General features: G+C 41.3%; 4 protein-coding genes across 15 annotated transcripts in view; 3 read left to right on the top strand and 1 right to left on the bottom strand.

Moving 5' to 3' along the window:
• Positions 1 to 27,442: 27,442 nt before the first annotated feature.
• On the bottom strand, positions 27,443 to 31,107 carry glula (glutamate-ammonia ligase (glutamine synthase) a). Its single transcript, XM_085253707.1, has 7 exons — positions 30,954 to 31,107; positions 30,155 to 30,342; positions 29,913 to 30,074; positions 29,104 to 29,250; positions 28,879 to 29,006; positions 28,570 to 28,769; positions 27,443 to 28,462 (listed from the first exon to the last, which is right to left on the bottom strand). The coding sequence occupies exons 2-7, from the start codon at positions 30,318 to 30,320 to the stop codon at positions 28,150 to 28,152; spliced, it is 1,116 nt and encodes a 371-aa protein (XP_085109833.1). The 5' UTR covers positions 30,321 to 30,342; positions 30,954 to 31,107; the 3' UTR covers positions 27,443 to 28,149.
• A 31,319-nt stretch (positions 31,108 to 62,426) lies between these two features.
• Positions 62,427 to 121,735, top strand: pbx1a (pre-B-cell leukemia homeobox 1a). Of its 4 annotated transcripts, XM_085256056.1 has the most exons (11): positions 62,427 to 62,559; positions 70,546 to 70,734; positions 70,878 to 71,352; positions 72,162 to 72,235; positions 110,591 to 110,835; positions 112,396 to 112,586; positions 112,756 to 112,891; positions 114,167 to 114,326; positions 115,237 to 115,349; positions 116,482 to 116,580; positions 119,941 to 121,735. In XM_085256056.1, the coding sequence occupies exons 3-11, from the start codon at positions 71,168 to 71,170 to the stop codon at positions 120,031 to 120,033; spliced, it is 1,296 nt and encodes a 431-aa protein (XP_085112182.1). In that variant the 5' UTR covers positions 62,427 to 62,559; positions 70,546 to 70,734; positions 70,878 to 71,167; the 3' UTR covers positions 120,034 to 121,735. The 4 variants fall into 4 exon arrangements, 3 of the variants coding, with proteins under 3 accessions (XP_085112182.1, XP_085112183.1, XP_085112184.1); XM_085256057.1 differs by having other exon boundaries at positions 62,431 to 62,559; positions 70,546 to 71,352; positions 116,482 to 116,571; XR_014889649.1 differs by lacking the exon at positions 115,237 to 115,349 and having other exon boundaries at positions 62,429 to 62,559; positions 70,546 to 71,352.
• Positions 121,736 to 124,909: 3,174 nt separating this feature from the next.
• On the top strand, positions 124,910 to 134,844 carry prtfdc1b (phosphoribosyl transferase domain containing 1b). Of its 6 annotated transcripts, none has more exons than XR_014889650.1 (9): positions 124,910 to 125,034; positions 125,256 to 125,362; positions 126,634 to 126,817; positions 128,442 to 128,507; positions 131,261 to 131,278; positions 133,505 to 133,587; positions 133,799 to 133,876; positions 133,964 to 134,040; positions 134,143 to 134,844. XR_014889650.1 is itself a non-coding variant. In XM_085256061.1 (9 exons), the coding sequence occupies exons 1-9, from the start codon at positions 124,987 to 124,989 to the stop codon at positions 134,188 to 134,190; spliced, it is 678 nt and encodes a 225-aa protein (XP_085112187.1). In that variant the 5' UTR covers positions 124,910 to 124,986; the 3' UTR covers positions 134,191 to 134,841. The 6 variants fall into 6 exon arrangements, 4 of the variants coding, with proteins under 4 accessions (XP_085112187.1, XP_085112188.1, XP_085112185.1 ...); XM_085256061.1 differs by having other exon boundaries at positions 133,799 to 133,845; positions 134,143 to 134,841; XM_085256062.1 differs by lacking the exon at positions 134,143 to 134,844 and having other exon boundaries at positions 126,634 to 126,787; positions 133,799 to 133,845; positions 133,964 to 134,127.
• Positions 134,845 to 136,612: 1,768 nt separating this feature from the next.
• arhgap21b (Rho GTPase activating protein 21b) overlaps positions 136,613 to 144,179 on the top strand; it is a 37,559-nt gene continuing 29,992 nt past the window's right edge. For 2 of the 4 annotated variants that reach the window (XM_085255849.1, XM_085255846.1), the window contains exons 1-2: positions 136,613 to 136,997; positions 137,938 to 138,133. In XM_085255849.1, coding sequence (XP_085111975.1) covers positions 138,062 to 138,133 — 72 coding nt within the window. In that variant the 5' untranslated portion in view covers positions 136,613 to 136,997; positions 137,938 to 138,061. The remainder of the gene's footprint in view (positions 136,998 to 137,937; positions 138,134 to 144,179) is intronic. The other 2 variants (XM_085255845.1, XM_085255848.1) reach the window with 2 other exon arrangements.

Raw genomic sequence — 144,179 nt, 5'->3', positions numbered from 1 at the left:
GATTACTTCCTGTTTTACATTAAAAGCTATTTTCTCTCATTTCAAGTTCTTTTTACTATTGGCCTTTGTATTCATTGATTATCTTAACCTGATATTCATGGCTTTCACCTGTGTGTGACTTCCCACCTGTCTCTTATCACCAATTGTTCTTGTGTGTGATCATGTTTCCCCGTCTAAGCTAATGCTTTCTTTTTGGATTTGTCTTTACTTATGAATTCATTTTTGCAATGTAGAATGAAGGCAACATACCTCACTGACTGCTCAGGAAAATTGTTTTGCCTCGAGGTGCTTTATATTGTAAGGTAAAGACCCTACAATAATAAATGTAAAACACAGGAAAACCCCAACAATCATTCCACTTTTAAATATTCTAGTAACCACAAGTAAGCCCACAGTCTGAGAGGGAGGAGCTCTAATGGGGTGATACGATACTATAAAGTCATTAAGATAAGATGGGGCCTGATTATACAAGACGTGTGAGGAGCAGGATTTTGAATTTGATTCTGGATTTAACAGGGAGCCGATGAAGAGAAGCCAAAAGAGGTGAAATATCCTCTCTCTTTATAGTCCCTGTCAGTATTCTTGCTGCAGTACTTTGGATCAACTGAAGGCTTTTCAGGGAGTTTAAGGACATAATATAACAACGATAATAATGACATTGTTGACAGTGTTGGGGAGTAATGGAATACACATAGCGTCAAAAGACTCCACCTCCAACCTAAAGAAACATCTGAAAGTGAGTTCTTTCTAAAAAAAACAAAACAAAAAACATTTCCCTGCTGCAACTATCTTGTTTTAGTTGTGGTAGCTACCTGGGTTATGTCCCACTTCAGTATTTTAAATGTACTATTGCTGTGTGATTTATTACTATTACTGAAGGCTGCGTTACAACCTGCTAGCTGCAAATGATCATGTGCTTTCTGAAAGGAGACAGAAAGAAGACATATTACTGATACAGAAATAGTTTTCTGTACAAGATCACTGCAAAAAGTGCAGCATTACCTAATGTCCACCCTACTGTTACTCATATTATGTTAAGATTTAAAAATCTAGTTGGTAAATCTTTCAGAACTGCACATGATTATTTGCAGCGAGCAGGTTGTTAAAGCTATCCATCAAGTCTGCAGTCTATGAACTGACCTCAGCTAACAATGCTAGCTCAGTAGGGAGTAACCTTCAGTAATGGTAATAAATCATGCAGCAATAGTACATTCATGTTGTAAAAAGCATGACAATATATCAAGTAATCCAGAGTATTTAGAATACGTTACTCTCATTGAGTAACTTAACAGAATATGTTACAAACTACATTTTGGTCCATGTATTCTGTAATCTGTGGTGGGATATATTTTAAAAGTAACCTTCCCAACACTGATTATTAAATATATAATTTGAAATGAAGTGTTCAATATGATATAAAGCACAAATGCTAGGATAAAGACGTTTACATAAAAGCTTCGGTAAATAAGAATTGCAGTTTTACCTGCTTCTGATTACACAACAAAGTAAACAGTACGCACACAGTAAGCAATTACCTTTCCCAGAAAACCCTTGAAGTAAACAATCATTTCCGTCTGAAACGACCCAAGTAAGTATTGTATTCACAGGCAGGAAGAGGCGGAACATTCTTATTTTTTTTAATGGAAGCTGCTCAGTGATCCCCTAAAATTTCAAGCATCCTCCACGTGGATATTTCAAACCCACGTGACATTTCATTGATAAGAGGATAGATGATTTTTCCATTGCATCATCTCAGTCTAGATGGTAGGGCTCATGAAAGGCTGAACCTTCACTGGCCTCCTGATGTACCTGTTCGCATGTGTAGAGAGCCACACAAATGAAAGCAGGGCAACATGAATGGAAACAACTGCTCTCCCCAATGCTCCAAAAAATGTTGAATACATCATAAACAACTGATGTGATGCTTTGTCATGCAGCAGGCAGGTTAGGACCTAAAAACAGGACTAATTCGAAAAATCCCTCAGCTTCATTTGCTGGCAGCTCACGGATTAAACAAAATGGACTGAAACCCAAGAAAAACACACTGACTGCGAGTACACTAACAGAGATGAGGGAGGACGTGACAAAAAAAAAACCCAAGAGAGATGCAGACGCATATGGGATAACAAGCATGGGAAACAGGTTGAGAAACAGCTGGCAAGAATCAAGGAAGACAAGACATGGGAAGCAGAACTAAAGAAACGCACGTAAGACAAAGACTAACAAAATAAAACAGGAATTCACAAAATACAAGACACATGAAAAGGAGTTGTCAAGACACAGGAGGGGCAGGATGAACAAAGCACTGAATGTAAACTGGAACCCTGTGCAGAGCTGCAGAGCCTAGATAGCTAAACTAAAAAGCCTGAAAATATAAATACTAATCAAGAGAAAATCTAACCAGTGCAATCAATGCAATCATTGGGTTATAATAAAAAAAAAATCAAAGTTAAGTTATGGATGAGATTTAAACTGTGACTTTGAAACAGAGTGTATAGGCGATTTACCGAATGTGTAGATAAATCCCCCTCAACATTTTCTTAACCTTGTGTGTGCCTCTCACATAACTTGGGGCTGAGCACTTTCCCTCTCAGCTGAGCTCAAAGGGCTTTGAGGGCTGCCAGGATTACTGTGCCCGGTGTCCGTGTCACTTACCCGGTGATTGGCATATGGCAAGCCATGTGACACAGCCAGCATGATGGTGAGATCAGCTTAATCAAGAAGCCGTAAAGAGACACTGCATTCACAGAAGCATGCGATGAATGGCCGCTGTCATTTCTCCCCTACGTCCGTGGCTCCTGTCATAGACCATAAGCTAAAACATTACAACGTGACTTGATGTACCAGCACATTTCAGCTTGCCAGAGCTTCATTGTCGTTGTTGGTGCAAAGAAACCCTAATAATAAGAACAAAGTGATTGCAGAGCAGCTCATTGCATGAGGATTATGTTCTTTTCTGGCATGGCTGACTCTACTGGGAACCCGTATGATCTGCAGAGCAAAACAGGATGGAATTGGCCAATTGGGAGAGCAGTGTGCTCAGCAAGTCAGGCTAGGGGAAGAGCACCTGTCCAATTTCCTCACTGAGATAATCCCCATCACCTTTCATGTCATCATTGGGGATGTGCATTAGCTTCTCATGCACAGCTTAACAATAAAACTTAAAATAAAACAGTATATTGAGCCTGTGCTGGAATGTGTACTGAACTTTTTCTGCAGGGTTTAAACCTGCAGTTTATGGTGTTACAGTGATGCTTGTACTCCACCTGGTTCACAGTCTGCCAGTGCAGAGAGTACAGTCAAAGAGGCTTATGGCCATACGCTACCAAAGAGGCTTTGCACACTCTGGGCCCCCTCCATTCAGAACAATGACCCAGCTGTGTGTGTAGCCCTTTTCTCTTTGGAGTCATACAACACATGGAAGCTCTGCTAACAGGTCAGTGGAAATGAAACAAGTCCTCAGCCAGTTGTTTGTACATTTCTGCGGTGCTATGGCTGCAGATGAAACAATTTTTTGCCCTCACTGCACTGGGAACACAATGTGCTCATGTGTCCCCCAGACTGATGATCAAATGTAAAGGAGAATAGAGCTTGCATAACACTGTGGGTTACAGTAATAGACAGCAGGCCTCATGTTATTCAAATTTCCTCACTGTTCCGCTTTAGCCTGTGCAGAATGATTACATTTCAGTTTCTGCAGATCATCGGGCCAGTTTGCCTGAGCGGGAGGCTCCTTATGTTTGAAGTTTGAAAGAGGCTTTAGCCACTCACACCATAATGAAGCCATTGAGCTCTGATGGGGCATTTGTACAAGCTGAACTCATGATGAATAAACAAGCCCCTCTTACATAAATGGCAAACAAGGCCAACCCCAATTATCATACAGTCTCAAACAATCGGCTTCCGAGCTGAATTTCATGGTGTCAGAACTGGTTGGGTCTTTGTCTTATGATGGCTTTGGGCATTTATTGACAACATTTATTGGCTGCTTTGCGAAACAGTCATGAAATCAAAGATACATTTGAGAGGGAAACACAGTGTGTATGGATTTCCATCCAGTGTTTCCGAGTAATAATATGATTACCAGGTATCGACTGATTTCAAAGCATTTTTGATAGCAGAACGTGTACCTCTCTGCACCACAAGCTCATTATAAATTCTGCAGGACATCTGTGTTCAGTGCTCCTGCAGGTAAAGCTTAGTCCAAAGCTCAAAGAGCAAAGTCGCTTATTTAATTTCCTGCATGGCTGTTGGCACCTTTTCATGCTGTCTAATTAACCTCCCTTTGACCCAAGTAGAGTAGGGTGCACACCAGCAGTTAAGGTCAAAGTTAACTCAGGAGTCAAACTGCAGTGAAAGTTTGGGGGGGGGGGGCTGAAATTATATTATATAGACTTAAATGATTAGAAAATTAACTGGAAAAGTGTGATTGTTAAAAAAAGAAAGACTGTGACAAAGCGGGTGCCTTCAGTTTTTAGGGTTGTACCAAATTGTTTCACATTACATAGAAAAACAAATAAAAAAGATGGATTGTCACATTAAAAGCAGCATAGTAATTTTAAATTACTGTGTCATTTGTAATAATGTTGCAAAGGAACATTTTTACTAACCTTTTTACAATCTTTTGATCTTTTGATTTTTTGAATTATTAATTCTCAAAGTGTCAAGTGCCTGTTGTATTTTGAGCCTTTTTCCTTTTCTTATACTTATATATACTGAAAAAGCAAAAAGCTGTATATAACAGCAAGCTACCTTTTCAATGACACACCTTTTCCTCTTCTTTTTTGTTACAACTTCTAAAAATTAATTACAATCACAACCTGCTAATAATGACAAGCAGTTCCAATAAAAGGAAAAGTTAAATTGAGCTTGACCCCATATATACATTATATAACATCCTGCCAAATGCATTCACAGAAAACAGGTGCCATTGTCAACGATTCAAGAGATTTCCACCCAATCCTGGAAACATAAAGAGGCTATTTGTTGTCTTTTGTGTCAGGCTTTAATTGAGATGACTCAGCTAAATGTCAGCATAGCAGAGAGGCTTGAATAATAGTGCCTTCAGTCTGTAGTTGCGGTTGCACCCCAGAGAGGAACAATCAGATGCTTCCATTCCGGCCCAGTTCAGGTCGAGACGGGTGATGTTACACGAACAGGACACTGTGTGTCAGCTAAATGAATTGGGTCCACGCCGAAGAACAGCTCCTGTTTTATCCCACTGTCCCTCTTGACAATTTCTTTGCCACAATGTAGTGCTCTCCACAGGAACAGTTCCCACGGTATGACAGGGAACCTGGGACACATTGTTCGGCTGGAGGGCAGCAGTGTGTGCTTACCTGAGTGTCTTTTTAGCAGCATTGCGTGGATGGGAAGTGATTAAATGACACGTTTTAAGATAGAAAAGAATAAAAAGCAGACAATAAAACCTTTACAAAAATGCCAATATGAGAGTTCAAAAGGACTGGTGGAGCTTTAGTAATGACCTCTTTTTGGTATGCTATTGTGAAAACTGTCTTTAGGGAACCAGAAGAAGATGTGAAAATGCTGAAGAGGAAGAAAAGTGAATCTAAGTCAAGGTATTTGCTTTCCAGACATACTGTATGCTACCGGGGAAGAATGTGTCTTTTATTTTGTGTGGAGCTTTAAAGTCTTTGGTGACTTCTGGGTGACTACTTTCATCCCCAGATGTGTGCAATGAGTCCACATTATTTATGTTTTCAATCTTTGCTAAAACGGTGCAATTATATAATTATATTTTCTCTTGATGTATGAATACTTGCAGTAAGGTATGGATAATTGCTCTGCCCTATTTACTGAGAAACTCCCTCTCCTTTCACCACTGGAGGGCAATCCCTAGCTTCAGAGTTCAGAGTGGGTGTACTGGTCTTTATCCTTGACACTTCAAGTTGTGCTGCTCACGGTAAGAACTCAAATAGTGCAAACACCATGTACACTAAACCTGAACATGTTTTTTCGGCCTGCTTTTGAGTATCTTTTTTATCTTGAGTGTCTTTTTTTCTTTTCTACTCATCTAATGGCACATAAAAATGTAATGGAAATTTAAAATATATATATATATATATATATATATATATATATATATATATAAAACTTGGTAAAATAAAATGTAGTATGATGCAGCTGTTTGTATCAGTTTAATGAGCTTCACTGAATGCTATTATAATATTTAGCTTTTTCTATTCTATTTCCACGTGTACAGAGATGCCACATGCTTGTTCAGCTGGTTGGCTTCCTGTACAAACTCAATACAAAGTTTTGTTCTCTACACTTTTTTTTTCTTACATATTTACTCACACAGCATTTATTGTTTGACTCATAATTGATTTCTTTTCTGGACCTGTACTTGCCCTTGACTCAGGGAGTTTCTGTTTGCCTAAATTCAGCCAGAGCTGCTCCTCTGTGAGTCGGATGTCAGGTGTACTGTGACTTTTGGGCTACATCTGGTCTGCAAAAACATTTGCTGTAACCCATGTCTCACTCTCCTCATGATTTTGGCCCAGTGTTCAGTCTTGTAACAGAGCTGTACCAAAAGTTGTCTGTAATCTGAGCAGGTGGGTCTGTAGTTTACTGTAATGGACCCACCACACTGAGACCCATCACTTATAGTCTTATCGACTTAAACAGTTTTTAGTTTTCTTCTCTAGCTGGAAGGAGAGATTGTGTAAAATTTGTGACCATTAGTTTGGATTCCAGTGGCAACAAGTGGCATTACACATGCAAAAGTACCAATATGCCCACGCAAACTTTACATCCTGTGCTGCATAACTCCTCCTCTAATATGCATGCAGTGAGCATGCATGGTGCTTCTCTTTGTGTCCTCTTGTGTAACCTCGCTTAGCGTGTGAGTGAAGCAATGTTCAGTCCAGCTTTACAAAACCCTTTCATTCATTTCCTTGAGATCAGTCTGGTGGTGCGACCAGTCTCTAGTTCACAGTCCTCTGGGGAAAACATGCAGGGTCATTGAACAAAAAGGTTTAACTGGATAAAATTTTTCCACAATGCCATATGACGCCAACCGGCAACACACTGCACTGGCCAATTAGGCCTGGTAGATTTCTTTGTAATGTGTAATGCCATCTGCTTCTGCTGTTTACCCTAGAACTGCTGTGTTTAGATTTGCTAATCTTTCATAATTAAAAAATCCCATGTCCCCATTAATCCCATTAATTTAGTATCTGAGAACCCTTGAAAGTTGAATTGGATTACCTGCATTGGCTGATTTTATCTAAGTGCATTGATTAGAAGTCATGCAACATGTAAAAGAGTTTTAATATCCATGAATGTTTTCTAAGTTTGACAATAGTGCTTCAAAAAAGTTGAGATGGCGTCTAAAATATAAATAAAACACAATGCAATGATCTGCAAACCTTAATCTAAGTGTTATTCACAATAGAGCATAGAAACGGATCAAATGTTGCTACTTTCTTATTCGGTCTCTGAATTGAATTTCAAAATATCAAAGTTGAATTTCAGAATAATCTAAATCTAATCTAAATAATAAAATTGCAAAGACTTAGAATATCTCATAATCTAAAGTACATAGTATAGTACACGATAGATTTGGAAAATCTGGAGAAATCTCTGTGCGCAATGGATGAAGCCAAAAATCAATCCTGAATGCCCGTGATCTTCAGGCATTAAAAACAGACACATTTCTCTCTTGGAAATCACTGTTTCATCCAGAAATCTCTGTCTGTGACCACACTTCACTGTGCCATCCACCAATGGCATAGCAAACAGTAACAGACCATTAAATGTGACATGGAAATTCTGCTGTTTTCTCTGGGCCAAAGCTTATTTTAAATGGACTGAGGCAAAGAAGAAAAACTGTCCCATGGTCAAATTGAAATTTAAAATTCAGTTTTGGAAACCATGGACACTGCGTCCTCTGGACTTAAAGGGAGAGGGAGCATTCACCCTATTATCAGCAATCGGGTCATAGGCCTGCCTCTCTGATGGTACGGGGGTGCATAAGTGCCTATGAAATTAACAGTTTGCATATCTGAAAAGGTGCATCAATGCTGAAAACTGCTGTTCAGAGTTTGTGACATCAGTTGTTCTCAGATTTTTCCTTGGAAACTAACTTATAAATGTTTGCAGAAAGCCCCTCTGCAAACATTTATAAGTTAGTGCTGCAGTTTTTTTGTTTTGTTTTGTTTTTTTTGGAGGAAAACGTGGCTTGGAATGGTGAAATACCCATGTACTCATCCATCAGCTATTCAGCCATTCATCTCTCCTTATTGCATCTCTAGCAGTTGCAATCCAGCATACCCACATCATAACAGATTGCCTCGCCTTGAGGGTTTCAGTTAGTGATCTCATGTTTTCTGTTTTGTTTGTCATCCAAATGCATATGCACGGTTTAACCTCTAAAAAATGGCATTTCTTGGTATTTTTTTTACTTCATCCAAAATTTGTGGTTTTTCACAATTCTCAGGTGCTTTAGGAACATAACCTCTGTGAATTTCAGGGGTCAATGCTATGCTGATTTTAGAGCAACATACTAGGCTAGGCAGCGCCTCTACCACCTACGACAACTGAGGAAGTTCAGGGTCTCTCCAGAGATCCTCAGGATTTTCTATACAGGCGCTGTGGAGAGCATCTTCACACAGAACATCACATCCTGGTTTGGGAACAGCCGTGTTAAGGACCAAAAAGCTCTTCAGAGAGTGATCCGTACAGCAGAACGCTGCTGCAGGATTGCTCTCTCCCCCCCACTTCAGGACACCTACACCAGGAGATGCCGGACTAGAGCAGCGCAGATACTGAAGGACCCGTCCCATCCTGGCAACAAACTGTTCCAACTTCTGCAATCCGGTAGAAGGTTCTGCATCATCCGGGCAGAGAGACTCAAGAGGAGCTTCTATCCCCAAGCCATCCGGGCCCTAAACCAACCCTAACTTGCATATTTCAGCAAGACAATGTTAAACTGCATATTGCATCTGTTACAACAGCATGGCTTGATAGCATATGAATCTGGGTGCTGACCTGGGCTGCAGGCAGTTCAGACCTTTCACCAACTGACAACATTTGGCTGATCAGGAAACATGATGAGAAGAATAGGACAACATTCCTCTCAAAAAAATCCAGAAACTGTCTCCTTCAGTTCCCAGACATTTGTTGATAGCTGCAAAAAGAAGAGAGGATGTCACATGGTGGTAAACATGGCCCTGCCCCAACTTTTTTTTTTTAAAGCTGTTAGTGCCTCAGAAGGCGCTACTATTTTCCCTAAAATGGTGAATTTTCCCAGCTAAAACTTTTCATTTTTTTTCTCTATTGTTAATAAAATGTAATAATTTAAAATAACATTTGCATATTATTGCATTGCGTTTTGATTTATGTTTCACACAGCATCCCAACTTTTTTGAAATTTCGGTTGTATGTGCAATCTCAGCATGTTTCTTTCCAATACTCTTCCAAAATATGAGCCTTTGTTTCTTAGTACAAAGAGAGTCTGTTTAGCAAAAGCTACGAAAATTTTCTGAAACTTCCTGATGAGAGAAGCAGAAACTAACAGGTGCAAAAAAAGAAAACAAAACCCCCGTACAGTGTGTAAGGAAATGAACGATTCAACCTTCAGCCTTCTTTTTTAAGTCTGGAGCCTCTTAGTGGTTCTCACACTGACAACCATTTTTGTTTGATGAAATGAACTGGGAGTGGAGGCTGCTCTGGACTATTGGACTGCTTTGCTCTCATAGCTATTATGAATATTGTGTAAGCCATTTGACAGGTACTAACTACAAACAGTATTAAAGCAGAAAACATACATATTAAGTTTGCATTAAAGAACTGCTAAACTGATTAGATTTCTTTATCTTAAAGGTAGAGCAGTTTTTCCCCTTCTCTTGAGAGCACTGTTTGAAAAGCCAAATATTTGTGACATAGATTGTGGTCTGTCTACTGACCTTGTAATCTTAGTTGTTTCAATTCACTGTTGACACAGGTTGTCTTGCAGAAAAACCTGCTAGCTGTTCACATTAGTGATTATCAATGTGATATGTACTTTCTTTATTTACTGTTGAAATACCAGGCCTGGATCGGTCCAGCACCATCAAGGTTAGTGCTAAACTTTGAATTCAATCCCTTTAACTGGAATATAATGTAAATCCCCAGTCACGCAGGCTGGGAGCTATCTGGCAACCAGAAAAACCTGCCAAATTTAATATGTTGCCAGGAAGTATTAGTCGCAAAGAACTGCACAAAAACCCTCCTTGTTAATTACTCGCTATCTGATTGCATCAATTACCACTAGCTCTTGTTGAAGGTACAACTTGTCTGCAACCGCTCCCTGACTAACCGCTGAGCAGTAGTAAAACTTGAAGTTTTGCAATAACTCTGTGAGACCAACTTAGCATTTTTCCCACTGGCTGCCACTGGTTACTAGGGGTTCACTGCCTAGGCGGTTGCGGTTTTAGCAATCGATTACACAAAGACTTCCAGCAACCACTTGCCAGCTCATTGGCAAATGCTCACTTGGCAGTTTCCAGCTAATATAGAGTCATATTTGATTGGAGCCTAAATATATTTTTCAAATACTAATTTATGTACTGTTTTTATGGTGGTTAATGATGGTGACCCAATTCATCTACCAAAAACATCCAATGCATCTAGAGCAGAAAAACAAGAAGCATGTCAAAACCTGCTGAGTGACGTGTGTCCTGTATCCTGATCCATACAAGCCTAAAGTGATTTTGCCACGAAAGAAATGAAACACGGGTCAAACAAACAGGTTTAGGATTCGTAAACAATAAATGGTGAGGACTATCCACATCACTTTTTGTTTACATTCTCGTTTCCCATATTCAGGCCCATCCCAGTGACAACACTAAGGCTGTCGCAGATAGCATGCTTATATTGTTGAAGTTGTAGTCTGTCATGCTTTGCGGCTAAGGCACTGTATGACACAGTTGTTGGCTAATATGACACAATAACAGCATCATCAGACAAAAATACCCAGATGATCAGATTAGCATAAAGGCAGATCAAACATATCACACCACCACCACTGACACACACTGGCTCACTGCGAACGTGGGAGAACCCGGACTTGTGGCTTCTGGAAGTCGGTTGACTGAGCTGCTGTTCAGGACATAATTCCCTCCACTACATGATTTATAACTTTGTTAGCATAGCAAGATTGCCAGGCTAGCTTTTTCCCTACTCAAGTCTTTGTTCTGATTAACCTATTAATAAAAAACACTTCAAGGAAGGACACTGGAACATCTGCACCTTTAAACATTTGTCTGGTTGGAATATATAATTACAGGAACACCAAATTACAACACAGCAACACAGTAGTTTGCACAGTAGATTTGTTAGCTCACTATCCGGTTGGCAAATGCTTATTTTTCCCTGACAACTAGTAGTCACTAACTGGTCTATAGAGCTAAAGAGACACTTAGATGGGGAAAAAAGAGTCAGATGTGCAATGACAATTAACAGTTAAACTTTAAAAAATATTTAATAAATACAATTAAGCAAAAATAATCAGTGATGTTGGTATCAGACATTCACCAACTCATGTTGGTGTAAATAAATGCTTTAAGTCTAGAAGGTTTGTAGGTAGAAGTTTAACTCTTATCAAAACCACCCCCACATGTAAAAACGAACAACACTACAAACTAAACTTTTTACAGCCTATCTGTATTCACACAGCTATAGATATGCATGCCTAACAATAATAATTGATAAAACTAATAACCAGATGATTAGAACAGAAACGGCAGACAACTTATTTACTAAGAGAGGTCCAATAAACAAAGAGTGGTGACTGAGGGTCATGGGCATTCAAGGCTCCTTGAGTGAAGGTTATGGGTAGTGAGGTTGGCCCCTGTGACTCGATCCAACAGGCAAATAACTGTAGATCAGGCTGCCAAATACACAGTGTATTGTTGTTTGTTAGGTATGGGTCTGTATAGCTGCAGATCCATTAGGGTGTCCATGCTGACGACTGTCCACCACTGAAAGTGCCAATAACGGGCACATGACGATCAGAAATGGATCAGGGAGTATATAACGTGAATGGCTGGGTGTGTTTGTGACGTTTACCTGGGGAACACTAGGTACCTGGCACCAGGATACACTAGGGGAAGAAGGCAAGCTAGCGGAGGCAGTGTGATGCTTTGGGCAATGTATTGCTGGGACACATGTACTTTGACACATACCACCCACTTAGGCATTGTTGCAGACCATGTATACCCTTTCATGGGAAAAGTATTCCCTGATGACTATGGCTTCTTTCATCGGAATAATTGGTCCTGGCACAAAGGAAAAATGATTCAGGAATTGTTTGAGATGCACAACAAGTTTGACATGATGACATGGCCTCCAGATTCCTCAGATCTGTGGGATGTGTTGGACAAGCAAGTCACAAACAGATTTAGGTTTTTCGAACAATAAATGGCGGGGTAATCCACGTCACTGTGTACATTCTTATTTCCAGTATTTCCAGTGACATCACCTTTGTGGCTAAGGCACTGCAAAACTGTATGTGATGTGTTGTTGGTTAATATGACAAAAATAACTAGCTTATCAGATTAACATAAAAACTGCAGATCAAACATATCACACCACCACTTATGACACATACTGGAGTTTTGCCCTCACTGTGAACTTAGGTCAACCCTGACTTGTGGCTTCAGGAAGTCAGTTGACTCAGCAGCTGTTCAGCACATAATTCCCTCCACCATATGGTTTATGACGTTGTTAGCATAGCAAAGATTGTCAGGTTAGCTGTTCCCAGGTTGATAGCTGATTAACAGATGTTTTCGGAGGATTTCCATCAATAAAGGACACTAGAACCTCTGGGCCTTTAAACATTTGTCAGCTTGGAATATATTATCACCAAAACACCAAATTACAACACAGCGAAAGTGCTGCTGGAATACAATTAAAGCTAGGTGAACCGCTGACATCAAATCATGCTGTCAGAATATTAAAACCAAGGAAAAAAATATCATATTTAGTTTGATTTTTAGCTTACTATTTTTTTTCTCAATTGCATTTTTTTTAAAGACTCCGCATAAAATAGGATGATGGGGCTTTCAAAGGTATTAAAAACTGTGATACGTCACTGAGGACGTCTCGCCCCTTTCCCATCACCCGTGACCTGGAAAGTTTCATCACACTACGTTGCTGCTAACCTGCAGCAAAATACCTTCACAGTGAGATAATCGGGTGCAAAACTGGCTTATTTGTAGTTTACCATGTGACTCACTTAAAAGAGTGAGCGCTTTACAAAATAATTCAATTCAATTCAGTTTTATTTATATAGCGCCAAATCAAGGTAAGGTAGACCCTACAATAATACATACCGAGGAAAAACCCAACAATCAAATGACCCCCTATGAGCAAGCACTTTGGCGACAGTGGGAAGGAAAAACTCCCTTTTAACAGGGAGAAACCTCCGGCAGAACCAGGCTCAGGGAGGGGCGGGGCCATCTGCTGCGACCGGTTGGGGTGAGAGAAGGAAGACAGGATAAAAGACATGCTGTGGAAGAGAGCCAGAGATTAATAACAAGTGTTATTCAATGCAGAGAGGTCTATTAACACATAGTGAGTGAGAAAGGTGACTGAAAAGGAAAAACTCAATGCATCATGGGAGTCCCCCAGCAGCCTATGCCTATTGCAGCATAACTAAAGGAGGATTCAGGGTCACCTGATTCAGCCCTAACTATATGCTTTAGCAAAAAGAAAAGTTTTTAACCTAATCTTAAAAGTAGAGATAGTGTCTGTCTCCCGAGTCCAAACTGGAAGCTGGTTCCACAGAAGAGGGGCCTGAAAACTGAAGGCTCTCCCTCCCATTCTACTTTTAAATACTCTAGGAACAGCAAGTAGGCCTGCAGTGCGAGAGCGAAGTGCTCTAATGGGGTGATATGGTACTACAAGGTCATTAAATAAGACATATGAAAAAGGAGTTCAAGAGCTTTTGAACAGCCCAAATATGATAATAAGGAAGAATGTGAATTTCAAGTGAAGTTAAAAACATCCTTACGCAGTGCTGTAAAAGCAGAGATGATGTAACAGAGTTGTAAACAGACTACTGCCCTCATTTTCAAATTCAGAATTTGTTCTGTTTTTTGTTTGTTTCTAAAGCACGGATATCTCGTTCTGGAAACAAGGTCATAAGCTGGGGAGAGAAAGTCTGTTAAAACCCACATCCCAACTTGATTATTTGCTATGAATAAATATTGATGCGAATTATGTTTAAGGTTAAAAAATGTTTTTGTGTCTCTGAAAATCTTCTTTTTGTGAAGTGTTTTAAGTTCTATAAGAAAGGTTATAAGTTTTATAGCTATAAAGTTTTTACTCATGATTTGACTTTAGTACCTAAAACCTGTTTAAATGAACTCAAACTGCACACGTGATCCACATTCAGTCTTCTGTATCAGTTGTACACACTTGTTTCTGTTCTTGGCTTCACCGTTGAGAGACATGCATCTGTCTAAACAATGTTGTCTCAGAAGCCTGTTACACCCCCACTGTTGTGACCTCCCTAAAACCCCTGCCCTCCACTGCGGTGATCCTATTACTCTGAACAGGTTGCAGACGGACACCAAGAACACAGCCTCGTGGGCAAATGCGTCATTGTCGTCTGCTTTGATTACTGGCCGTGGATTAGAAGAAAATTGTTTCTCCGTGATGACAATCCTTTGAGCAGCGACACAGCAGTTTTAATTCCTTGGTCCTACTTCACTCATTTATCCTACTTGTTGTTGTGCCTCATTTAAGGCTGGCATTGTGTGTGTGTGTGTGTGTGTGTGTTGGATGTACTGGGGAAAATAAAGGATTTGCTGGGATTAGGCGTTTGCAGCAGACTAATGGCAGTAAGAAACTTGCTGTGGCCCCATCAGATACATGATCAGCCTTTAATCTTACAGAAGCTAAATGGGGTACGGGGGGGGGGGGGGGGGGGGGGGGGGGGGGGGGAGAGGGCACTGCTTTTGTGCAATCATTTTTAAATGTCTGGGTTAGACACAAGCCTCAAGTGCTTAGTGAGCAATTTATCTACTGTTTTTGTCCTCATCTTTACATTTTCGGAGAGAATTGACACAGTTCTGTGAAGTAAACAGTGACGTAAAAGCAGCACGCAGAATGAAAGACGTAGAAACAGCACGCCCCTGTGCTTGTGACATGTGTGCATTTCTGCTGCCTATGTTATATCTTTTATTTACATAATCAAAATGTGAGTACCTGCCTCTATGCTTGATGGAAAAAGCAGGTCATCGTTCTGTAAACCATTTCATTTTAGGATAAATGATTAGTTTAAGTTTGGTTGGTTTTGGGTAAGTCTCCAGGAAATTACTGGAAAGCAATGTGAGGTCCTCTGAAGTGTGTGTGTGTGTATGTGTGTGCTTGGATGAGATGACTTGCAGGCCCTGACACACTGCAGACAATTATGCAACACCACCAACTAATCTGTGTATGAGGACTTGATGGGGGACTGAGACAAGAGAATTATACTGAGACAGGTTTTTCTTTCATGCCAACATCAATACATTTTATATCACTGACTGTATATATAAGTTTTTGGTATTACTGTTTTTAATCTTTGCTGCAGTTTTTAAAAAGTACAACATTGTAAGTCCAGCACTTTTTTATATGAAATTACATAACATCACATTGAATACTGTTTTATGCGACTATTCTTGGGTAATGAAGTCAGAGTTGTTAGATATTCCTTTTAAAGTATCTATATACTCATCTTTATTAGGAACACCTGTTCAACTGCTTGTTGATGCAAATATTTAACAAACCAATTGCATGGCAGCAACTCAAAGCATTTAGACAATGGAGACATGGTCAAGATGACCTGCTGAAGTTCAAACTGAACATCAGAATGACCAAAAATATATATACGGTGGCCCTGAAAGGTCAAATACACTGCGCCTTAAGAAAACACTTGCAAATAGAAAAACCCTGTAAATGCACAGAAAACAAAAGTTCAATAAAGCATAAAGTCCACAAAGGTCCACAGGTTGAACTTTGGTTGTGTAATGTGTGCTTTTGCAGCGTTTTTCTGTTTGCTGGTCTTTCTTAAGTTGCTGTGCATCTGACCTCTTAAGTGACTTTGAACATGGCAATGTTGGTGTGATTTGGGCTGGGCTGAGTAACTGAGAAACTGGTGATTGACTGGGATTTTCCCACAAAACCGTCTTTAGGGTTTACAAAAATGGTCCAAAAAAGAGAAAATGAGCCACAGTGCTAATGTGTTTTGAGCTGATAGGACAGGAACATGAACTCAAATAACCACTTGTTCTAACTAAAATACTGTCATACAGACGGACACCTCTGAAGGTACAACATGTCCAAACTTGACGCAGATAGGCTACAGCTGCAGAATACCACACCAGGTGCCACTCCTGTCAAGAACAGGAAACTGATGCTACGGTTCACACAGGCTTACCAAAATTGGACAATAGGGCATTAGAGAAACGATGTATGACCTGATGAGTCTGATGAATTTCTGCTGCAAAATTTGGATGGGCATGGATCTGTCCTACCTTGTGTCAGCTGGTCAGGCTTCTGTTGATGCTATAATGGTGCAAAGGATATTTTCTTGTCACACTTTGGGCCCCTTAGTACCAACTTTAAACACCATAGCAACTGTGTGATGCTGTGATGCCAATATGGAGCATCTGAATTATACTGAGTTTGTGCAAAGGCTGTTCTGAAGACAAACGGGAATCCAGGCAGGAATCAAGGTGTACTTGATGAATTTTACATCCTCACAGAGTTGTGCTGTTGTGCTCTGAGACAAATGTTAATGTCATTGACATGACACATTTATTAGGTTTAGTGTTTGCCATCTTATTTTAGTGAGGAAACATTTACATAGCTGAGGCTGTATTCCAGTCAGTCTTATTAATATTTGATTAAGTTTGATAGGTTTCCTTCAGGCTATGGTTTTTATTTGCTCGTAAAGTATTTGCTTGTTAACTAAAATTGCCAAAACTTCAACTTTGTGAAACTACATGATGAAAAGTTAAGCTATCGCTAAATATACCTCTCCATAATATAATTATATGACCAACAAACAGACATCAGCATTCCTAACTCCAATTTAAAACCATGTTTTCTTCACACTTTACAAAATACTGTGTGCGAGCAGAAAGATACTCTGACTGCTAAGTGTAACCTTAATTTGCTAAATGAATGCAGCAGTAATGTAAAGTTAACGATATAAGCTGTTAAAAATTGAAACTTGTGTTGAGTTTACACATAAACAAGATATTATCAGGAGCCAAAACACCGAAACGATAACAGGCTGTGCCAGAATGCACTGCTTTCACAATTTAAACATTGCATAACAATCCAAATACAAACACCATTTAAGCTATGAGCTTTTGTGTCATCTCACATGGACAATAAAATGTCTTTCTCATTATGTACAAGTGAATGGCAAGAGACGTGACAGTTACGTGAATGGGTACGAAATCCAGTAGATCTAAACACAAAGGGTTAGTGTATTTTTACACTTTTAATCATGTGTGTAAAGTCTGCCCGCGCACAACACCAAACATCCACAGGGTTACACAATTTGCGTGCAGGTCGACATTACTCATGGATGTTCCAAGTGCTCATTTTTTGGATTTGTTGAATGTAACCATCACACATATTTATTATAGTTAACTAAATCTAAACTAAAAATGATACTGATAGTGATTTTCCTATATCTTGCCTCTGACATATGTCCTCCATTCAATAATAATGTAAATGACTAAACAGGAAAACTAATAAAAACATCATTAAATACATTCACAAAAAAGATTCTTCACTCTTAATAAACATGAAGCAACTGCAACTGAAATATATAAAATCAAAGGTTTATGTATTCAAATAATCAATAATAAATGAAAATGTGGTTGTTTTTAAACTGAACTTTTTTTCAATTTTAGACTTTATTTATGTAACAAAATTACACAGAAAATTTATGCTTAGACCTGTGCTGCTCTTTTTCTTTGGTTAGGATGACTCAGAGTCAATACTCTGCCATAAATTATCCACCCCAGCATGACTAACTAGGGCAGTTCCCATAAGGTGTGATGCATTGGTTTTATTAATAATACTCGGCTGTGATCCATCACAATCAAAGAAAGAATGAATAACCAATGATGGGTTGTGCTACATGGAAGTTACCTGCAATAGGGCTCGTCTTTTCTCCTACTCAACATTGTTTTCAGCTTCTTTTAAATAGTGACTCAAGAAGTTTTTCGGAAGTTTTGTCAGTTTTAGAGATTTTAAAGAATTTGGAAGAAAACTTGCGTCAGATGGTCACAAGGAAAACTGGCTTGCCAACTGTTGCTACATTTAATCACAGATTTCGTGTGAATTCATGTTCAATCAGCCATGAAAGGAAGTTCAAAATTGAAGAACATTTAATCCTTTTAACATTTTAAACTCAGTCATTTACAAGTCATCTGTCACCACGTCATCTTATGTAACACAAACTGTGGTATCTGCCTTTTAAAAGCCAAGACAAACACAGTCAAGATTAAATAAATTAATGTTTAATATTGTGTTTTCCATCTAACTGTGCACGTAATCAAAGCCTCAGGTCAGACATGTACCGCGTTACTTAGATATGAAGAAACAGCCTGACTCTGTGGTTTGATCTCCGCAGCCTGGAGCACCGTCACTGAGCTTACTTAAAAAACACACCCCGGCTTTATGACGCCAGAGACATGCGTGTGCGTTGTGCATGCATTGTGTATGTATGCTTAAAGGGAGGTGGAAAAAGATCAACAGAAATCCTGGAAGAATAAGCATACACTTTGTAACACTTATGAACAAAGATGAGGATTCAATAGAGAAACGGACTTAGCTGCTCAGGTGAACGCACAAAAAACATAGAGTAAAGCAGCTGGGTTTTACCTCTGTGTTCTTCCTTCAGGTCCTGCTCTCGCCTCATTATAACCAACAACGGACTTTAACCAGGTTGTTTGTTTTATGCAAAATTCTGCCCGGTCTTAATATCCTTTATCTCCTGGGTGTGTGATGCAGGGGGAGAGGATGGAAAGACAAAGGGCAGGACTAGAGTTAGAATCCCAATAACTTTGAATCTGAGAAAATATTTATTTCTTCTTAAAAACCTTTAACATTGGGTCTGTTGGTATTCACCCAGTTTCGAGGATAGATTGTATATAAAAGATGGATGTAGCTTTGTGGTCTGAAAAGTGAAGGGAGCAGAGAAGGGCATTAAAGTTGCATTCTGGTTTCAAAGAGAACTCTGGTTATGTAGAAGTGTACGGGAAAACGGACCCTCAGCTTCCAGTAAACACAGTAATAACTTTCCTGATTAGTTTATGGTCTTAATTGCTAGTTTCATGAGTTGCTGCATGCAACGTGTCATTCGGTTTCTAAATCATGGTTCCCACAAGAGTCAAAAAGGACAGGTTTTAATGATTCGCTACTGTATGAGTGTCACGGTCATGTGTAACCCTAACGTCCATATTTAAAATGCTCACCTCGAGATTTCACAGTGGGCAATGCCACAGTGTGTACATTCACCTTTTATAGACACCTCCTGAGGAATTGCCCTGCCGTGTTTTGTTTGTTTCAGCCCTGGAGTTTGCTGTTCAGCAAAATATTAAAACTTTGTAGAAGTTGAAGTCATATTTTATGACACAGCCCTGATCCAAAAAGTTCAAGGTAGTGCACTGTAAATATTTTTAAATATAGTCAACATTTTATTCACCATAGAAGTTCTTTTGAACTCTTGTGCTTTAATTCACTGGACACATCTCTTCTCAAACTCCTGTAGTCCTACACTGCCCTTTACTTCCTGCAAAGTATTTACTGTAAAGTAAACTCGAATGATAAGTGTGAAGTTTTTATTCTGTGTTGTTACCTTTGGAAAGAAAAATTAGTGATATTTGTTGTTAATGTTTTGCTCACTTTTTAAACCTTAAATATTCAAGTTCATAATCCACCACACAGAACACTATAACGCCCTTTTTACATGTTATTTGCTAAATGTCTGAATGCTCAAACTGCCGTTGTAGTCAGTTCATCTCATCAATCTTACTCCTTTGAGAAACCACATGTAAGTATCTCGATGCATGCTCAATCATCCAGGTAAGTAAATCCCCTAAAGTTGATTCTGCTCATCTGGACGTAACGTTTTCAGTGGGAGAAACGTTTCGTCACTCATCCAAGTGACTTCTTCAGTCTCAGCTGACTGCAGGTTTCCCAACCTTATAAACAATCTTGGGGAAACGTTTCTCCCACTGAAAACGATACGTCCAGATGAGCAGAATCAACTTTTGGGGACACATATAAGTAGTTAACACACCATGTCCCCTTTATTTAATTATTAAGCTTTTGGATAGTATTTTAATATTTGCTGAAGGGGTGTTTTTTTTTTAATAGTGTCCTGAAACTGTGACCTAAATTCTCTTCAGGCTTTGGTTTTAAGAACTTGTATGAAACAAATCAGCTTTAAATAAATAGAAGAAGTAAAGAAGTGTTAAACGATACTACAGATTTTCTTCTAGGTACTTTAGTTACTCCTAGTATTGTTATCCATCTGATAAGCTGATAGCAATACTAGTGATGTTGCATAAACTCTGACTCTGTATCCAAGCTCCTGCTGTGTTGATTGAGGTTGTCGTCCTCTTAAAGTGTTCTAATACTTTGTCTTGTTTAATTTAAGCGTGTCTTTCAAAAACAGCCAAATCTGAATGAGACAATCTTAATCGTAAAAAGTGGAAACGGAAAATGAATGTACTCCCTTTGCTGGTATATAGCTTTATAGAGAAGCGATTTTGCCAAGTATTTCTAGTTGCTTTCTTATTTCCTATATAAGAAAAAAAAAATGAGTCCTTGAACAACACTCTCTCTTATGAGGGTGTATAATTTTTGCATTAGTCGTGACCTGATTATTGTTTGCACAAAAGCACATAGAGTTTGTCAGGCAGGATCAGCCAGCTTAGTGCAAACAAGTAAGCGCTATGGGAAATGCCAGCATCACATAGAAGACATGTAGATGATTATGATAAGCTTATTTAAAGATTTTTCATAGGTTCGAGTTTCACATGCTTTTCAGGAAGTCTTATGAGTGTGCTCGGCTTTTACAGGTCAACACAGGATGCAGGCTGGTTTAAGTTTAACATCATGTGACGCGTCTAAAGGTCCAGGGCTGCTTACTATGGTGGAAATCTGTCTTCTCAAGACGTTTATGGTTTTATTGTTTGCTCTTACTACCTGAAAACATCTATACACATACAGTTTCACAAAGCTTTACATGTTAAGTGATGTCATCTGCCTCTCCGTCTCACCCAACCTTTAAAGCTCAAACCTGCTGACTCTAAGTGTTACTCTACAAATAGTAATTTGATCTTGCCCAGAAGGGCCGAGTGAGTCTGTGAATTTACTTAAGTTGTTTACTTTTTTACAGTTTTGTACTTTGTATTTCAGGCTGCTTTGTGTTTCTGTTCCACCACATTTTACTGGGAGCATTTTTAAACTAATGTTAAACACTGGACCTCAGGCTCTGAACATTTTTGACTTTTGACCTCTTGCAAAAGAGCTGCACATTGTTTGGATTCTTCACCATTTCAACTGTATGTAATGTGTTAGAAGTTATATCATACATAAGTTTCCCCTGATGGTTTTATTTAACTATATGACCCATAAATGTGTTAAAGGTGCAATTCTGTTTTTAAGAAAAGAATAAAAACTGTAACCTTTGGAAGCACTGCTTTTATTTTGTCATCTATCCTTCCACAATAAGCCTCTCATGACCGTCAGAGTGATCTTACTAATCCCTAGATGTGAAACCACTGGACTTCCAGTGTGTAAGCAACTTTTCCCATTAACATGGTAAAAAGCTCAGCTAGTGCTTTGGTGGACTGTAGGTGCCAAGCAAAGCTTTGCAGACCCACGTCTTCCTGTTTTAGTTGTGTACTGTCACCTGGGGGCAACATAAAAAATAAGTGGAACAACTGGTACTGTGGGCTATGCTCATTTATATTTGTGCGTGTGTTCTTTTCCCTTCCTGAGAAGACAAAGAATGTCTGTCTTGTGGTGGAGTAAACCAAGAGTTTAAAACCTCAGAACTGTCCATAGTCCTCTGATCTGCTGGTGTTCTTTCCAGATACTCGCTCATTGTGAAAAACTCCTCCGGGAGAAACTTTCTCGATCAATTTTTTTAAATGGCCAGTATTTGCATTGTACTGTCAACACTGTGCGACATGCTTTTGGCTTTGGAGCACACATAAAGGAGTCTCTGTGGTTGAATCCGGCCCAACTCCAACAGCTACAGCAAATCATATGCTAGAATTAGAGAGTATTTTTTCTCAGCATACTGTGGTCAGTGCAGTTTGCATGTTCTCCCAGGCTACTTTAGCTTCCTCCCACATCCCAGTGACATGCACGATAGGTTAACTGGTGACCGAGTGTGAATGGTTGTCTGTCTCTGTGCATTAGCCCTGTGATGCAATACATCGCCTTTCATCCTGTGACAATCAGTCGAGGATGAAAGGCGAGAAATCTTTTATCTTTGATTCAGCTTGGTTTTAATACACACAATAGCTACAAATGTGTACAAGGAGAAAGGGTGTGAAGGAGGGTGTTTTTGGCTGAGCCATCTTGAAGTGTTGCTTTTCAATAAGCTTGTGTTTGGCTTATGTGAACGAGACACTTTTTTTTTTTTGTTAGTCAAATTTTTGAGCAAACAGGTTTGAGGTAGTGACTGCCACGCAACTGTCAGCTTGAAGATCACTTCTTTACACTCCTGGAAACCACAAAATGCGATGTACACATTGAAAGTTTTCTTTGAAATGAATTATTAAGTCGACTTAAGATTTTATTTTACATTATTTAAAAAAGTAAACATGAGGGTTAGATCCCAGATCTGATGAGTGTCTTCTGTTAGTTTGCCAGCAAAATTCCTTAAAGGATGTCCAGGATCCCTTCAAATGTCTTTGGATCTTGTATAATATGCAATGCAGGCTGTGGTGTGTGCTTTTTTGTTTTGAGCATTGTCATTTTAAAAAAACTTGTCCCTGTCCCCAAATTTCAGTAGCACATGGAAGCTTTTTTTCCTTACGTGCCTTATTACTAAATGGAAAATTACCAAGAAAAGGAACTTGTAGGGGTCTGCCGGCCATCCTTTGTTTTATATGTTAAAGAAGGGACAACCCCCTGTTGATAAATCAGCAGGGAGTTATTGGGGGAGGGGAGCAACCCTTGTGAATTTTGAGGTGGAAGAGTACTGGCATTTGGCCATTCCTCAGCCCTCTTTTCAAACCATGGAAGTGTGGACAGTTTGAACTCTGGTGAAACTGCTCAGAACTGTTTGTGACAGGATGTTTAATTATGAATTCAACACGTTCCTGACACTTGAATGGATGAACAGTAATTTTTAGCAACAGCGAAGAAGAAAAGTTAAACAGATGCTGGATGACTGAGCAGAAGTACTCAAGTGCAGAATTAAAGTGCAGATATTTTACCCTGAAGTCCAACTAAATCTTACAGGTAGATAAGCAAGAGTAGCAATAAACTGATGGACGTGCAAGCACTGTATATATATTTTTTTCTCTTTACTTTAAATGTGGACATTAATATGTTTGCCTTTGACACTTTTACCTACAAAAAGACTGCAAACACACCTCCCCATTCCTCTCTTATCATGCTTCCATCTATTTCATGTTTTTACCATCGACGAGAGACAAAAGCATACTGTGTTTCCTGCAGCAGAGCACAGCCAAAACTGTGTCACTGTGTCATATGTAATGGCGTGACCAATCACAGCCCAGGTAAATTTGAGTGGCTGTTGGGGATCTAACATAAGTCCAATCACACCAGAGTGCTCAGCCAATCAGGATCCTTGTAGCCAGTGCACAGAGCCTGTCTGTGGGAACATACCAAATTTTTGAGTATAAGTGCAGCTGGACAAAATATGCAGCTGCATGTTATCTCTGCTCATGAAGACAGGGATGAGTTTGCATGTTTATTTCTGATAGCGCTTGTAAGCACAGCTTGTAAATGTATGTTAGAGTGAATATTTAGTGAATGTGTGGGAGAAAGAGAAAGAAAAGATGGAGTTATTCCCTGCAAAGATATAAATTCTGATGATTTCTCACACTCAAAAGAATTTTTCTTGTTCTGTATATTTCTCTCTAAAATAGGATTATTCATGCTTCCCGCCAAGAAATGAGCCAGGAGACACATGTGTCCTCCACTGACATCTCCTCTCTTGCAGCTTTCTTAAGATGCATTTTGCATAAAACAAAAAGCTGCATTGGTTTCTTTTGAAGCTGTTTTGCAAATTTCATCACTCTCTCGTCCTTCTAGAGCCATGACTTTATGATACAGGGAGCTCTCCATCCATTTCGCACTGACTACAAGAAGCGCCAGCACTGGTTTGAACCAGTGCGATTTGTTACACAACACCACAACAGAAATGAGTAGGATTGTACTGTGCATGCACTGACAACAGAGCAGTAACCTCTAACAATGACCGATTTTCCTGCAGATCCCCGTGCGTTGTTACATTAGATCTCAGAAAGTGTCACTGTGAATATGGAATAAGAGTTATTTGCATTTATTGATGCCATACTGTGAGTGCTTGCTAGCTGACCAGCATCATAAAGCTGTGTTTGGCCAGGGGGCTATTGCGCAGCTCCATTTATGAGACCCCATTTGATGTTTTTTCCCCCCTACTTACATAACATGGATGTGTGGGGGGTTTTCTGGCACTCCACACAAGAACCGCCACGATCCAGCCTGTACATTCCGGTGGTTGCCATAGCAACAGGGCAGCATCCCGCTCCATCCTTTGTCCAGTGTCTCCCCATCGTTTGAGCTTCCCAGGCAGAAGGAGGTTTGGATTCTGCATGCAAATGGAAACACCCCTAATTGAGCTTCAAAGCCAGGAAGTAGAAGGGATTTACTCATTTAGATGGTGACTGAATGCCATTAGGTGGCTTTCACAGATTGTAGCGGTGCACTGAACTCCCAGCATCCTCTTACGACATGGCAACATGCACGTGTCGAGTAAGAGGAAAGGAACTGAACACAGCGTACTGATCAAGTTTTCTTTTTTGTCACATATGCAAATGGGAACACAGCTAAGGGAGGGACTGGTGCTAAATGACGTGCTTTAATTAAATGGGATTTAAGTCTGGGTAGGAGAACATGGTGTCACTGTGTGGTTCTGGGAAAGCATGAAGTTTTACTGGGAGAACTGGACTGTTGCAGTGTGTGTGCCAGTCAGGGAATGTTTGTTTGCTTCTGTCAACAAGTCCCTCAGCTTTGGAACAAGCTGCCTGAGGAGATAAGGTTTGCTGAATCAGTGATTGCCTTTTAAGTCTGAGATCCCATTTTTTATAGGCAAGCTTCTATATAGCGAAGCTTTTGTCATAATTTTATTGACTGTCTTGCTTGTGGGTTATTTTATATTGATATGCAGTGTTTTTCATTTTTGCACCCTTCTTTGTGTTTTACTGGATGTTTGTTCATGTCTGCCTTCTTTTGCTTGTCTATTAAAACTGTAAACTGAATGCTCTATGTTTTGGTGTTTTGGTTCTCCTTTTGCTTAAATGGCAAGAATAAATTCATGACTCCCCCCCCCCCCCCCCCCCCCCCCCCCCACACACACACACACACACACACAGACACACACACTTTTAGCTGTAGTGCACAACAGTCTCTAAATAAACTCACAATAAAAGATACAGTTCAATGCCCAATTAGCAACTTAGTGATTGGAAGGTTTTATCTTCTAAAGTTTTAAAGCACAGTTTATACTTGTTTTTCCCTTCAAACTTTACATCCTGCACATGTTTTCCTTATTGGTTTTCTGTTACGAACTCAGTGAACTCAGAAAAGTCTTCTACAAAACAACGTTTAAAAGGGTGGAGAGGTTTCGTGTTTTCCCAGAAAAGACAAAAACAAAGTACATGTCTTGGCTTCAAGCCATTCACCGTCTTCTGAAATATGAGTAAACCTGCTTTCGGCATTATGATTGGCTAACCTGCGCCATGCAAAGCCAATCAGGGATCTGACTAGCATTGTGTTGTAAGGGCAGCTGGGATGTAGGGGAAAGGTCTCAAAGCCCTACCTCTCCCTACCCCCAAGAAAGGAGAGGACAGCAGAAGTAAATGTTCTGTCACGTCAAATGACCATGTTGTGTGCTTTTTTAGGAAATTGGGTCACTCTTTTGTCTCATTATATTAGCGCAAAAAAAAAAAAGGATTTATTTTCCATCCTGTTATTTTCTCTGTATAGTGCAGATTCCCAACTCTTTCCTGACATCATGTTGGATTTGAACACAGCTGAATTTATACGTGTTCTCTACAGATCGCAACGCTTAAGGGTAAACAATATATGTAAACACCAGAAATATGCTGAATTTACTACTTTGCATCAACTGGCAGCACCTAGAAATTTGCAACTAGTGGAAATTTACCCCAAACCTGCCATCCTCTAAACTCAAAGGAAAGACTTGTTTTTCTAGTTTGTTTCTTAAGTTAATAACAGTGTGCAGACAAAGTACATCCAAGCCACAACAATCTGCGGTGCTGTCTGACTGTTAAATGACACAGCACTTCTGGGAAGACTGGCCTCTGGCTGTTTCACTGAAGGAGTTAATAGCTGTCTCATGAGTGCACCAGTTTTCAGTTACTTCTCATTCTATCCTAAAAACGAGCCCAAACAAAGCTGCTGTTGAGCTCCTGCCAAGGCATCAGCCAGACTGAAACATTACTAGTGTTTCCTCTTGGTGTATTTCCTTTTAACACTCACAGTAACAACACAGCAGTGCCAGCTGTTTTAACAGCTTGCACAAATGTGTGAAGAGCAGCCCGAGCTCCTCCTGCAGCTAGAAACCTTTGGATCAATCATGATTTTCACACTGTCATGATAGCTTTATGAATGCTCCAGTCTAAACTAAGTTTATCAATGAAAACTTGATGCTTTGCTGTCCATAGCTGGACAACTTTGATTATTCAATATTTTGGCAAGCACACCATTCTTAAAAGTTAGATGAGAAGATAGAAGCTGCCACTGGGTCTGCAATGCAACCTTAAGCTGTATAAACAATGTTTGCATCTGCATATAGAACCTGTAGGCAAAAAGCAATATATTTTTGGCACTTGAGTCCTCCGGTCTCCATTTATACTCCTAACACTTTGGAACTTGGCAAGCTCATAGCTTTTTATACAATTTTCTGGGTTAATAGTTGGGCTGTAAACAACGACTGGCACCCATATTATTTAGATCATTACACCTTGGTCTTGATATGTACCTGTTAAACCGGAAGTCCTAAAATGTTAGTTCCCCCCCAACCGTTAAAGTCTAAGGTAGGCAATAACAGATGAGGTTAACCAGCTATAGTACACCACTACCTGTCTGAGCTTCTACAAGGAAGCAAGTCGGTTGAAAGTGTGGGAAGTCAAAGAGTCACACAGCAGTGTTGTGATAAAAATAAAAGTTTTAAATGTTTCAATAAAAATCACCATGTTCAGTAAATGTAATGTTTTACCAAATCAGGCGCATTATAATATCGCAGTTAACAAAAGGATAAAACTCCTTGAGGAAATCTACAAATGGCATTATGGACAGATCCACCACATTTGCACAACTTACATCTGGGTACAGACCTCTACAAAGTGTACGATACAAAGATGACCCAGTGTGTCAAAACTCTGAAGACAAATGTTGCCATTTAAAAGTAGACACTTGATAAAATGACAGAATTAGTAACAATGAAGACTGGATAGTTGAAAGGCAGTTCAACATATTAACAGTACACTAACTAGTCAGATTTATTCAATTACAAATGCTGTCCAGTCTTAGCAGCGCTACTCTGCAGTGTCCATGTGCTTTAGTTCGTTTTAGTCACTGACAAAACAGGGAATGATATGACATGGGTTACAAAACAGTGTTACAAAAGCCAATCCCTGCTAAAGATGAGGGGAAAGGCATACCCTGCCATGACCAGCTCACAACTACCAAGGATCTAACACCTTGTCATGTTTTCAGTTGACCAGTCAACTTTAAGCCATTAAAAATGTGGGTTAAAAATCATCTCAGAGGGAGAAAGGGAGGAAAAAAAATACAGTACTAGTTTAAAAGAAATTAGGGGGGGGGGGGGAGAAACAGTCGGAGTCAGTTGTGGATTTAGTAATCCGCGGGTTCATCTCCTTCCTCGTTCAGCAGACAGGTGCGGATCAGGGCCTCGGTCACACTGTACGGGTCACAGTTGGCTGATGGGCGACGGTCTTCGAAGTAGCCCTTCTTCTCCTGACCAACATTACGAGGAATGCGAATGCTGGCACCACGGTTGGCCACACCTGCAGAGAATTCGTGGATGTTTGATGTTTCGTGGCGGCCAGTGAGACGGCGGGCGTTGTCGAGCCCCCCTTTGGGGTCGTAGGCACGAATGTGGTAGCTGTGCCTCTTTGCGAGCCTCTCAATGGAATCCTCAATAGCTCTGAAAGCAGGAATGACAAGTGTCACATCAGAAATGCAAAAATAACTTTTTAAAGAAATAAATTAAACTAGACGTGAACTTAAGTCCATGAAGCTTTTGCCACGCACTTCAATCCACCGTCTTCCCTCATCTCTTTCGTGCTGAAGTTCGTATGGCAGCCAGCACCGTTCCAGTTTCCAGGGATTGGCTTGGGATCAAATGAGGTGACAACGCCAAAATCCTCACAGACACGGTGCAGGATGAAGCGCGCTACCCACAAATGATCGCCCATGTCAATGCCTTCGCAAGGTCCGACCTGGAACTCCCACTGCACATGGAGAGACAGCTCAGCATTACAAGTGATACTTTTAACTGTCTCTTAAGAACCAGAAAAACCAGGTTTCAAATCCAAATTCATGTTTGGCTTCTTTAATTACCTGAGCAGGCATCACTTCAGCATTTGTGCCACAAATCTGGACTCCAGCGTACAAACAAGCTCTGTAATGGGCCTCGACTATGTCCCTGCCATAAGCTTTGTCAGCTCCAACACCACAGTAGTATGGCCCTGCAAACATTGAAAGTGTTACATCATCCAGGCAAGGATCCATGTATCCGTGCACATTAATTCATTGAGGGGGGAAAAAAAAAAAAAAGTTTCTCACCCTGTGGTCCGGGGAAACCATTAGATGGCCAGCCAAATGGATGCCCGTCCGTTCCAAGGATGGTGTACTCCTGTTCCATGCCAAACCAAGGATGCTGATCCGCCACCATATCCATCACTTTCTTACAGGTGAGCCGAAGGTTGGTTTCTGCAGAGACCAACATGGCAAATTACACAATGTTCTAAAACACTTTGGCCACCGACAGTGCATATTTTTAGGGTCTCTGATCTGTAATTGTGAGCTTCTCTCATCTCAAATAAAATGAGTGTAAATCTACAGAACAATTCTTCAGTTGTGTTTTAATTCCACATTTATTCCCATTCATTTGCCATAATCACCAATGCTGTATCTCTGGTATGTACACACCTCAAATTTTGGCTCATGAGACGTAATGAGTGGGTGGCATATTTCAACCATGACTGCAATAATCATTAAATTGATTAGAACTAGCTTCATACCAAGAACCATTGGGTCAAAGCATATCTAAGTTTATGTCATGTCACAACTTTATCAAAATAGTTGCTTAGCAACGCTGACAAACAGTTTGCTGGGCTCCTTTCCCCTCTTCCTCGGAGTTCTCCTTTAAAGGTATGCCCCGCCCACTTTACACCTTTAGACCAATAAAATCACCGGCCGTCTGGCGTTAGCTTATCAGTTTTAATATTCAGCTATCAGATTTTCAAATAATTTTATAGCCATTATCTCGTTGAAGTGGTCACATTTATGATGATCTTACACGCACATCACCATCCATCACCCAATTTTTTTTTAAATGAAAAAACAAACAAAAACAGAGGAGCTCCGTTTACCTGTAGGTTTACGGTTGTACTTCAGGACTTCACACAGCACCAGCTTGTTGGGGTCTTTGCGGAATGGATCGCGGAACATGGCTGCGGGGATCAGATACATGTCGCTGTTGGAGCCTTCGGACTGGTAGGTACTGGATCCGTCAAAGTTCCATTCAGGAAGATCTACAAGAGGAGCAGAGCAGTGTGATAGCCTGCAGAACATCTCTGGCTTTCTGCGACTGCGTCAGGAAGATGCTGCTTACCTTCGATGCTTTTGGGCTCAGAATCAAGCGTCCTGGTTTTGCATCGGAGCCCCTCTCCGGTTCCGTCGATCCAGATGTACATGGCCTGGACTTTGTCCCCCTGAGGGAGCTCCATGTACTGCTGCTTGACAGCTTTACTCAAACTGGCGCTGGCGGACGTAGCCATCTTATTTGCTACTATAATACACCTGAGGATGAAGAGGGGGAGATGAGAGCAGGTACGAGACTGCGCTGCGCTCTGGATCACATGTTGCATAACCGGGTTCGGGGCGCAAAAAAACCCCCCACACACACAAAAGCAGCCCCATTGTTTTGTTTTTTCTTCCAGAAAAGGGGGGGGGGGGTGAAAAAAAAAACAGACCTTTAAAAAAGGCACATTTCCAGCGTTTTCCTATTTTTTCTGCTTTGGCCACAAAAGAAAAGGCGACTTTACACCATCCGTGTTTACTGATAAGATTACATTTAACGCCGCAGATGCCACCTCACTCCGTGGAAAACACAAGGAAACAAACGGCTTCCGCTAAACACACCTCATCCATCCACGCAGTAGCTGATCGCCGAAAACAGGTGAGGCAATGTTACATCATTTGCTTCCTGTTTCATACACATTACCTTCTGACCTACACCTAAATCAACACACCTAGGAAAAATAAACTGAAGCATCCATACAAAGCAATCAAAGAAAGGCAGAAGCTCGGGTTAAGAAAGAAGTTACTGCAACAATGGGAAGTCTCACACAAAGAGCTGCCTGACCGGGAGGTAAACTAATACAAAGGTAGGAAAAATAAAGACGAATTACCTCGAGAAACGAGAAAATTGAAATAAAAACTAAAGGACTGGCAGGTCCAATGTGTTGTTGAATGATGTCTCACTAGTGGCTCTCTCATTCTCCGGTACTGAGATCCCGGATCCAGGAGAATTTATAAGAGCGGGGTCTGGCCTTTGATTGGTCGGAGGGGGAGGGCTGAAAGAAGAGCCGCAACGCCCTCTACCCGGAGCTGAGCCGCGTGTTACTATGCGTGAGTCTCCCCCTCGTGAGGGCATCCTCATCTTCGCGCTTAATCTGAAGCTGAAGCGAGACAAAAAGAAAGAAGGAGCCTGACATGGAGGCTGGCAAACTCTTTGAAAACACGCTGCAGTGCCGGGCAAAATGTGCAATTCAGCTCCGCTCACACCGCCAGGTGCGTCTCCGGTCCAAGACGCCACCGAGTGGTGGAAATCAGTGCCATGAACGAACTGGTTTTAGTGGGAGGTTATGTAATCCCGCAACCAGACATCTGATGGTGCAGTGAGGTTTTCAACTGGATTTTCAAGTTTCTTTATGATACACTCATGTGCAGATGTATATCATGCGCCTCTTTACCAGTTGTTTTTATTAGTTTAGTTTTCATTCTACAGTTGGATAAAACAGCCACAGCTGGCAAAGCATCAGATTGAAGCTGTATATTAAAAGACCCTCTGGGCAGATTATTTTAAAAGATCTTAATGCCACAGTTACTGCAAATACTCTCTGACCTCCTGGCAGCCATGTCCTGAGGCTGTAGTTGCATACATTTTCATAGTCATCACACCATTCAGTGGCCCCTCGTCTCCTTTGAAAAGGAGGTATTGTCCAGACGGAGACTGCTCCCAACAGGATAGAAATGTTTCATCACAAGATAAAGGTGATCTCTCAGAGCAACCTTGTATTGATTTGAAGTGACCTTTCCCTCCAAGGGGGACGATAAGGACTGAACCAATGCATGCACCCTAACTGCTTCCTGCAGCATAACAAAGCCACCTCACTGTAGGTGTTAACAGCCGGTGTTTCATTTTAATTTCTCACCCATCTGAATTTGCAGTGCCTTTGTCAGCAATATTATGCAGAAACTACCAAACAGGTAACCTGTTTACCTTTACATTCTTTTGAATTAGAAGATGAACGACTGGCCTTGGCGTGCCTTTCTAACTGAATGCATGTTTTGGCTCAGGAGGGGAGCTGCTAAAAACCAGCTGTTTGACGTGTAAATTCTACTTAAAAGCACTTTTCACAAAAGATTTTTGCACATTTGGTGATTTCTGCGGTGGTCTACATGATCAGTGGTGAGAAATCTAGTTAATTTTTGACATTTTAAGTCATTTTGATAGTGAAAATAATGGAAAAGTTGGGACATTTGCATCATGTCCAAATATCTAATAATATATCATATCAGTAAATGGTTATATCAGCAAATCATCACATTCAAAGAAGCTGAAGACCTTTCTTTATCAAAATACTTTATTTTCTCTTGGCCACTATTTAAACAGCGAATAATTTCATCTTTAATTATTTTTTTTGAGGTGAATAATGTATCATTCAACGCTCTAATAAGATGCCAATCCTGTGATAGCAAAAGAGTGGCCAACAATCAAAAAAATAACCATTCTCCCTTAAGGGGAAAAAACACACAAAGATCTAACCTTAGAACTAAATCCTTGAGAGACCCTTCTTTAAGCTCACTTTGAACTTTTATGTAAAGGTGGCGCTGCATGAAAAGGTCAGCTGTTGTGGTTAATGTGGGTGAGCACGAGGATACTGTGTACAGCCAAAGAGCACAACATTGTTATCAGGAAATTGATGTTTTGTCATCTGTTGTCCATCATTGTCCATCCCTTCTGCCTCTTGTGCTCAGACCAGACTTTGTCCTGGCAGATGATGAAAGTTCTTATGAGAACTTCTTGAGAACCTGGGGCTGAATGCCAACCTGCACCACCTGGGACTGTGGACTGAGAGGAGGAAATGCCCTGCAGCTATTTCTGACACCAGAAATCCTGCTAACCTCTTGGGAACGTTGTGTCCCTTATCCAAAGTGTTGAATTGACCACATTAACCACCAGACTTCTTTACCCTTTCCTACACCCTTCAGACTTTTGTTCTGGTTCAAAAGCGTCTAGCTCCTTAAACAAGAACAACAGTTTTCTTACATAACTACAATTTAAAATCTTCATCATAAGCAGATCCTCTTGTTCTGCTCCATTTAGTTGGTGTACACCACCACCTGGTGGAGCTTCAGATGAGTGAAGATGATGAGTGAGACTGATGGAGGCTTCCTGAAGCCTGACTTACTCTGACCCTCCTGAGACCTGCAAGGTAAGTTCTCCTTACCTTTGCTCGACCAGAGGGTTGCTGGAAAACTTCGGTTTCCCTTTGGAGTCTCTAAAGTTTCTGAAGCATCTTTGTGATTTTTCTGAATACACCTGATGCACAAGTTGAAAATCATTAACATTAGACTGATGAGAATATTTTACACAATCCCGTCTGCAATGATAAACAAAGTCATAGCAGAAACACCTGTGAATACTGTGAGATGGACGCGAAAGCTCAGGAATATAATATTTTTGGTCAAGTTTACTGTGTCAAAGGAAAAAAGCTTCATTCTGTATTTTAAGTCTCAGTTATAATTTTGGTTAAAAGACTTCTGCAAAACATTGGCACAGTGTGTTTGAAATACAAAGTCACAGCGTGAGTCCTCAGTTCTGAATCGAATTTTTCTTAATAGTATCAGCTCATTTTGGAAACTAGGTCATAAGTACCCCAACAGTGCTGTAAAGCTTGCAGCCCATGTTCAGCAGATCTCAGCACCCAAACAGACAGAACACTTTGAGTTTTCACAGATTCATCGTTGTCACATTTGCCCAGAGGCACAATGCAAGCTGCTCCACCAGTCTGTTGTGAGTTTTCTGTGAACTCAGCTCTAATATTTAAAGAGGATAACCCTCATGAACAGAGACACATTATTCCCCATGTAGAATAAATTCAGTTTTACTTGACGAGAAAAGATTGATTAAAAATGGACCTTTACTGTCACTAAAGCCTTTTTAGGGGATCAATTAACTGTAGACTGCTCAAAAAGTGAAGAAACAGTTAATCATTACAGGATAACACAATTGAGACAGGCATATTAGTCTGTCCGGTTAGGAAGGATAACCCAGTGAATCCATCATCTCTCCTCTTCATCCCTGCTGATGGATTTTTCTCTAGTTCTCCTTTTTGCTACTGCCCTTGTTACTAGTGGTACAGGTAAACCAGCTCCTCCAGCATGGCACATTCATATGTGCAGACACAAGATCTGCAGACTTCAAGCACACCTCAGGAGTGCAGAGGAGGTAGCAGGAGATGGCCCAGGCATCAGGAGAAGGGCATCGGACCAGCAGCAGGAACGATATGTGGACAGGAGGAGCAATGCCAGTGCATTACATAATAACATCCAGTGCCCTGAGGGTGGCAGGAGAGTATAACATCATTTAGAGGAATCTCTGGTCGCAGTACAGCAAAATGCAGCTCATTTGGCGGTCACCGGACAACACCATAATTAGCAGGTCCACCACCTTCACCCTGTTTTCCTCACAGATGAGAGCAGGTTCATGTGATTAAAAGGAGTCTGGAGCATGAGTCCCACATGAGTGATTCAGCAGAGGGTCAGCGATGGTCCAGGGTGGCATATCTTTGGAAGGTCGCACAGAACTCCATGCTTTAGCCAACAGTATCCTGTGCAGAGAGTTCCTGGATGATGGAGGTACTGATGTCGCTGACTGGCCCTCAGGTCCCCCAGACCTGACTCCAACTCTGAGAACCTTTGGGTAGTATTTTAGTATCAGCAGAACCACAGACTATCCAGCAGATCATCTCTGCCTTGAACCACGTCTGTGAGGAGATCTCCCGGGAGCATGCCCACCCGGACATGTCAGGAGTGCATTACAGGTACATGGGGGCCACATTATAATGCATGTTGGATCATCCTGTGATCTAAAAACTTTACTTTGAGTTTTGAATCCAGCCCTCAAAGGGTTGATGATTTTAGACTCCAGTGGCTGCTGTTACATCATGTTGTTTTCAACATATTACACGATGTATATCAGTAAACAATATCCAGCTTTAATATTTCATTCATCAAGACTCAGTGTGTGATCTAAGAGCTTCCTTAATCCCTTGGAGAATGTATTTGGTGGTGTATATGACTTTTTAAAATAAATATTGAAAAAACAAGCCAGCTGCACTAAAACGGTGAGGGAGTGAGGATGTTTAGATAAGAGGAGAGAAGAAGAACGTAGTAGTAGTACTATCCCTATGACACAGTTCTTTTCCTCATTTTCCCAACTGGTTTTCTCGTACTAACTTATAGGATGTGATGCAATACAACACAAGAAAATATTACTTTATTACCTCCCAAAGGAGGAAAATCATTCTGCAACAGGCAACCCCAAAAAACAGACAACAAAAACTATAAATTGGCTTCTTTTAGTAAATAGAAACCTCAGAATAAATAATCAGTAGATAATAATTTAATAGAAAAGAGCCGTTTTTTTAGTTAATAGATGTAATATTGGTGACCATTTTTCTCTTTTTGTCTGTTTTGGGGAAGGAGGTGGGGCTAAAACTTTAACTGTCTCTGCGTCATAACAGAAAGCAGATCTATAGAAAATCAAATATGGCATATGGTATAAATTATAAATTGAATAACAAAATTAGGCAGCTAATGCAATTTTTAGAAAACAGAACACAGATAGAAGTTCTCCCCAAATCCCCCTTGATCCTCAGAGCACAGTGTGGATTTAAATAGAGCGCTATATGCTTAGTGGTATTATTTCTTGTTCCAAAGATTTTGTTTTTAGTGGTGAGATCATTTGTTTTTTAGAGTTTTATTTATTTATTGGGAGGGGGGGGGGGGCACAGAAGTCTCTCTTCTAATTTGTTTTAAGGGAAAAAAATATGATGTATTCTATTATTTGAAAGTGTCTGTTTAACCCGTTTCATAAAAGTGCCTAAATACCAAATTTCACATAATAAAAATTAATTCTTTGCAATAAATACTTTCAGTCACTTAATTGGCTACACCTGTTCAACTGTGTGTTAACAGAAATATCTAATCGTCCAATCACATGGCAGCAAATTAATACATTTATGGATAGAGACGTGGTTAAGTGAATGTGGAAGAAGGGTGATATTAGTGACTTATTAGTGACTTTTAACATGGTGTGTTTGTTGTTGACAGGCAGGCTCGACTGAGAATTTCAGAAACTGCTAATGTACTGGGATTTTCCCACGCAGCCATCTCTAGAGTTGACAAAGAAAATATCCAAAGTCTTGTTGTTCTCATAGTAGAATGGCCAGACCGCTTTGGGCTGATAGGAATGCAACTGTAACCCAAATAACCTCTCGTTACAACCATAGTATCCAAAACATGTTGAATCTTGAGCAGCAGGAGCAGAAGGCCAGACTGGGTGCCATTACTGTCAGCTAAGAACCATCCATGTCAATTATGATTCATATGGTTACGGTTCAGGCTGCAGTTGGTGTATAATGGTGCTGGGAATATTTTTTTCACACACACCGGGCCCCTTAGCTTTGTTTAAACATCAGAGCCTACCTGAATATTGTTGTTAACGTTCATTTTTTGACCTCCAATGGAGCACTTTTGGGATATGATGAGATGGGAGATTCACATCATGGGTGTATGATGCTAAAATATAATTATGGACCTCAAATTCTGAGCTTTCCAGCACCTTACTGAATCTGAGTCATGAAGAGTTAAGCAGCTTTGAATTCAAAGGGGGAAGGGGGGGGGGGGGGGGGGGGGGGTCCATATTAGCAAGGTGTACCTAATGAAGTGCCCAGTAAGTGTAACTGGCATTTCATAATGTTGGTACTAGTAATGTTTTTAATCTTTTTTTGTGTGTTGTGTATATAAGATATTTCATGGTGTACATCCACTTTTTTGTTCTCAGTAACAGTTTCCTGAATAATAGTAATGCACTTGAACGCACCGCCCTTTGGTTGGTCCGTTCAAGTGCAAAAAATTACTCAGTTCCCGCCAGCATCAGAATAGATTTCAAATTATAAAAAGTAATCCTTAAAAAGGTTGATGGTTAAAAGTTTAACCAAAAAGTTTTACCTCATTTACCTTAACTGGATTAGTAGCAGTACAATAAGACCGGCCCACCAATGCACACCTCTCATACGACAGTCTTTTCTAAACCAAGACTTTACCTTCAAAGTATTTAAATTCTCCTTTATATTTAACGAACAAATGGCAGTGAATGAAATGTGCATAGAAAGAATTAATCCTTGTTCACAAAATTCACCCGATATTCCAGCAGAGGGCAGTAGCTACCAGTCTAAAACGTCCTTTAGCAACTCTTGAGTCCAGAGCTGCTTATTTAAATCAGTCAGTAACTAAGATTGCACTTGATGCTAAATGTATTTAACAAGAAAACATACAAACCAAAGCACTTGCAATATCTTTTTAGACAGTGCAGCTCTGTGTGCTTAACCTTCACAATTCATTTGATGGACTGTATGTCAGATCTCACATGATGAAATTCAGACTGGCCTGTTGCAATATAACCGAAGGACACCGAAGACTGAAGTTACATTAGGTTCATTATAGCTCATAGAGTTTCTATACTGATATTAAATGCAAGAAGATTTATGGAGTAAAACAAGGTGTGTTCACCTTCTTGTTTGCAGCTCCGTCATTCAGCACTGAGGTTGATGAATAACTCCCCTCCACCCTCCTTGCACCTTCACCCCACTCAACCTTTTAACAATTAGGCCCAACCCTCGCGCTCCCTCTATCGCCATATATCACCATGTCCTCCGCTAACCACAGGACAACACTCTACTTTAAAAATTAATAAGGCTCACAACATACTTGTCACTATTTCAATGCCCAGCGTGTCCTCTGCGACTCATCAGTTCAGCTGTAAATCAGGCCAGGAGTAGCCTCGAGGGATTGTGTTTCTCTAAAGCTTCTTCAAAACACTTTATATGGAACATCAATAACCAAACACTTTGCAATCGCAGTTATTGGCACGGCAGCACGGAGATCTTCTGACTGCTCAGGAGCACGGCTGCTGTTGGGATTTTTGCCTCCGCCAGATCTTTGTCCATGCTCTCTCTCCTCTGGTGAGGATGAATGCAGAAATGTGAGAGGTATTATGGGTTATATTTAATCCACCCTTGCTGTTCTTTGGGATAATAACTTTTTTGCTCCATTCCAGCACTTGTCTGTCATTTTGACACGGCAATATCTCCCAACTCCACTGTTTCATAGTCAGTTTCATTTATTTCCAAATACCATTTCACACCCTGCTGGCTTTAACTAGGTATTATACAGCGTGTGGGGAGTGTGCTGCAGATTGAATCGTGACAGAGACAACAACATTTCTGGTGAAAAATAAGTGAATACTGTTCATGGCAGACTATATAAAATGATTTCTTTTGCTCCATTTTCATGCCATTTTGTCATCTTCATTCCTCAAAATGACACGGCATGTTTGCGGCTTTGTTCTGTTTTTTTAATATTTTATAAAATATGCGACAGAGACTTGTAATGTTACTTGCTTTATTTCTAAGATGTCCACAGCACTTGGCTTTCATGTCAAATTCAGTTTTCTAACTTTGTACCGAATCAAGGCTAAAAGTTTAAATGTTTTATCTGATTAATTATTTTAGAAAAACTATATTTCTGTAAAGAGATACTTTAGATTCGCTAGCTGTGCTGATCATTTTTACTTGTAAGAACAAAACACAAAGTTAAATGTTGCCTTCAGTGGCAACAAAAAGTATTATTATTTGTGTAATACTGTAGAAAAAAACATGAAGGCATTATGTGTAAGCTCACCATGTAACATATACTACATCTTTAATCTAATGTTAGAGAATTTTTTTGGAACAAAAAGATGTTTGGTGGGTTCTTTGATCTGTAACCAGCTGCTACTTTATATTTCTATTTACAAAAGACATGTAATTGGTATAATATGTGGCATAATTTACATTTCAAAATGTACGTTCTGTCACATGTAGATTTTTAAATGTCCAGAACAGTATATACAAAAGATTTCATTTACCTACATTGGTTTATTTTCTATAAATTCTTATATTGAATAAGTCAAACTCTGTGTAATCTTTGAATTACTGCTGTTTAGTAATGAAGCAGAAAACTAAAGGTTTAACTAAAGGTTCCCAGAAACCACTGGTTTCAAGCAGTGTTATGCACAGCCGGGATTCTCTGCCTTTTTCTTTCTTCAGCTTTTTCCCCATGCTGAGTCACATATATGTTAATCTTAATTGTTTAGTACTTAAGTCCTAGAAATCCCAGGGTAAAAGCAAGCAGCACCAAATAGCTAGCATTCTTTATTCTGAGCTAGGCTAAGCTAAACATTTCCATTGTCCGTTGATATTTTCTAATCTAATGATAGCAACAAAGTGTAAAGCACTTTGTGTTATCCCCTATTCGAAATAAATTCTTTGATACTCTGTAGTTCTTTAGCGTGAACATTTCAACATTGCATACATATATTAACTGGGATTAACGTAGATTTCAACTGCTTACAGATCATTTCAAGGTGCCTAGCAGCGCAAGAGCATCAGGAAGTTGCTGCATCGAGCTAATGCCCAGTTTCTTCTTGCCAGGAGTGAAGCAGTTGGCCTCTTACTTGTACCTGCTCTAAACAGAGAAAAACCTGTTGCTGTTTCCTATGCACGAAGCTTAAAATCATCAACAAATACCACTCGTTCCAGTCTCTGTGACACAACAATGATATTAATGTTTTGTCATTTATTTATTCTTCTCAACAAATTGCTCTGCTAATTCCCTCAGAGGCCTCCCATCTGGAGGTACCGCTACTGTCTCTCCCCAGATCTGGAGTGAGAGTGCTGTGATGCCAGTGGGTGGTCCTGCCTCGTGGCTTGGTGGGTGAGCTTGGTATAGTCCCTGCTGCCACTGCCGATGACATATCAGAGCTGTTTATTAAGAGGATGACAACTCTATCAAGCCCCATAAGCGGGCCCTCGTGCACAGGAGTTCTTTTGTTACTTTCGGGGAGGGTGTCATCAATCTTGCTGCCATGCTACTCTCTTGAGCTGTTGATGGCAAACACGATTCCTCCCTTTCTGCCTGGCCTCTCCCGCCTCGCAGTCTGGAATCAGGCGTGGCGAGGGGGATCAGGGAGATAGGAGGACTTTCCCCGAGAGTGCCTTTCCTTGACAGGCGACAGAGCGGACTGTTTGGACACCAGGGGTGGATATATGGGGCCGTGTAATGAAAAGACGTTGACAGGACCTGCTTGTTCTGTAATGAAGGTCTTCTGGAGCTGTGAATGGATGCGCACATCTTTCAAGCTTTTGTCTCCCCGCCTTTCCCACAGAATCTCTCTCATCCATTTTAACCAAAGAGGAAGGTGTAAGAGAAGCATCTGAGACAACAGCTCACAGTGTTTAACATTTACATGCAACGACGTGGTGTGAATTTTTAATGAAACAGCAACACGATTGATTTACACCCACGATTTGTAGCTAAACCTACCCCCCTGCTCCTTGCATTAGCCCGTGAAGGTGCAGTTGAGTTTTCACCCTCTTTCTTCTTTCTGTCAGTGCTACTCGAGAGTCCGTGTAGCTCACAGAGATGGACTATGATGTATGTACTCCACTTTAGCATTGGCTGAGGTCATAGACTCTATAAATGTCTTAGACAAGTCTGATATTTTAATCTCTTTTTAGTGAGAGGATGTTGGGCCTTTGCCCAATCAATACACAGGGCAATAGCCTTGCCAAGATTTCTCATGGTAACTTTTCATTGTTCTGTCTGGAAGCTGAAATGTCAACCAGGATAGGACTGCTCAAAGTGAAGCTGAAATATGTCTGTCTGTAGTCAAAAACACTGCTGTTATGACCTGGAAGCTTCTGGCAATAATGAAAACACTGATCGCAGTCTAAAGAGCACTCTAATGTGAGGACGAGCAGGAGGGTTGACACCTGAAATTTCCTTTATTGCTCTCAAATGAAATCCACCCTGTTTAATTCATCAGTCAACAATAGCCCAGAATTGGTAGCACGCAGGGTGGGTGGGTGGTGGTGGGGGTGTCCTCTGCTTCTGCTTTTGTGCATGCACGCAGTCAAAAATATCAAGTCTCTCTCTCACATTAACATTGCTAATTTGTTTGCCGATGGTTTCCAGGGCGCTGAATAATTGGGTGTGAGATATTGTTTGTTCAGGTGTTCTACATAATTGAATTCTACATTGAAAATACTGCTGGATGAATGTTTAAAGATTGCGGAGAAGAAATCATGTACTCCGCCATACATTTTCTTTGAAATGGAGCAATTGCCGTCCATTAATTCTCGTCCCAGTGGCGACTTGTGACGGCCGCGTCACATTAATTATCCGGCTAATGTATAAAGCACACACGTTTTGAATTTTAAAACAACTCGTGTTCATCCGTTTTCAATTAATGTCCCGTTGTTGAGGCTCTTTTTGTGCAGATGATAGGGCTTCCTTTGCACATGATGACCTTTTGAAACTCGCAGATTGATTTCACGCATCCATTATTCCGCCAAAATGCTGCTTTTGTCAGCGCTCCGCTGTGAGCTGTGTGCTGATAAGCCTGTTACTGTGTGTTGCTGCGTAGCCGGGTCCATATGCACATGTGGAAGCAATATCGCGTCCAGCTGGACACGTGTGTTGAAAAAGCCGCATGATGTATTTGATCATAGTTAGTTGCGAGGAGGGTCTTGGTTGGGTTTCATTCAGCTGCCTGATGGTGACCTAACGCCTCGACTCAATCAGTCACCTTGTCCTCCCCTTGACTCCTCACCCTGTGATCCTCATCTCGCACCCCAAAGGCCTCAAGAAAAACAATCCAAACGCTTAAGGTCCCCCCTTTGCTTGAACCTGGATAGAGAAATAAATTAGATATGAAGTCGGTGTTGGGGTCGGGTTACTAAAACACTTTCCAGATTTCAGCTACTTAGCCTAACATGCCTGAATTAGCAGAATTAGGGCTGGCGTTTTGACTAAAAAGAATAAAAATAAAAAGATTATATCTGTACTTCTGCTGCATTAGAGCTTTCTAAATCCGTCCATTCTTCACAGCCACTTGAGCCAGGGTCTCCATCAAAATGCTCAAATTTACAACAGAAATAAAAAAGTTTAAAAACTAGTGCAAAAGAAAGCTTTTTAACTATTTCCCCCCATTCATAAGTAATTCACTTGTTTAAGGCCTCAGTCATACCAGTCAGAAACCCACTGGCAACCTCTGGTTGCTGGGGGAAAAAAGCATATTTCCAGATCGGCTGGGGAGAGGTTGCTGGCTCTAGTATGTGAAATCATTTGCAAAGAGGTTGCTGCACCAAAAACCTCCCTGTGGGGTGGGGTTGCCTCTAGTTTGCACAGAAGATACTGGCCTGTCTGCAAATAGCCGTCATTTACTCTCAGAGTAGTAGCAAAACTTGAAAAAGTTTGATGCAAACCAGAATGAGAATGTTTCTTTCATACCGAAATTTGTGCTTTATTGCTGCAACTGCTTTGAAAGTGACTGGCCCGATTAGTTGACGAGCATTTGCAGAGAAGTCTGCATTTTCCATTCAAACTACTGGTGACCATGGTAACCTGCTAGCTACCAAAGCAATAACAAGGATGTTTTCGAGGTGCAACACAGTATACCTCTTTTCAACCAAATTCATCCTAGTGTCATCAAGTAACCTCCAGCGACCATTCGTCAACCAGTTGTAGAATACACTTTTTTCTCTAGCAACCAGTAGTAACCAGGGCGTCACTGGCCTGTCACTGGTCACCTGTGTGAATCAGCCTTTAGCAATAAGTTTCACAAAAACTGCCAGCAACCACTCAGAGAGTACACTTTTTTTCTCATGATTGATGTTTGCCAGATTGTTGCCAACTGGTTTCTAGGCCCCTGGTGATGGGTTAGTTACCGTTACCAGGGGCGTGGTCACTTTGACTAACAGATGAATGCCTAAATGAGAAGCTGTAGCTGTTAGCTCCATGTTAGCATTCAGCTCAGCTAATTCCAATCACTGAGCTGAACTCTTGTGAAGCATTTTCATTACAATTATCTAGCAAATAATTCAGGACCTCTGTGCTCTAGTTGTGTGAGTGAAATTATTTTTTTTCTTTTCTTTTTTCCGTATGTTAGACTATAAATGCACAACACGTATAATAATTAGCAATTATCTCTAGCTGCACCCATACAGTCTATGGATGAATCTGCTAAGCAGTCTTGCTACAACTATTTACTCTGAGTTTTGGAGAGTGGGGCTTTGGCTGCTTATACTTCCTCTCCTCTTCCTCCTGTAATGCTGTGCGTTCCTTCCCTTTTTTTAGAGCTCATCATACGCTTCTGTTTACGAGGCCGGCATTTTGTGTGTGGGAGAGAGTGTGAGTTTGAATCTCCGGTCTGATAATCAGTGACAGAGATGTTACAGGAGTGTGACAGAGTTCTATTTGCCATAACTGACATCTTTATCCCATCACTTTCCTTGTTTTTTTTTCTATGAAACTTACCAAATGCTGGCATCTGTGGTGTTTCCAGCCGGATACGCTGCAGTGGACTGGGAATTCAGAGGATTCAGACAAGGCCACAGCAGCTCAGGCAGGTGGAGAGAAGGAAGAGCTATTTACACAAGCAGTACAGGAGGAAAGGAGAGGAAAAGACGCTGTTAGAAAGAAAGAGAGAAAGAAATGAGCTCCTTCTCCGAGCCTTATAGTAAAAGTGTTTAGTAGACATGCTGTCAGATTCTGAGGTTAGAGGGGATGATTGTATCGACAGGTTTTATTCGCTGGTTGTAAGTGAAAAAGAGTCAGAAAGCAGGCTTGAGCAGCTAGAGCTTGTGATGCAGAAATACACTATAAATCACCACGTACGGTCTGCCCTGAATAAAAACTGAAAGCAAGAAACATCGGCAGAATATGAGGCAAATTTTTTACGAAAATAAACTTCAAGCATGTTTGACTTCTCAGCGTAGCCTAATTAATTTGGCCTACACAGTTTTGAATATTCTAAACACAAAACCTCAACTCTTCATGCATGTTTGTAACAAACCAGCGAGAAAATATAATCACTCAAGGTACAAATGACCTAAAATTCAGCAATTAGAAAAAAGACATTGTCATGATCAATTATCCATTGATAGACTTTAATTGTGTGTACTTTCGTTTGTTAAAACGTGAATGTGTAGTGCTCAAATCAACCTCCTCATTACAACTTTGTAAGTTAATGCATACAGACTTTTTGTATAGCACAAGTTTGAGCTACACTGTCTTCACCACACTCATTTGCAGTTTCACAGTTTATGCACACAAATAACATTGTAGCAGTCTACGCTGAAATGAATGTGTGGTTTAACAAAGTCAGAGGAGTTGGAAACTTGAAGGATAGATGCTGCATCCAGGTCTGAAAAGCAAAGCCAACGCAAAAGTGCCACAAACTGCATTTTGCCCAACGACCAACAGGAGGCGACTCTTGTGATGGTGAAAAATGTATCCGCTCTATAAAATTCTGTAGAAATCCCACCCTCAGATCTCTTCCTCTGTGACCTCACTAAACACCTCCCTGACGACGCTAGTTTTAAGTCATGCTCAATACAACATCATGTTTGTGTAGTGAGTTATGTTCCTGTTAGTGTCTGAAAGGATGACAATGATTTCTGTAGTTATTTTGGCGCAGCTAAATACGTTTACACACCGACCTCCACTGCTTATACTTAGCTTAATGTCTGAATAGTTCAGCAGAGTACGGGGGATCCGGTCACCTAGGCTTTGCACCTCCAGGAGCTGGTCAGCCATGAAAACTCATAATACGAAGATCCCAGTACACAGTTTTTGTGCTGATGTTAATACCAGAGTTTTGCAGCTCTGCGGTTACTGAGTCAGCCGACCATTAGGTATGCTCATGCACCATGCACCTTTACACAATCCGACACTTTGTGGCTGAGTTGCCAAGCTTTGCAATAATATCATTCACAGCTGATCATGGAATTTCACAAAGTGACAGTGACATCCAGTTACTGCCCCACTGTTCTTGTCAGTCCTCATCAGAGCAACCCAATGTTTTACCAATGTGTGTGAAGGTAGACTGCAGGCCAGTGTATATGATTTTATATACCTGTGGCACCTGAGTTCAGAGGTTTAAAGGTGTGTTCCAACATTGTGTACCCAATGTACATATAGTGTATCATTATATTCTAGTGGTCTATGTGACCAAAAGCTTAGACATTTTAAGCCCTTTTGTTGAAATCATGAGGATACTTTTCAACTTACTAGCTAACCTTTCGGTTTATGTGAAAATATAAAATATGGGCATTTTTTTAAAAAGAAATCTTCCAGTGCGTTGTTCAGGTGTTTGAATGATACACTGAGAGTCAAAATATGCACATATGTTTGGTTTTTACAAATAACTGCTAAACTGTCTAAATCCCTTTGTCTGTCAGGTTCACAGCAGATCTGCAGTGCATTATATGTTTTAACCTCCTGAGCATTGTCCCATGTTGATCTGAGGATTCACTGGCATTTTTGTGATATGGTGTAAAGACTGAAATGTGCACAATATTTACCTGCTCATGAAAACCAAGAGATCCCACTCTCATTACCAAACACCCTTCATTATAGCAGATAATTCTGCAGCTGACTTGTTGGCACAGTGATTCCTCAGAGTGTCGGTGAATGGAGCTTTCACAATGTTTGCAACCCAAAGTAAAAAAAAAAAGGGTGTTGTGTTTCACTTTGCAGAGGCTTTTCAGCTGGCAGCGGCCCATCACGCCTGACCCCTCCTTCTCTTTGTCACCACTTGCACTGCACTCTGTTTTCTCGCATCTCCCTGGCAACCAGCGCTGCATGCTTTTGTGTTGATGTTTGTCCACAGCTAAGGCGTCGCCTCTGTGCTTAATGGACCTCCCAGTCCGCTTCAGTGTCCGCTTCAAACTGAGTGCCCCGGCAAAGCTGGGCGGCCGGGCCCTGCCGCTGTTTGTCCCCGGGTGTCATTGAGTTGAGGCAGGGTGGAGATGAGATACAGCTGATAATGGCCTCTTTGTTCTTTTGCTAGATGTGTTGAAGCTGTGCTCCTGTGGACCAGGAGACGCCTGGTCAAACAGAGACACACAAAGGCTCTGGAAACGGCTGGCCGTGGCCCATTCTCCACACTCTGCCGCGCTGCCAACACGCACCACCTTCTGCAGCCACACTGAATTACTACCCTCACAACCTTTCACACATATAAAAGCACTCTTTCACACAGTGGGAACACTGACATTTGCCTTTTGTTGGTTACAATGGATTTTTTTAATGCTAAGTTTTTTTCAGGTGATTACTCAGAGGTCACATACACCATTAGGATCAGTATGGGGCCTTCTCTTTTGAGGGGCATTCGATTTATTCACTCGTAAAACGCTGCACAGGCATTACTTGATTCAGCCGAGCTTAAGTCGAGAGCGACGCTTTTGAGCGGTGCATTTTGCTTGCGAGTTATCTTTTTTACTTTTTTTTTTTTTTTTTTTTGCTTGATTGATTGGCGAAGGAGGCGCAGAGCAGCCCTCAAATCCTATCTGGTGTTAGAAACCGGGGAGGAATCACTCTCAATTATTGCACTTTTTAACATTTACAGATAGGATACACGGCTGCACAGAGAATAGTCACGCTGTGCAATTCTGTGGAGATAATGGTGTATTTAACAATCAATAACTGTGTAAACCTTTGAAATGCCAGGAAATAATCTCTCGAGCAAATGCGCCACACATTCTCATCTACCGGCTCGTTGTTTTAACCTCTTTAGCATAGCCCCTCGAGGACACGGGGGATATGATTAGGAATTCGTTAGCGGGCTTCTATTTTTATGCTGATGACATACTTTCTTCTCCGGGGCTCTCGATGTTGCTGGCTCTTGACTTTCTCACTGTCTTTTTCGAAACTAGATCAGCTGTTTACCACCATGTAGGAGCGTGACATGAAGTTCACTGACTAAAGCAGCTGCGAGCGGAGAGGACCGATATCAGTCAGAGAGAAAAACTCCCCTGTCATCTGAAATCCTGTCACATGCCCTGACACCATTCGCAAGCCCCTTTACATCCCTTCTTCTGTTTCAAAAAGAGGATCCTGCAGCTAAAAAAGATACTTTAAAAAAAATAGCTGCTTCAGTTATGTTCAACCAGTCGGACCTGAAGCTGCGCCAAAAGCCTCAACTATTGACTGTGAGATACAAAAAGGATGTAGACAACCAGTGAAGGATGCCACAGTTTTGTTGAAATCCACTGTTTTTGTTCATCCCATCATGTTTGGAGCAGATTACAGTGTGTCCGCACATCCGTGCTCCCCTGGGTGCCTCCTCTTGTGGTTCAGGTATTGTGACCAGGCGGGCGGGCTTGTGGCCCTGGGCCCTGGGCGCTTTTGCAAAAGAGAGGACAGTAGCTGCATTTGTTTCCCATTGAAAAGGATTACAGGTCCTGACGGCCATGATTAATCACCAGGAGGCAGACATCTGAATGCAACCAGGGAAAGGTTCAACTTTTTAATTCATCCCACACACAATCTATTCAAACCAGCTGTTTGGCGCTCCTCTCCCTCATCTCCTTGCTCTTTCTTCACAGTGACCATTGCCTTCTACTGTCTTTCTCTACCCCCCCCCCCCCCCCCCCCCCCCATTTACAGCGCACCTAATTATCTGGGGACGCAGTTGTTGTAATTGTGGGGGTACCCGGACGACGCTCTATTTTTATTGGAGATGGGCTTCTTTCTTCTTTGTGGGAGAATAGTTAATTGACTTTGTTAATGCATTTGGGGATCAGTGATTTCTCCACAACAAATGACCTTTATGGAGCTCGGCGTCACATATTGTTTGCTGTGTGTGTGCTCGTGCGTGCTGCGTCGGTGCGCGCGCGCATGCGTGTGAGCGTGCACTGATCCGTTGTGACCTTTTCTTGTGTCAGGTGTGTTTGTGCAGAAGGCAGAGAAATATTTCCCTCAAAGCTTCTTTTTTTCCAAAACACTTCAGCTTCATAAACATTTCCGCGCCGCCTCTGCGCTGACAGACAGCTGAAATCCTGCGTTTTGAATAAATTTCACATCTCGCCATGTTCATATCCACTCATATGAGCAGGCCTTCTCATTAAGACTCAGCAGGTTATATGATGGTATTGCTGGAATCCCTGGAGCAAAATGAACAGGGACAGCTACACTGCTTAATGCAAGGTAGCCTAGCAACAGATAGTGGGATGGCAGTGGAAACATACCCTCATATTTATGTTTACATGAGAGAATGATTTGTCTGTCAGGCTGATGGATCCTAATGTTCTCCTCTCCCCGGGGCTTTTCTTGTGCCGCACACAGGCCTGACACTTACCCTGAAGGACAGGCACCACCTTCCCCAACACGCATGAATACTTAATACTGTTAGACTGCATTTATGCAAAGAATGGAAATGGCACCAGACTAGAGGAGAGGGGGGCTAAAATGCATCAAAACATGACACAGAATGCATGATGAACATAGAGGGGGGGCAGAGAGAGTGACAGCAGACATAAGGTAAGACAGTTTTAACACTGTTAGAGGAAGCGTGGGTTGATATATGTAAGAACAGTGGCAGAGCCAGGCAGTTTTTATCAGCGTGGCCAGGGTAGGGTTGTTATTTAACAGTGAGATGGCTCGCAAACACATGTCTCCCCTTTATTTTATGTTATTATTGTTGCTTTTTTATTTTATTTTTGCATGGCAAGCCTCCGCGGGCCAAACAGTTCATTTTTTTGCTCACTCCCTTTTACAATCTACTCATAAGGCCACTCAAAAATATGACTCTCATGACCTCACGTGGATAAATCTAATAAGACAATTGCAATTTAAAAGTGCTGGTCCGCTAATAAATTGAATCCGTGTGGGAACAACAGCTGCAGAGGAAAAAAAAAAGAGTAGTTTCTGAATGTAAATACACTTCTGTGAGTGTGTTTGTAACTCTCTAACAACGTTTACTATGCTTATGTGGGGTGGGTGGGTTTGCAGACTCTCTGGTGGTCTCTAGGCCTCCCCAGGACCAACTCTTCACTTGTGCCCTTGGCAAACAACCGTCCCGAACCGAAGTGGAGAAAATCCTACTGGAAAAGTTTTTCCTGTTGCACCAGCTCGGAAAAACAGCTAGTGTAATCATATAAATGCCTTCTGATATTATATTTTTGTGACAGCTATGTCATTAGTTACTTTTAACAGGACACATAAAAGCTTATAGGGAGTATTCCTTGTTACAGTTACAGTCCGTGTTGATGTGCTGCGTCTTAGCCGGTTGCCTGTAAGGCCTGATTGAGACTTCTGCAGGGAACCTTTGGAGAGCCTATGATGTAACCTAAGGGGCTGATGCTGTTGCCCACATTTATGCTTGTGTGTGATATATTACGAGTTAATTACTGTGTGGTGGTGTCCCAGTGTTTCATATGCGACGCCAACCAGTTTAAAAAAATAAAATGCTGCAATTGTTTTCCTTCCTGGGCCCCACCTCTTTGTTGTGGTCAGTTTTTTTTCCTCGTTTTTTTCCGGAGGCAAATGTATTCGTCCCTCAGGTTTTTCCACTTGTTTATAGATTCCCTCACGTCCATTCAGATAGTTTCAGCAATCTCCCTCCAAGGATCTGCTGACATCTGTGTCCTTATTTAGAAAATAAAAAATTGTGATACTTCTTACCCCTCTATACCCACCCAACAAGTTGCCACTGCTATTAAGCTTTCAATAGGTTGCTAATAAAACATGGAGATTTTGTAAAACCTAAATGCAGCAACATGAACATAACACAAACAAAGCAGAAGGATTATGTGACAGCCATGGCAGATGAACTGTAAGTCAGGATTATTTTAGGCTGTTTAGCGTTTCCCTTTCTCTCTTGTCCTCAGTGTCTTGTCTCCATTTGGGTCCACATTCAGCTCCACACAATCTGCAGCTTACAGATCTTGACATAAACAGAGGATATCATGATTGCGATTAACTGTAGAGACGTTAGCAGCCAAGCTTTGTGGTAAAAGACAGTTTTATTCTTATTTTTATTGAAAGAAGCTGCCTGCATCTAGCATGAATTATAGTGGTGCAGAAATTGCTCATGCTAGTTAGGCCCAAGTCACACAGGTTTCAAGATTCAAGATTCTTTATTCGTCACAAGCATAGTTATACAAGTATAACACGCAGTGAAATGTAACCTGACACGCTCCTCGACTTGTGCAAAAGGGGGGAGAGTGGAAAGTACCTTATATATTATATACAGGTGAATGTGCAGTAGTAGCATGTATGCAGCAAGCAGGTGAATTCTGTACATTAAGTGAATTAAATAAGAATAGACAATCTGAACATTTTACAAAATAGACAATATGAACATATTTAAAATTAAAAGAATTTAAAATGTACAATGTGCCGGTGGGTTTAGAGTGTCTAGAAGAGAGTCCTGTCTCAGTCACTTATGAATGATGTGAGAGGGCGGGTGTGTACGGATCACTCTTTGAAGAGCTTTTTGGTCCTTAACACAGCTGTTCCCAAACCAGGATGTGATGTTCTGTGTGAGGATGCTCTCCACAGCACCTGCATAGAAGGTCCTGAGGATCCCTGGTGAGACCCTGAACTTCCTCAGTTGTCAGAGGTAATACAGGCGGTGCCTAGCCATTTTGGTCTGGACCTGAATGTGGGCAGACCATATCAGGTCTGAGGAGATGTGGACACCGAAATACTTGAAGGACTGGACCCTCTCCACTGGAGCTCCATGGATGGTAATGGGCTTGTAGTCTCTGTGCGGACTCCTTCTGAAGTCCAGCACCAGCTCCTTGGTCTTGCCGACGTTCAGCTGGAGATGGTTATCCTGGCACCATGTTGCCAGATTCTTCACTTCATCCACGTAGGCCGCTCATCGTTGTTGGAGCTGGTGCCCAACACCACTGTGTCATCAGCAAACTTCACAATGGTGTTGGAGCCGTGGGTGGCCACACAGTCTGAAGTGTAGAGGGAGTAGAGCAGTGGCGAGAGGACACATCCCTGTGGTGCTCCTGTGTTGATGGTGATGCTGTTAGAGACGCATCTACCCACCCTCACCACCTGAGTTCTGCCAGTGAGGAAGTCCAACACCCATGCACACAGACGGCTGTTGAGTTCTAGATCCCTCAGCTTTGTGAACAGTCTGCTGGGCACTATTGTGTTAAACGCTGGTTTAGAGACTGCTCAGTGACTCTCCGGCAACCACTGGTTGTTAGGGAAAAATGAGCTCTCCTCCACTGGTTGTGAGTGTTTGCTTGAAGTTGTTGTCTTCAAACCAGCAAATTTTGATTTCGTCATAGTCAAATCAATTGCTTATCCTCAGTCACAAAGACCTAAAGGCACTCATGGTTCCACTGCTAGACCATAAACATTGCTAGAGAACAATGTATATACCAGAGCTGTTGGCAAGTGGCTGTGGGAAGTTGCTTGCTGTCGCTAGGTGAAACTGGTCGGAAGTGCTATATTAATAATCTGCTTTCAGTGGCTTTGGTTACTCGCAGAGGGCGCCTGTAGTTTATCTAAAAGATAGCAACTTGTTTGGAAGCACTTTCTGATTATTAGTCGAGCTGTTGTGAAACGAAAATTGTTCACTATGAAAGTAAAAGTTGTGCCTTTTGTGCACCACTGTTTCTCTGTCTCTGCTTTGTGTAGCGCTTTTTCAAGTTTCATTTTTCCCTGGTTAGTGGAGGTTGTCAGTGAATTGCCAAGTGGTCTCTAGGCCTGTGTGAGTGAGGCCTTTGCCATGTGGAGATGCTTTATGTAACAATGAAATGAAAATACATGATAAAAAAAGATATTTTCCCCCCCTAAACAATGTCTAAAACCTCAAGGTGTGAACCAAACTGTTTGGATTTGGAGACTCGTGACACTCCTAGTGACAATATAAAAGCAAGACACGTCTAGTAAGTACAATACATGAACTATATGACTTGATAGAGTCTGTCTTTACAGTATGACCAGCTCCTAGAAGGACAGACTACATCAACTCAATTAGCCTGGCACAGCCTGAGTATCAGCACCATAGATTAGATTTCACTCAGCCTTGTTTACCACAGAGCGGCCGCAGAATAATATCTAAACAATTTGTGCTTTCAGAAAAATGATGACAGTATCATAGTGGGGGAGCACCAGATATAAGCTTCTCTTGTGCTGTGGCATGGGGTAACTGGCTGGGAGAGACATAAAGAAGCCTTTTGTCAGTAGATAGACATATCCCTGTTCATCCTGAGAACTTGTTTCCATAGTTACATCAATGTTGTTGAAGTGAGAAGATCAGGTATTCCAGTGAGTGATCTTTTACATGAGCTCTGCTCCTTTACTATTGATTTTCATCCCACGTTGAAAAAAACCCAGCACACTGTCTCAGAGATATTGTGGAAGTAATGAAAGGGTGAAATGTGTCGGAAATGCACTGGACAAGAAAAGAAAGGAAAATGAAAGCCTCTCAAAAAGCATTGAGAGATTTTTGAGATGTCACGTCCAGCTCCTCCAGAGGGGGGGGATCAAGTAATGCTGTCAGAAACACAAACCACAGAACATAACAGGGGCTGAGACTAAAAACTAATTGCTGTCTCCAACAGGCGATGATCGCTGTGCTGTTAGCCGTGCGCCTATGTGTTCATGTGAAATCTCCCCAACAGTGTGCTGCTTGCTGTAATGCTAATGGCTCTGAAAAGAGAGTTAATCACTACTGCGCGGTTAGCCACATGCTTGCCTCTTGCAGCGTGCTTGGTGTGTTCCAGGGGTTAGCAAAACACTGGCGTAACACATGATTGCTCTTTATGAGGCTGGGGCCTGCAAGAGAGAGAGGGGGCCCACAGACGATGCTAAAAAGACGGTAATGACAGCCATTCACCGCAATCCAATTATGCAAAAGGGAGTCTAAACAATTCCATCATCCCCTAAATTAGATTGTCCTAACGAGATAAAGGCACCAATTAATCCTGAATTAATTTCTACAGCTCATTTTCCCCAGAAAACACTCTAATATGCAAATGCCAGTGAGAGACAGAGAGGCATCCTTCTGCAGGAGTTTACACCAGCCCTGCTTGTTGGCTTTTCTTTCTGAGTGAACTTATGAACCTGGACACATATTGTGAGGATTAAATGAAGGATTATAACATATGTCACAGCTCAGGTGTTGTGCTGAAGATAAACAGTTTAAGAGCAAATGTAAATTTCTCTGGATTTCATGTTTAGAGTTCAACGAATGCAATTGTTTTATTGACACGAGGCAGCACCGTTCAATAAGCTCCTTATACTGCAGCTACAAGTGTAGCAGAAAACGAACTGAGGCCTAAATGAAATCAATATATCTAAATTTGACAGCTAGCTCTGGGTAATTAGGTGTTAAGGAGCTCAAGAAATTCAACTATTTAAGACATGACCTTATGGTATGTACAGTTTCTGGACAGAGTAATAAAAACACGAGTATTTTGGTCACTTTTGTTTTTTCCTACAGCCCCGCTTTACAGTGTGTGATGATTGTGGATGGTTTATAAGACAATGGGTCCGTAGCTGCAGGAGGCCAGCAATGCCTCCTACATACTAGGTGCAAGACACCCACACTGAAAGAGGCACAGAGCAGCCCTGTCTTTTGTAATCATTTTTGTTTCTGTTCATGGTTGTTTTGTCTCCCTGTGTAGGCATTTTGTGTCTCTTGGTGATCATTTTTGCATCATGTTGCAGTCTGTGCACAGCATACCTACTTGTGAATCCACCTTTAAATTTTTAAAGTTGACCTATTATTTCCAGTGCTATTTTTTATTCTTTTTGCTGAAGTTTGAGAGTAAAAATTCAAATATATCTTTCTTTTTTTTTTAAGTTTTGTACAGCCAATCAGTCCACTCTGCCTGAAAAATGCCATTTTAACACCTCAACCATCTGCAACCAGTCTGCAACCTCCTGGCAACCTCTGCTAGGGAAAAATATGTTTTCTCTGACTGGTTGCAAGTAGTTGCTGTGAAACTGATTGCTAAAGGCACATACACAGAGGTCTAGAAACAGACCAGCGACCCTCAGCTAACAACCACCACTAGGGCAAACTGTGTACTCCAAAAATGTTGCGCAAATGGTTGCTGTTTGTCCCTAGATGAAATCAGTCTTAAAGAGGGGGGTGCACCAACCTGCTTGTCAGCGTTTTGGTTGCTGGCTCGTGCTTTGCATGTAAATGCCAACCTGTTTGCTTTACTGCCGTTACCAACACATTTCAAAAGGTGCAGCTTGTAATTTGAAAGTGAGTAGTTCGGAAGTCTGTGCAGACAAGTCGGGATATTCCATGCAAACTAAACAAACTGTGGTATTCTGTCACTGACTTACGCAACTGAAAAGAAGTTTCTGGTGAAGCACCTTATACCTCTTTGCAACCAATTTTATGCTAGCAACTACCACTCGCAACGGGTCAAGAAATACATACATTTTCCTCATGACTGGTGGTTACCAGATGGACCTTCACAGTCCTGTGTAACAAAAGGCCTACACACTCACTTTTTAAGGCAGCTTTCTTCTGGTTGGCCACCCCTCGTAAATTTCTCGACTTCTCTGCTCATAGCTAGAGCTTTTGTTGACATCATTCAGATCCAAGGGTTGAAAAAAAAATGCCAGAAATGAAGTGTTTGAACTGAAGCCTCAGCTGACCTCATCAGTTGAAACTTTAAAGATGTTTAATGTTGACCACTTTAACGGTATATACACTTAGCACAAAAAGTAAGGAAAATTGAGTTTGAGTGACTATTTCTTGTATTTTTGTTGCAACAGTGCTTCTTGGTAATAAATCTTATACCACTGGAAAGCCTATTTATTTCCTCTTGGTGCCACATATGTGAGGAAAATGGATTTGTGGGTTGACCAGCAGAGTCGAGTAGTTGAGAGTTGGAATTTAATTTAATAATTTATTCATTTGACAAGCCGGAGGCCTCAGTAGCATGTGGAAGGATCACACACAGCCACAACAGCCTGGCATCTCCTCCTCATGCTGGTCACCAGCTTGGTCACATACTGCTGTGGGATGGCATCCCATTCTTCAAGTCAATGTGGTTGTGTTGGCTGACTTGCGACAAATGCTTGTTGGTTCCATGACAAATTATTTGGTTGGTAAATGTAACCTAATATGTTTCCCTCAGCCTTTAAAGGAACATGCTCTGTGATTATTTAGTAGAATAAAAGATTTAGAGATGCATAGTTTTTGGTGGAGAATAATAGGAGGGTAATTATTAGATTTACTTTAAGCCAACAGTTGAAGCAATGCTGAAATTCATATCAGTTGTAGCTACAAACTCAGGGTTGCACATAATGCCCGTAAAGCTCTTCCTGCTTTGAAAACAAAGCAATTTTAAAAAAATCTCCATCATAATCATCATTATCATTTTCACACTCTTAATTGTCTTGCTGCCAGCTGTCTTGAGCAGTTATAATTGAGTGATCTGACACATTTTCTCAATAGTGCCTTGGATACAGAAATGTACGTTTGCAGAAACATTCATTTAAACCTGTAATTTTCATTGGTGTTATTTGTGTCTCATAACTGAATGTCTTTGACTCTTTGGCCATAAATCTGGACCCTCCTTTATATCGAAATGAAAATTTGGAACCGCCTCTAAACCCCATATTTTATCACAGTAGATGTCTTTATGAAGCTGGTTTGGGCCTTGAAACACAGTATTTTATTGATCGACTGTGAGCTGCCACCACCTGTGCACCCCCCAAGTGATGACAGAAACAACCAGGCTGTCAGTTGCCAGGCAATATTCACAACCACTGGCCCACATCGGCTAATTACCAGCAGAAATCACGTATTGACAGATGGGCCCATGCATATTGATCGGCCAGCGCTGCCACGTTCTAAATCACCAAACGCTAATGAATCATTTCCTGTTTGTGTGAAAGAAGGAAAAAAGCATTAGTCTCCAGCCTGACATCATACCTGTGCGGCACATAGCACATAACGCGTGTTATACATTTTATTGCAGCTACCAACATTTAAGCTGCTTATACAAACACCACCAGGCTCCCTGCCTGTCTGTCTCCCTCTCTCACCTCAGCCATCCCTCTCTGTGCTGAGTGGCAGTTATTTTTCATAGCGGCGAGCTGGCCGAGGCAGTAAATACCTCTCTCCTCAGACTGCGGACCAAGAGTGACCCTGCAACCTTTGTGTCTCTGATGTCTCTCCCAAGGTCTCTCATTCCAAGGTCCCTGTGATGCAGCGCTGTGGTTGCAGCATAGACCCTGTAATTCACCAGCCTGCTAGATCGCCTGCCAGGAGCTATTGATTTTTGTTTCCCCAATCTCCAGGAGAGAGGGAAAGAAAAGATTAAAAACACTTTGTCAGTTTGGTAGGGAATAAGAATTCTGCGCAGAGGGATGCCTAGGAGGGCATGGGGTCAGGGCTGAGGTACTGTACGTCTTTATGGCTTTAACTATTTCCACACTGCGGACATCTTTTTCTGGCTCTCACCCTCTCTTTGTCTTTTCTTTCTGTGCCAGGAGAATTCAAGGGTAGAAGGGGAAGCAGAGATTCTGCAGGTGTTGTTACTCAGCGATGACCTCTACTGCTCCTCTCGGTATACACCGTGCACGCTCTGACATTTGTGTCAGTGACTGCGTCTAAATGCAAACACGCACTAAAAAATGATTGAAGGCAGGATGTTGGGCAAAGCGTGTGCATGCTCTTGTCGCTCTAAAACTCTGCTGCTCCTGTACCACACACTCCAACCTTCTATGTTAAGACGATGGTGACTACATGTCTTATTGTAGTTGGGGTTATCTCACATGTATGACTCATATGAATGTCTCATCTAGTGTGACACTGTCAGTCGTTGTTGTTATTACATCAGTTTTTATTCTACTTTGCTGTCTATTAAATGTAACCAAAATGATGGATAGTGAATATATAACTGGTTATGATAATGAATCTAATTAGCATTGTAATTATTGTCTATTGTTTACTGTTTATTTAAGTCATACGTACACTAAATTGCCAAAAGTATTCATCATTGGTCTTTACATGCATATGAACTTGAGTTCTTAATCCATAGGGTTTAATATGATGTCAGCCCACCTTTTGCAGCTATAACAGCTTCAGCTCTTCTGGGAAGTCTTTCCACAGGTTTAGGAGTGTTTATGGAAATTTTTGACATTTGTGATGTCAGACCTTACTTTGTGCACTGGTGCACAGTCATGTTGTAACAGGAAGGAGCCATCTTCAAACTGTCCCCACAAAGTAGGAAGCATGAAATAATCCAAAGTATCTTCATATGTTAAAGCAGACCTTCCCAAAGTGTGAGGCCCACCCCTTAGGGGGGGCGCAGAGCCATTGCAGGGGAGGCGCGGTATGAAGGGAAAAAAAAAACAACAACAACGCTTGGACACTGCTAGCACGGGGCGCCCACACAAACGCAAAGCAGGAGATGAAGCATAACTGAATATGTTTCCAAACCACTTCATTCTAAGCCAAAGACTAGAAAATATGGTGAAGCATATCTTCCCTTTGGTTTCACCTGCACACCTGCCAAGGTAGGTCTCCCCTGCATAATTGCTCTCCAAATCACAGAGAAACAGTATCCCACATTCTTGATTTTTAGTTCACACACACTTGTGGTAATGACTAACTACTCCTGACATTTTGGAGATGTTAGCTCTTTATACAGTAAAGTTACAGCAGGATACAAATAATATCAGGCTGATCCTGCCGCAATTTGTTCCCCCTGTCTAAATCACGGACAAACGGTATCCCACAGTTGTCAAAGGAGCTTGCAAAGAAAAGCGTCTGGACTTCTTTAAGTTGCTTGAAGACGTTTCACCTCTCATCCAAGAAGCTTCTTCAGTTCTAAGGTCAAATGGTGGAGAGTCCCAGATTTAAACCTAGTGGGAGTGACCCCCCACAGAGGGACAAAAGGACCCCTGATGATCCTCTAATCACCTGAGCCAAGGTGTGAAACTGGGTGTGGGTCCCAATCAGCCAGGGTTTCGGGTGAGCTCATTGTGAAACCTGGCCCCACCTTATCATGCGATTTCCTGAGGTCAGATGGCCCAGGATGTGAGTGGGCGTTAAGGTGTCTGGGGAGGGAACCAATGTGAACATTGGCATCCTCGAAAGAGTGTCCTTTATCCTTAAGATGCAGATGGACTGCTGAGTCTTGTCCTGTGGAGGTACGTATGGCACAACATAGAAGAGCCAGTGTTCACAGTTTGGACAGAGTGGACAGATGGTTTGAAAGAGGAGTGAATGAAGCCATCTATGTCCACTGTGAGCGACCATCTTTGAACAGAGGCGGTGGTTTACGACACCAACTATAATCCAGTTTTGAGTTCCCTCCGCCATTTGACCTTAGAACTGAAGAAGCTTCTCGGATGAGAGGTGAAACATCTTCAAGCAACTTAAAGAAGTCCAGACGCTTTTCTTTGCAAGCTCCTTAGACTACGATGACCTGGATGACTGAGGACCTTCACAGACGACATCCCACAGTTGTTTATGTTTTTAAACCCATTTTGCACAGAGAGGCAGTTTTTAAAAAATGTATTGATAGCAATGTCGAATATTATTACAACTACATGTAAAACAATTACACCGTGACACCTCTGCCTTTCTAAATGGAGGGACAGTAACTGCGTGTGTGTATGTAAGCGTGTAAAACCTGAAGATAGAGACAAAATGCTGTTAATCTGACTATCTGCCATTCTGCAATTCATCTCATGTAAACAATAACGTGGCGCACAGCGTGACGTGAAAAAAAGGCACATACCTTTAACGTTGTGTAACGAACTCTGTATTCCTCGTCCACACTTAAACGCAAAAAAGGAGTTTTAAAAAATCTCAGTTTTTGGTGATTCGAAACGCCGTTTATGTTTGGACGAAACAGCTGCGTTTTCAAAAATACCCGTGTAGGCGCGGACGTAGCGTAAAAGTGTTAGTAGTTTATTTTCTTACTACCTGCAGATTATTTGTATTTGCTTAATTGTTTACTAAATGTTTGAGGTGTGAAATAAACCGCAATGGAGCAAAATATGGGTGTGTGTGGTTGGAGGATGTGTTAGTGCGTGCGTGTATGCGCGGGGGGCAACATTTTTCTTGTAAAACAAAGGGGGGGCCTAGCGAAAAAAGTTTGGGAACCGCTGTGTTAAAGCATTAAGAGTTCTTTCCCTGTAAGGGGCTGAGCCCAACTCCTGAGAAACATCCCCACACCATAATTCCCCTCCACCAAACTTTACACCTAGCTCAAAGCAGTCAGACAAATACCATTCTCCTGGCTACTGCTAAATGCAGATTCATCATTACCAGACAGAGAAGAGGGACTTGTCCATCCACAGATCACAGCTCCACTGCTCTAGAGTCCAGTGGCGGCATGCTTTACACCACTGCATCCAACGCTTTGCATTCTACTTGGTGATGTAAGGCTTGGATCCAGCCGATCGGCCATGGAAGCTCATTCCATGAAGCTCTCTGCGCACTGTTCTTGAGCTAATCTGAAGGCCACATGACGTCTGGGGTTGTCTGCACACTCTGCTGACCCCTCTCTGTGATTTTGTGGCTGTGTTATTCCCAATCACTTCTACTTTTTTAGAACGCCACTAACAGCTGGCTTTGGAATATTGCACAGGTGACATCCTATCACAGTACCATGCTGGACGTCACTAAGAGGAACACATTCTTGGACAAATGTTTGTAAAAGCAGTCTGCATGCCTAGGTGCTTGATTTTATACACCTGTGGCCATGGAAGTGCTTGGAACATCTTAATTCAATTATTTGGATGGGTGACTGAATATTTTCGGCAATGCAGTGTAGCTTGCTGTACACATGAAATATGTTTGTGATGAGTTGCTGTGTGACTTCCTACAGGTTCTCTTTTTCCTCCAATCTCCCTTCACTTAAATTTAGTCATAAAAGGGCAAAACAGCGTCCAGTTTTCCCTCACAATTGAATCCTACTGTATGCAGCTGCACCACCACTTCATTTCGATTCCATCTGAGCACTGAACACTGGTTTGCTTAGGTAGTGTATTCCATTATAATGCATAATTTATAAGGTGATTGTTTGTTTTATATGTAAACTTTAAACAACCCTCAGCCAAGGAGTTAGTAAATAATGCTGTTAAATAAATGTAATGGAAGAGAATTAAGTGGTACGGGTAGCATCCAGTGGAAAGGAAATTCAAGCTCCTTCAGCAGGAGTGTGCAAACCTCTTTCCAAAATAAAGTATGTGTAAAATATGTGTTAGAACAAAATGCAATTATTTGCTAATGATTTAAACCAAAGTGAAAGTGTCAAATACTGAAACTGAGAAATGATAGTTTAATAGCCCCACGTGATTTTATTGCAACCCACGTACCTCTCTGTTTCTTCTTCTTTTTTTTCTTTTCTTTTTTTTAGTTCAGATGGCGTACGCAAAAGACGGGAAGACTTGTGAAGTTCTTAAAAACAGCACAACTATACATGCTAACTGGGAACAGCTGGGTAGCATGCTTGGTGGCATAGTGGTTAAAATGGTCACCTCACAGCAAGTTGTTTCCTGGTTTGAACCCCAGCTGAATCGCTCAGCTTCCTTCCCATAAACACGCATGTTAGACTGATTGGTGTTTGGTCCTGTGTGGTCACGGAAGTGATGCAAACAAAAGAATAATGTGCTATATCTGTATGTTTAAAAATGTGACTCTGATGTTGTGAAAAGAATTACATAAATACAGTGCTATACATGAGGTGTTTTTAAAAAGGTGGAAGTGGAAGGTGCATGGTCAAATACTTCAACAATTTCAGCGCAACATTGCTTAAAAGAATGCTGCAGGACTTGTTATTAGTAAAAGATAGTGAATGTGGAGAATTGAACTTTGTACAATTAAAGAAGACCAACACAAACAAGCTGCAGGAATGCCACCGCTTTCTCGACACTTAAACTCAGCGAAGATGAATTGAAAGCAGAAAACATTCCTGTGGTCTCACCACTCAGGATTTAAAATTGTTTTTTAACTTCACGTCCTCGGAGAGAGGACAGAGTGGACCTACAATCCAGCAAAAAAAAGAAAAAAGATCAGCATCCATTTGCGTTTGCATAAGTGCACATAGAAAGCACAGCTATGAAGATAAATAAACAAATTTATTAGATCACCTGTCATAAAAATAAGGAAAGCAAATAGTTTAGAAATCTGTCAAAAACAAGTTTATAACCAAATAGTTTAAAATGATATTTAACCAAATTCATGTTTTTATAACCAAATTTGAGCACATTGGACTTGTCTGAGAAGACATAAATTGCTAAAGCTTAATATTTAACCAATAAAATTATTTTTTCGGTTCAGGAATGCAAGTAAAAAAAATTAATTTGTGCTTTTCTACAGTTAGTTTCTCCTTCTTTGTAAAACAGTGAATTAGAAAATTGATGGATAATAATAATTATATTTTAGTATTAAAACTATCATCTTGATTAAATAGCTTGCACAGACTGTAACATAAAATTTTTTTTTGGGCGATTAGCAAATTACCAGTACTGTTAATTTAGGACATAAACCTCACACTGGGTGGTGGTTTATTAAATTTGTTAAGCACTGTATGCTTTTCTGTCTGTCATCCTTACACCATCTTCTTCAGGTAGGATATTGCTTAATCCAACATGGCTTTGCTGAACCATACTCTGCACATATTACTCTAGGGGCAGTAGAGCCTGGAGCAGACACAGGGTGAAAGGCGGGGTACACCCTGGACAGGTCATCACAAGGCCAATCTTAAACCCGCTAACCTCTCCACAACTGTGCTGCCCATAGTTCAAACATATTGCATGCTTTTTTTCTTCAAAATTAGATTACTGCCCCAAAGCGTCGAACGACAGCTCTAACTGCATGCGAGGTGAGTTTTAAACATCTTTGACTTTTGTTTCTTCTTACTAAATGAGGAAGATGATAAATTGAAAAGCCATGTGATTTGAGTTCTCCAGTTTCTCATTTTAGTCATTTGGGAAAACCTACACACACACACACACACACACACACACACACACACACACACACACACACACACACACACACACACACACAGAGTCATTCAGTCAAATACAGTCATGCTAATGTGATGCCAATGCATTACCCCATCAGATTGTGTTATGCATGGACGGCTCTTATCATTTCACCCTAACTTTCAGCTAAACGTGGAGAATGTTTGGTAATGGTGCCTCTCAGGGCCACTTTATTTTCTGAAATGAAATATTCATTCATTGGCAGGGACAGTCTTAGAGGAAGTCTGTCTGAAGTCTGTTCCAGCAGACATTTCTTCAATATTTGATGGGTCATCAGAGCTCTGTGTCTCATACTGTGCAATTCTTCCAAATATTCATTTTCTCTGTTTTGCTTCTCTGTCTGCAGATGGTTGAATCTACTTACAGTTAACTGAATCAGACATAAAAAAAAAAAAAAAAAAACTATGGCCAAAAAACATATGGGCAAAAGTATTTTTTTAACCACTTTTGGTGACATTTTAAGCGCAAATCAACCTTTTTCTTGACATTTTTTTTTTCTTTCTCAACAAGTTATGTACCTTATAAGGCCTATCTGTTGTGTAAAGCCATCAGCAAGTGCACACTAAATCAGCTTGATTGCATGCCAACAAGAAGATAAAAGGCTCGGAGGTGGGTACAGTAATCCAAAGAGAGCGGGTGGTCTGCTTCAAGGCATATCATTTTATTCTCTCATGCATATTCACTTCTAAGCCTCTGAGTATGCAGATTAGTCTTGCCTGAACAGTGGACTCTCCAATCACATCCTACTTTTTTTCTTTCGCTCTAACTGCACCCTGCTGTGCATGAGCGCTGGCACAATGAAGGTGTATGGGTGTGTATGTGTGTGTGTCTGTGTGTAGGGGGGATTTTTTTTTTTTTGCTTGTTTGCAAGTTTGGGGGCAGGCAGATTTGAGTGTGCATGCATGAATGAATGTTTGGGTCTGTGTGCATGTGTGTTTGTGTTCCCTGTGTGTGTGTAGGTATATGATTGCCAGACACATGGCTTTGTCTTGTCCTGGCACTGTGCTCTGCTCACCAGATGTTCTCCTTTTTTATCATCCTCCACTTGTACCGTGTTCTTTGAGGGTTTTTGAGAATCTGTGCTGCTCACATTCAACTTGCTCTGTTGTTTTCGGCTGTTTTGTGGGTAAAAACAAAATGCTCTTCAAAGCCTTTTTATTTTCTGTCATTGAAGGAGGAAGGTTATTACAAACAACAACTCAGCAAATTACATTTAGACAGTAAATTATGTGCTAATAATTGAGACCTTTAAATCACAATTACAGCAAATTCTATTTAGTTTTATATTTAGAAAAAACCGAAACAGTAAAAATATTAATAAAAAATGTACAATTAAGCACTTGTGGTATTGTGGCTTCGGAAAAACTGACTAATATAAACTGCTGGTCTTTGATCACTGAGGTCCAAACACATGACATCAGCAGGGCTGTCTGTAGTCTGCAGGTTTACTGACTGATCATGTCTTTTTGTCCAACTCATACTTTCACAAGCAGAAGAGATTTACAGTATTAATCTTCCAAGATTAATGCATACGTTTTGGCAGGGAAACAACAAACCACGCTTCCAAATCCATGTTTTAACAACTTTGAACTGGCCTAACATAACACAGACCCATAGCTCCAGCTCATGTTGACTGAATATTCACTTTGAGTTGGATCCAAACTAACTTATGACACGTTGAACAGTATAATTAAGGGTAATCCTTGCAGGAGTTTGCAGCTGAACAAGCTACGTGGCATATAATCTAAAAGCAGTAAGCTAGCTCGCCCGTATTCAGACTGTAAAGCAGGTCCTCTTCATTACCTATGCAAACAGCACATATTTACACACACGTGTATAAAAGAATACACTCAAACAAAGAGCTTTGTGATGTTTTAAAGGCTGATGTTTTCTTTAGGTGTTGCCTTGGTGATACTGGTGAAAGTCTTTCCTTTGGTTAGGCCGACAGAAAATAAGACTGTGTAGGAAAACAAGTTCATATCCTAATAAGTGTTTTCTCCCCAAGGGTGTTCAGGCCAAAAGAGCCCCCACCCAGGCATCTTGAGTGCCTTTTAGAGGCCCGTGGTAGCACTGAGTGCAATTGAGGAAGAGTCAGATTATGGGTAATAGGCCAAGTGGACCACCTGCCACCTGTGGGCAACATCATTTTATTTTGTTCTCCTATGTTTTGTGTACTCCTAAATGTTGGTCTGGTTGGTCTGCACCTTATCGCTGTCTCAATGGGCGGATCGATCCAAATATCGATAGTATCGTTGGCACTGCTATTGTGTCAACACTAGCATGATATGATCGATGCTTCTACCCTCGAAGTTCAGAATGTAGCTCACTAAATTGTGTGTAAATTAATTATGTTTTTGGAAATGACAAAATATACCACAGACATGCACTATGAAAAATGTCTGACCCTTTTTGTGGTTATATCTTTTTATCCTATAACACATTTAAACAACAGAGGTTGACCCAAAGTGCTCAAGAAACAGGCACATTTATATCCCAGGTATCCATAAAACCCAGTTTCACCAAACATAAAAAGCCAAAAGGTGTGTTAACTCATTATTGTGGATAGTAAAAATCACAGTAATTCAGTGGTCAATAAAATGTGTTCAGAATTTGCAAATTGACGATGATTTATCTCATAAGTCATGACACACTGCTCTTCCCTACATAAGCTCCCTTAATAAGTTGAAACTGTCAGAAATACTGGCCCTGTATTTATTTGGTATTCGATCGATATAACAATTTGCCTATTTCAAAAAATAACGCACCAATCAGCTACAATCAGCAGGGGAAGCCATCTGGTAACAGTACACCTCGAGTCCTTGTGTTCATGTGGAAGATGTAGATGTCGACCACCCATCTAAATGCTGTAGCAGATTAAGAACACCCCTATTCTTTTTTGTCTGCCTCAACATGACGTGAAAAGAAACATGGCAAGGCCTACTCACTAATTAGATGATCATGCGCCTCATTCTGATTGTGACTTTTCTCTTTGATTGACCCCAACTTAAGTGCTCGATGCTGGTGATGTCAATGGTGGTGATGGCTTTATGAAACAGCTGTAAACACACAAAAGGTCCACCAGGATTCATTTATCAAAGAACGGGGAAACCAGGCCTGAGAATTCCTTATGAGGATCCTGCCCTTCGTCCACAAGAGGTCAGAGTGCAGGGTTGCATACAGAACAACTTTTCAAACGTTGCAACATTTTGCTCGCGGCAGAGCAGGTGAGGGGAGGGAGGGAAATGCTGCGATGACTAGCATGTTTACACCCAGCTACCGTTCTAGGTGACTGGTGCTAAACACAGGAAAGCAAGAGTCACGCTACACAATGCAATGCAGTTGTGCCCATGTAAAAATGAGATCAAGCTGTCACCTGGTCGGTGCCACCACCCACCAAACGCACAAACAATCACACCCCCATCAGCAAACGCATAGAGCTGTCAAATAAAGCAACGCTTGTAATTACGGGAGGGGCCGAAATTCAGATTTATTCATTATAAAATGAAGCCTGCCGATCGACGGAGGGACAGCTCTCCTCCATCTGTCATCGTCGAAGCCGCACGCGTCTGACAGAGGGATTCATTCGTCTTGTCGTCTTTGACAGTCGGATTTTCCCGGTGCACTCCCACCAAGAGTCGCACGGGATTTTTTGGAGGCATTCTAAAAAAGAAAACACTCTGTGACAAGGAATAGGCTCTTTATGAATGCAAATGAGTCTGGGAAAATTCACAGAGTAGCTAGCGGGCTCCGAGGCTCCGGCATCCGTCACATCTCCCCCCACCAGGCACAACCCACGCTTTGCCAAGAGGTCTAAGGGCTTACAGGGGCCCTACAGCAAGAACAGACACACTCAGGGGAAAAAAAGGGCATGGAAATCCTGTGGCTGACATGCACTGCGAGTGCCACCGGTGACTATTATTTTCATGAAAATGATCATCTTACTGTTTTTACATGCCATCCACAGAATCGCTGGTGGGTTTTGGGGCTTTTTTATTATAAACCATTCATCTCCAAATCCCTCTCTGTGTGCGGATATGTGCGTTTGAGGATGCGTCACTTGTATCACTTGACATTTGGCTCCCCTTTTATCCTGTTCCAAGGATAGTAAGTCAAATGCTGTGTGACAGGTCAACCCCTTCATATCAGTCATTCTTCACCCTGACCCAGCCTCGGCTGCACAAAAACACATCCGGCTTTTTCCACAGTAAAAATGATCACTGACTCAAAGATGCAAGAGATTGCTGCAGGGTTCAAAAGCATCTCCATCCTTACGCATCTAGTTTTTTTCTTCTTCTTCTTCGTCTGCAGTCGAAATCCAAGAAACAGAAGCTGTTCATTCAGAGGATTTATGTATAATATTACATTAACCATGCGCAGCTTTTGTTGTCGACTCCTGGTTTAAGTATTTAATTTCCTTAATCGTTAATCTGAGGTGCAAAGAAACTGGAATGGGTGGGTATTTAATTTAGTAGGAGTTCAGAGGAGGATGGTCAACTGAAGCAGAGCAGGGGCTTGGAAATGCTGACTCGGCTCCTGTCGCTTAATCTATTTGAGGCGTGATTAAAGTTTAATTCGTGCCCATCTCCTAATGCTAGCCGAGTGTGTGTGTGTGCTCCTCAGCAGTGGGTCGGTGAGTAGTTTCAAGCTGAGCCCAGGTCTTTTCTCTCTGTCTGGGCCTCACTTTATTCATGCCTGAGGGACGCCAGGAGCAGCAAACAACTGAATTTTTCATCAAGGTTACTTCCTGTGCCATGCAGTTGCTGCTTTCCCGCGCTGTGTTCCTACCTCATACATAACTTACCCTGCCCTGACCCGCAGCTCTCTCTCCAGGAGGAGTTGTTTGACCCTGGTCCAGATAAGAGAATATGTGCTGTGGAGTCAGCATCGGTTTGTTATGAAGCTCGAAATATTGTGCTTTGGTTCACCTGGTTTGGTAAACCAGGCGAATATATCTGGAAGTGTGTAATCCACTAAATTACCCATGTTATACATGGTTTATTACACATTATCAGGCTTTTAAAGTGCATAAAGTTTTGTGGGGGGTTTTGGACGCTTCAAGAGGTAACGGGAGTTTCTAAAATGTTACGCCACTGTTTATTTTTATTTATAGTTCATGCCGTAGTTAAGTTCCAGTCCCGGATGCATTATAATCTTTGGTACGATCTGTCTTCTTCCATTCATCAGAGCAGCTTCGCCAACAAATTCAACTAGTTTACATTTCTGTTGGGAATATCGAACTCCTTAGCATTTTTAGTCTCCAAAAAACAACTCTGCAACTTCTGCAGAAAACATCGACTGTTTATAAGAACATTTTTACATCAAAATTCATCTGCAATTATAATCAAACTCTACTTTTTATGAGAATATTAATGCTGCAACAACACATTTGGTTTTAATGGAGGGAAAATATGCAGTGTCAGACGATTTTTTTCCCCCTTCTTCTTCTCTTTCATTAAGGCTGAAAATGCTGCTTTATCTCAATACAGCAATCAGAGCCACAAATGAGGTCTTATTTATTCTATTCAGAGTTTACTTTCCTAACGGCATCCGAGCAGTAAGGTCATTTTTGTCTATTGGCTTACAGTGGAATAAATTTGAATTTAGAGTGAACAGAATGAGCTCTTTCGATCATATTTCACGCTAATCAATGCTGCCTTGATTTGTAAATCAGAACTTAGGAGACTGATGAGTGGGGGGTTGACACAGATTGGGATTTGAAGAACCAACCTGACACTGCGGTTTTATATTAGCTGAATGATGGAGTAAAAAATATAAGGAAAAGAAAATTAATTGTCTTGACTCCTAAATGTTTTTTTTTCTCTCACTTTAAAGCATGCACGATTGCAGCTGAACCACCATCTCCCTTCAGAAGATTTACAAGATAAATATGAGGCCCCCTCCAACGTTATGACACAGTTAAATAGGGAATAAAATAAAGCCGAATGGCTGCTGGACTGGAGACTTCCATTTCAAGGCTGTGCTGTGCAGTCTTTGCAGCTCCTGAGTGTCAGACATTATCACCACCACTACCCTCAACCTCACCCTGCCCCTTGTGACAATTACTACTCTACCTCCCTATTCAGCACGTAATGAGAAAACTGACTGATCGATTTCTGTCCGGCCAGTAAAAAAAAAGAAGAAGAACAGACCACACTCCGAGGCACAGAACTGCAGTTTATCCACGTTACAATTTCGATTTTTCAGGCATTAATGGGAGAAATACTATTGCAAGGCAGCAACTAAATTATTTTGATGATGTATTAATCATCTGATTCATTTCTTGATGAATCATTGGGTCTATGACATGTCAGAAAATAGCTGTCACAGTCAAAAAGTAAATACGACAAAGCAGATACAGTGCCCTTTTTTAATTGCATCTGCTCGTCTTCATTCCTACTGTACCGGCTCCCAATGTTGAGCTTGTTACTCAAGAAAAGTATGTATTACACATTACATTACTCACCACAGTAATTTGTTACACTACTCATTGCATTACTTTCTCGTCACTCCGTAAAATGACCTGAAATAATGTCTCATTTAGGTATGAACACAAAGCTGACAACACAAGACAAAGATGAAAAAGCCAAGTTGATTCTACTTTAGAAGCATGCTCAGATAGAAATGGAGGCTACAAACATGACTGCTTTTGTTACCTGTCGAAGTTCAGGCTCTGGCTGCGGGGCTGGGGTCGGCATACACTCAGCTTTAAAATCCCTCTCGGTTCTTGACTACTTTAGTGTTAGCATGCTATCTATGCAGTAGCCTTGCAAAGAGCCAAAGTTCTCTCAGCAGCAGGTATTCGTCTTAAAGTTTGCGAGGTTTCGCGTGTGATGCCGCTAAAAACAAAATGAAGCCAATGCGTTGGTGCCAAAAAAAGTGCAGTTCACCAAATGACCACTTGAGGCTCACTTCAAAGGTGAATCTATCCACACAGGCTTCAAATGGCAAAGTTGAGCTGGAAGAAAAATAAACACATTTAAAGAAAGGTACAAAAAAAATTTATATTGATAGTTTCATTTGCTGTGTCAACTTCATAGTGATTTTTTTAAGCCCTCTTCTTTAATTGCTAAATAAAAATAATAATAAATAACAAACTATCAGTAATTTTCCACCTGAGACCAGGAATGTCAGTTAAGTTTAGTAACTCATAAAGATGACAGGCAAAATAATAGTAATAGTTTTGCAACACATTTACCACAAGAAGTGCTGCAAAAGTCAAAGTGTGCAAATTTGTGAATTTGTGACTTGAGGGGCCACGTTTGAGTGGCTGAGTTGTGGTTGTAAACAGTAAATAAATAAATAGGAGTAAAATTATAGGTTTTCAGCTCTCAGTGTATTTGTGTAAGTATTAGACTACATATTTGTATTTTTTCCCACGTGTAAAACATTTTATTCCACAATTTTGACATTTTATTCAACAAGCCCTCACATTTTTCAAAACACAAGGTGTTTGGATGAAGACACATCCAAACACCCAACGTACAAACACGGTCAGATATAAGGGCATTTGTTGATACACGACCGACATGCACACATTTTGTGTGAACTTTTGAGGTTTTGAGAAAGCTAAGGTATTAAACTGAGTTTTTGGCAGCTGTTTAAAACAAACTACAGATTCAGTGTCCTGACGGGCTGTTTGGATGCTACATCCTCTGGACTGTGTGTGCAACACAGATGGACCCTGATCAGATGATAAGAGACTTCAACTGCTGGAATAACGACTCAGCAGGGAGCTCCCCATGCAGGGCTTTATTTTTAATTAATGCAATTTTTAATTGGATTTAAAATGGAAATCCAATGACAGAAAGCTGGGCTAGTTCATTCGGTAGCAGCCTACGTTCTGGACTAACAAAATAACCTTTAGCAATATGAAGTGCGCAGGTACCAAGTTAAACTAGTCATAACAGCAGGTGGGTGAAGCAGCTACCAGTAGGAATGAAGGATACCACTGACCAACACAGGAAAGGGTGAGAAATACTGAACTGCCTACATAGCAAAAGCCTAAAAGTCCATCTCAATAAACTGAGGCGGTTTTAGATTATAAAAAATAATTATTTTGGCCAGCAGTATTACTCCCCAACAGCTGTAAACTGATAGGAAAAATGATCACATTTCTTTTTAATCAATTATCCAGATATTTTATGAGATTTATTTTCTGTTACTGGGTAACTGATTGTTGGAGTAATCTTTATTATATATTATATTATTAAATAGCATTAGCTCTTATTGCTCTCACAAGTAGGCTGTTGTGTTGGATTCCAAAGGAGGAAGGCTGCTAGTTAGACCGCTTTCTGTTACGACTCTTGTGGTCCAATATTCCAACTCAAGACTTGTAAAACGCTTTCCACAAACTGCTCTATGCTCTAATAAATTCATCTTGATTTATTGTTCCTTTGACTGATTACACGGGTGTAAATATTCAGCAGGAAAATATATAGTCCGGATGACAGAGTGTCTTTTCCGAGCACCACCATGCTGTCCTGTTGGGTCAGAGCTCCACTGCCACTCACAATTATTTATTAGGCTACATATGCACCCTCGATCCATCACTGTATTGCCACCCGGTCCGGTCACATCTCTTTATGTTTATTACAGTGTCCCACCTTCCCGAGGAAGATGATTGACGTTTTCGGAGAGGACCGAGGTGGGACTTGCGCGCTTCTTCTTCTCCAATCGTGGCTCGAGGGGCGGAGGCTTTTCATCCACACTCTGATTATGAGTCAGTTACCAGACATAAGCGAAACAATAACAGTTGGTGGTACTTTGTATCCAAAACCTTCAAAGGCAAGTTGAGTCTTTAGCGCGTTTTGGCGCATCAAGCTCTTGAGTATATCGGAGGTTTCATAAGAGGAGCACAACGCTCTCCACTTTTAATCACATTAGGAGCCTTTAATGTTCAATCCTGTTTTTTTTTTCCTTCCCTACAGTAGCGGTGCAGGAGTGGCCAAAGCCTAAAGCAGCGATTCAGATCAGATTTCACCTAAACCAGCTGGGAGAGAGACCGAGAGAAAGCGAGAGAGAGGGTTTGTCAGTCTCCCTCCTCCCAAATCCAGAAAAGCTTACCAAGGAAAAAGGAGGAGTGGGCTGGGAGAGAGACACCGAGGAATCCAGAGGAATTTCCGAGGATATTTTCTCTTCTTTCTTTTTTCCTCTCTTCCCCTCTTTGATATTAAAATTTTAAAAGTTGGAGTGGAGGCAGCAGGGACCGTGGTCAAGGATGGACGAGCAGCCTCGGCTGATGCACTCCCACGGGGTAGGCATGGCCGGACACCCCGGCCTGGCGCAGCATATGCAGGATGGCACGGCAGGGACGGACGGAGAGGGAAGAAAGCAGGACATCGGAGATATATTACAGCAAATAATGACCATCACAGACCAAAGCTTAGACGAAGCACAGGCGAGGTGAGGCTTCACAAAACACTTTATTTATTCACGTGAAAATGGAAATATTTGGGATGGAGAGGGGGTGGGGGGGGGGGGGGAGATCATAACATTGTGGTTCGGATCAAGACTGCCTCTAAATGAAAGCAATTACGCCCACCGAAGTGCCGTGACTGCGCGAAAGCGAAAGAAAGACCCTAAAAACTTGTCACGATTCGTGGTAAATTCTTTGCAAAAACTTTTCTGTCATTTTTTTAAGGTAATATATCGAAACTATAAATGATTGCGTGGCTATATGAGATTGACACGGGGGTGTGTTTTAGCTGTGGAGCACTGAGGCACCTCAGTCAAAGTGAGAGTCTTCTGCCTTGTTACAAAGGAGCTTACATTGTAATCCTATGCTGTAATAACATGTTGCAGATCCCTTTCTATAGCCTGCACTAGCAATAAAATATACATATAGCAAACATTTGAGGCAAGTTGTAGTACCTGAGTGAATTTTATTGGATGCTGCATAGGATAAATCTGTGTTTTCCAAAGATTTGAAGTCATGCATTGTGCATTTAAATTATTTTCAAAAGAATTATACCCACAAAGTATGGATTGATTTTTTTTAACAAATATATTTTTTCCCATGCTTTGGCTCCTGTAAGTTTTATATATTTGCATGCTTTGAAGTGCAATCAGCTGAGATATGTTGGGAAAATGTAACCTTTCGGGGATTTCAGCAAGTTCAGTTGTGTTGCCACTTGTTTGAATACTGATTTGGAAAGTGGTGTCCTGTCCCCCCCATCCCTCCTTTGTTTTTGTTTTTTTGTTTGTTTTTTTAGAAAACATGCACTCAACTGCCACAGAATGAAACCGGCTCTCTTCAACGTCTTATGTGAAATAAAGGAGAAAACAGGTAAGGTCACTTTTATGGCCAGTTCCTTGTGTGTCAGCATCACTTGTTTTCTTTTCTCTCTTTTTTTGGTGTCTTCTTTTGATCGTTGAAGCATTTTTAAAGAAAAGCAGAGGTCACGGTTATCTAGACTTGACTCTCCCAAACCAGTAAATATGTATTTACATCATGTTTTCTTTCACAAACCTCACTGACACTGGATAGCTCGCTGTCATTGGACATTTGGGCCTCTTTGGGACCGTCTTTCTTTCTTTCTTTCTTTCTTTCTTTCTTTCTTTCTTTCTTTCTTTCTTTCTCGCTCCTCTCTTCTCTGTTTTCCTTGGCCGAGTTTGATGGTGTTTGCTGAAGTGAGCTGTTTTGCATGCAGAGACAGGTCAGGGGGATTTTCTGTTTATGTTCGCAGCCTGGGTCAAAGTCATGAAAAAGAATGTGTGAATTATTACTCTCTTAACAGCAGATTAAAAGGAGAGCTCCTCACATGATGAAAGCCTGTGACTATTCTCTGAGGGATGTGGCAGAGCGCTGCTTTTGAAGGGGAGGAAATAAAACAAAAGATCCAATATAACCTTATCTGTGAACACAACTTTGAAGCTGTCTGAGATTATTGAGAGAGCCTTGTCACTTTGGCTGCTCGGTTGTCGCGTCGCAGCCATGCAGACAGCTGAGAATAAACACGGGGCTTGTGCTGTATGGAGGCAATGCCGTTTTCATTAATTTAACATGAACTGTTGTTCACTGAAGCTTCACTCTTATGAGTCAGAGTTTGGCACAGCCCCCCCCCCCCCCCCCCCTCCAAAAAAAAAAAAAAAAAAAAATGAAGGGAGAACGTGTAGACACTTGATTTTCGTCACATTTAAAACGTGAAGCCCATGAGGAAGAAGCTATAGCAGGCTGGGGCCCTGCTTCTAAATTGCAAGGCTTGGAAAAGTGAGAGAGTAATGCCTGGCTCTTTGTAAACTGTCTGGCGTCTCCCCGGGTTCAACCAGAGTTCGTTTCCAAAAAGAAGAACAAAGTGACTTGGACCTTTTCCTGGCTTTTCCCCCCTGCCTCTCCTCTCTTCCCACCGTTCTTGGCAACCAGGATTTCACAGGGCTTCTGACGAGAGAGGCTCCCCCCAGACTGCAAATTGCCCTCCCCTCCGCTTAGCACCAAGTTTGGAAAAGGAACATAATTCAATTCAATGTGGATTACATTTTCTCGCTCTCTTTTTTTTAATGCATCGGATCAGTTATTTTTACTTAAAATGTGGCTGGGGAACATTTCTCCCAAACCACAAATCAGCGAGCTCTAAATAGCTACATTGTTTTGATGGCGACAGAACGACGTATAAAAAGTTAAGAATAACCCAAGCAATTTGTGAGGGAATCAAGAGTGAATGGCTGCCTCTCTGTGTCCTCCCTGTCTGCGTTTGAAGAGCTGAGCCGCGGCTCATCTTCGCCCATAGGAGGTTTGTGCAGACGAAACTGAAAATCCTTTCACTGCAGTGACAGAGAAAATGACTCAAACCTTCACCATGGCATTTACAGCCAAATGTGCTGAGTGCAGTGTATGCGAGCGGAGTACAGCCTGTAATTTGTCAGCCTTTTTTATATTCTTTATAAAGAGTCAGCTTCTCCCTGCTTTTTACACTGTTGCAGTGAGAGTGTCTGCGAGAAGAAGAGCGAGCAGGGGGCGATGAGTACAGCAGGGCAGATTTGAAGCAACGCTTTCTCCTCGACCTTTAACTGAAGAGAGGAAGTGTTTTTTCTCCTTCTTCTTTACGTCATCTATAGGTGCTGCATGTTCACGTGTCTGTGTGTGTGTGTGTCTTGTACGCGCCTCTTCTTTGTGGTGCGAGTGTTGACAGCAGCAATATGGGACATTAGAGCAGTGAGGTGTCCATTGGCAAGCAGCTGACAAACAAGGCAGGAGCACATGCCAATAGCAGGCCTTAACTGATGACCTCACACACCCCCACACCCTGTTTATTTGCGCAGGGGTCGTTCCTGTGTCACAGATTTAGAGTATTTAGCAAGCTTAAACAAGCTCAGGTTCACACGCTGGCCGATGGAAAAGCAGCGACAGAGATTTGTGTTACGACTTACAGTCGTACCTTTCGACACCGGGGTTGTTTGGCCCGTCTTCTGGCCCCTCTCGACTTTTTTCTTTTTTTAAACTATCATCATTGTTTCTGCAGTTCCTGAGAGCACTTAGAATTTGTTTTCCTGTGCTTGCTTCACATCCTGTGAAGAGAACCGGAGAGCGTCTTTGTTTGTGTGGAACCATTACAGCGAGACAAGCTGGCACGTACAGGTTGACTAAGTAAGAGAAGCCAGCCACCAAGTCAGTGTTTCTGGGTGTCAGATTTCAGGCCTACGCTCTCCCTCTCTCACTCTCTGTCTATCTGTGGGCCTGCGACCGTTTCGTCAGGCCACTCTTGTCAGCAGCCTCACATTACTCCCATGCAGGCTCGGGTCAGATGGCGAGCTCCTGCATGACTAATGTGATCAGACGGATAATGCATTACACCGCTTGAACTTATCAAAGCTGGAGACCTGCTGAATCAGTCCATCCCGCTAAGTGCCACCCTCCGCTCTCAACCCCCCCTCCTCCCCATGCATGTGCCGCTAATTGGACGTGTACACACAATTTAGATATTCACAGTGGTGTTGATCTGGTCACTTTGGAGGTGTCATGAACTCTTGAGCAAATGTTGTTCTTTCAGTGTCAAGAAGGCGGCTTTTGTTTTGATGGCTCAAGAGTACTCTTTGATAGTAGAGATGCACAGATCAAGCAGCCAGGCACAGATTTTCAGTGTTCTCAGTCCAGACCTGATTCGTTGCATGTAAAACTTGGGCACAGTGGCACAGGCAAAAAGTGGTGTGTGCACTTTGGGGGGACAATCAGAAAAACTTTAGTGAGAACAAACTTTAATCAGACACTTAAATCCCCCCTGAACATGGTTATTTTAAAGAAGCTAACAAAGGTAAAGTGGTTAAAGCTAATGAGCCTCAGTATGAGCAAAGGATAGTTACTTTGGGGATGAGTAATAAATAAAAAAGGGTTCAAGTCCTGTTATCTGGTGAATTTATAAACTTTTTACAAAATGATGTAAGGACTTGATTTTTGTCTTGCGATATAAATGTGTTGCACCTGCTTTTGTAAAATATGTCAGGTAAAGGTGGGTGCACAGCGACTTACTGTCGGGTTATTATTTGTACCTCATTTTGGTAGCATAACACTTTGTTTTCAGAGTAGTTTATTAAGCAAGAGAAAATCTGTAACTTACTGCAGTTTGAGGTAAACTTTAAAGTTTACTAATTTTATTATGAAAATAATGTTTTACATTGTAGAAAAGCTGATTTTTGGTTCTATATGTTGTCAGTTAGAGTTCTTAGAAACTATATGATAGTTTAACCAATAATACCGGCTGGACCAAATGGTCTCTAACAACCCAACAACTGGTGGCTGCCAATGTGTAATTCAGATTATATGGGATTGTTTTTGTTTTAACCTTAAAAAAACAGTCTAATGGATTGAAACAAAACAGCAAAACGAGGACACACTGCAGCCTGTAAATGACCAGGTGAGATGAGTAGCAACTGATAGCATACTTAGCATTAGCTTGGTAATCATACCAATGAGAATCTCCATCAGCATCTCTGTGCAGGAAAACGCACCAACTTGTGTTTACCAAGCTTTTAATTAAGGAAGCAGAGCACTGGAAAAAAAAAAACGTGTAACACTGAGCAGTAGACTTAGTCAGTCCCCAATAGATGACATATTTGTCCAATGCCATCACTGCAAAATCCAGATGGGATAAGGCAGCATATCCAGATGTTTTGTTTTGTTTGATCAGCTGTTGAAAATATGTATTATTTACCATGAAAAACAGCAAAGCTTCTTAATGCAGTAGGTGAAGCCAACAAGAGTTGGCATTTTGCTTAAATAAATGAGTGAAACGAATAAGTGATCATATTCAGTAACATCAGTATAGCAGTAAATAGCAGTATTGAGCATCATGGATCCTGACTTTGACTGTTCACTAATTACTAATCAAATAAGTGGTGTCAGATCTGCTTTGCTTGACTGAAATAAGCCCAAAGGTGCACGGCGATAATGTCAAATTACCGTTTTCTGTAACATTAGCGTTAAACACTTGGAGAGGTACTGGTTGGGCTCAATTCAGCCGTGGATAAACTGGTCACTATGGCTCCCAGTCCTGCAGTTTTTCAGTATTTAATTGACATGGCTGTCCATGATGAGTTCAGGGGTTAGTGTTGCCTCTCTTTGTTACCCTCCTCTCATCTCCAGTGACAGATGGAGGCATTAGTCTCCAATGTGGCGCTGTCCTGAAACTAATGGCTATGTCCTTGGTTTCCCCGCGCTAGCTGGGAGACTGTATATCTGTCCCCGGCTTGGAAGTGCCGAAGCAGCAGTTTATCCCCCTATGTTTTAGTTTCCACGGAAATAAGGCTGAACAGGACTCTGCCTGTTCTCTCATAAATAACTTCAAATAAATAACTTCAAAATGTGTGCGAAGTTTTCCCGAGAAAAATATTGCCTGGCTTTGATTTATGCATTTATCGGAAAACTCTTCCTCTACTTACCAGAAATGTTCGTCTAAGTGAATAATAATAAACATGTAGTATATTTTTATAAGTATAGTCGGAGAGGGGATGTGCTGACTGTCAGTTTATCTTTGCTTTTGAAGTGAGTTATGACATGTGTAAATAGACCGGACTCCCTTTTATTCACTGGCATTTCCTCTATATTCATATTTATGCTCACTACATATTCACTTCAGGGGCAACAGCAAGTATTTTTGCTGTTTCCTGTCCTCTGATATAAACTCACTTGCAATTAGGACAGCTAATATATTATGCAAATGTTGACTGGCTTAATTGAGACATGTTAATCATGTTTTAAGAGGCTAATTACAGCCCTGTATATGTGAGGTGGGAGTTGTAATTAGCCGTGATAACAGATCTGGCTGTAGAATGGTCATATTCTGTGTGTCGATGTATGGGAAGGGTGTGTGTCTGTGTGTGAGATATAGGTATGTTGCTGGGCTTGTTCTATGTTTGCTTTCACTCCTTATTTTTACAGACCTCTCGCCCTCTTTAGCACACAAAAACAATGATAATGTGTGTTTACCTTTCCACTGTTTTTGTCCTCTTTACGTAGTCACAAGTTAAACTGGCGTCCACGTCTGTTTGCTTCACCTTCGCTGAAAGGGCAATAGGGACAGAAAGACGGAGCTATCGGCTCACCTATCCAAGAGAAATATGAATTCATTGCGTCTCTTTCTATAGTTTGTTTCCTGCACTTTTCAGTCTGGTTATCTGATGCAGCAGCGCTGACCATTCTGCACGCCGGGCTTTTATTCGAGACTGTGTTCTTAGTTTTCTGACAGAGATCATATTCAGATCCATTACGCTAAGAATGCCTTCCCACTTATCGAATATAAAATTGCTTTAGAGAGGAAATTTGCTCTATGGCAGAGTGGAGTTTCTTTTTTATCAGATGTTTGTCTCTAGAGCAGCTTTTAGTGTCTACAAAACAGCTCTGGTGACATTATTGCAACTGCAATTGCCTCACCCATTGTTTTTGTTATTGGTGCTGTTTGGATTTGATTGGATTTTCCACAGTCTCATGGAATTGCTTCACGCAGCGTGACTGGCAAACGCATATATCCTCATACTGTTGGTGTTGAAACACCTGCAGATCTTATTATTGATATGTTCATGGGGCTCTAACCATACACTCCTACCTTTGAATTATACTGGGGGGTTTTTTGGCCTTTTTTTTTAAATACCTTTCATATATTTTCTTGTGCCAAAAAATGTAAGTTATAACATATTCAGATTTTCTTGATGGAGGTGTGTTTTCCTGGCACCCTGCCACTAAAATGTAAGTGGTGTGTAGGCAGCATGCTTGGGTCGTACAAAGGACCCCCTGACTTCGATGAACAGTCAAACATAAAATGGCAAGCACTCTTCCCTGGCTGACTTAGTAAAAATGACACAAATTAATACATGCTGCTTAAACAGGACCAAGATTAATGGTTGCCTTTCGCAGCGGCTTAGATCCACTGTCAGTCGCTGCTCGCTGCCCAGATGGAATCAACACCAATCAATGAGGCTGCCTGACTCTCACTAGATATCTGCTTAGGATGCTGAGTGGTTCACACACACACACACACACACACACACACACACACACACACACACACACATTTAAATATGTACTGTACATCCACACACAGCTACTCGATGCGGTACTCTTGTGTCTCTCCTCAACATTTCTTCGGATAAACTCGTGGGCATATATTGTGTTACTTCCCATACAGTGTGACGTTCAATCAGGTGCCACAAAGTCAGATGGGGGAGAGCAGTGAGGCTGATGGCTCAGTAGTGATTGGATGTTTCAATTACTGATAGTAATGCCATGGTGTAGTGAGTCATGCAGTGCAGATAGCACCATTTATTTTAATCAGGACAGGGGAGAGATGGGTGTGGATGTGTCTCCCTCATTTCAGAGTTTCACATTTAGATGCAGGGGAGTGTGTGCTCTCTTTCTCTCGCTCTATCTTTCTCTCTCTTTATGTCACACACAAACACTCGCACACAACCGTGCACACATGCACATGCTCAGGTGGATTGAGAGTGGAGGAGAGGTTGCCGTGGGTAACGCATAGCGACAAGGTACTCTCTCGGTGAGCTATTCTAATTTATGTTAATAAACCTCGCCTGTGCCGTGAGAGACAAAAGGGGCCACAGATGAGCCTTGGTAACCTCGGCACCTTCGCTGGAAGGAAAGGCACAGACAAAGAACAATGCAGACACACACACGCACACACACACAAAAAAGCAGAGAAGAGATATTGAACTGTAGAGAAAGACACAAATACTGTGGCGGAGAGCGATGATAAATTTAGCCACACAAAGAGTTGTTTTTGTGGCTGCAAAATCAAACAGTCTCTTGCTGGCAATCTTCAGTGCGGTGTACGGTATGTACTATTTCTGCGCGCGTGTCACAGTGTGTGTTGCAGGGGCAGAAACAGGCAGGCAGGCTGTCTCTGGGGATTGTTGCTGCTAATTCCGTGGGGCCTATAGAGACGCGGGGTTCCTGCAGTTTTTGGATCACTTCCCTTGGCAAATGTGACACCACAGGTAGCATTTAGCACAGTGGGGCGAGAGCACGGATGTTAGCACAGGTCAGCACTTGGCCTAGCCACCTGGCAGTGTAAATATCATCTCTGAGAGTAAGATAAGGGCCCTTAAGCCTGCTTCTGAAGGAGGCAGGCAAAAAAGGGAAACCTCAACATGCAGGATTTTTTTCAAAAAAGGGTGTTAGAGTGAAAGATTTTTTTTTTTGTTAGAAAGAAATACATTAATGCCACTCGTGTCATATAAAATGTCGTTAAACTCAAATTACATTAGAAGCAGCGCCGATTTTCTCAATCGTCAGCAGGTTTGACTCAAAGTTTTATCTTAATCTGTTTTGTGTAGATATCCGTTGCCTCGTTGCTATTATATGTTTTCAGTGTGAAAACTAACCAAACCATTTTCTGTTTGGTTAAATACGTACCCAATTTTCGCAGTAACAGCCATGAGGATTGATAATGCGGTGATGCTTCCTTGCTGCTTCCCTGTACAGTAAAAAATCTGTATCCCCTACCCAAAGAGTGAAAGCTGTGGATTTCCACTGTGCCTTCTGTCTGCCAGCTTGCCTTTGGCGATGTTAGTTCTGGACAGTTAACTCCTACTGAAATTATGTTAATTGCTGTCATTTTCTTTTTTCTACTTGAGCATAATCAGCAAATTATATACTTCTGTTCATTTATTACCGAGCCGCTCCTAACGGAGTTTTTACCCTTCAAGAGATTAAAAGTTAGGAGGTAGTTTGCTCTTATGATTTGTGTATATTCATGCGGGTTTATGGGTATTTTTATGCTATTAGCAATTTGTTATTTTCTGTATCAGTTTGTAATTGCATCAGCTGTTCTGGGCCATAAAAGTTGTCTTAATGCTCCGAATGTGGTGTGAACGCTGTGCTAGTGACACCTGAGAAGTGCTTGTGCTGGAGCCTATCGAAACATAACTTGTGTAAGGTTTATATCGTTTTAATCTTTGTTTGACAGTTTGCCAGTGTGATGCTTTTGTGTTGTTTTGGCAATACTGCCACCCTGGATGCCATCATGCCGCAAGGTTGTTTTTGGCATTGTTACAAAAGTTTCAGGTGTTCACGCACTTAGTATGGAGGAACAAACATAAACATCTTATTCCTGCAGCTGGTGCAGGACTCCTAACTGGTACCAGAAAAAGAGAAAAGAATCACACCTGCACTGTTCTCTGCACCGTCTACCTGTTAAATACAGAACTGATTTGAAGATCCTTTTATTTGAATAGGTTGACACCTGGGTACATTTCAAATCTTCCCTGTCTCTACTCTCCTTCTGTGTCTCTCATATCCTCAGAAGAACTGCATTTTAACTGTTCCACCATCATGGTTAGTGGGTAAGGCTGACTTTAAGTTGGAGCAGCAGCCCACAATTGCTGGACAAGCTTTCCAATTACAATCAAAGGTTTGCTCTTTGTTGGTGCTTTTAAGATGAAGACTTGCTGGCTTTCAATGGTCTTTTGTAGTTTTTATTGGTCTTTAGTAGTTTTAGTATTTTGGCACTGATGATCACAGTGTATGTATGTTCCCTAACTCTTCCTAGATGCAATTATTCTGGATAAAACGAAGGATATAAACTATATACTTACAGTTTACGACATTATTTAGGAAATATTTAAAATCATAATCTTGGTTACTAGGATTATTGACATTTGTATAACTTCTGGGAGACATTTAAAATGCATTTTTAAACATTCAAATCCTTACAAATTATATATGTAGTAGCTGATCTCAAAATGAAAGGTGACATGGCATTTAACTGGTACAATTGTACATTGTACCTGCCTGAAACAGGTATCTCTTGTAACGAGTCTCAATGGGAATACCTGTTTAAATAAAAGCTAAATAAAAATTTTGAAAGAAATTACAGGAACATTACATTACGTGTACATTTTTGATACTGTGGGTACTTTACATGTGCACGCTGTTGTTACGAATATGTGTAAATAAGTGTTCATCAAACACTGAAACTGTGCATCTCATACAATAAAAAGTGTAGCTTACAAAAAGAAAAATACCTGTATGTATTTATTATTCATTTGTTTGGTGTTCGTGAACAGCCGTTTGTTGCTGTCTCTCTATGAAGATAAAAAGAATGACATGATAAATTAACTTGCACATCGGTGTTTTCACATATCTGTGTGAATAAACGTCACAGGCAGTAAAAGCTAGCAAAAACCTCCAGTATAAGTCTAATTACCACTTAAGTTACCTTATAGGTACGGGTAGGCCTGAAGGTTAGGGGTAGATGCTCTGATGTCACTCTCTGGGTGTAGTCAGCTTGACTTCATTTGAAGAATTATAGGAATCTTCCCATTGTGTGCATTATTAATTACTCTTATTTTCATGTCTAGGTTTATGGACTACCCTTTCGAAATCCCTCACTTTCTATGTGCACACATACACACAGGCATGGCCTCTGCTGTTACAGGAAGGCAAACTGTGTTAGTTTAACCTAACAAGACCTCTCGTTTTTACGTTAAACTAGGTCACGTGACACAAAGACAAGTAATATTAGACATGCATTTACTACCACTTCATTGAATAAGTTTCAGTGAGTGAGCGTACATGGATAATTTATTTTCAGACTTCCCTGAGGCAGACCGCATGACAGTATGTGCAGGTTCACCCACGCCATGTTGTAAAAGGAGGATTTTAGTGCTTTCTCGCCGATGCTTTCACGAGTCGTTCACAAGATATGAAGCGACGACCCCGTGACTCCGCGCATGCCTCTCACGCCTTCAGGGGAGCAGCTCTTCTTCTAATATTTTTTATTTGGCTTTGCTGCCACCACCTTGCAGCCTGTTTTATTGGATTTTATTGATGTCCTTCAGCACCATGTTTAGCAGTCTCCTCCCCTAAACACATAAAATTCCTTTATGTTCCTATTACTTGAGTTTATGAAGAGCGTCTTCTCCCACCTCCCTCCCGATAAGATCATATTGATAGATTGATATTGGGAGAGCTGTAGTGTGATAAAGGCGTGGGGGTTAAGAGCTTCTTGGATAGTTTAACCTTGATAAAACAGTTGTTTCAGTGAGGCTGATTTTGCCCCATCCGTCTTCATCCGTCAGGGCCCCGCTGAAGTATGCAAATGAAGGCAGTAGAGGGAAGCGCCGTGTGCGGTTAAATGGGGCGTTGCGAATGTGCGGTGTACCGCGCAGACGGGGTGATACTACTTACTGTCCAAATTTAGTGTGTCTCTTCTGAAACACCCCACCCCCTTCCTTTTTTTTGGTCTGCCTTTCGAGAATATATACACCCTGAGAGCTACTGTGGCCTCTCGTAAAATGATTGCAGCTGTGACAGACGCAAATCACTTGGCCCTTTTTTTTAACGTTGTTTAAAATATATGTTATTATAGATTTTAGTGTTTTTGAGCAGCGCGTTAGCCCTTTATTTGTGACTCGTACCTGCATTTACATGTTGCAGCGGGTTTTACTGCATGCTCCAGCCATACATTTTTAGAGTATGGCTGTTTACCATGGTAATTAGTGAGTCTGGAGGTGTAAGGGTAATGATCTTTGTGATAATAACTGTTTATGCCTTAACACTGCTCTCCATTCACAGTTTATGTTGCTCAGGCAGCTTCATTTGCCTGATTAGTTTTGTACCTACTCAGCAGCATTAGGGATGGGGTTTTTTTCTGTGTGTGTGCGTGTGTTTGATTCTCTCATTTATCTCGCGTGTCGGCATATTGATCGATTCCCCTGCTCACTCATTATTTTGTTCTGTTCTTCACAACTCATTTTCAGAAAGGGGGGCCAGCGCCAAGGCCACAAACAGATACCGTGTCTCCTCGTTGCTGTCTGACTAGCCACCACACGCATAAAGCTGTCAATCAGGAGCTCTCCTGCCTGCCCTTTGTTATGGAACGCCAGCTCTGTGGGTGGGTCCTCTGGGTGATAGATGGTTTTGAGAGCCTATCGGACTGCAAGAAGCATCCATCTCTGTCTGGAGCCTGTTAAACAAGCTTGGGAAAGCAGCCATGTAGTCCTAACCACCACTGGCCTCCACTAAAAACCCCCATTAACATTAATGAAGGATAGCTTTAAAAGTTCTCCAGTAATAGGCTTGAATTGGATTTATGAGTCAGATAGTTTGCCAGAGAGTACGTCATGAAAAATGTCGCTGCTAGATAAATGGAAATGAGTGTTTGAAAGGTCTCGGGACACTGTTTCAGCGAGGATTTCAGCTCAGCTTTGAAACTTTTTTTCCCCTCTCACCCCTCAATCATTTCCCCCTCCAGCTCTAAAATCAAGCTGCAGCTTCGGTGGCTGTGAGGGAAAGCGAGGTGTTTGATGTTTTAAGTCACTGCAGAGATAAAGCTGCTCGACTTACACTCAGTGCCTCTGCTTCTAGTGGGGGGAAAAAATAAGTTCTTAATACTTTTTTTAAAGGCCTTTCATCCCAGGTGGCACTGGCCATTTCAATATCTTGCAACTACCACTTTACCTGTCTGCAAGGTCCCTATAGATGGCTGATGTGAAACTGCCATTAGCCAGCCAATTCCTCAGCCACAGATTACTGTGCCAGTACGTGGTAATCACAATGTTGAAAAGGTCTGATTGCACTCCATCCAACCTACAAAGTGTGGCGTAAATGGGTTTTTCGAAGGTCTGCAGTTGGTTGTTGGTATGTCATCATAGTGCATTAGGACTGTCAGAGGCAAAATAACAGTTTTTGAAACCTCTTTCATTTCATGTGAATGTTAACAGGATGCAGAAATACACTCAGAAGCAACCAGGCAAACAGGGTCCTCAGTGAGATGGTTCAGTGCAAGTGCCCGATGTACGAGCTGAACCATGAACTTGTTCCACTGGAAATAGATGTATTTGAGGTCTTTCTAATTTTCCGGAGCTCCCCACTCTCTCGGTTTCTCCCTCTTTCTGTCTTTGTTTCTCCTCCCATCTTCTGGCTGGTGTGCTCTCTGCTAACCTCGGATATCATTACCGTCAGAGGGAGGTTGAAGGGAGAGACAGGTTGCTATTCTTAATGAATTCCGCTATGTCTTTGCACTCCCCCACCTAGTTAACCCTGCCCACCGCCCCATCGTCATCGCCCCCACCCTCCCCCAGCTCAAGGTGTCAAATTAGAGCAGCTGGAAAAGGGGAGAACAAGGAGATGAGCAAGGTACATCTTACCCCAGCTCATTTCCTCACTCTCCTTCAAATCACCTCATACAACATGATATTCATGAAAAGTATCCATGTAACAACTGGGGAAATGGTTGGATACACTACACATATTCTCTTTAATTATTAAGAAGCTGGTGTTGGGATTGATGCTCCTCATGCACTGGTGTGCAGTTAAAGTAAAATAAGTAAAATAACACAAAAGTATGAAATTACGATTTTGTAAAAGCAGGCAAGTGTTTAAAAAGTCGAAAACAACTACATTCGGCAAAATGACCTGATGAAGAGGTGGTCAAAGGAAGAATCCAATAAGCTTGGATATTTACTTTATAAATACATCACACCAGTGACTTGTTGATTGGGGCTTCGATGCTGTTAGGAGGTCCCTGAGGGCTGACTTTAAACTACTAATGGACAATTGGCTTTGACGTCACAGTAGCACAAAAAAGGGGGCCATGTGTTTGCAGGGTGGTGAGTGTTTAGGGGTTGGAGGTATTTACATGAGCAATAAAAGGTCTTTCCAGAATGTGAGTTTGTTATCCAGTTGCAGTAATTATTATTGTTAATTGATATTTGCTTCTCAAGTGTCCTCTCATTTGTGTATGCGTGTTATCATTTATTATTTTTGTATAAACATTTATGATGTTTGATGATTGGATAAGGTCTGCCCTTCAAGCATTTGAATATGTTACGGGATCATTAGCATTAGTGTAATTTCAGTGCTGTTTCTGGTCAAGGTGCAGGTGATTTCATTTTTTTATGAGGCCTGTAATGAAGAAGCGTGTCCTTGTTGCATATTTCAGTGACTTGTGAATATTTTTCCATTTTTTTCCCTAAACATCTCAGATTGCTTCATGGCAGTTTTTCATGGCAAAACTTGAAGGACATGTGTTACACAGTATTTGTGGTGTAAATACTTCAGTTTCTAAATTCCTGAATACAGAGTAAACAGTGAAGGTGTCAAATTGCTGACATGCAGTGCAGCAAGAGCATGGTTTCAAAACTCGAGTGACATACAGTAGATGTGCCAGCAATCCATCCATCTATCCATCCATTTCCTTTCCTGCTTATCCAATTCAGAGGCGTGGGAAGGGGGGATGGGTGGGCTGCAGCCTGTCTCGGATGTCACTGGGAGAGAGGCAGTACGCTGCAGACAGGTTGCCATTTAAAGAAAGAATTCAGTGATTGTCTAATATTATTTGTGACCTGTAAATACAACATCTCAAATGTTGAAATTGAGCCATTTTAATGTAATTTTTTTAATTAGCGTTCAGTTTGAATTTTACATAAGCACCACAGTTCAAAAGTGAACATCCATGGTGATGATAGCACAAGTGCATTAGTGCAGATGGTGAAGGCATTATTAATACTGACTTACCTAAATATGGGTTTGGAGCAGGGAAGGTGTTGCTTATATCATCAAGACAATGCCAATTCACATAGTCCACAGTGGTAAACACGTATACTGTCCTGTGTTGTGGGGCATTCCCAGTGTTGGAATGGGGTTGTATCTCAGAGTAGTAATTTAATATTCTCTTTGCTATGCATCCGAACACTGTTCCAACTCACACCTTTAAATTTAGTTCAAGATCTTAAAGTTTCCAAAAAATGCAAAAAAAAAAAAAAAAAAAAATCCCTGAAAAACTACGTCATGGTGATAAAATTCAGACTTTGACGTAGTCGTAAAAAAGGAGCTGAAACAAAATCAAAGAGTAACATAAGATTGTTCACCGGCGCTGAAAGGCTGTTATTTGTTTAAGCCGTACTTTCAGCAGATGTAAGTACATGAAGTTGTAGCATATAGCAACCAAAGAGCTCTGCTGAAGTGCATCAGTTTGATGTTACAGCTGCTGCGTTTGGCCAGTTATGCTCAGGATTGAGAAGATCACACGCCAGCTGTTAAAAAAGAAAAGCACACAGATGTAAGCTCCGTCACCGGTAGCAGTTTTTAATGATGTCAGACTGTTTCAGGGTGGATTTTTTTCCTGTGAGCCCAAGCAGAGCTGTTGTCTACTTCACCCCGGCATTAGTGTTTGATAGTCCTGACTCAACAGAGACTCGGCATCCCCCCGTGGCTGTGCTTACTCACTCCTGAGCCCAGTGTTTAGTTTTCCTTGGCAGACCCGGGCCACAGCTCATTAGACTAAGAGAATGTGCTTGCCTTAATTAATGACATGTAAATATCCTTGAATTGGCCACATTTGCATATTAAGAGAGATTTGTGGAATCTGTGGAGTAATATATTTTAATTAGGGATTAATTAAAAATAATGGGAATTTCATTTCGCCTGGCAGGTTGTGTTTGGTGCGTCGGGGCCCAATCTTTGAACGCAGAGGCAGCTACCAACATGTGAAGGAAGCTCTCTGCTCTTTCACCCGCTATCTGTGCTGCATACAAAAAATTTTCTCTAACACACACACACACACACATACTGGCATCACATTCCTTGAGATGCCAGAGTCTTCCCAGGGGGTCTCCACAAAGCGCTGTAGCTTTGAAAAGCGGGTGAGGAGGAGGCGATTCCAGCTTGAACACCCACAATATGTTTTTGGGGATGGTCCCAGTTTGGCTCAATTTCATCTCCTCTCATCTTTCTGTATCTGTATTTTTTTCCCCCGTATAGTTGGGGAACGGCTCTCAGACACGGAACACTAGTTATGTTGGCAATTATGTTAATGGATGCCATTAGGCCATGATTGTGTATGAGCGAATGGGGAGAGAGGGCACGTTTTCGAGACCGACCTCAACTTCTGCTTTGATCCATTTTTAAGAGACTCTTTGCTATAACACTTTCTAACATATACTCCAGTTTTTATTCCCCCCCCTCCTCACAGATCAGCAGACATTTTGACCGTCATATCAGGGATTGTTTCATTTCAGGCTATTTGCTCTGGGTAATGATGTACTCAGTGTGTTTCTTCTTTCCTCTGACAGCTGTGAAAATAAATCTGAATAGAGACAAAGAAACCATCTGTCATCAGCATTACTAATGGCACTGATAGCACGGCCACTATCAACCGCATCTCCTAGGTGGAAATCATCCCCATTACCAAGCATCAAAGCTGCTTCCTGCTTCCTGATGCTCCTTGCAGCAGTATCGCGCACAAACACACACTTCACGACTTCGGCTCGTTTTTAAAAGAGAGGTTTTCAACGATTTCCGACGCTCTCGGTCATTTTTGCGAAGAAGAAGAGGCACGCAGTAAACGTCTGTTTTTCTTCAGGCGCCGCTTGAAGCGGACGGCTCCTTTGGCATTTGTGATGTGTCGTCAGCGTGCTGATGTTATTGATCCAGGACCTTCCGAATTCATTAGGCGATCCAGCCCTACAGTGCCGCATCTTTATTTATGTTGCTGCCCCCTCCCTGGCCTGCCTCTCTCTCTCTTTCTCTCTCCGCCTCACTCCCTGTCTGCCTTCCTCTTTCATCCTCCATGCATTATTCTTTTATTATTCTTTTACAGCTGCCTTATCGCCCGCATTTTGGTGAGGATAAGACCTGTCATCTTTGGGTCTTGTCTGGGGAGATGATGGGAGACTTCAAGGGGAAGGAGGAGGTGGACTGGGGGCAGGAGGAGGAGGAGGAGGCGGAGGGTGGGTGTAAAGAATGCTCTCTGTCCCCTTTTTTCATCATCCGACGTGGACCTCTCTCTCTCTCTTTTTATTTCTCCTCTCCCTCTCTCTCTCGCTCTCTCTCACTTTCGCCGTCTCTCTTTGTAATGAGAATCTCTCTCTAATTGAGGTAGCTGCAGCGAGCTGGCCGAGGGTTAGATTGTGATACTGGCTACGTGACCGTTATGCTGATAGAGGTGGCAGATCAATAATTTAGGCCCTGACCTTAATGGTGGTGTTAAAATGCTCATTCCTCTGGAGTCTGGAGGCCTTAAAGGTGCAGGAGTTGGATAAAGGCGCAGGAGCTCGTTGGATGTGGAGGTGGGAGCGGGGGGATGGTGGGAAAAGCAGATAAGAGGAGAGGTGGAGAAAGACAGAGAGGGAGAGTGCATTTGCAGTCAGCCCCTCAGTCTGTGAAAGGAAGGGATCATGAGTGATGTTTCTCCTGCCTTTACATTCAGACACTTACATTGTCACCAACATTCATCCTCTTAGTATCCATATGAATGCCATAAGCTTTTTTTTTTCTTCTCCTCTCTCTGTCTTTCTATCTCTCGCATGTATTTGGTATCCGGTTGTAATCCGTTTTCATAAGAAATCCTCCACCCATTCTCACTGATGCACTGAATGCATCACCAGACACCAGAAGTGAACAAAGACTGCGGTAACGAGTGGGTTTAATCTGGTTCTGGGCTTGTCTTGTGCTTCGTAGCTTAAGGCCATGCTCATTGAGGATTCGGACAGCCATCGATTTGATTCTGAGGGACATTAACGTCACAGCCTCATGCATCTCTCTCTCTCTCCCTCTTTCTCTCTCTGAATCTCTAAGACTCGTTCCCTGCTGGCAGGATGCGACCATCCCCAGCTCTCCCTGCTCTTCCTCACCCACCCAGTCACCCTTAGGGGATGATATATTAGATATAACCAATTCAATTTTATGCAGCCAGGACAGACGCCCCGGGGACATAAACACACACATTTTTAATACACTCCTCACCAGGAAGCCCAATGCGCCAGAGCCTGCGGCTGCCCTGGGTCTCCTCTCACACTCAATTATTAATGTAATGGCCGTAGTGGCTTAATTAAATAATAAAGACAAGCTCGCTGCAAAGGAATGGGCCAAGGACGGCGGGAGAAGAGGCAGATTCTGTAAATGTGTGTTATTGACATGTGTGAGATTGTGTTGCTTTGATGGCAGATGTGCTTTATTATCATCGAGTGCACATTTTTGGTTAAGACCCGTTGTCTCGTCGACGGGCCGCGTGCCATCCGAAATGACTTGTGACGGTGGTTGGTTTTGTAATATTTTCTCCAGAAAGCCTTGTCTTCAAAATAAATCATTTGAGCGAGAGAGAGGGGGAGAGGTGTAGACTTTTGATTCAAGTATCCGATCCGCTCATAAATCAATTGTCGCGAGAGTCAGGTCAAATAGGGGCTCGTGATACCTCAACTACATAAAAAGACTGATTTCCTCAGATTATGGATTCCTGCCACCTCAAGGGCAAGCCAGAGGAAGCTCTCTGTCTCCAATGTGATGAGATGTGGCGTTATCTTTTACTTTGTTTCATTAGATTCACTGGAGATTACACACTCTATCCTCAAACACGCGATTTTCCAGCTTTCTAAGATGAGACATCTCCTGGCCTCGGGGCAAGAAATATATTTCCGAGCTGCCGTCCCCCCAGCCCGTTTCTTGGGGTTCGTGGGCTGTTTTAACTTGCAATTAATTATTCAAATTCATTTTGAAATGCAGGGTTACATTTTGAGTGGCTTGTTCAAAAGGCAAAAGCAGTTTTTTTTCCCTCTCCCCCCCAACTAATGGCAAGTAAGCCCCCGCCATTAGATTGAAAAATAGGCCCATTGTGTGTGTTGACTTGGTGGCGTACTGCGATGAAGGATTGCGACAAACTGGAGTGTTTAAATCGGCGAATTGAAATTAATGCCCTCTCAAAGCCAGGCTTGCTGACGATACATTAAAGCTAATACTCCAGTGAGGTCGAGCAAATGTTTGTTTATATACATGAAATACGCTCGGAGAGAATGAAATGATTGGATTTTGCCCAAGTAAACACTTATATTAAAGAGAGAGACAAAAGAAACAAATTGTAATGCAATGAGGTGTGGGTGCCTTCTATGTTTATTGTTTCTCCTCTGTTTTTGAGTAGACTAATCTCTTCTGACGTCTTTCATTTATGGCTGGTGTTTCCCCCCCCCCCCAGTTGTTCCCTTTCCTTCTTCCCTTCCTTGCTTCCTTCTTTTTTTTTCTTTAAACCTCCTCCTTAAAGCACCTCCCTCTATTTTGGTCTGCTGACACATTGAGACACTTTCAAAGGTCATGCCTGGAGTTTTGTCTTGTCGCATCACTTATTCAGGCTGCTTTTTATTTATTCATGCCACTTTTTGATTTTAATAATTAAAGCAGCGAGATGTTTATTTCATACGCCGATAAAGTGCTCGCGAAGAACGTCCACGTTTTATGTGGCTTCTTTGTGTGACGCCGACGATCTTCCATGCAAAAAAGCGCGAGCTGTTGCTGTCAGTGGGAGCTGTAATGTGTATCGACTGAAATTACCCCCTCGCTTCCACTGCGGCCAGAAGACCTCTTAGATGGCGAGTGAAGAGGCCGAGTGTATAAGAGCCTCTTTTTTTGTACTTTTCCTTTTCCTTTAGAATTTACTGCCAGCGGCTGAGAGTGGTATTTATTTTCCTCAGACTCTGCTCTGCTATCCTGGAGTTGGCAGAGTGATTTTGTAGAATAGAAACATTATAGACTGTTAGTGTCAAAGTGTTAAATGTGATGTATAGAGCTGGGGGTTTCAGTGGGAGGAGGAGGGGGGCGACGGGGTTGAGGAGGAGGCGGTAAGGAGGTGAGCACTGCCAGCCATGACTGGAGCAAGGTGCTCATGGGAGAGAGGAGCCATCCACCATGTGAGGGATGGCAGGGTAATGTGGCGGGAGGTAATGGCTTTTCTCAGTCCGCTGAAACAGAGGGGAGATCATTAGGGGTTGCTGTGCCGCACAGCGCAGTCCGTTTACCCCGACTCTGCCAGCGCCTCCTGTCAGAGCAGGGGTGTGGAGATACTCATTGTATTTGTCTGTCTGCTTTTGTGTGGCACTGGCAGCGTTGCTCCGAAGAGGCTCGAGTGTTTGATTATTATTTTGGGCCTTTTCTACCAGGATGGATAGACGCTGACACTTTGGCTTACAGCTGCACTCAGATATTTTCTTACCAAATGCTTCTGCAGCTGTGAAATCGAATCGGCGAGCTAGCCCAGACCTGATGACAAAAACAAAACTCTTTTTCTCCTTCGCTTAAATGAGTATTACTTTACCGAATGTCATTCAGTTATTAGGAGAAAGCAGGATTGAAAAAACCTTTGGGTTCATAAGAGTTATTTGTTCAAGGAGCCGCTTGAAAATATCAAAAGAGGAAGCCGCTGATTTTATTTGTTACGAGCCGCAACACATGTTTTTGTTGTTAAAAAGCTAAAGTCACAGTCAAAAGAGAAAGAGAAAAGACTTCAGACAGAGATGGTCTGAAAGGCTCATAGACAAAAAAAGGCCTTCAGATCTCAGAATGATTGTCTGTGGCAAATGAAGGTAACCCCTTCTGTTTTCTTTGAGCGAATCATCCTCTTTGGACTGTGTTTGTTTACAGTGGTTGACATTTATGTCTCACCAGGTATGTTGAAACAAGCGAAACTGCCTCCAGACTGAGCATCTTATTTTATAAGAGCCAGCATTTCAAGCTGTGCCGCTGAATATTTGTGAATGTGTCTGCATATGTAGTGTGACTGTGATCGCCCGACTTTAATTGTGGGAAAAGAAAGCGATGACATACAGCCGCGTTTGAAATAAAGGTGTGCTTTGTGAATCAGCGAGAAGTTCTCAAAACCGGTTAACAGCACTTGGAACTGTCGGTCGATTTTTGCCCCGGTGAGCCTCCAGCCCGGCGTGACAGAGAAGATTGGACGTCATTAAGGTCTACACTCTTCCCTCTGTCTGGGGGTGTGTGAAATGGGCTCTGCTGCTGCCAAAAGCGTGCACCGTTATTGTGTATCTCCATCATTCATGGTGAAATCTCACAAAAGAGGAGGGCTTGCAGCGCAGGCGACCAGAGCTGCAGATGGTGTCATTTACCTGCCCTGCATCGGTTTTCCAGATGTTTTTTTTTTTGTGTCGCTGTTTATATGCCCTTCTGTGCTGGCTGAAGGTTGGTGGATAAGTCACATTCCTAACGAGAAGATTCTCCTCGTGTCGAGACTCATTCGCACATTATGAGGAAAAAAAAGAAGCCTCAAAGAAATATGATCGCTCCTGTAAAATGGACCAATTATTCCCCATTGACAACCTTCAAAGCTCACTTTTATTGGCCGATTCAGCCAAATAAAAGTTTATTGCACGAGCTGAACGGGACGCCATCATTTTTGCATAGCTTTTCCAAGCCCAGCTTTTATATGATCCCCATTATTACACCTCTGTGACATTTAAACTTTATTGAACAAGACTTTAAAATCTGTAGGCAGTATATAAAAGAATGAGGAATTTATCTCTTTCAGATGGGAGGAACCCCCCCCCCCCCCTTCCAAACTGCTAAGCGCTGACTGAAACAGAAACGCAATTTTTTTTGCATGTTTTTGAATTGATAGCTTTATTTTTATTCTAATATCTAAACTACTGCAACAAGCTGTTATTTTACCTTCAAAATATTTTCTCGATTTTAAGAATTAAATTTTACACAGTAGTTAAAAGTCTCCATCATAGCTGCTTTGATCAATCACCCAAGGTGCAATCATCACATTACTAATGTCTGCTAGTCATTTTAATCTTTTCAGCTATACAATATGGACAAAGGATGAAAAGTGAAAAAAGCATAAAATGACATGTTTAAATACATTTCTAAGATCACTTCATTGTTGATGAGCATTTGGTTGATTGATACTTTGCAGAGAGACAAGACATATGCAGCAAATGGCCCAGACAGACAGGAACTGAACCAGGAACTCACTGTTGAGGTGTGTTTGCATATGTTCTTATGTTTTGTTTGGTTTTTTTGCCCAAAAAACAGCTGAAATCCCAAAGATAGTATACAATTACAAAAAAAATGAATTATCACTGTTTGTTACAGTCATCTAATAGATTAATCTACCAGCTGTCTGATCTAAAATACCTAAAACGTTGAGGCAATTTAAACTCTCTAATGTTCATTTGTAGGCTCTTTTTTTATGACAAATGCAATCTTACATCTGAGAATAAATATATTTCCAAGACAGCCAGACGGAGAGAAAGTAAAGCGGAGAAGGGAAAGGCACTGGAAGAAAGGTCCTGCCCCCCTCCTCTATGTAATTAAAAGGGGGTGTCTGTCAGGGGCTGCTGCTGCTTTGTGTGGCCCCATATGTTTGGGCGCTGATACAGGGAGGATTATTCTGTTTGGAAGCCTGATAACAGCCTGTTTATAACCTTGGCACAGGCTGTAGCCTAATCTGGCAGCACCCCCTCCCCTCTCCTCTCCTCTCCTCCCCACCTCCACCTCCCTCCCACCCCCAAATATTCACAGAAAAACCATACTGGCTGTTTTTTCTTTTTTTTTTCTTCTTCCACCTGGGGGAAACAGTCATGACCCAAAAATCTTTCATATGCACGTTCGGCTCTCCTCAGCCTGAATATTATGTGAGATGTTGATATTTAACAATTTCAGAATGGCTCCATTAATCCAGCCTGTTTTGATATTTCGACTGATCATCTATCACCGCACGCTCAACGTGGAGGATAAATAATATTTCCTCTCCTGAATTTTTACTTCCCTTCTTCTTTCAAGGTTTTATTTAATTGAGCCGTACCGATTTTTTCGGTTCGTCTTTCCTTTTCCAGACGTCAGAGCTGCTATTGTTGGAAACTTTCTTTCTTTCTTTTTTTAAATCTGCAGGCTGATTAGTCCAGTCTTTTGTTCTCAGACTATATTGTCATCGCGCTGCCTTTCACATGTCTGAGTTTGTCATGATTTCAGTTCTGCTTCTGAAAACTGCTTTGTGATTTTTTTAAAGTCCTTTGTGTTTTCAGAATAACAGCCCCAAATTGTTTCTTTTGCGCGCCTATTATGCCTTTCCTTGACTAATTGCTACATGATTGACTTTATGAAATTAAATGAAAGCTCCTGTAGTCGCCCAGTATGGAGGCCATATTCTTACAGTAAGAAATAATTTCTGCTAGTGTGCGCTTTAATATGATTTTATTAATATGACTTTAGGCAGTGGCTTTTTCTTAACGTGAGATGACACTGGTGGAAGGAAACCAAAGTACTCCACTAATGTTCTTACATTTCACACCTAAAATACGACAAGTAGGGTTGTCAAGTTAACTGCAACGACATTAATAGTGATATTCAAAAACTAAATGTCAATCCCATTTCAATCATGAGGATTAGAGCGCATGAAACAAACAAAAATAGGTCATGACTTTTTTTTAAAATGCTGAGACAAAGAATCAGAATTCTGATTTTAATGTCAGCAGTCTGAGATTTTTAATACTAATGGAAAAAGTTAGAAATGTAACTTCAGTTTTGGAATTTTGATGACAAAACAGAGTAAGTTAGAATAAATTCTGATTTATTAAAAATCGGAACTCTGAGGAAAAAGTCTGAATTCTGACTTCAGCTTTAGAACGCTGAGAAAAGAAGTTGTTCTGAAACAAATCGTAGGATTCTGAGAAAAAGTAAGTCAGAATGTCCAAATCCCGACACCAGCCGTACAATTCCAAAGTTACTCTGACACAAAAGTCAGAAAATCTGAGATTCTGACTGTAACCTTGAAATTAACATTAAATTTAATTGAATTCTGACATTAAATGATAACAATAAAATTGGAATTTAGAGGAATTTGAGTCGTTCTGAAACAAATGTTGGAATTCTGAGGTTAAGGTCAGAATTATTTCTGTAATATTGCACACCAGATTAGTCTGAGCACCTCCTTGCATTTGTTAAATTAATTTGCCACAACAACACACAGGAAAAACATTTGGTTTGGTTAGTTTTATTATTGCAATTTTTTATAATGATAATCATAAAGTGACAGCCTGGGTGATATGTATTAACATGTGACCCAGATCAAGTATTTTCAGGGCTATAGCCAGTATTTGTTATACTTTAAATAGTACCACCTATATTTCCACAGAGATATTAAGAATTGCTTTTCTTCGTTGTTTTATTTGTAACGGACTGCTTTTTAGACTTTTGCTTAGGTGCATAAGCGAATGACGTGACTACTTCCCGTGTATTACATCGTGTATCGACTTCTTTGCTCTTTTTAGACAAAATAGAAAAAAATAGCTCCCCGCCTCACCTCCTGAATCGCATATTTCCGTGCAAATCTCACTTTAAGTGTTCGCGTTAATAAGAGGGTTCCAACCTAGCTGATGAGTTTCCAGGGCGCTGAATAATAGTCGCTCCTGTAATGCACTGTTCTATAGCGAGGACACTTAACCAGCACACTGCGGGGAGAGGGGAGTGCTCGGAGTGGCAGGCAAAGAGAACTGTCAACCTGTCACATTTCTCCCTCCTCTTCCCCCTGATAAATTAAAGTTACACAGTGTGCGTGTTGTAGCAGCGGAAGGCTGTGCAGAAAGCCTGGCTCCTCAGGTCTCAGGAGATAGCTGGCAACTAGGTCAGACTGATAATGTAATCCGCTGACTGGATCCTCAGCCCACTACATCCAGAGTAGAAAAGCATGACAGGAAAAAAACAGAAATGTAGGAGGAAAAATAGCAACTTTAAGGTGTTGTTGCATATCACCTAGCTGGTTCCGCTTAATCAAGTTTTAAAAAAGAGTAGTGTCCATGCAGGATGTTGTGAGGGAATGTGCCGATATAATATCAAGCTGCTCTGTGTGTGTGTGTGTGTGTGTGTGTGTGTGTGTGTGTGTGTGTGTGTGTGTGTGTGTGTGTGTGTGTGTGTGTGTGTGTGCGCGTGCGTGTTACTGCAAACACCTGATTATTCAAAGTGTAATCCATGTCAATACACCTCACGCTACTTACGGGGGAATCTTATTTACACGCATTGCTTTTTTTGCGTTATCTTTGCACCACATACTGCACCGCATATGCACAACAAAATAGTGCCGTGCGAGTCTGCAGGGAGAGAGTGACAAGAATAAGTTCCTGCATCAGCAAGGTGCATTTTCATTCCCGTGCAGTACTCCAGAGAGCCTCTGTGGGCCCACTGTGACAACTCTGCCCCCCTGCAGGTGTGGAAATGAAACAAGGCCTATAAATAGCCCAGGCAGCTGGGAGTAGAGCGCTGTGGAGCTTGGGCGGAGGGGGAGGGAGTTTGAGGTCCAGCTGGGGATGCAGGTGTGTAGAAGCTGACCGACAGTATATGACTGTTGTCTCACCCAGGGGGCCGGGGAGGGCGGGTGAAGCTGCAGCATGATCCAGTTTAAGAAGTGGAACTTCAGCATAATATTAATTTTTTAATTCTGAATGAATGAAAAGATGGAAAACTAGAAAAAATAAACGGATCCAAATCAATTTGCTGTTTTTTTCAGGAAAACTGTCAGTGCACTTCCACGTAACAAAGACTGAGAAACAAGCAGAGCAGACCTTTGACCTCCATCCAGGATCCATGAACTCTGTTATGCTGTTACAGCATTTTTGCTGGCATGCTTTGAGTCTGCTTGTCCGCACTTAGAGGGAATGGTTACTACACATCAGGACACTTTGATCTTGATCCTACGATGAAGCATTTCTATTCTCTTGGGAATGGTCTCTTGGGCTCACTTGGCCACGCTGAATGTTTTAAATATGAAAATGATGTGAGTCACATGCTGGCCTTCGCAGTCACAAGATTTCAACCTATTTGAATACATAAGAGAGATTTGGGAGAATGGTGTTTCATTGCTCCTTTTTCCCATTTCATGAAGGGGTGTCAGCTAACGGTGTGCCTCTGAAAAACCCGTTTCTACCCTCCTTTTTGTCCTTTTTTGCCGTTCTGCTGTTTTAATGATCTTAGCGTTGTCGTCATGTGCTGAAGTAAATCACAAAACCACAATAAGGACAGAAACTCGGACATCAGCAGTAGTAACAAGAGGATAACATTTTATCACTTAAAAAACAAAAAAACGTGAATTGAGTGTGAGAAGAAATCAGACGCCTTAAATTTAGTCAAATGATGGTGGTGTTTGGTGGATTATTCATTTTCGTTAGTGATTTCGCTTTCAGCTGGGCATCTGTAAGCTTGATAAAATGTTTGACATTGTTTCCATGGTTACAGCGATCTGAGCGAGTTTCTGCGGAGGGCTCTTAGCAGTGCTTCTTCGTGCCATCTGCACAGGTTCAACCCCTGAAGGAAGCATGTGGAATTTCAGCTTGCAGAACAAATTGAGTGAAAATATTCAGAGTGTCTATTTAAATCTGTGAGCAGTAACACAGGATATGTGGGTCAATGGAGAGAAAAAAAACAAGTAGAACTGCAGTAATTGTGACAGATATGGACTCAGTTTCATTTTAGCAATAATGATCTTATTAGAGGCTGTCATTAATTTTAAGAATGCACGGTATATTTTATTAATCCCTCAGTTTACTAGGAAAGATACGACCTCACGTTTACATTTTGTGACCCCTGCGAAACAGACACAGCTGAACACAGCGTGAGCAGAGGGTCTGCATGACGTAAGAGTAAACTGAGTACAGCGTGTCAGAGTAGATAACCAAACAAGCTGCATAGAGCGGAGACTATAAAAGTATGCTGCCTATCTGCACTTCTCATCTACAGTGAGCCGGTCGGAGGAGCTCAGTGCGTTTCACCGGCTTTAGATTTTTGCGTTTTCCTCACTTCTCTTATCACCTCATCAGCCCAGCATCATGACCCATGTTAAAGCCACGCTGGTTTTCTGCCAATGCAAGTGTTTTCATGCCGTGATGACTCTGAATTAGCCTATGAAAGCACCGTAAAAAAAAAAAGGGCTAAACACTGGTTGAACCTGCATTCGGCAGTCCCTCAATGCACAGGTTTCTCATACCTGAGCGGGATATCAGTGTTTCCGGCGTGCAGTCTTAGTGCCACAGGACGGTCTGCACCATATATCAGTTTGCTCCTTGTTCTTCTTCTTCTTCTTTAAAAAAACATAAAAATAGAGCAGTGTTGTCTGTATTTTTTAAAATCAAGTTTCAGCTTTCAGGGCAGAAAATGCTGCTTTCACTCCCAACAGATGACTTGATGTGCTTTTCATGTAAATGGCGTCTAGCACTTGCACGCCGGTGTTTGCATTAATGCATTAATTTCTCAGTACTGTATGCTTTTTGTAGCTGCAGGCTGAAAATGACACGTTCCTATCTAAAGCACATTTCTCCGCTTACAGTCCCACTCCACTTAGACTCTCACGCACGTTTTTTAGTGCTGATTGACAGCAGGAGCTCCCCCTGACCTAGTATTCTGCTACAGTGGGACGATCCCACAGGCCAGTGATTAATGACTAGGCTTTATCCGCTAGTGGTGTGGTAGGCCTGCCAGCCGGGCCACTTAGACTGCTTGGACCGCTACCTCTGCTGTAAACACACTCGTGTCTCACTCTCTCTGCCTACAGCCATTGTACTATCATATTCACTATTACAGCTCTAAACTGGTGTCCCAAGTTGACCTCGCTCTAACCCTTACTCAGTGAGAATGCTTCCCTTAGCAGTCATTAGCCAAATCTATTTGCATTATTTTGAAATTAAGGCAGCTCTAGTAGTGTCTAGTGAGGTTCCCCATGTAAAAAAAAGTGCATGCATTTTCCTTCTAAGTATTCTGTTTTGTTTATGCAAAGTGTCTGGTGCTATTTTTTTTTAAGTCAAAGGCAAACAGTCGCACATATGGCATGCTATAAGCAGATCTTAACAAACATTTTAAGCCAAGAAAAGTGAGTGAATGCAGCGGAGGTGGTCTCACTCGTGGACAGTGATTGCTTACATTGTTTTTCTTTCCTTACAGCTCAGGGCACACTGAGCATTACTAGTCTGCGTTTGAACATCAGGCCTGGCAAAACAGCAAACCTCAGAGGGATTTCTGTAGTTGTGACAGCACCCTAACAAACTGCACACGCAGCAGGAACAAAGCCACTATGACTTATTTTCTCTTGGTGTGAAGCTTGCCTGATAAATGCGGGGAAAGATGATATTTCCTGCTCGGGCATATCTCCCAAGTGTTGCAGCATTATTGGCAACTTGTAACCCATCAAGCATTCGGGCATGAATGTGAGCCTTGGTGCAGTCTTTACTTTTGTTTTGATGACGAGCATGAGATAAGCGAATCCGTTCTGCTTTCAAAGGATCTATTAGTGTGCAAATATTGAGTGCATAATGTGTTTCAATCAAGTATTATACTTCATGGTGATTAATTGCTTGATTAAATTAGTTGATCGCACATATTGTATTACAAAAACAATGATCAAACATTTACTCCAGTTTTTCAAATGTGAGTGTTTTTGTTTTTCGGCTTTGCATCACAAACAGAATGGCTTCATGCGACAAAATGCTCAGTTGCAGATTTCTGACATTTACAAACAAATTATTTTATTCGGCGATAAGATCGTAAGATCCTTGCCAGTGATTTGGTCGATTCACCAGTCACCCTGCATTCCTACCCTCACCTATGGCCACGAGCTGGGGGTAGTGACCAGAAAACCAGAAGTTAGCTTCCTCCAGAGCGTGTCGGGCCTTAGAGATTGGACAAGGAGTTCATTCATCCAGGAGGAGCTCGGAGTAGAGTTGAAACTTGATACTACTCCAATACTACATTGAAAGCAGCTAGTTGAGGTGTTCTGGGCATGTCCTACTGGGAGGAGACCCCTGGGCAGATCCCAGATTTGCTGGAGGAATTACATCTCTCAGCTGGTTTGGGAGCACCTCGTTGGCCTACAGGAGAGCTGGAGGAGGTGGCTGGATACACGGTGGTGTGGGTATCTGTGATTAGACTGCCCCTTATAAGCTTTTTGATGCGGCCCTCCACAACAGTCCCAGTTTCTCATAAGATCCCTTGGGAAAACGAATGGCCCACCTCAGGATTTTATAAAGAAGAGTCATTTTTATCTTTTAGATAAACATTTGTCCTCTCTTTTTATTAAAGAACAGACAGACTGTTACTTGTTTCACCTTTTCATGTTTATGTGCAAAACCTGAATAGATCAGATAAAACAAATTCAAATACAGTTAATTGTTAAAGTTGTTCATTTTTTGTTTTGCTAATTACAGTTTTTCCTCAATTGCTTTGGTGCAATTCTCACATCAGAAAAATCATTGTCAGCACTCTTAATGCAGTTCTCTTTTTCACACATATCAAAACATGAGAAATCAGTCAAGCACTTCAACTCTGATGAATGAAAAAAACAAACATTTCACCACTGTATTGAAACTTAGACATCAAATTCTTTTAAAAACATTTTTATTAAAAATCTTACTGACAGAGAGTAGAGCAAAGATGAAGGCCTAATGTACATTAAAAAGTGTCCAGAAACAAAAATAAAATGTGAAGGATTTATTTAAAACTTTGCAAAATTGCTGAAATCTCCAAAAGCTAAATACTTGTGAAACTGTATGCATCAGAAAACAGGCAAAGAAAATAAATACAATCTGGTCACAGCACCATCTGTTGTGTAATCCAGTAAATTCATCTACATACATTAAGAAACCACTTTATTAGGTACACCTGTTCAGCTGCTCCTTGATGCAAATAAGTAATCAGCCAATCACAGGTCAACAACTCAAAGCATTTAGGCATGCAGACATGGTCAAGACAGCCTGCTAAAGTGACTGAACGTTGCATTATTGTTAGTGTCGGACAGATTGGTCTGAGTATCTCAGACACTGTTGATCGATCGGGATTTTCCCCACACAACTTGGGTTTACAGGGAACGGTCTAAAAATATCTGTGAGCGGCAGTTCTCTGGATGAAAATACCTTATATTTCGTAATCATAGGTCAGAGGAGAATGGCCTGACTACTTCAAGCAGATACAAAGGCAAGAAAAAAACTCACTCAACCACTCGTTACCAACAAGGTGTGCAGAAGAGCATCTGTGAACACGCAGCACATCGAACGTGGCACAGATGGGCTGCACTTGGACCACACTTGGACGAGCAGCTGACAAATCTGAAGCAACTGTGTGATGCTATGATGTAAGCATGGAGCAAATTCTCTGTTTCCAGCACCTTGTTGTGCTGAGCAGCACAGCAACAAAGCAAAAGGGAGTCCGACCGCATACTAGCAAGGTGTACCTAATAAAGTGACCAATGAGTGCATACGTATAGTACAAGCCCGTGTGTCATTGCCATGTCACAGGTGCCATGACACAAGGCTAAGAGTATGCTCTGTGTTTATGTTTGCTTCTAACTGAAGGGCAGTTTTAGTGCTGTTACTGGCCCTGTGTTCCTGGCCTTGTTCTTTATTAGTTTATACAAGTTTGAAGTAATTTGGCTGAAAACACCAGTGCAGTCCAACACAGCATGTCCCTTGGAAAATTAATGGCCCACTTCGGGACTACATCATATAAATTAGAGTTGCGAGATTCAAGTGAGAAGTGTATCACGTCTAATGTGGCTGCGTTACTGATTTGAGAACTGCAAGAGTAGTGAGAATGTCTTTTCTGATGTGAGAATTGCACCAAAGCGATCGAGAAAAGCTGTAAAGTTAAACTCTGTTGTTATTAGCAGAGATACGTTGAGGCCCACACACTAACTAATAAAGCTTCTGTGATAGTTATTTGAATTCAATCAAATACTTTAAGTAACAAAAGTAATAAAAATGTGCTGATTAAACAGATGTTCACATTATTAATATGAACATAATTTTCGTTGCAGTCATTTAAACTAATTACTCTTTAACTGATATTCATTTAAGATATGCTTTCTTTGTAAATCTGCCATTTGCAAAATAATGACTGTCATGAAAATGTTGTGGAGTAAAAAGTAAATTTGCCTCTGAAATGTAGTTCAGAAGCATAAAACAGCATTGCAGGTCCAAAATTCCTCCACGTTGTGCTTAATTGCAGCAGCTCGAGTGAAGAAGAGTAGTTGTTCTTGCGGCTATAGCTTAAATCCCGGAAATTCATCCTCCAGGAAAGTGTGCTGATATTTTTAGCTTTGCTGTGACTTATCATGTGGCAACAAAAGTGTCTTTTATGGATTTGCTGGAGTGTGATCTAAACTTGTGGAAAGCTTCAGGGATTTTGCTGTATGGTACAAATGAGGGAAGCTGAACAGCTACCAGTGATTTAATCCATGAAATATACAAATGTTGTCTCTAAAACAGAACAAATTAACTACTGACCAGTCAAGAAGCACACAACACTAGCACTTATCTCATTTGGATCTGGCTCTGATGTCACTTTTCCTTGATGCACAGATAATGTATATGCTGTAGGTTATCTATATATAGAAAAGACAAAAGGATCTATTTGCAGAAGGCATATGGCTAACATCATTATCATGCCATTCAAAGCACTCAGTGACCACTTGTGCTTTATGGAGGGACGCATTGTCATCATTGGAGATATTGCTCCCAGTGGGCATGAAATGTATCATGGGATAATCTAAGTAACCACTCAGAATCTTTTTTAATAGTATAGGATAGCGCAGACTGAGCCATGTGACTGTGAATAGGCTCTGTGCATCATGTTAGTAATAAAATGTCCCGGCGGCATCTCTGTGTTTCTGTTCTCTCTATATTTTCCCCTGTAAAAAAAGAAAGTGGGTGTAGTTTTTTTCCTTCTCCTTCTTCCACAGACTGTGAGCCAGGTTTGCTTTGCGGTGACGGTTGTGTAAAAATTCATGTTCACATGTTGTCGAGTGAAGCCGAGCACAGCGAAGCAGAACCACAAGCACTACTGTCTATGAGCGGCCATATGGTGGGTGTCCTTGCATGGTAGCTTAAGGGAGCCTTTCTCCCTGAGATGAAACAATTTTGTTCAGCAATGAACCTCGTCTCTCAGCCTTTCGTGTTCATCAGACCCTGCCCCATCATCCACCTCTGAGATCTCACAGTGTATCACAGCTCCCGTCAAACTGCCTTGAGCAGGGATGGCAACCCTGGGCATCCCAGGTAGACCTAAACAATCTCGGTCACGTGGGTTCTGCCTCCCCCCGCTAGTCAAAACCCACCCCTACTCGTCTCGCCCTGCTCCGTGCCTCCAGATGTGGCTTAATTTACTGCGACTCTGCTAATTGCTGTAATTAAGGATTAATTACTGTTAATTACCGTCGCATAAACTCATCACCAGTCAAAGAGCGAGGCCTTATGAAATGTGCCATGCACAGGAACACACACCGCGGGGACTCGAGGAGGATTGTTTTAGTGGACCTCTTGTTTTGTGTCTCGTCCTGGTGCGTTGGGAGGGCTTGTAGGGCAGCAGTTAGGGCAGGACGCTAACTATCACGGACAACCTCCTCCTGGCTCCGAACACTTCACACATCACCTCCTCACCAACTGTTGCCCAGGACAGCGTCAGTGCGCTGGCATTTGATTAGAGGCTGAAAAAAAGGGGTTTGTTTAGCTACTTAAACAGCAGGGGAAAAAAAATATTGACAGCTCGCCTAAAAAATGGGGCTTCATGGATCAAATATCTCATCAGTGCTGAAACTCATTTTACTTTGCCAGTAGTTTTGAGACATTGTTTGATGCGTTGGCCCACCCTTTTATGAGGCTAGAATTTTTCTGCCAGTACTGAAGCCCATGAAGGATTGACGCCAATGTTTCATACGCCCGGCCACTCTCTTTAAAGTCCATGAATATCAGATTCAAAAAATGGGCAGACGATAAATTCAGCATGTATGGTTAAAATTCTGGCACCTGTATATTCGTCCCTCTTCTTCTCTTCTTCTTGTCACCTGTCTTATTGTGAAAAAAATCTTATAAAACATCTAAAAATAAATAGATTTTTTAAAAAAAGCCAAACCCTGCCTGACGTTTATCCAAAAATGAATACGACCAGTCTTTGTGTACTTTGTGGTATCCTGTGGACTGTCCTCTCTCCACAGAGACATCTTTGTCTCTCTGCTTGCAGGCCGCCTGTGCAGCTCGCTGGTCCACAAGCTTGTGACTTCTCAGCTATTCAGTTGCTACGCAGCCTCGAGCAGTTGGAACTGCATGGGCTGAGCATGAGTTTGATTCAATCAAGGAGATATATATTTTTTAAGACACCTTAAGAGAGACAGACACCCAGGGGCTAATGTATTGCCTATTTTGAATAATGAATTATTTTAATGAAGGCTTTTAAATGGGAGTGCTCTGCGTTGGTGGCAGGGCGGTGCACTGAATGGTCTTCTCCTCTGGCGCTGGCTGCCTCATTATCAGGCCAGCCCCTCAGGCCTCAAACTGGCCTGCTTAAGCCTCAGATGATGACGATAATTACCGTTATTAGGAGTAGCTGCAGGGGGAACTTGTTCTGAAAAACACCAAGCTGAGTTCTTGCCACCACCGCCGCTGCTGCCGCCGAATGAGAAACTGCCGGTCGCTAGTGGAGAAAGCCGGAGAAGGGGAGAGACAGAGGGGAAGAAAAAAAAAAGCAAGGGATGAGGGGAGCGGCCACCAAATCCGCCTAATGTGACGCCTGTCAGCTCGTCTCCCACCAGCTGTCACCTCCCAAATGCACTGGGGTTCATTTTTTTAATTGACACCTCGCTTTCCTATTCCATTTCTATTTTTCGCCTCTCATTCTCTCTCCATCACTCCTTGCCAGCACCATCCACATCTCCTCATCTCTGTCTGTCTCTCCAGTATTTCTCTGGTGTTTTTCCTTGTCCTTTTGTGTCCCCATCCCCCCACCCAGTGACAGATACAACACTTCAGCTCTGCCCCTTTTCTGCACATGATACTCGAGATGGCTGATAAAACATAAAGCTGTTTTTAGCGGTACTTTATGACTATGCCCTTGTGTACTGAGGCTGTACAGCTTCCCATTATCTGGTGATGGAGAGAACATTTTGGGCCTGAGAAAGTTTCCCATGAGTTCATGGATAGCCACAAATCTCGCTTTGAGCTTGAAGTGGAAAACATTTTAGGACTCCTTAAAGCGGCACCGGACAAGCACGCCCCTACTCACTGATAATAATAAATACGTACAATAATTAGCTGTATAACAAAAACAAAAGAATAATTAATTTTCCCATGGGCCAACAGTAAGTAACTGGGACCAGTAAGCTGAACTCATTTCTGCTCAGTATTAATTTTTATCTCTTTATAAGCTCACTGGTGTCCCAGTTACTCTATATGGCCCCTTGGGAAATTTAATGGCCCACCCCTGCCTCACTTAATAAAGAAAAAACACGAATACGGATAAAAATTCAACTAAAAAGGAATTTAAAAGCTAAAATGAAATGAGCTGGAAACTAATTGGCAGTAAATGGAAAATTTTAAAGCGAATTAAAAAAAACAAATACACTGAAAAAATGCTAAACTTTCAGTTTCTTTCACTCTCCTTTTATTTTTTTGCTTTCCTCCAACAAACATGGGTGTTTTTCACTTGTCAGCCAGTTTCCATATTTGCTTCCATATTGGTTTCCATACTTGTTCCATGTCCATCATTATATCCTCTTCCTGCTTTGGTTACGCAATCGAGCCTTAATTACTTCATGACAATAAGTCAGAAAAAAAGAACCCCAACTCGTCTCTTGCCCCTGTAAACAGCTCAGTGTTAAAGAGTTTTCATGCGCAGGCTGTGAGCTATGATTAGTAATTTCATAATGATTGTCCTTTCTTTATTAAAGCCCAGATTCAATTCAATAGAAATGACCACATATACAGTAAATTGGATTTAATGTAACATAATATTCATTCAGTGTTCTCGGTAATGATAATTGCATTGCTCAGTAGTTTACCTCAACTCTGTGGGGTCAGTTTGAAAAATGTCACAATACCGCGTTTTATGATGATTGCTTTCCCGCTACCAAGTGAAATGTGTTTGTAACTGTGAGCATTGAAGTGTCGAGCTTGAAAGCCGAGATCAGTGCCGTCGGACTCGTCTGTACAGATGAAACAGTGATTACCTGATCGGCGAGTTGACAGAAAATTCAATCACAGAGTATTGTGACGAATGCAGGGGTCAAAAACTGACCGGCATCGCCTGCTGCAGCTCCCTGTCGTGAGGATTCCAGTTTTTGCAGTCGATTTAGTAACCTAATATCTTTGAGCTTGGTGCTGTAATTCGCACAAAACGACAGGGCTTTGGAAATTACAGATCGATGCTGAAATACGTACTCTTTCGCGGCTAAAATTGTGAGCTCCTCACCTCGCTTTGAGAGGAATTACCCTTTGAACTGCCGCGATATTAATCAAATTTAAAATAGTTTCAGTGCATCAGAAATAAACCAAAAGCAAGCAGTTCAATGAAACAATGCACGCTGGAGAGGAGAATTATCTCTGGGCCACGTTTAAAGAGAGCTCCACATCACAGTGTGATTGCAGGTCTTAAGGAGCACTAGAAAGAGGCTGACACATGTCGCCGTCTCTGCTATTATGCAGTATTATTTTGAGCCGTTGAATTGTGGGTAATGTAGGTGCCATATTTTGACACTAAGGAAGAATGAATGGAATTTAAAATGTGTCCATTTAACTGTCCATTGTGAGTCAGACAGTGTTATAGGTGCGTGACGCTAAATCGGCGCAGTAATCTTTAAACAGCTTTCCATTATCTCATTGACAGAACGTACGGAGCCGGAGAAAGTTCGCGCATAAATCACACATCCTGCAGAAACATGGCAAAAAAGGACTTTAAGGATGAAGAATCTAAATGTTTTCACGGCTGATATTTTGTCGAGATGTCTGATTGGCGAATTCGTAACGATTGTCCTTTTCTTTATTAAAGCCCAAATCGAATTCGGGAGGAATGATCACACAGCGCATACCGTAAATTGGACGTAATGTAACGCAATATTCATTTAGTGCTCTCGCTGATGATAATAGCATTGTGTAGAAATGTAGTTCACCTCTACGTCGTGTCTGCATGAGATATGGCTCAGTGCTGCCTCTTATGAAGACTGCGTTATTGGGCTTGTATCAGATGCAGATGAGGGCAGGATGGTGAACTCCTTGAAGGCGCGGGGGGGGGAGGATTTGTATTAGTGATACTTGTCATGTCTGCTGTAAATCACGCTGCTTTTTTCAGGTTCCTAGGTTGTTGTTGTTTTGTCTCAGAATGCTGTGTGGCAGGGATGAATGGTGGTGATGTTACATTATCATGTGGCTGTCGCTTTCACTCCTGCTGACTGGTCTGTGACAGGCCCACACACACACACACACACACACACACACACACACACACACACACACACACACACACACACGTTTGTGTCAGGAGCAGGCCTGATTTATTAACTGCTGAAACCCAAGATGACGTTTGCCCACACAATCAATACAGAGCACAGCCACTGCCTGGTCCTCTCTGGGGTCATGTGATGTGGACAAGAGCTAGGCAAGAGAGAGGACGCACGCATACATACACACTACGGTGCTGTGGAGTGTATTGCATTACTGTATTGATGGGAAATGGATCCAGTCCAGTGTTGGCTGCTAGCTGCCAGTCAGAGGCAAGAAGGCTAAACTTTCATCGTGGCTGTCAGGGACATCACTGCTGCCTTGTTTGATTGTAAATCTTCCTAATTGTGACAGAATACTTTGACGTCATTAATTAAACATGTTTTCATTTAAAAAAGCTTGCAGGGCGCCAGGCTGGGTGCTCAGGGTAGTCCGGCAATGTGCGTAGCTGTGTATTTTTTTTTTACTGTGTGCTTCCTCATTATTAAGAGTGCTTACATTTGTTCATCCAGTGTGTTTGCATGTGTGTTTGTGTGTGTGTGCGTTCCTTGTACCTTGAGTCTCCCTGTATGAGTGGGTGGCTTAATCGTCATGTTTATTTACACTCCTGTTGTCTGCAAACAGCAGGCAGTGCGGCGATGGGCATGAGCCAGCTCTTAAGGAAGTAAAACGGCATAAATTAATCCTGTCAATAAGCAAAACAAAGGCTTATTCTTAGAAGTCCATTCATCATATAGGAAGTGGCTCGAGAATAGTTTGCGATGCACATTTATTTTTGCCCTTTTTTTTGGTGGTTGTGGGGTTGGTGGCCCAAATCTCGGGAAAGAATTGACACAAGAACGTGCAAACAAAGGGAAGGAGAGACGACAGGAGGAAGGATGGAGGGAGGGAGGGAAGGAGGAAGCGACAGAGAGGGGAATTGCGTCCTCTCATTGTTCAATTAAGTCTGTCGGTAATGATCAAGATGAGATGATGGCCATCTTCCTTTTATAGATACTAATCTGTGACTGTCCGTGGAATAAGAGAATCGCAGAGTGGGGCGGTCTCCGCTCCTTTGTCGCCACCAGAGAAAGTCAAAAGTGTGTGTTAAAGAGTTTTTCTTCTCTTTTTTGCTGCCATTGTTGTTGTTGTTGTGCAACTGTTGGGAGCGGGTGACTTATTTTAATAGAGGGCACTCGCCTTTGTCAGGTGATTACGTTAATGTATAGTCCGTGGTCGCAGAGTTCACGACGAGCGCTTTGACTGGCATTGAGGTCTAATCGATTTCATTGCTATTACTGAACAGAAATAAATAAAGCTGATGGCTGTGGTTGGGGTAATTATGCCACAGCACAGTGAATTGTTTGATTTTCCTTATTAATTGTATTTATTTAATCCATTTCATGCTTTTAGTTGTGCACTCGGGGACTTGGAGGGAATGAATAAATCACTCTTAGGCTCATTAGATTCCCCCTCTGGTAGGGATGTGCCACTATTTTGTCAGAATCAAATTGGCGAGTGTTATAATTTCCCGCTGGTGTGATTCACATGAAAAATATCCACATATTCATCTACCAGCACATGTGCACATGCGCCCACACACACACTCGCGCACATGCGCCCACTCCCCCCCATCTGAACTCCTGACCTTTTCCAGCCGTCTGATAGCCATTGACATTTGCCTCCTGAGCTGCGCTTGCTCACGTGTTGGAGCTGATGGGAATGGATGATGTTATTGCTGGAGGAGAAAAAGGGAGGGAAGGGGGAAAAAAAGGTGGAGGGGGTGGATGTGGTGGTCGGGGTGGTGACGGGGGGGCAGTTGAAAAGAGGTGGACTGTGGTAGACAAGCTCCCCACGCGGCTCCTGGAATCCATCTGGACCCCCTGCTCCCCGGAAAGGTCACAGGGCGTCTCAGCCTTACATCCTCATTACAAAGGAGCCGTCGCTGTGACCTGAGACTGTTTAGCTACAATATGGCTTTCTCTGTCACACAGCCTGTCACATCCCCTCACTGCCTACAGCCATCACGGAAGGGACGTACAGTATGTAATGTAAGACCGTCCTCTTTAAGCATTTTGATTGATGTGTGGATTAAAGTGTGCATGACAAATGTCGTGGCAGCTTTGTCTTTGTCCTTGAAGACAGGGGATGGAACGGAGGGGCTGCACCTGGTCGGCTGTTTTCAGCTGCTCGCTGAAAAGCAGGACGCTCTGCTTCTTTACCGAGGGAGCCTTCTGGTGGCAGAAAGAGGCAGGGCAGTAAAAAAAACCTCGTTCTCTGTTTGAAAGTGAGGGTGAACCACTTGTGCACAGTTAAAATAGTGTTAGAAGAGCCACCGGCGGAGAGTTTTCGTGCGAGCTGAGCCTGCACTTGTGCGTGTTGTGGTGTGGTATGTCATTTGTGCTTGTCCACCTCAGCAGGCCTGTCTTTGCTGTGTTTACACTTCACTCTCCACACCATGGGAGATGAGTGTCAGCCGAGAGCTGAGCGCCTGTAGGTATGAGAAGCTTCAGTTTAGCTTCAGACGCTGTCCTATCTAAACAGTGGCTGTGGCACCAGCGTCCGAGGCGTGCTGTTATTAGGCCGTGTACAGAAGGGAGAGATATGGATACAGCTTGAAACAAATGTTAGATTTATTCCTACTGAAAGAATATTTTCTTTGTTAAGTGATGCATTTTGAACTCTTAATTATGATTAATGTTACTATATTTCTTTAATGTACTCATCATTTTTCATTTCTGTGTGTAAATATGGCACTGGGACTATTTTATTTAACTCAAACTCTGGCAGGACTCATAATTGTTTTGTTTTTCTGTTTAGACATTAACAGGATAATAAAGCGCTCAGCTAGAAACTGAACCTCAGCTAGAGACATGAAACATGAACTCTGGTAGGAGTCTGTGTCGTTTTTCTTTTTTTCTTTTTTTGCATGAAATGATAGTCAAAAATAATGAAATGATAGTTTTATGCTCTCGCTCAGCTGCCAGCCTGTGTAAGGCTGCAGGTTTTTACGGCGTGGACTTGAACTCTTTTAATGACGCCTGTATTTCAGGGTGTCTACTCAGTAAAATGGAAGAATACTTAAGACTCCTTTCTCAGGCGCTGTAAAATTTTTATACCCACAGTCATTTTGAACACCCATGCAGATCGGCCCGTATTACATCATTGCTCTCGTGACCTCTTCTTCTGTCCTCCACAGTGCTCAGTATTCGAGGTGCCCAGGAGGAGGAGCCTCCAGACCCCCAGCTGATGAGACTGGACAACATGCTGCTGGCGGAGGGCGTGGCCGGACCGGAGAAAGGCGGCGGGTCGGCAGCTGCGGCCGCCGCAGCGGCAGCCACCGGCGGCATTGGCGCCGACAACTCAGCAGAGCACTCTGACTATCGGGCCAAGCTGTCTCAGATCCGGCAAATTTACCACACGGAGCTGGAGAAGTACGAGCAGGTGGGGGTAAAGCAAGCTCATTCTTTATTACACGTTGCTTCAAAACACATTCAACACTTCCTCAGCTATCATGGATCACGGATTTAGCTCAGGTCCTCTGTGTGCACAAGTTATTTATGTTGCTGTTTTAGTATAATGCGAGTGCATACATAAGCTGTATGTAAGTGAGGCTTTTTTCCTGAAAACTGAGCCCTTTGCTCAACGAAAGACACATAAACCCCCCTTTAAAAGGATGATCTCCCGTATTGATGTGCCCATGAGCCAGTCAATGGTACGAAACTCCCTTTTTTCTTGGATTGTGTATATGGATATATGTAACAAGGAATCCTGTGTGTAAATTCATTATTTTATTAGAGAAAACCTTTTGTCAGCAAAAATGTGATTTTTCTATTCTTTGGTGTTAAGTGTTTGAAAAAAGGCAAAACGTTGCACTTTCATGTTGATGGATACAGAATCTGTATTTTGTGAGAATTGTTGGCATAAATTTCAGCAGTTCCAAAAATCAATGTGGATGGAAGATCTTGCCGTTCTGTCAGTATGACCTCACTGTTTTTGTAATGTTGAGGATCTGGCTTTTCATTTTAGCTTTCTAACGTCCCGTCCAGACCAGATCTTCTTGCCCTTTGCATGCTGGGAGAGGCTCCACGCTGCCAGCCTAAATAGGAATAAGTTGGTAAAGGACAGACGAGATATTTTCCTGAGGATGTTTAAGTAATTTTGTCAGTCTAAGAGTATAATGTTCTTGAAATCAGCACTCGTGGGACAGGCAAGCCGAGCCTTTCGGAGATGCTATCTTCAGCAGGCAAACAGCCATTATATCAGTCACACACCAGCTCTTTTCCAAAGACTGTAACATCTTGTCATTCCCGTGGAAGTCAAAGCGTTCTGGGTTTGTCATCTTCTCCGAGGAAGGCTAGTCATCGCTAACTGTCAAAGCCAATATACACCTGAGCATTTTTGTGTCACCACGCTATGTACACCTCACGTGGTATGAGTGAGTAGTGTCTAGCGTGTGTGTGTGCAAGCAGAACGGCTGCTCAGTGCATCACTTTGACTGACGTAACCCTGGTGTTGACAAGCAACAGACACCTTGACTCTGAATGCAGTCATATCCAGTGACTGATTCAGACAGAGAGAGAACGAGGTAGACGGAAAGATGGAGTGAAAAGAGAGGGAGACAGTTTAAACCTCTTGAACATGAACGGGACTGAAAGCCTGCTGTCATTTTAGATTTCTCTTCACTTGTCACATTCTCTCTGCTATTGAAGAGAAGTCTTTTTAATATTCAGAGCACTGCAAGTGCTCGCTGCCTCCGCTGTATGACTCCGCTGCCACATTTGTTTGGCTTGAAACATCGCTGCGTGTCTGCCGCTTTAATTCAGACTATTCTTATTACCTCTAACACTACTGCTGTTACACTGTCAGCACTGCTCGTGCCAAGGCTTACCAGTGAAGGTGCAGGCTCACCAGAATCCAATTTCATCCTTTTGTTCTGTCTGAAGCTGTCGAGCCTCTGCGATAGTTATTCTTTTTATGAATCCTGCCTGTCTGTGCATCCAGGCGTGCAATGAGTTCACCACCCATGTGATGAACCTGCTGAGGGAGCAGTCTCGAACACGACCCATCTCGCCCAAAGAGATCGAGCGCATGGTCAGCATCATCCACCGCAAGTTCAGCTCCATTCAGATGCAGCTGAAGCAGAGCACCTGTGAAGCTGTTATGATCCTGCGCTCACGCTTTCTTGATGCCAGGTGTGTGTCTGTGCGCCCCCAACTAAATCTTATTCATATGTACTTATATTTCTATTTGACTCTAAGCTGCTTTTTTGTTATCACTCCATTTGATTTTGTTATTACAGTTATAGATTATTGATGGTGCAAGGGAGGAGTCATTTTTCTCTTCTGTGTTTTTTCTGATCAGGCGAAAAAGGAGGAACTTCAACAAACAGGCGACAGAGGTCCTAAACGAGTATTTTTACTCCCATCTCAGTAACCCCTATCCCAGCGAGGAGGCCAAAGAAGAACTGGCCAAAAAATGTGGCATCACAGTGTCACAGGTAAGATCCTAGGCAAATTGAGAAAATTAGGCTCTGTGGTAAGTGTGTTGCTCAAAAACAATTCAATTATTCTAAATCAGCAGGGCTCTGTGCTTCAGCGGTCAGGAGCCCTGTCAGCCTGGGGTTACCATTAGAAACACTCACATTAAAAACAGTTGGTTTTCTTACCAAGTTGTCAGTAGTTTCCAAAGCTACCAATACCTTTCCAGGAGCATTTGACAGTCAGTTGATGAAAAAATGATTCACAGTTTTTTCATGGAAAGACTGGATAGTTACAAAGACTTTAACTATAAAAGCTTCTTTTTTGCATGCATTTTCTTTTTGTACTGTAACATTTTTGCTTTATCATGGATCCTCGTTTTTCTTTTTGGGTTGTTTCATTGTTTTTTGTTTTGTTTTTTTACTCAGTTGGTACGCTGGCTATAATTTTCCATCACTTCTTAAATAAATACTAGTAATAAAGACGACCACCCAAAAATCTAATTTGAATAGGGCTAAAAAACTCACAGGGAATAGCAACCAAATTCAAACATGTAGAGCGTGGCAAAAGCTGAATATGGAAAGTTGATCATTTACCTGCTTGAAGTGCAGAGCCACTTCTGCCTTGGGCTGTTTTATTGGAGAGCCAGTCAGCCAGCCAGTGTAACTATGCAGCATGAATTGGTATCATTTCTATGACAGTAAATGTCAGAGAATCTGCATATAAGAGTCGTTAGTGAATTTCTTGTGATTGCTTCAACTTTGGACTCAGCAGCTTTGCAGTGTCATGCATCTGCAAATTTTTTTGTTTTGTTTTGGGGGTTTTTGCACCAATACAAGATTATTTTTCTGACTTATCTTCAATAGCAGATTATTTTTCTGTAGAAATACATGAAATGGGTTCTAGGTTAGGTGGTAACAGTCATTTGCAGTTCAACTGCAGGAAAAAGTTAAATCTGGTCCATGAAGTCCTCATCAAAACAAGAAGAGTGCTACTGGAATACTGCTGTTATATTTCTGTAGTGCTGAGAAGGCCTCAGTTTTCCCCCAGATAAGGTGGAGGAGGTGGCTGGAGAGAGGGAGGTCTGGGTGTCTGTATAAGCAGAAGAAAGTGGATGGAGGGCTTTCCATATTGCTCTGTTCCATGAGAATTAATTCGCAAGCAACATGAAATACCGTGCAAAGAAGAGAGGAGGTTATTGTGCTAACTGGTGTACATGGCATGACTCAGACTTTTTAGGTGTGCAGAGTATCATCTTATATTTGCTTTTATTTATCTTGCTACCGTCTTGACAGGTATCAAACTGGTTCGGGAACAAGAGGATCCGATACAAGAAAAACATCAGCAAGTTCCAAGAAGAGGCCAACATGTATGCAGCGAGGACTGCAGTCAATGCAACCAGCGTGTCCGCTCACGGCAGCCAGGCCAACTCCCCATCTACTCCCAATTCAGCAGGTGAGCTTCGGGCTCTGATTAAAGGCCGCTGGGCTATAGTGAAACAAGTTCCATCAATAGAGGCGTTATCAATATTTGTTGTTCACCAGAGCAGATAGAAGCGTAAGATGGAGCGTATTGACGTTCTCATACCAAAGCCACAACTCAAGAATTCAGTCTCTGGTGATGTTTCTTATAGACTAACAGAACGCTCTCCTTAATTAACCCAGTAATACACTTTGGCTTTCTTGCCGTTCTTCTTCCATTTTTCTTCCTTTCTTCTCTGCCGTCGTTATCTTCCTCCCTCACTCATTCGCTCTCTCTTTCTCTCTCACTCTCTCTCTCTGTTATTGACCTCTTGGTCTTGTGGACGTTAATTTTTCCTGCCTCTTGTCCGGTTGACCTCATGTATGCCATTAAGCTGCTCAGAGGGCAAGCGGAGTCTTTTGTCATATAGAGACTTTGCGACTGTATTGGATTAGGACCGGGTGTTGAAATCAAGTTACGCGATGGTCTCTTTACATCTGGGGAGCTGGGGTCCATTAAAGGACGAATACGATTCTTTGGGTCTTCCTGCAGATCAATTATTACTTCCTTAATGAAACACTAGCAGCACGGACATGTAACAGTAATATGATCCATGAGGCTCGTTTTAATTGGATCTTAAACAGTTTTACGACGAGAACCTGTCGGATTGTTCTTGCTGGTTGATTCAGTGCGTCTATTGTGTGCAACTTTGTAGAAAAAGTCTTTTTCATAATGCCTGCCACGCTCTCAAACTAACCCATTCAATGCCTTTGTGCTTATGCATGATTTCATTTTAACTCCTTTTTCTGTCCCCCTCTTCTTCTCTGTTACTATCCCCTTTCTTCTGATCCTTCTCCTCCTGTCTGCGCGTCTTTCTTTTTCTTCTGCCTCTGTGTATTCTCAGGTTCTGCTGGCTCTTTTAACATGTCAAACTCCGGAGACTTGTTCATGAGTGTGCAGTCCCTCAATGGGGACTCGTACCAAGGGGGGCAGGTTGGGGCCAACATACAATCCCAGGTAGGCGCCTCTCCAAGTTTAGCATCCCATGTGGCTGTAAACTGGCACATTCCTGAGCTCGTTTGTGATGTGGTTTAACCGCTGACCAGTCTGGGAGTTTAGATGCCCACAATAACTTGACCTACATTGTGAAACGGAGGTTATACTTAGCCTGAAGCACTACATTAATGTAGAAACCATTGTCAAGCCACAGTTGAGTAGACGACTGCGGACAGTTTTGGAAACGGTGCAACACTCATCAGCACCTCTGACAAGAGTTCACATAGCCACTGGTGCACTTTGTAGCTCCCTGACCTTGCCCCAGTGGACAGTCATGACCAACGCAGTGTTACAACTCTCACCACGGATTAAGGAATCACCACCCGTAGTGAAGGCCTCATTTGGTTTCAGTGCTTTCGGCATCACTTCCTTCTCCCTCCATTCCTCCTCTTCTGTTCTGATCAGCACGCCAATCGCTTTAGGTCGTTCATGAATATGCAGAAGGGACGGCCCTTATCGTAGATAAAAAGGTCTTCGGGGTTTGCCCTTAATTATTGAACCCGAAAGGGTTTATTTTTCTGATCACGAATGAATGACCTCAATCTCAAAGATTTGCAAGTATAAAAAAGGCACAAAGTACAAATTCATATATGTTTGTCTAGTTGGTAGAGCAGTCAGATTTGTTGTGAAATCCATATGGAAAGTGTGTTTCTGGGGAAAACAAATATAAAGAAATATGAATTGGACTGTGGAATCTGGAAAGAGCATGACAAAATGTTAACAGTAGAACAAATCCTGCATCACACCATGGTTTTATTGGCAGCAGGTGATACTGTGGCACTTCATCTGAGTGTTTGCTCGACTTTAAATAGTTTAAAGAAAAGACACAAGTCTGGACATAAGAATATACAACAAGAACAACAAATACATTGATAATTAGCTATCCTATATTTACTCCTGTGTTTTTGTCCTTTTGTGGCGTCTGTTATCGAGCTTGTAATAGAGGCCAAATCATTCTGATTCGCTGTTTGTAACCTTTTCCTGTTTATGATACCCTTTTACTATCAGACTGACCTTTCCTTGTGCATTACTGTCTTTGTTATCCAGAGCTTTTGTCTTACTGGTCCTTTTGTCTGTGTCCCCGCTGTTCCAGGTGGATACCCTTCGCCATGTTATCAGCCAGACCGGAGGATACAGTGACAGCCTCGCAGCCAGCCAGATGTACAGTCCACAGGGCATCAACGTAAGACCTGTAAACAATCTCATTCTGTCCTTCTCAGTGCTTCTTTGCTCTTTTACTTTGCAGTGATTCCCCAGCTGCACAATGTTGGTGATATCGCCTAAATCTGTATGCACACTAAAATGCCACTTAGCAGACTTTGCCGGGGTTGGGCTGTTGTCCAGCCATTTGCCCCCAACCCCCCTCTGTCTTCTGCCCCAGTCGTGCCCTATGGTGGCAGGCAACGAGGCAGCTACCAGGCTGAGTAGCTGGACATGCTCCTAGCCTGTCGGAGGATATTAGCGTTAGCGAGGCACCTGCAGTCGACAGAAACAAGGACACAGGTGTCATCGTCGCACCAGACGCTGCTCTGTCATTGCCACTGTAGGACGACTCATATTTATTTCCCCCTCCAAGACTGGCTTGGAAAAAAAAGAAGTTCAGAGTTGCTGCTAATCCTTAAAATAACTCGTTAAGCAGCCTGTCAAAGCCTCAGCCAGTTGTCTCGGTCTCCTTGCTGGGCCGGGCAGGGCGGGACAGGCAGCACTCGAGGCAGTGTGTTAGCATGTAGATCCACAGCGACAGGCCGAGCGGGGCTGAACAGAATCAATACGACAGTCACAGGGACAGAAAGAGCGAGGCTTTGGGCTAACAGTCCAAGCACATTGGCCAGATCATTCATCCACAGGAACAGCAGCACTGACAGCCAAGCCTGCAACACCCCTCGTGCTAAAATAAGAACGAGGACGCGTCCAGCGCGCTGCAGCATGCAACAGGCTCATTTTACATCTGTAATTTAGACTAATAACAACACACCAAATTATGAATCTCTGACCTCAGTCGCGCAGCTAATTTGGCTTCTTTCTTTTTCTTATTAATTTTGCTTTTTGTTCATAAAAAAACGCTTTTTATATGTGGAGGTAGTAGAGGATTATAAAAAACTTTGTTCTGCTCTAAATGCTTTTTTCTTTTATCTTCATTAGTCTTTGAGGATTTTTTTAAACATCAAATATCAAATGAATTAGTAATTCAGAGAAACGTAGCGTATCATGACTGCAGTGTAATTGTCATACATAAATGAGTGGTTAAACTGCAGCTACCATAAATGGCTTCATTAATAAATTGGAACTGGATGCTCAACGACGCATTTGGTTTTTAAGTGCTTTTATTGTCAAGGCAAGCCCCACCCCACCAAAACTCAAATGAGCCACCCTGCAAAATTCAAATTGCAGTAATCGATATATTAAAAATAATTAAAACTAATTGTGCTGTTTGTTGTGAAATAGATCGCAGATCCAGCCTGAGTAGAAACACTTACTTTGAAAGCTTTAGAAAAGAATAGAAATAACTATTTCGGAAATTCTTAACAATATGAGGCTCTTTTACAGTTTTACTAACAAAAATTGCAGTGTTTTATTGAAGCTTATGAATGAAGTCGTGCATCTATTTAGCCCAAATGATATTTTTTTTATATTCTTTCTAAGATTTACTGACTGAACTCTCGTGGTTCACCTCTCCTTCTTTATTCTTGAACAGCAATTACAGCCCCTCAAATTGCTAGTGGGTGTCGACTTTCTCTGAGACTGGAAATGCATTTTTTTCCCCTCCTCATTCTTTCTTTTTTCCCTCTTCTTGCTTCTGAATAAGATGACAGACGGTCTTTACACAAAATAACAGGGTTTGGAAATAAGAGGCTGCCAAAGCACATTCCCAGCACTCACTAATAGCGTTGAAATTACAATTAATGGTCTTTAGCCAACCTTTTATGATGATTTGAGAAGGCTTCCATTTTAAAGAGCTTTTTTTTTATTGTGATAATTTATTCTTTTATCATCCATCTCAGGGGTATATTCTGAGATATATGAAAGGTCTGCGTATTCGCTGTTTTATCTTTGCTGTTTATCTCACATTATGTCGACCATGTGGAGGTCCAAGTGAAAGAAGTGGCATGATAATTTATTTCTTTTTCTGAAAGCATCGTTTGACAGTTTTTAGTGCTTTCATTTAGAGGTTTTAGGAGCAACATCACTGCTTTTGAGGAAGTCTTTTATATTTGTTTTTACGTTTAGGGTTTACCTGGTATTCTTCATATATATTTAACAACAAAACCTGCTAAGCAAAACCTTCTGCTGTGAATATTTTTCGAAGGGGTTACCTATAGCGTACTCCTTTTTATTGGCAGGTGTAGTTCCACATTTATTATCTTCAATCAATACACTAAAGATGTAAATATTAAGTAGTGTGGTTTATATTACATAGATGTCATATAGAAGGCAAAGAGTGCTTTTGTTGGGCTCAATATTTGGCTCTATTTGAACATATCTGGGGGGACGGGTGAGTCTGTACAGCACACTGTAAAAAGGTTTGTGTATATTTTAAAGTAAAACTGTAATTTTCAAAGAAATCTTCACTATTCATTAGTTTTTCCAAGCAACCTTACCTCAGTGAATTACAGTAGTGACCCAGCATACTAACACATATGCACACACCTATTATAGTATCTTCCTGTAGATATTAGAGTATAATCAGTTACAGTGTAGCTGTATGGCGTATGGGTACTTTATAAAACTAGGGTGTAGTGCACCGGTAGTCCCTTGTAATGAAAGCATATGATGAAGTTTCATTTTTACAGCAAAAAGCTCTATAAATCGTCTTATTGTCTCCCTGTTTAAGAGTCCAATGGGCAGATTAATACCACTGTCCTGTGTGGTCATTTGGCTCAACATAAAGAAAATATTCCAGCCTCGCTCTGACAGGAGTCTGCAGATTAATTAACGCATTATAACGTATTAATTTACTCTGCACAAAACCGAAGTGTAGAAGTTGTGACCAGCGTCATCCCTGGCATATTTTGATTTTAAAGAAAACAGGACATAATGTGTTAGTGAGTAGCAATATGCCAACGTGCAGATTGTTTTTATTATATCTGATCAGAACCAGCCGAGTTAAACACCTCCAGGCTCCAGCCTCATGGTTTGCATGAACCTGTGAGGTAAACTCCTCACCTAACTCTTGTTCACAACACAAACAGGAGGAGGAGAGTTTTTACTAAGAATATTTTATTTTGGGGTAAAAAACATGTTTTTTTTCCTTCTATTTACTCTTTTCTTATAAATCTAGAACCACTCTTTTTATTTTATTTCATATTAACTGTAGTTTGTGTTTATTTGTTTTAATTTTAGTGATTTGGTTTGGAGAAAACTAAAGAAGAAAAGAGCTCTGTAAATGCATGATGACTCCAAAGTCAGTTAAATAACAACCCTGAACAATAACCAAGCTAATCGTGTTTGAGATTTTTGACACAATTTAGCAGCCCATCCTTAATATAAAGAATGATGATATTTCATATCACATTCATATTCACGCTAACTTTGTCTTCTTGTGTCTTTACAGACAAACGGTGGCTGGCAAGATGCTCCGACTCCTTCGTCAGTGACATCGCCCACAGAAGGACCCGGAAGCGTTCATTCAGATACTTCCAACTGAATATATCCATCTCTACACTCCATCCACGAAAAACAAACAAAAAATGTAAAAAACATGAACTGACGTTGCTATTCGCAGTATTAAAAAAAAGAAGAAGAAAAAACGGAATTCACTGCCCCACCGTACGGCGAGGTACCACGAAATCCTAACCAGAAAAATTCAATAATATTTCCTCTGCTTATAACGATGGACTTTTGGGATACAAACAAAAAGTTTCACAATAAAAAATATTTCAAAAAATTAAACGATATTGCAATCAATGGAGATGTTTGTACAGATTTCACATTATAATCAGAGGGCTGGGGTTCCTTATTCACTCGTAATGTTTTCGCTCATTATGACGATAAGATAAAGCAAAGAAATAAAATCATTGGTTTTAACTGAAAATACTTCATTCTACCTCTCAGCCACTTAAAAAAAAAAAAAAAGTAGAAAAATGTCAGTGACCATTATTTGTTTTGTAAAAATGAAACTTTTGTCTTTGCGAGCAAGAGGCACATCTTCTTACTTACATTTTGTTGTCTCTCACCTATTCTATGGTACGCCATTTAGACTTAAATATTGCTCAGTTGTTTACAATGTGTGCTTGACAAAAAGTATGTTCATCTTCCCCTCGCTGTCTCCGACGAGTCAAAACCAAGTTCTGTCAGGAGATTTTTACCTCTAAGGTAACCCTGTGAAGTATGTTATCTGTAAAACAATAAATAAATACCTGTCATCAAATCAGACAAGCTTGACATTATTCATTAAGAATCATTAACCTAGACGATTTTACACAATGTTGGTTTTGGTTCTGCAGATACACGAATGACAGATTTAATAGGAAAAGTAAGAATTGTGTTTTTCTGAGTTCTTTATCGCAGCAGATTCTGATCATGCCAAAACAAAACTGCTCAGTTTACTCACCGTGTTTGGTTACTTTGTTACTAATCCCGATCCTTTCCGAGAGAAAGATGAAAAGAAATATTGCTTTCATCGCAGACAAAAGTTTGTCAAAGACGCATGTAACTCAGTTTGTTGCAATCCACTTAAACGGGGAAGTCATTATGCTAATAGAGTTTTACATGCTCGCACAGTGGATCTTTGCTCCTGAAGCTGCGGCGCAGGCCCACAGATGCTCGTAGCATGAAGCCAATGATCACCGTCACGACGGAAGGAGCAGGTGGATGAACTGCGGCTCAGCTGAGGACAGTTTTTGACGTGTTACGCATTTTTTGTTGAATTGTGTCCTTGTTAGGATGTTCATTTGCATATAAATCAGTGCATTATTCTGCTGGAAGTGCTTTAGTAACTCTAGAACTGACACCAAAACAAATATAGATGTTTAAAGTCATGCTTGCCTCCATACCTATCAGGCTGATTCTTCTCAGTATCAAAGTTTTACAAGGAAGCGTTAACGATGAAGTACTTAAAGAAGGGACGAGTCATTCTGTCAAATAATGTGTTTTCTGAGCAGTCTAACCTTGTTTATAGACACTTTTTATGTTGTGTGGCCTATTTGTTTGTATTTGTATTTTTTTTATGGTGTGCTTAATGTAGGCTCCTATTTTTTTTTTTGTTTGTTTGTTTGTTTGTTTTCCTATTCTTGTGAATTAGCTCATGGGTTTTCAACATGTGTTAATGTGCACCACTGTGCTTGACTTGCTTTGTTGGAAAAGGGTTTTCAACACATTAAAATGATATGTAATGCAGAGCGATCATACATCCAGCATTTTTTATTATTGTGGCTTTACGAGACAGCAACGACTCTACGTTTTTGCTCACACGGAGGCGTCAATGGCGCGATGGTAATCACTGCTGTGATAACTGAAAGTCAGCCAAGGTTAGTGAGCCCCCACTCCCTTAATGGCTCCACATCTTCCTACCATTCATGATGGCTCTTGTCCAAACATATTCAACATATTTGGACACATGCACTCAGATAAAAGCACACTGAACCAAATCCAAGCATTTACAGTGAACAGAGGGTTTTGTGTGTACTGAGGATGTAACACACATGTGTTTATGTAGCATTTTTAACTTCAGGTTGTACCTTAGCCATACACTCATAGAGCAATTTATTCTGTACACTTAAAGCACTTTATCTACCTCACAAGCAAGTCCAATTTAGAATCACCAGTTAACCTGACAGGTATGTGTTTGGACTGAGGGAGGAAGCTGGAGCACCTCCAAACAGAGAGGTCCCAGTTGTGGATCAAACTGGGAATCTTCTTGTTGTGACTAGTGGTGCTACACCACTGTGCCATCCAGAAACTTAGAGTGTATTGACTGTGAGCCACAAAAGCTTCTGTATATACTCATCAGCACCTCTCACTGGCTGACACTGACAGGCTCTTTCTTAATTGGTAGTATTTTTCAGCAGTTGTTACAGACTGAAGTAGATTTGGTCTTGTTAATATAATTTTTTGTCATGTTTGTTGATATCGTGGGAGCCCGGTCAACACCTTGAGCTCCTTGTCATGTTGCTCGAGCAGTTTTTCATGATGACAAATTGTCGTGCTGGGGGAGGCTGCTGCTGATGGCGGTTGTTGCTGCTGTGTGGGTTGTGCTTAGTATGTCTGCATAGTATTCACATGAATGTCAGGACCCAGGGGTTTAGATTGTTGCACAATAGGTTATTGCATTAATCAATGTGATTCACGTCATGTCATGACAAATCCAAAGACCAAGACAAAAAAAAAAAATCTCTTACTCTGTCATACTCACCAAGCTCCAAGCTCTTTGTGTCCTGCTGAGGAAGGAGGCCTTTAAAGGAGACCTATTTTGGTTTCTTCCAGCTCGATATATTTATTCTCGGACCAAAGTAGCTTTGTATGATTCACAGCTTGGTGCGACTCCTCTGTTCATCTACACTTGCCAGTTACCTTCCTCCTCCTTAAAACCCAATTTTTTTCTGATTGGATTCCCCTCATCAACCCAAAATTCAAACAAAGAAGTCTCACCTTACACCTTACATAAATTTTTATGGTCTATTGAGTTTTTCTGTAAGCTTAAAATTCAGTTCTTAGTGTGGCTCATGATGTGTCTTAGTAGGATAACAATGCAGGACATTGCTCAAGCAAAATCACTTGAAGTCCGTGATTTGGCTCAAAATCTGATAGAAAATGAGAAAATGATCAGATTCTTCAAATACAAACAACACCGCTGACAATATCTGAATGGACAGTTGCATGTCTGACAGAATTACATTCATAGCAAGTGAATATTCATAATTGGCCAAACAACAGGGCCGAGGGTATGTGGGAGCAGTTGGTGGTATAGTCTGCGGACGGTCAGAGGCCTTGACTGCTGAGCGAGTGTGAAGTGCCAAAGCCAAACTGCTCCCCTGCACCCCGAGGGCAGCGAAGGAGCCGGGTTGTGCTCACCAGCAGAGAGGGCCTCAAAAACAATCTGACAAGACTTCTCATCTCCTGGCCTCTGCAGTGCTGCAGTAGATGCTCATGAGCGAGATTATTCCAGTGTCAAGCCTGCAGCTTTGTCATCTGAAACAATAACATCAAGTGAGATAACTCACGCAGACTGAGTTTTACTTAATTTTTGAGGGATTTTTTTTGTCATGCAGCGTAATTCTCACACCGCCGAGGTGGTGACACTGCACAGGCCGACTGAAATATAATGCTGCTGTTGACATCTGTTTTCCAGCTGTCAGTGAAGCACTGTTTAAATTGCAGCTGCTGTGGAAGGGGCATGGATGAGTGGCTCAGACACCTTGTGTCTCCCTCTTCTCAGCAGAGCCCATACTGCTTGAATATGCAGTGAAACTACCACTCACACATTGCCTGGATGCTTCATCTTAAATTCACTTATTCACACACTGTAACCCACAGATTATATCATGCACAGGAGACAGGGTGTGGCCCCTGAATTTTTCTGTATTACAGTCTGTTACTCATCTCTTATTTTTATAATGGCACAAGGCAACGTTTTAATGAATGTTTAAGAGGGGTCATGTATCCAGGCTGTTTAAAGATTCAGTTACATGAAGACAAAATGATTGATCAGAAGAAAAGCTGTGTACAGAAGAGCCAGAAGTGTTTGTCTTCTTCCACTAGATGGCGACTTTAACACATTTTGTCAAAACTTTCACATCCTCCACACTGTGATATGGAACAGGAAAGATTGCTTTCAGTATTTCCCAGTGGGAATGTTTTGACTGAAGTAAAACCCTACCCTATCAGTAATCAGCATTTCAGTTTTGGGTTTTTCCCCCAGTTACTCTTGCACAACACTAAAAACTTTCGTTATATCCCCAGAGTGATGACGCCTCTTCTGTTTTCTTTGCAGCTGATCCATCTCTTTCACTCTTTTCTCTCAGAAAACCACTCAGATTCAGTCTCTGTGTATTTTCCTGTCATGGAAAAACAGTGACAGCAGAATGATATGCATATGTGAAAAACATGGCAATTCAAAATCAACAAATATCAAGCCTTCCGGTGAATACTGATGATTGCATTTCAGAGCTGCTCTCCTTTTTACAGAAGAAGTTTTCAGCTGAAAGACTTGTAACTTTGTAAAAATGATGCATGGTTAGAAAAAGGCAGATTTCATGAAACGATCTCCACGGCACTGCCCGTTCTGAATAATAAAAACATTTAATAAATATATATATTTTTTGTTGCATGATTTTCCTCATGATTGTATGCAGTAGTATACTGTTAGTTTTGGGTATTCTCTCCAACACTGCCCGGTTTTGTGCCAAAAAGTGATCACTTCATTACTAGCCCTTGAACAGGTACACACAGAAAGGTGGGGCCCCATGAAAAGCAGCACTACATGTAAATGTAATGTTAGAGCGCCCCTGCTGGATGGTTGCTGTTTGACAGCGAGAAATGCAAAGTGTTCGGTTTCCTAACATTCCTTCACCCCGATGCTCCTCCTCTCTCCTGTTGGTGCCAACTCCCTCTATCAACTTTCCTGAGACAAAAGCTCCTTTTGTGGCGGTGGAAAAACAACATGGCAGAATTTGCCGTCCAGTCCGAAGGAAGAAGCGAGGGGATTGTGGTAATTAAATTAGGGGGCTGACGGGGAAGGGACAAGTGTCGAAGAAAAGCGTCGCTCGTGTATGGATGCACAATTTGCGCAGGCAGACAACTTTGCGCGCCTTGCAGATTGCTTAAAGTCACATGCGCTTCTGGTGCAAACAAGATAAAACTAGTACCCGCTGTTTTTCTCCTTGTAGTACAGCAGAAACATGATGTTTGCGTTTATCTCCCCCCCTGCAGATTAAAGATGACTGGCCAGGCTACAGTTTAGATCTCTTCAGCTATCCAGCACACTACTCCGGAGATTTAGACTGTGTCATCATCCCGCATGGCGTGATTATGGACAGGTACATGGCTACAACTGGGAAGTCGCTTTCTTTGTTCTTTGATAAAATCGTGCATCAAGGAAGTAATGTTCCCATATGCTTTTGCACGGGGGCTGCATAAAAGCCTTTGTACAGTTTCTGGGGAAATCCAGGGGATATCATGCACAGATTATGCGATATGAACTTGACGGAGGTTTTGGCATGCTTTTATTGAAATGAATCCTGGTAAAGCTTAGAAATTCCCCAAAGAAACAAACAAAACAAATAAAAAACCACAGCTCCCCAATGAAAGCTCAAATCCCACAGTAACTCCCCGCGTGTATTCATACTTTTTTGGTAAAAAGAGAAAAGCCAGCAGGAGTTCAATCATACTTTGTTTTAAATAGTACTTATTAACTTCTGTATGTCTATAAAAGAAATCAGAAAATTAATTTTTAATTAAATAATTAGTGTTTTTGTCACGTGACACAAAGCTTTTTATCTTACTGTAAAACACAAAAGCTCTGTATGTGGGTTTGTTTATGTTTCTGCTACCTGCCGTTACACGATCAGGAGCCGAATAACCAAACTTGGCACACGGGTACATTTTATGCACCTGAAGTTTTTAATCTATTACCGATATCATGACATCATGATGTTTCCCAGCAATCGTCTAACAAAGGTCTAAAATGATCTGTTCTTAATACCCGTGCACTAACAGAACTATGTCAGTTTTATGTAATAACAGTAGTTGTAATTTATATCTACAAAAGAGGTTCTCTGGCAACCAGCTAGCAATGGGCTCAAATCAACCATTTTTAGAATTTACGCACGTAGAACACCTTATGATTATCATTTCATGTCAAACAGCATGAGCGGGCGGAACAGTACTGAAGCATGGGCATGTACTACTATGTATAGTTGTGGTCAGATGTTTAAACAAGTTGCTTAGGCATAGAATAAAAAGTGCAGTAGGAATGTGCGTGCGACTGGCTGAATAAGCGTTTTAGGTGCTCAATTAGTGTCAAAAAGTGCTTTGCCAGTAGTCAGTTTAAATCACATGTGAGCCATCTGTTTTTCTTTCTTATAAAATATTTAAAACATTTATTTAAATGTAGTAAACGGTTAATCAATCAGTTTACCTGTCTTTGCATATTTAACCAGAATTATTCAATATGGTGAAATAATAACACAAAGCTAAACAAATTTAAACATCACATATGGTTGTGGACCGACAGGGATTTCAAAACTGTCTTAACTGACGAGAAAAGAGGTCTTTTAGAGGTAATTCACCTTTTCTTCATTGTACACAGAACAGAACGTCTCGCTAGAAACATCATGGATGACCTGGGGAACCACGCCATTGTGGTCCTGTGCGTGCTGAAAGGAGGTTACCAGTTTTGTGCCGACCTGGTGGACAGGATCAAGGACCTTAGCCACAACTCCAACCGCACAATCCCCATGACGGTACACTTCATTCGTCTCAAGAGTTACTTGGTGAGCTGTTGCCCACTCCAGCAAAGAAAGCTGACAGTTTATCTTGAGTGGCATTTGTGTGAGAAGTGGAAAGCATTTTCACGCTCAAAAGTATCACCTGTGAGTTTAGAGTTAGTCACAAGATGTGTATTATTTTTCATGCATTAGAACATTGGTGTCTTCCTCTAACTTTGCCTTGAAAGTGCTGTTATGATTTGATGTGATTGCTGACAATTTTTTTTAGCTGTGAAGTACTGCTGGTGAGATACCCTCACTGGCCACTTTATTGGGTACACCTTCAAGCTACACAGGGTTAAACTTCTCTGTGGAGAATTATTCCCTGTTCTTAGATGACGAAGGTGGCACCCGGTGTGGTCTTCTGCTGTGACAGCCAATCTGCTCCAGGGTTCAGTGTGATGTGCATACAGATATATCTGAGTTACTGTTGCCTTTCTATCAGATCAATGAAGTCTCTCCTCTGACCTCTGGCATCAACAATGCATCTTCACGCAGAGAACTGGCACTTACTGAATATTTTCTCTTTTTTGGACAATTCTCTATGAACCCTAGAGATGGTTCTGTGGGAAAATCCAAGTAGATCAGCAGTTTCTGAAATACTCAGACCGGTCTGGCACAGTCACAGCCAAGCTATGCTCAGAGTCACTTAATTCCTCTTTTATCCTTATTCTGAAACTCGATTTGAACTTCAGCTGGTCATTTTAACCATGTCTACATACATAAAAGCTTTGAGTTGCTGTCATGTGATTAGTTGATTATATCTGAGTTAATGAGGAATTGAACAGATATACCTCATTAAACAAGTTGAGCTGGTTCGGGCATTGGACTTGCATGCCTCCTAGAGGTGGGAATCACCATACATCCCACGATACAATATTATCACAATACTTAATGCACGATACGATATTATTGCGATTTTTTAAAATATCTGCGATATTCAGATTCTGTACATAAAGGTTAACTTTATCAATATTCATTTTATCTAATATCAAAGTCTCGCACTCAGTCTTTCTCTCATTTCAGTCAGTTTTATTGTTGACAAACTGAACGGTTTGTATTACAGTCTAGTCCAACTTAACTGAATGCAACCATCTGGTACAATTATAGCTATTCTGAACTATGCAATTTATGAAAACTATGCAGCCCCTTCAGCAACTGAAGAATTTGAAAGTAAATTAAAACAAAATATAAATTTACATTAAATAAAAAAGTTTTGAACTTAATTAAAATAAAACATGTCTTAAATTAAAATAAGTAAACTGTCATGTTTATTGCTGCCAAAAAAAAGTTAAACACATTTGGACAGTGAAGGAATGTCAGGATTCTTGCTCAGAAAAAGGAGCTGATCAACATGCTCTGAAGTCAGAGCACAAAAACTTTTTTGTAACAAAATATCGATTTCTGCTGTCCCTGTATCGATACATTATTAGCAAACAAAATATCACGATACTACACAGTATCGATTTTTCCCCCCACCCCTAATGCCTCCTGGGTGAGGTGTTTTTTCAGCCATGTCCAAATGAGATGAAGCTCCAGGATAGACTCAGTGCATTCTTGAGAGATCATATCTCTTATAGATAGATGAATGGATAATTGAAAATATTTCTCCTGTATTTTATGTCCACAGAATGACGAGTCAACAGAGGATCTTCACATCCTCGGAGGAGAGGACTTGTCTTTATTAGCTGGAAAGGTAAGATTTTCATTATCATTGAGACGTCTGAGCCTTATGATGGGCCCTGCTTTTGTAAAAATAGGTAGCATGGAGATGGTGATTGTTGATAGACAGCAGCCTCAAGAGGGCACCCTTCCCTCTAATGTGCTGTTTGCCTCACTTCAGTGAATGAGATCAAAGATGGCAGTTTCTGACACACCTAGCGCTGATCACATGCCAGCTATGACAAAAGGTTTATTCCATTTTATCTCAAGTGAAGCAAAATGTATGGTGTAAATTGGAGGCCATACTGAGTGCGTACCTCGGTAGATCAAGGGGATGACAGATTTACTTAACACAGTCCCTCTTCTACGGCTCGTCGTGTTATCCTGTAATTAGAGATGGTAGCTCACAGAACTCGAGTGTGTGTGCAGGCTGTTGCCAGCCTTTGATAGTGCATGCCACCTAACAAAGGGTCTCAGTGAAACAGTGCAGACTTGTGGTGATGACAGTCACCTTATTATAAAGAGTTGTAAAATCATTTCCAGGATTGGAAATAAGAAAAGCAAAACTTTTAGATGCTTTCATCCTGTTTTCTTGTAAAATACATATATACATAATTGTATATATGACAAAGAAAACATTTTATTTGTTTGTTTACAGCAGGTTAGGAAGGACTCAATCTAACATTAAAGGCCCTGATTACATGACATGTAACTAGTTTGATTTAGAAAGAATAATCAGCACTGATTACAGCATGATGGGGTTCTGTGACGACAGCAGATCATTCATAGTGCTGAGTGACCACTAGAGGTATTATTAAAGTGAAATTAAACCAAACTAAAACATTTTAGTCAACTAAAACAAAAATAAAAGCAACAAATTAAAAAATATTAAAACTATCTGAAACAATATTGTGAACTTTGAAAACTAACTGAAATAAAATTAAAAGTATAGAGGAAATACCCTTAGTTTTAGGTTGGTAAAAATGTAGTTACAACATGCCTGATGAGGCGTTGATGGATGTCTTTAGATGTCCATGAGACAGTGAGTCAACTGCTTTCAAATGGTTTTGTGTTTTTATTGTAATACCTCTGCTGATTTGCCCAAATCTTGCCTTGGACATGTGCCCACCATACAATGGTGAATACAAAGATGGAAACTAACACTGAAACTAATTCAGACTAAAGTAAAAGTAAACATTTTATACAATAAAAACTAAACTGAAACAAGAAACTAACTGAAAATAAGCAGAATTCAAAACAAAAAATTGAAATAAAAACTAATGAGAAAATATTTGTGTGCTTATATTCAATCTGGAAAGTCCTAAAAGGTTCAAAGACTATTCAGCAGGGAAAGTGGCCTAAATTACACAATTAAAGAAAGAAAGAAAGAAAAGAAAAAGACAGACAAGATGAGCCTATAGAGAGCACACAGCACTCCTCTTAGCATTAAGTAAATGTGTTTGGCATAACAGAGCATTCAAACCACATTTCTGTTTACTAAATCTGGTTTATTAGAAAAAAATAAATAAATAAAACCGGCCTAAATTCCAATTTTCACCAGAGATTTGAACCATCTCACAATTATGTGAGCTCTGCTGTTCATACCCATATATTTCTTATAAAAGAATCTGTGTACAACCTTTTTGCCAAGTAAGCAGCTTTAACTCCCACTCACACACACACACGTGCACATATCTATGTAAGCATACAGAGGGATGAATCATTAACCGTTACTATGGGAGTTACAAGTCAGCAGTGGTATTTTTAGATAATTAAAGTCAGCTGATATGAACATTCACAGTCATACGCATACCTCAGCAGTACATGCACACAGTAGCCAGGTGCCTAAAACTTGAATAGGATATGAGGTAGTAGGCTTGACTCACTGCTTTCCTCACAGAATCTTTAGTGTGCTTGTGAAATCCCTGAGCTCACTGTGACGTGCTGCTAATTTTTGTCCCAGGTCCTAACAGAATGAGGTGATGCTTTCCAGGAAGAGGTTACCTAATTGTTTAACAGTGTACACATTACTGTTCATTTGCTTTTTGACCTCCCTGAAATGTAGTTTTCAGACAGTGAGCTTTACATATCTTGTATAGCTCATTGCTTTTGCATTTCTCCAGGGTTTAGTGCGCTCTAAATAAATCTGGATGAATAATGATTCCTAAACAAAGCACGACTGCACCCTCGGATGAACCCTTTGTTTAAAAAAGTGGAGTAAACTCCGGCAGTTAGAGAGTTTCACTTTTCATCGTGTCCTAGCTAAGTTGAAGCGAAGCCCAGATAGCGGCTCTTAATAAAGACACTGCCCAGTCGTCTTCAGTTTATTAGACAGACATTCGCAGAATTTCAGCTATTTCTGTGCGACATTCAGGGCAGCGCTGCAGGAACATAGCTTTCCAATCTGGATTAGGATCATTCGTTTAGCTGAATCACTGATATCATAAATGCAAAGAGTCTCGCGGATGTAGTATATGAAAAAATGTGGTTGGTTTAGCTGATATTGGCCATATTTCAGTACTTCTGCTTTTATTTCAGCTGCAGCCTGATCATTTCCTGAAACATTATTTGTCAGTTGGTTTTGTTTTGCACTTTAGAACACAACAAAGTGTATTTCTCTGTTTATAATTAATTGCTTCTTAAATCACCTCTAAATGGCTTTTGTCTTTTTTTTAAACGTGTGAGTTTTAGTCTTGGAGTAAGTGTGGAGCAGATTATCAGTTTTCAATCAAGAGTAATTGTTTGTTCCTGCCCTCTCTTTTCTCCTCGACATGCTCGCTCCATAAGAATGTTCTGGTTGTGGAGGTGAGTCAGCCATGTTTTTGCTACTCTGCTTTTCCCCGTGTTCACCAAATGGACCTTATTGTGTTCCTTGTTGTTGTTGTTGTTGATGATGATGTTTTCCAGGTCAGGAAAACTCATTTAAAATTTTTATCTTCTTCTTGAAGGTCCTGAATTCAACATGAGGACACTTTTTAATTGCCTGACCCATATTTGAGAAACCAAATAGATTTATTGCTTTGTGTGTGTGTGTGTGTGTGTGTGTGTGTGTGTGTGTGTGTGTGTGTGTGTGTGTGTTTTAACTAACATCATTGAAAATCTTGCCTTGCCCTACATACTGGAATAGGTGCACTGCAAAAAAATAAAAAGGAAATGTAGGCCTGCAGTCATCATCGTGGGCATTCATGATACTTACTGTAAAAAGATTGTAGGAGTAAACATTTTGAAACAGCTCCCTTTAGTCAGTGCACAACTGTGTGTGACAGGGAACTCGCAATCTGTGGCCGCTTCAGCTTTAAGTAATATTAAAATCTTTATTGTGTGTCAACGTCATCGGGATAAAGCAAGATGGAAAGACTTAGCGTCTCACAAAAACCAATACATTACATCAGGTGCGTCACATTGTACAGGAAGTAACAGAGTTAAAAGGAAATAAAAAGTCAAAATCAGGAAAGGCTCTAAGGAGGTCGATGACTCAGCCGACAGGATTTCCACAGGCAGAATTTTCCATATTTATAAGACATAGATACTGCTGTGTACTTGTTATGCAATTGCATTTTTAAAAAGACAACCTTGTCTTAGTTTTGACTTGTGCAGTGGGTTGGTCAGTAAAAAACCCTTTTTGCTATCAGTATTGTAAAATGGCAGTCATCACTCCATGGTATTTACAAGGGGTAAAATACAAGCACTGATAGATAGTAATGACTTTAATACTAACGCACTGAAACACACAAGGTTACAAAATGTTTCACTAGATACGAGAGAGATAGGAGAATACTTTAAAGAAGTGTACATATCCCAACAAACAGTACCTACAAATACACACAGGTACCGATTTTCAGTGATATCAACTTTAATATCAGGAAATTAACTAAGCGTATATATATTTTCTTCCTCTCTTTTTTGCCATATTTTTCAAGTAACCTGTGTTTGACAACAGCATAATAAAACTGGAAGTTCTGTTTTTTGTGCCCCCCCCCCCCACCTCCCATATGGCCACCCCTATGAAAAAATTCTGGAGACGCCCCTGCGTGGAGCAGTTAAAAGACCCGGATCAGGTGATCAGAGATCAGGTGATATAACACCTCAGCAGGCCATGCAGGGCTTTGTGATTGATAAAAATCTGCAGTGTGGTCTGAATTTCACTGGGAGCCAGTGAAGGGAAGCAAGTGTGTAGTTCGGGGCTCACAGCAAAGGATTTTAGCGATATTTCTTAGATGACTGGATGAGCTTAGAGACATGAGATTCAAAACTCAAACACCTGTCAAAAGTAATACCAACGTTTTGAGCACAGGATTTGGCATTATTGGCAAGTGCAGCCAATGTAGTGACTGACCTCTGTATAGAAACCCCACTTTTACCAGGACTGTGATAATAAAGTATTTATAAAGCATTCACTGTGGTAGTGAGAGGCTCTTGAGCTGACTTGACAGAAAACAGATCATACTACATCATAATAGTTATTTTGTGTAAGGAATTTAAATATGGGTCATTTAATTTAAATGAAATGAGAGAAGGAAACAAGCAAAGTGCATTTAAAAATAAGTAAAATAGGTTTTAAAATCTTAAATTCCTGCAGTATTATAATTAGGCTAAGGCTGTTAGTCTGTTCTGGCTCATATTCAGTGACAGATGAAAAATGTGTGAGGACAGTCACACATTTCACATATTTGTAGTGCGTACTGACCAGCGGCACACTGACATGATCGAGCGTACTGTTGTGGCTTTGGTTCGCCTCAGCGTTTGCCTACATCGTAGAGCAAGAGGTCAGATGACGTTTTTTTTTTTTTTTTGATTGAATATCACATGTTTGTGTTTAAATTCCTCTTTTCAGTGAATTCAAGTAATTCCTAGTGAATGCTTGTAAACAGTTGCGTAATTTGAGTACAGTGTGACACTGACTGCACTTAGTTTCTGTATCACTTCTAGTCCAGAGAAAGAAGAATTGAGTTTTTGTTCTTTTTTTTTCCTCACTGCCATGTTATTACTTTCTCAGTCCAGTTTCTACATCTTCCACCCCCACCCTCACAGGGCATTGTAGGCACCGGAAAGACGATGAAGACTCTCCTGAAGCACGTCGAAGCCTTCGGGCCCAAAATGATCAAAGTAGCAGGGTAAAGCCGCCAAACAAAACCAGCTCAATTTCCTGCTTTGCGAATCACTGTTTTCCCCTTTCAGTTGAGACACACACACAGACACACAGAGAGGCAAAGACTAACATTGTGATGCAGATCTCAGGTACCGCAGGTTTTTTTGAAGTGACGCTGTCTCCTGAGACGGTTTGAGTCGGCTGTTGTAAATAATGTCTGCTTTTGTTCCCCTCAGATTGCTGGTGAAGAGAGTGCCGCATAGCTCAGCATGTGTTCCTGACTGTACGTACCTGACCAACCCTTTTATGGCTCAGTGAGTCATTCACAGTTAAAAAAATTGTTGCATTTCCCGAGTCCCAAACTATTGGAAATATTTGCCTTTGTCGTTTTGTGCTTTCAGATGTCGGCTTTGAGATACCCAATCGTTTTGTGGTTGGATATGCTTTAGACTACAATGAGTATTTTAGAGATCTCAGTGTAAGTCAGTGTCTGGCTTCTTTCTTTCTTTCTTTTTTTTTTGACGACTGTATTGGGAATCCAGTAACACAATAAAGACCTGTGCTTTGGTGCTTCTTTTAGCACATTTGCGTGATCAGCGACACCGGGAAGATGAAATATAAGATTTAAAGAGAGGGCCGGCGATAGAGGCGACTGTCGAGCAGATGTCATCGGACAGCAAGCCCAGACACTTCCTGTGAGATGCCATTGACTTACAGCTGCTATGGTGACATCTGATCCCAATCATGCCTGCGTTGTTATAACATTCCTGGTTCCGAACATGTTAACATTTTTAACAACACACACTGCAACATTTAACTGGAGATTTGAACACAAAAAGCGCATGCTTGAGGATAAGTCGGAGCTTTGTTGCTTTGACACAGGTGATTCAGGTTTAAAACGTGTAGTGTTAAGTGGGGGGAATGCTGTTCTAACTCTATATCTAAAGCATCCAATCATCCCAGGTGTACTGCTTCTTTTATGAAATGTAAAGCATTCAATAACCACTGCATGTGAGGAATACCAACAAAACCTAAAATGAAAGGAAGTTGGGTTTTTTTTTATTTGTTCTCCACCTGTGCGATGCCTTTTTAAAGTTTCATCTGATTTTCCATCACTTTTAACACACAGGGGAGAAACAGTTCAAGTCTTGTCAACACTAAGTGCCATTACTACCTCCTTTGTGTGTGTGTTTGCTTGTTTTTTCACTTGCTGTAGAGTACTTTTGTCATTTCTCTGTATCAGTTTATGTTCTAACATACAATAAAATGTTTTTTTTAAGATTTCTGCATTCTACTATTAATGTTCCCACATGATTTTATGAATGAATGTTTTTAGTACTAATTGATTTACAATGGTTCCTTGGCTGAGCTATGAATATAAAGAAGACCTTGTGTAATATGTTTCTTAGGCTGATGATATACAAAAGGGGCTTGGAGTCTTTTTCTTTTTTTCATATGTCTTTTTAATGGTGTTGAGCTTCTCTTAATTTTATGGAAAACTGGCACCTATATAGGCCCTGAAGTAGCAAAGCTTTAAACCAAAAGCATCCTGAAACATCAGGTTGCCATTGTTTTGTTTTAAAAAGGGGGTTTTAACTGTAAGTGAACTTACAAAATGAACAAAAGAGAGCTCGTTGTGCTGAGCTGCTGTGCTCTTTGTATGCACTTGACATGTGACTCCCTTTGCTTAAGCACTGAGCACAACGTGCCATAAAGAAAACCATCTCTTGGGACAGTGAATAGACTTTGCCTTTTTGACTCACCAGACCTCCAACAGTGATAAAGTAAGAGCTACAACTGAATTACATTATTGCAACCCCTAAATTTGTAGTCAGTACTTTTTACAGTAGTGGAAGAAGTAGTCTGATCTTTTTCAGAAGCAAAAGCAGCAATGCACCACTGTAAATATTCACAATTACAGAAAAAGTTCATGTATAATATCTTACAATTGGATGTCAATAGCATTTCTCAGTTTACTATGGACCAAACTTCAATATAGTTGTAATATTTTAAAGCGGGGGTGTCAAACTACCTTTAATTAACAGACCACATTCAGCCCAATATAATCTCAAGTGAGCTGTGTAGTCCAGCTAAACAAATGCACAAAAACCTTTTAATATAAATGTGTGTGACATAAATATGTGTTTATATCAGCATTACATGTCTGAAAGAATTAGTGCAATTTCAGCACTATGGGTGCATGGGTGCTACATGTGCATTACACATCACATTGTAATAAAAAAAATGTTTTTGGATCTAAATAACTACAGGCTTTAGTGCAGCTGACTTTAATGGAGGCTGAAATGAGTGATTTCTCCAGAATTACAAAGTCATACAAACGGAAACTAAAAATAATTGAAAAAAAACCCCCCAACATTTACAATACACAATAATAAACAATATAGTTATTTTAAAAAAAAATTAAAATGAAGTTAATAACAGTACAATACTGGTACTGTGTAAGAGAAAAGCTCAAATTGCATTAATAAATAATATGTACACCATAAATCTAAGAAAAACAGCTGCTTGAAGATATAATGCTAAGTATTTAGGTTTTATATCAATTTTCAGAGCTGATATATCCCACTTGGACCCACTGAAAGTAGAACCGGCTGGACAGGACAGCTTTGTGAAATTCTCCTCCCTAACTGACCTCTGTAACAAAAGCTGCCAGTCCCAGGAACAGGTGGCTCCTTATGTTGGAGAGGCATAAAAGGGGCATTTGTCAGGGGCCCGAGAATCCGAGCACTTATTTCAGTCTGCAGCTAAAGTGCAGCGAAGGAGTGTCCATTTATTGTTAACTATCTGCTTCGTGGATAAGATGAAAGAAAAGATTTTATGCTGTGTGGTATGTGTGAAATCACCACTGCCCTCCACATTACTAGCTCAGCTCGACCTCACTTTGAACCGGGGCATGTGACTCCTCGTTCACCCTTGCTGTGCGTATTAAACCAAAACCACGACGAGTTTTTGAACGGCTTGAATTGCGGATTTGTTACACGATGCATCTTTTCATCTTCTCCCCTGTTCTCCCGGGAATACTGCTCTAATAGTTCACGGGAACGGTTAAAAAAAACGCCACCGTTTACAAGCGCAGATACAAGCTTATTGTAAACTCGCGCCTCATTGGCCCGGTCAAATACAACCCCGCTCCTGATTGGCTGATAGTGTCCTGTTGACCGAAGGTGGACTCCCAGAGAGTCGGGAACAGTGGAGGCACAAAAAAAAAAAAAAAAATTCCGAACTGCACCATGCGCCTCCACTGAGTAGGTTTGGATTAATCACCGGAAAGTCGTTTGTACTCAGACTCTATTAAATTATGACAACGCCCTCCACACTGGACCATACACGATATGTTTGTACTTTTTCTGTGGATTTTTATGGATAAGCATCGCCGTCGTTGACAGCCTGTAATGACGCTTCTCAACTACACAGGTAACTTTGTTTTAACTCCAACCGTTAGCATGGAGGCTAACTGTTAGCAGCCTGTTGCCGCAGTTTGCTTGGTTGTCGCTTTTGCCCACTTTGCTAGTTTTACAGGGAGCTTCCATAAACACGCAAAAGGGGCAGCAGTGCCTCGTGTGGACGTTTGGACCGCTTTTATTGTGGTATTTTATGTAAAGTAACAAAGGGAAAAGCTTCTTTTGTTGAGCGCTCGGGAACAACAGCTCGGCATGCTCCCTTCGTGTCTCATTTAAACATCGATTTCAATCAAGTGATTGAAATCCATCCTCTAAAAAGCACAAACGTCGGCTTTGTCGTGAAACACAAACGGCAAATAAAGCTCGTGTGTTTTTATTTTGTAAGAAATAGTTTCTGTGGGGTTTCGTGTCTCAATTTTGAATGCGACGGACATATTTCGCCCAGCCTCCCGACAGTCCCCAGTCCACTTGTTGCTGGCTATTCAGTTAATGCACCGCTGGCTCTCCACGTTGTTGTGCTTTACGCTGGTTATAGTCCTGGTGTTGGCTACTACAACATTGTTAGACTTCATTAAGTTAGTTAAAATGAATTATTATTACAGTTGACTGTCAAATTAAGTTTGTTCTACCTTTTTATTATGTGCCGTCACATAGTATTACCCTGAATCAGCCTGTTTTCAAGCACCTGAGTGTGAAGCTCTCCAAGGATGAGACACAAAAACAGCATTTAGAAGTAGCGTTTGGTTAGGACCCTGTTGCATAATGCTGATTGTCTAGAATTAATCACGAGTGGTCTGCTATTATAAACAACCAAGGTATTCATTCATGTTGTTTGTACAGACTCTTGGAGTAGTGTGAGATGTAATTGCTGTGCAGCTGATTCCTAAATCTGCCTTTGAATTCATTTTTTTAAATGCACTAAACACATATGTCATCTCATATCTCTCAAACAGATGGATTAAGAAATCCAGCAAGTATGGAGGTGTGAATCGGATTGGAGCATTTTTTTTAACATCCTGGTGGAGCTACATTTTTCATGTGGTGCTTTACAGACATCAGCATTTTAACTGAAGCTAAATGATGGCATCACGGTGGGTTCCTTCTTGTGAAGACGATGAGAGGCAACGAGCAAGATCTTCTTTCTGTGAGGTGAGTATGAGTCAGACTTCTTTAAAGTCCTGAAATGTGTTAAATGCTGATGACAAAAGGGATTTCTGTGGCCAACTGATTGCAGTTTCAGTGTTATCCCACCTCCTTCAGTTTGGTTTTGGGTGGGGGTGGGATTTGTTTGACACCAAGTACCAGCTGTTTGTGTTTGTAGCAACCCCTGCTGAATTCTTTTGCTCTTTATGTCAACAACGTGCCTCTTATCTATTCTTGTCATAAATATGCCCATCAGATTTTTGTTTCTTTTGAGTGCTTCAGATTTTTCTCAACTAAGATTGGCTGTGGTAGATGAACAGATCAAAAGAACAGGTTTTGGTTACAACATTTAATCAGATTTGAAATTATAATCAAACTCAAACGATGGTGTTTATTCAAGACCCGTCTTTCAGATTTTTAAGCTGTGACCCCTGTACCAGACAGGACACCATCTGCTCCTCTGAAAGCTTGCAGCCTGAATGAAGACCTTTATACTGTAATAAAGTAGGTAGCAACTGGGACTCTTTGAAATGAAAGGGCACCTATTTATAGTCTGTAGTTTTCTTTGATTTCCTCCATTGCCTTTAATCTAATATTCAGCTTGTCATTTAAGCCTCCCAAGTTTGCATGATCACCATCCCTAAATGAGGGACATACAGGTGATTATGTTGTTACTTTAAACTAGGTAGATGTGCTGAATTTGATTTTTGTATCTCAGACTCAGGGCAGCAGATAATGCCTAAAAAATTATAATGAATCAATTACAGAGTAATAGAGTTGGTTTTCCGGGGTTTCTTTTTCTAATTTATTCACAGGGATGAGGTTTTTTTGTTTGTTTTTTTCTAAGAGGCCTGAAATTAAAATTTCTGGATCAACCAGCACACCACATACTAGCGCATTCACTGTTGAAGCTCATTCAACAGACACAGCCTTAGCTGCATCTCACTGTCACAGCTAAGAAAACAAACTTAGATGATGTGCTTACCTTTTGTTATTTCAGCCATCTGGATACATGCTTGCCACTACTACACTCATTTAATGAATGAATAATACAGCATGAGAGAAAATAGACAGTTCTTTTGCATAGGATCCCAGAAACCTGTTTGTGAATACTTTAGTAAGTGTTGATGTGCCATGAGGGAAAGCCACAGCATAGTGCCGTGAGAGGAAATCCTCCTTTTTAGCACTCCCTCTAATAAGACTACCACACAAACCAATTCATGTGCTAATTTTGAGCCGGAAACCCCCTGGAGTCTCTGGTTCAGGGATTTTCTGGAAATGATGACACTGGATTTAATTAATGACCTAAGAATTTTCCTAGGCGGATTTTCACTTTCTCTTAGTATCTTAAAAGAGCGTGCAATGGCTGCAGTCGTTGGGAATCAAGAAAATCATTTGGATACAAGACTTGTATATTAATTTAGAGAAAGCATGTCACTGTTGGTGTTCTTGGAATTACATCAGGGGGACGGGAGCTGGATCTGGGGGTGGGGGAAAAGTCTTTCTCACCCACCCTTGCTTAATTCTTTACTAGTCTGTCCTGTTCTTTTAAAGTTTTCTCATCCGTTATAACTATTAGACATGTGGAAAGTGTTTATAGTGAATACTGTGAAGCAGACGCTTAAAAATGGAGGAAAAATATCTGTTATTTGAATCAAGAGTTTGATTGGTGGCATTATCCTCCTCCACACTGGAGTGTCTGTCTGCTTTATCAGCTGAATAGTGCGTGGTATTCAGACATTGCAGCTGAATCCAAATAGCAGACAGCCCTTCCTCTGCTTGGATTTCAGACATTCATTTAGCGGCACAGTGCTGCTTAGTGCTGATGAGTGTGCTGTTGTGTGATTATGTGTGTTTTAGGAATTTCTATATTGGCCTATGGTGTTTACTAAATCAAACTCTATTGTATGGGTTTTCCCCCCTACAGCTTCTGTATGATGAATGCCTTTTTCACGATGGATAATTCCAGCTTTTCATTCTCTAGTAGAACAACAGAAATGAGAGTGGTTGGAACTGGATTATTGTTTTGGATGATGAAGCATGATCCATATTTAGCACCGTAGGAGACCATTGACAAACAGACTTCCCCTGTCACCACAACCCTGGCTTCATTAAAGCTCAGTGTTTATCTGATTTAGGCTTGCTGCCTTTTTACAGAACCCTCTGCGCAGGCATCGTATGGTTAACTGATGGCAATCGGAAGGGAAAATTGACCTTCAATTGGATAGAAGTCGTCTGTTACTTCCTGTTGCGTTATGATTGTGTCTGCTGCGTCTCACGAGAGAACATACGAGATGGGCTGTGTGATTCAGTTTTTCCTCACTGTGTTGTAAAACATCTATGTCTACACATGGAAAACTGTGTGACATGCTCTGTGTCTTGTTCAAACAACTAAGAAAGATTACAGATGGTTACAGACAAATCCAATAAGAGGGGATATTTTCCTTTTTAACAACTGCTCACTAAATCATTTTGAAAGCAAAATGCCCGTTACACATGTCCCAGTGTTTTTGGTCCAAAACCTAAAATATAGGCAGTTCTATCAAATATGTTAACATGTTATTCGTTTTCAGTAGCTTGTATTTTTAGTAAAATTTGTGAGATAATGCCAGTGTTTTTGACATGTCTGCTCAGAAAACAAGTGGCATCAGTAATTTCACCCATTGAGGAGAATGAAAAATTAAAGCAAATGATCCTGCAGAGAACTGAAGTATCACTACAACTCCTTGGTGCTGAGCTTTTTTGAAATTGTCTTTTTTTTTTTTTAAATAATTCACTGCTAGTCTTTCGCGTATGCAAAGAGGCTTCTCCGTGCCCTCTGGGGTTTCAGTAACGATCAACAGAAAGTATGTTCAAAATTACAACCAAGGGGTGGGCTTACAGCTGCTGAGCAAGACTGTTTATTTACCAGCTTTAATGTTTATAACAGCAGCATTGTATGACAAACTCATACGGGATGTAACAGGATTTCTTTCAGAAAAGTTGTTAATGCTGGCACGTTCGACCAGCACAGTGTGGACTAATGAGGATATTAAGCTTTATAAGACAACGAGATAAGACAATGGTTGTGCCGTGATTTTTTTTTTTTTTTTTTTCCCTTTTTTTTTGAGTGTGGGGTATATTTTTTAAAATTTTTAATTATCACTCAAAGAGAAACCAACAGTATGTCTTGTCTTGGTTTTTTTTTTGTGTGGTTTTTTTTGGGTGGGGGGGGGGTTCTCTCTCTCTCTCTCTCTCTCTCTCTCTCTCTCCCCCCCCTTTTCACATTGTGCAAAACTTCTATGTGCCCTCTTTCACAGGTGGTGCTCTCTGCTGCTGACAGAGCAGAGTAGATTCAGATAGACGTGTTCTTGCAACAGGCGAGTAGGATCTCTGACAGCGGTACAGGAGATGGCTTGTCCCAAAAGTTGCTCGTTTGGTTTCTAGTTGTTTTTGTTTATAAAAGATTTCTAGAGAGATTTCTATGAGAGGTGACTAATTATACTGATAAAGTAGCTAAGCTGACAACAGTGAGAGGTGAAGGAAAGAGGATCACTGCTGTGAGTGAGGGGGTATCAGGTGCCAAGGTGAGATGGCATTTCCACATTTTAAAACAACAGAGATCAAATTACTGCTCAACAAACCAGAAGTCAAATGTGTGCTAGTAATGGAGTACACCTCGGCCTGAAGGAATGCCATTTGGGTTTTATGTGACACTAAGACTACGTCCACACTAGCCCGGATAGATGTGAAAACGGCATTTTCGTCTGAAAACGCTCTGTGTCCACACTAGCGTTTTCAGTCGTTTTCACAGAGTTGTGCGTCCACATTGAAACGGCCAAAAACGCTTACATTCCAGTCCTGCGCTTTCACAAAAGCGAGTGAGAATTAAAGAATTTGAAGAAAAGCTATCTGTACAAACTGATATTAATCATTTTTAGGGCTGTCAAAATTGAGAGCAGTCAAAACAACTGCTGTATAATGCACTCTGCTATCTTTGTTTAATTGGTCACATGACTGCATCACATGACTGAAATGCGTCATCGTCTTAGAAAGCCTGCGTTTTCGAGTGTCCGCAACGGGACAGCTCCGTTTTGAAATGTATGCGTTTTCAAGAGCGTTTTCAAAACGCTGTGTTTTTCCTTGGGGAAAGCGCCGTCTCAGTGTGGACGGGAGGCCAAAACGGAGAGAAAACAATGCGCTTTCAAACAAAAATGCATTAGTGTGGACTAGGGCTGGGCGATATATCGAGTTTTTTAAAAAATATCGATATATTTTCATACGAGATATAAGATGTGACAATATCGTTTATATCGATATAGTCTATGTTACGTTATAATTATACTTGTGGAGCCGCAGGTTTGCCTCTCTTTCGTCCACTTTTGTCTCTACGCAACGTTACTCGGCCTGGCCTCTCCTTCACTGAACACAACTCCGCCTCCCCCATAGCTTCACCTGCAGGCAATGACAAGATGAAAGCGGAAAATCTCCGTTAGCGAGTTACCGTGTGTGGGGCTGGACGGCGTCAACGTGTTAGCGAGCTAACCGCGCTAACGAGCTAACCGCGCTAACGACATGCAGCCAGGAGGGGCTGCATGGCCTAAAATCCTTTCATTTTCTCAAAAATCGACAGTGCGCCTTATGTATGAATTCTGGTTGTGCTTACTGACCGCGAACCGATTTTATGTGGTACACAGCGCTCAGCAATCTGTCAAAAAATGTTTTAATATGACTTTGCTAAGCTACGGAGCTGCACCACTTGATGGATTGTCGGAGAATTACGGCTACAGAGGAGGAGCCTCGCGGAGTGATACGTACTGTGTGTATAAGGACCACAAATGGCACCTGTTCAGAGACGTGGTGCAGCTGTGAAATCTGTCTCTTTGTTATTATGCTCAGCGTCTATTAGTTTACATTTTGACTGCACAATTGTGAGCTTTTTGTTATGCACAAAAACAACATTGTTTTCTTTTATTTATGGACCATGATTATTTAATAAATGCTGATAATTTATTTTTGAGTAATTTCTTCATGTACATCTACGCTGTATGTAAATAAAAGTGCCCGTGTGACATCTGGGGCACAGTGTGACTAAGAACTCTCTTTTTGTTCTTAACTTATGGCTTTAAAAAAAAATCGAGATCTATATCTTATATCGCCATCCAGCTAAAAAAATATCGAGATATGAATTTTGGGTCATATCACCCAGCCCTAGTGTGGACGTAGCCTAAGGCAGTACAGAGAACGGTTTCACTGATGATTTGCACCTCTGTTTAAGTAAAATTCAGTGTAAATCTTTTCTTTTATTGTCAGTAATTGATTTAAAACTCTGAGATGTGGGCTGCAAACTTGTTTTTTGTTTGTTTTTTTTACTTTAAAATTTTTGGGGAACTACTGTACTGAACGAAGCTTCAAAAAGGTAATTTTTTTTCCAAACCACACAGATCTGTGTCAGCATACGGGAAAAAAAATCCCACATAAATGGCATTCAGTCATTTCCTTCTCATCCATATGTTACAAGTAGAAGTGTGGCGTGCAGAAAATGCACCGCGTGTCTGTGTAGACTGTAGACTGAGTAATGATACTTCTCCTAACCTTGTCCTGCAGTACAAGGCTGGAACGCCCAGTGCTCACCAGTGGCTCTCTGTATCATTATCTTAGGCTTTTCACAGCTAAGTGCTTGGTTTGGATGGGATGTAGTGTAGAATTTAGCAGCCCACAGAGAACTATGTTTCCTCACATTTGAAGGTTATGTGAAAGCTGATGTCATGTGGTGCATGTAATGTCTGATTTGGTGATGTCAGCAGAGGCTTTCAGACATACAGGCCTCGCAGTGTGGTTTCATAAGATTTGTTAACAAACACTTGTCATGTTGTTGTATATCAGTTTTTTATGTGAAAACTGCTCTCTAATCTCTGTGGTAGGGGCACCAATGGTGTAGTCAGCATAAAAACTCCTGGGGGATAACCACCTGTTCTTTGGATTCAGCATACTTGAAACAGTGTATGTACTCCTGTGTCATTTGTCAAAGAACATTTACTTCTGAAGACACTTATTTTGTCTGTGCATTAAG

The sequence above is a fragment of the Mchenga conophoros genome, linkage group LG18, assembly GCF_057382185.1.
Source record: "Mchenga conophoros isolate Kocher_MC1m ecotype Shallow Benthic linkage group LG18, M_conophoros_male_GT1.1, whole genome shotgun sequence".
In the NCBI taxonomy this organism is placed as follows: Eukaryota; Metazoa; Chordata; class Actinopteri; order Cichliformes; family Cichlidae; genus Mchenga; species Mchenga conophoros.
This window is presented reverse-complemented; position numbering and strand designations above follow the sequence as displayed.

Bases quoted from the DNA above. Each gene is read 5' to 3' on its own strand.
- glula (XM_085253707.1), bottom strand. From the start codon at position 30,320: ATGGCTACGTCCGCCAGCGCCAGTTTGAGTAAAGCTGTCAAGCAGCAG. The intron at 29,251-29,912 runs GTAAACGGAGCT...TGGTCTCTGCAG, and splicing joins GTACAACCGTAAACCTACAG to AAACCAACCTTCGGCTCACC. The intron at 28,770-28,878 runs GTAATTAAAGAA...CTCCATGTGCAG, and splicing joins CTGAAGTGATGCCTGCTCAG to TGGGAGTTCCAGGTCGGACC.
- pbx1a (XM_085256056.1), top strand. From the start codon at position 71,168: ATGGACGAGCAGCCTCGGCTGATGCACTCCCACGGGGTAGGCATGGCC. The intron at 110,836-112,395 runs GTGGGGGTAAAG...CTGTGCATCCAG, and splicing joins AGCTGGAGAAGTACGAGCAG to GCGTGCAATGAGTTCACCAC. The intron at 114,327-115,236 runs GTGAGCTTCGGG...GTGTATTCTCAG, and splicing joins ATCTACTCCCAATTCAGCAG to GTTCTGCTGGCTCTTTTAAC.
- prtfdc1b (XM_085256059.1), top strand. From the start codon at position 124,987: ATGGCAGAATTTGCCGTCCAGTCCGAAGGAAGAAGCGAGGGGATTGTG. The intron at 126,818-128,441 runs GTGAGCTGTTGC...TTATGTCCACAG, and splicing joins TTCGTCTCAAGAGTTACTTG to AATGACGAGTCAACAGAGGA. The intron at 133,846-133,963 runs GTACGTACCTGA...TTGTGCTTTCAG, and splicing joins CTCAGCATGTGTTCCTGACT to ATGTCGGCTTTGAGATACCC.